The sequence below is a fragment of the Hemicordylus capensis genome, chromosome 6 (genome assembly GCF_027244095.1).
Source record: "Hemicordylus capensis ecotype Gifberg chromosome 6, rHemCap1.1.pri, whole genome shotgun sequence".
NCBI lineage: Eukaryota > Metazoa > Chordata > Lepidosauria > Squamata > Cordylidae > Hemicordylus > Hemicordylus capensis.
In genome coordinates this window covers 9,871,058-10,015,236 of record NC_069662.1, presented here as the reverse complement: position 1 = coordinate 10,015,236, position 144,179 = coordinate 9,871,058, and the positions used below count along the sequence as shown (strand labels likewise).

General features: G+C 43.2%; 6 protein-coding genes across 6 annotated transcripts in view; all 6 read left to right on the top strand.

Annotated features, from left to right (window-relative positions):
* LOC128330493 (vomeronasal type-2 receptor 26-like) overlaps window positions 1–1,000 on the top strand; it is a 14,935-nt gene extending 13,935 nt beyond the window's left edge. The window contains exon 3 of the mRNA XM_053263481.1: window positions 1–1,000. This exon is cut by the window's left edge and continues 1,183 nt beyond it. The gene's annotated coding sequence lies outside the window, so the exon portion shown is untranslated.
* A 9,987-nt stretch (window positions 1,001–10,987) lies between these two features.
* LOC128329737 (vomeronasal type-2 receptor 26-like) lies at window positions 10,988–25,492 on the top strand. The gene is made up of 4 exons (XM_053261349.1): window positions 10,988–11,002; window positions 13,024–13,254; window positions 17,935–18,061; window positions 23,672–25,492. The coding sequence occupies exons 1-4, from the start codon at window positions 10,988–10,990 to the stop codon at window positions 24,565–24,567; spliced, it is 1,269 nt and encodes a 422-aa protein (XP_053117324.1). The 3' UTR covers window positions 24,568–25,492.
* A 23,102-nt stretch (window positions 25,493–48,594) lies between these two features.
* Window positions 48,595–64,648, top strand: LOC128328862 (vomeronasal type-2 receptor 26-like). The gene is made up of 5 exons (XM_053259014.1): window positions 48,595–48,615; window positions 56,260–56,551; window positions 59,771–60,652; window positions 62,892–63,018; window positions 63,643–64,648. The coding sequence occupies exons 2-5, from the start codon at window positions 56,390–56,392 to the stop codon at window positions 64,539–64,541; spliced, it is 2,070 nt and encodes a 689-aa protein (XP_053114989.1). The 5' UTR covers window positions 48,595–48,615; window positions 56,260–56,389; the 3' UTR covers window positions 64,542–64,648.
* Window positions 64,649–73,943: 9,295 nt separating this feature from the next.
* Window positions 73,944–84,197, top strand: LOC128329732 (vomeronasal type-2 receptor 26-like). Its single transcript, XM_053261345.1, has 6 exons — window positions 73,944–74,119; window positions 76,762–77,053; window positions 77,663–78,550; window positions 78,985–79,212; window positions 80,340–80,466; window positions 83,293–84,197. Exons 1-6 carry the CDS (start codon window positions 73,944–73,946, stop codon window positions 84,195–84,197), a joined length of 2,616 nt encoding a protein of 871 aa, XP_053117320.1.
* A 658-nt stretch (window positions 84,198–84,855) lies between these two features.
* LOC128329731 (vomeronasal type-2 receptor 26-like) lies at window positions 84,856–109,656 on the top strand. Its single transcript, XM_053261344.1, has 6 exons — window positions 84,856–84,896; window positions 98,934–99,225; window positions 102,342–103,226; window positions 104,633–104,860; window positions 108,372–108,498; window positions 108,755–109,656. The coding sequence occupies exons 1-6, from the start codon at window positions 84,856–84,858 to the stop codon at window positions 109,654–109,656; spliced, it is 2,475 nt and encodes an 824-aa protein (XP_053117319.1).
* Window positions 109,657–110,449: 793 nt separating this feature from the next.
* On the top strand, window positions 110,450–132,554 carry LOC128329730 (vomeronasal type-2 receptor 26-like). Its single transcript, XM_053261343.1, has 5 exons — window positions 110,450–110,469; window positions 126,637–126,928; window positions 127,903–128,787; window positions 131,272–131,398; window positions 131,656–132,554. The coding sequence occupies exons 1-5, from the start codon at window positions 110,450–110,452 to the stop codon at window positions 132,552–132,554; spliced, it is 2,223 nt and encodes a 740-aa protein (XP_053117318.1).
* The last annotated feature ends 11,625 nt before the right edge of the window (window positions 132,555–144,179 follow it).

Sequence of the window (144,179 nt, the reverse complement as noted above, 5' to 3'; positions counted from 1 at the left end):
TGCTGGTGAAGGAGAATTGGGGCTTGCATTTCCCCCCGCATATATCTTATTACATAAGTAATGTATTTTATTACACAAGGGGTTTCTATGCGTATGGAATCAAGAATCCATATCTGAACTTTGGTCCAGATCTGTTTCTAAGCTGACAATTGGCAAATTTGCTTTGCTGGCTCTTTGCAGAGAACTGGGACACTAGCTTGGCTTTAGGTCAGTTAGATGAATTTCGATGGGTATATGTCATTTATGCAAATCAAGTACCAGTTAATCGCTTATTTTCTACTCAAAAAAAATTGCAAGAACATGGAAGGGCTTTTTCTGCTGAGCACTGGTCATTAGATAATGGTCAACTGACTGGGGAAGTAAATTAATCCAAATATACAACTATGAAAGTCAGTAATTCATAGTTCTTGCACATAGGCAATATTGATCAATATCTAATCATTCTAAGATGATGTCTTTCTAATCCAAAAGGGTGGTATCTTGTAGTTAGATGTGGCTTATCAACACTTAGCAAGTACTCCAAGTCATCCTTTTGGGAGAGAAGGACATTCCACATGAGATGATCAAATTTAGGATCACAAATTAGAATTAGAATTTTTCCTCCACTCTAACCTTCCCCCTCCTTCTTTTACTTGTTCATAGCTTTGGGCTTCACGCTCTGGCTATACCTCTGTTGATTTTTCATGCCTTTATTTTCTGTAGCTACATCCCCAGCTATAGTTTTTGGTTATTCTTTTAATTCTTTTCATTGAATCTCCAATTTTAAGTTTGATCTTTTGTATTGCTGAGACTGTTTTGCTGAGACTGGTAGACTGATTCAGCAGGAGTGGTGAGATGCCTAATGAACTCTTTAATGTGTTTAAAGCTCTTAAGATTTGCTCCTTTAAACTATTTCTAATGTAATTCAGTCAGTCAGTCAAGTTTATTTATGGTCACAGGCCAGAATTCACAATATATGTACAAATAATAATCAACAATGGTTACAGTAGTTGGTGTAATTTCCCAGCATAACAAATAAACCCCAAGTTACATGAGCTGGTCTATTACCTGATGCCTAACTTTCCTAGCCACCACACAGAATTTTGCAACATTAGTCGTTCTCATCCTTCTGATCAGAAAGCAAGTAATTGACATAAATATGTCTGCATGCCCTGGATAATCAACCAATAGCAGAGCAATAAAACATTGAAGAAAGTCCCTGTAAAGGGAACAGTGAAGTAAAATGTGAAAGATTGATTCCGAATCTCCAGAATCACACAGGTACAGTCTCTGATCTTTAGGAATCCTTCTAAACCTGCCCTCTGAATCATCCAAAGGTTATACGTTAAATCAAGCCAACGTGAACATCCTACGGTATTTAGGAATTGTAAGTTTATCTAAATAACTCGCAGGTGTGTTGTTATAGGGCTGTAGCCCAAAAAAACTTCTTTGGGGATTAAAGACCGATCAATTTGTGCCTTCATGTAGTAGATCCGTTGTTTTAGTGCCAATCTCGCATGAACGAATCCCATCTTCAGCAGGACATCTAAGCTAAAGCCATAAAGGTTTAGTTTACATAAAATTGATGATTTCCAACAGGAGTTAAAACCATCCATAAGGGTAAGATGAAAAAGGCCTGTAGGAAAGAAATGTAACTCCAGCCAGTAGCTTAACATGGAAAGCCACAGCAGGGCCTCCACTCTAGGAATACCAGCTTCCAGCCCCAGGATCATGTTTGGTGGATGGAAAGACAAATTAGCTATATGAGCTACGTTAGGATTGATATAATAATTGAAGAGAGCTGGAGCCAGAATTCAGCCTTGCCTTACTCCCCGATAAGTGGGGATTTCTTTAATAAGATTTCCAGCAGAACTACAGCAGACCTTCAGACATGAATTCCTATGTAGCTTATAAATCAAAAGAATCAAACGATGGTCAGTTGTAGAATTTATTAACCTCTCCCACAACTTATCTCGTGATATTGAGTTGAAAGCCGATTTAAAAATCAATAAAGGCAGCATAAAGAGTAGACTGAGATCGAAGATGCTGTAAAACTAATGCTCGTTCCATAGTAGAATAACTGGCCCTGAAACCTGCTGCTCATCAGCTAATATCTTTTCTTCATCCATCCAGTCTTGAAGTTTGGTAAGCAGATGAAATGCGTACATCTTACCAATAACATTGAGAAGACTGATGGGACGATAATTTGATGGCAAATGCCTTTTGCCTCTCTTCTATATGGGGATAACAATCGCCATTCTCCAATCATTTGGGGGTGAAGGCATCTGGTCAATTAAAAAGGGAAGCTAGTACAGATAGCCACCAATCCAAGTTATTCTTGATGGCTTCTACGGGTAGATTATTAGGGCCAGACGCCTTTCCGGTTCTAAACTGATCAACTAGCATAGGAATTTCTGTACACATAACTGGAGCCCATTTGGGTAGTGTATTCGGAACCAGCTCCTCTTCTATTTGTGTAGATACTGAAACCGATCCCTCCCTAGCATATATAGTGAGGAAATAGTCAATCCATTCCCCAGCAGAAATAAGAAAAGATGGCGGAGAAGGTCTGAAAGTGGAATGGGATGTTATTAAAGACCAAAACAAAGATGCGTTCTTGGCCTGTGCTGCAAAAATAAGCCACTGCCAATTTAGCCTATTAGCTTCCCTTTTTTTCTTTGCAAGCCAAGTTTTATAGGAATTTTTTCCTCAGTTAGTTCCTGAGAGGTAAGCTGCTCAGAGTTACACCTGTATAAGTTATAAGAATTAACAAGATCAATCTTTGCCCCATGACATTTCCGACCAAACCACACTTGGGAAGATCTGGCGTGTGGCTTAGTATTTCTCGAATTAGTTGACGTTAAAATCAGTGAGGGTCTGCTGCCTTCCCAATGGGAATATTCTGCTGGATAATTATCCTCTGAAGCACCATTAAGAATAAAAAGACCCCATATATCAAAAGTCAACTTGAGAGTAAATCCCTGAAAATTGCAACCCATATCCTTAGATGGTCATTGTAGGAGGGGAGCAATCACTTCAGTGTCAGTTGGGCACTGATGATATTTATCAAAAAGCTTCAGATCATTACGCCCTATCCTGGCATTAAAATCGGCAGTGACAATTACATAAGCCATAGGGAAAGCATTTTGACATTCTCTTATATACATCTTCACCTTAGACCAGATACTCTTAATTTTTTCTCGCTGATATAAGGGAGGAATGTATACATTGATTATTAATAAGCTAGCTTTCCGGAACTGAAGCACAACTGCCATAGCAAGTTGATCAAGAGATGGAAGACAATGGATTCCAGCCCGAATAGTTTTTTTTATAAAAACAGCTAGGCCCCCTATCAGCCTACCTCTTTTGGCGCTCCCCTTAGTTGCTATCAAGGGGAACGAAACATAATTCTCCAGGGACAATTCCTGGGCCACCCAAGTTTCTTGAAGCAATAGTATATGAAAACTATTAACATACGTAACAAAGTTTCCCACTGCAAGTTTTGATTTAAGGGCAGCAACATTTCAAGATCAAAACCTCAGGCCTTCATTGGCCAGTTCAAGTCAGCTGGCCTCAGCTGAAAATGAAGAGGTCCTGAGCTGAACCCCAGCCAATGTATTAGTTGTAATTAGACCATCATTGGTGAATGTCGATACAGGTTCCAATTCATGTTGCAGATAGGAGGTTACAGTAGATAGCTACTTCAGTGAGAGTATTTAGTAGGTTTTTACATTCCTCCAAATAGGGATGTGCATAAAACCGGTTCTCCCGGTTCGGTTCGGATCTGAACCGGGTCCAAACCAGACAGGGCTGGTTCGGTTTTGGTTTTGCCCGAACCACCCCCCGGTCCGGTTCGGATCTGAACCGAACTGGTTCAGAGCTCAAAAAGTGGCTGGTTTTAAAAGGGACCTTGTGTTCTACCTGCCACCCAAATTTCAAGTCGATTGGACCTTCCACTGATTTTTTACAATTTTTTTTAAATTTTTTATTTTTGCCCATAACTCCCTATGTGGAGCACTTAGGGGCAAAATGCTGGGGTGGGTGGTAGCCACCCATGGGTGTCCTCCACCCCAACAATCCCAAGGCAATTGGTTGCTCCTACTATTATTGGTGAATTTTTGAAGAAAAATAATTTCCCATTGGCTAGAATGGGGGTTTGGGGCTGCCCCAGACCCGCCTCTGTGGGGTGGCAGCACCCCCAAAGTGGGTCAGGGGCCATGGCAAAAATGGCCTCAGTCCCTCCCAGCAATCCCCGGAGAGATAGGAGTGATGGTTTTTTTTATTAAGATTTTTTAAGGCATTAAATAATATCTAATTGGAAAGAAGAATGTGTGTCACTGGGTGAAAGGTAATAAAAGCCACATAGAGAGACAGTTATTTATTTAATGCCTTAGGAAATCCTAATAAAAAAACCCATCACTCCTATCTCTCCGGGGATTGGCGGGAGGGACTGAGGCCATTTTTGCCATGGCCCCAGACCTACTTTGGGGGTGCTGCCACCCCACAGAGGCGGGTCCGGCTGCCCCCCAAAAAACCCCAATCTAGCCAATGGGATTTTTTCTCTTCTTTTCAAGAAATCCACCAACAATGCTAGGGGCGACCCAACAATTGCCACCCCAGCTTCTTTGCCCCTCTCTCTGGGCGCCCTAACACGTGACACCCAGTCAGTCCACCTTAATGCCTACCTTCTACCACCTGTCCAAGCAACTAAGATGACACTAAGATGACACTATCCAAGCAACTAAGATGAGACAACACCAACTCTCTGATCTAACAAAAAGGCCACTGCTGCTGCTGCTGGAGCAGCACACTAAGCACAACAGCACACACAGAGAGAAGAACCAGGAGGTGGAGCAGCAGAGCAGCAGACCTGCTGCTCTGCATGATGGGTGATGTGATGCCCAAAGAAACCACCTCCACCGCCTCATCAGTGCCTGCCACTGACTAGGCCCGACAGACAGAAGCCAGCCAACCTGCTCTGCTCTGCTCTGCTCTGCTCTGCTGCTCCCCATGGATGATGCACACACACCCTGCATCTGCATCCAAACCAGACCAAGTGCGCAGAGTCAGCACAGGCCAGCAGCCACCAGCCCAGCAACAACAACAACTACTACTGCTACCACCACAACCAGTGTTGCTGCTACACTAACATTCCCAGTCCTGTCACGTGCGCCACAGCCTGAGCCTAGCACACAGCCAACAGCTGCTGCCAGCCAGTGCCTAGCAAGCCAAGCCAACATGAGGAGGAGAGAGCTAAGTAGACGGCGCACGCACATCAACCCGTCACGACGCAACTGCAAGGGGGGAGGGCACAATTACAGGCAGGAGGAGGAGGCGAGGCAATCCAAGCACAGATTTGAAAGTTGAAATCCACCAGGACATCTTCTTCTTTCTACCACTAGCTGTAGTGTCTAGTTAGTGAGTGCTGTGCAGCTGAGCTGAGCTGAGCTGAATTGCGTGTGAGGATGATGGTTAGTTTAGTTTCAGCAGACTGAGCATTGAGCATGGACAATGGCATTGGGAAGCAACACAACACAACAATCACCTGCTGCTGGTGGTTCTAGAAGTTGTCTCTTCTCATCTTCACCTCTTCTTCGTGTGTGTGCAGTGTGAGTGCATGCCTTTTGCCTTGCTGGAAAGAAATGCTTCTCTGGTCCACCACCACATTTTGCTCAAGGACACGGAGAGGCCCAAGGCAGGTGGTGGCACCAGTGTGAGTGCATGTGTGCTGGTGGTGTTTGCCACCACAGGTGTTTTGTGTGTGCATGTGTGCGCTGCTAGCTAGGAGGGGGGAGGGAGGGAAGGGGGGAGGAAAGGGGAGGGGGAGAGGGATGTAGCAGAGGGGATTGAAGGGGGAGGAGGGTCCGGCTCAGAGTTGGTCAGCCACATATTATGCACACACGTGATCACGTGTGTGCTTCGGTGGGAGAGACCAGATTCTCATCATCTGCCAGACCGGGGTTTGGGGGCAGGTGAGCTGGTGGTGGGCTGGAAGGGAGGATGGAGGGTGGTGAAGAGGAAGGGGGGAGGATGAGGGGAGGGATGGAGGGAGGCATGGGGGGAGGGAGTTGGAGGGGGGGAAGAAAAAAACATGTAGACAGACACACAGCACAGACACAGAAGACAGCACACTACACAGAAAGCATCCATCCACACAGACAGACAGACACACAACAGGAAGAGACAGACTGAGCCAGCACCACACACACACACACACACACACACACACACACACACACACAGACCCAATTCCCCCCCTGCATAGTTATCAATCAATATGTTGTGTTGGCAGCCAGTTCATTGCTATTCTGATGGTTTTTGGGTTTTTGCCATCAGCCAACATCAACAGTGACCACAATCAAGATGAACATAAGATGATAATAATTCATTCGTTTCATTATAAAAAATCATCAAATTATTTTCTCCATGTAAACCAAGCCCCCCACACATGATTTCTGGTAACATTTTCAATAAAATCAATTCATTTAGCATTCATCGTTTTGTTCTCCCTTTGTTACCTTTTTTCCCCTTTTGCATAATTTTGGGGGTTGATTTTAACATGGGGTTTTAAAGAAAATATTATTTACATGTTTATTTACATACAACTATTTACATATTTACACTGCATTTTAGAACGTATGCCCGTCGCTGCCGCTGAGTCTAGTACTATTTGGGCTGTGCTACTTTGGGTGTGTGTGCCGTGCCCACGCCAGGTCCCCAAATGCTGACAGGTGGAGAGATAAGGGCCTGTGCTGCTGGTGGTCAGCATTGGGTTTCTTTTTAGGTGGGCGTGGGCATTGTAAACATCTGGCCAGTCGCAGCACTACAACTACTAATACCAATGCATCTCTGTGTGGGCACACTACACGCTGTGACTGGCTGGCACGGCTCAGCATCTGGCACGTCAGCTCAGCTAGAGGTGGAAGGGGGGAGGGGTGGGATAAGCACAGAGGTCGAGCCAGGCAGGTGACCAACCATAGGGCAACCCATGGTAATCACTCGCCTGGCTCAAAATCCAGCTTGGGGTAGCCCAACAGGGGGAGGTTCACCTTCAGGAAGACCAGCTGCTCCACCAGACCTGGGTCCAAGAGGGAGCGAAAGGGTGTCACCACGTCCCCGGCACGTGAAAACACCCGCTCGCTCTGGACACTGGTTGGGGGGCAGGAGAGGAGGCGCACAGCCACCACCGCCAGGTCCGGCCAGACTTGGCGGCGGCTCGCCCAGAACTGTGCGCAGTCCACGCCGTCTTCCTCCACAGGCTCCTCCAAGTACTGCGCAACGCATTGCTCAGCACTGGAGGGGGGCCTGGCAGGTCGAGCCTCCCGCATACCAGGCATGGCGCCATAGCAGAACCGCTGAAACCACTGGGCGGATTTCGAGTCGGTAGCAACTGGCTGCTGCGATGGCGCCACCTGGGATGCCGCGCTGCTGGACTGGGAAGAGGGAGGGGAAGGGGAAGCTGATGCCGGCTGGCCGCCCATGCTGCTGCTGGGTGCGGGTTGGGTGGCTGCCCCCGCACCACTACCAACACCCTGGTCTCTGCGGGCCCTAGCGGCCTCCTCCTCCCTAACCTTCTCTACCAGGATGCCCCTCCACCTGGGCAATTTGTCGGCACTCACGGCATTGCCCTTGAGGGCTGGGTGACAGAGACAAGCGAGGACATACTCCTCCCTGTCTCCCAGCACATCAATGAGCTGCCTGTCAACCCCAGACTTCAGCCTCCCAGCCAGAGCACGACCCTCTGGCATGGTCAGAGAAATCTGGAGTTCCCCCATCAGCTTCTCGAGACCCATAGCTGTGGGCAGTGCCTGGCTCAAGGGAGTGGTGTCGGCACACAAGCCCTTCGTGGCAAGCTGGAAGGGCTCGAGTGCCGACACCGCCTCAGACATCTGCTTCCACTCTGTGTTCGAGAGGTCGCAGACATCCAAGGACTCGTCCCTCGCCAGGGCGACAAGGACTCTCTCCTGCTCCAACAGGCACTGGAACAGGAGGAAGGTGGAGTTCCACCGCGTCTCAACATCCGAAGGGATGAGATGGCGAGGAAGCCCAAGGTCATCCTGCTTCTGGTGAAGCAGTCTCCTGGACTTCTCGCTGCGGTGGAAGTGGGCGGCCAGCTTGCGAGACTTATCCACAAGCGTGGCCGTGGCAGCAACAGCAACTGGGATGGGGCGGGCCTTCTCCTGGAATGCCTTCAGCTCCTTAAGGCCAAGGGTGTCCCTGACGGTCAGATGGAGCGTGTGTGCCATACACGTATGTTCACACAGTCCATGACTGTCTCGACAGCGGCGGTAACGTTGGCTCCATTGTCGGTGACAATGAAGCCGCGGGAGAGGTGTGGACACCCGCCAATCCACTCCTCTATCTGGCGGTCGAGTACGGCCGCCACCTCCTCCGCGGTGTGCCTCGTGTCCATCGTCTCCACGTGCAGGATGGCCCACCTGTGCTGTTGTGCAGTGGGAGCCGCGCCGGACCCGGAAGCATCGCCCGAGGAGGTCCCCTCACTCTCCGGTCCCCACCAGTGGGCAGTGAGGGCCAGGAAAGCAGCGTGCATCCCACTGACACTGGTCCAGAGGTCAGTCATGAAATGCACGCTGGTGCCCGCTGGAGCCGCACGCAGCCCGGCCGACACGAGCTCCCTGCACTGGCGGTACAGGGAGGGGACCACGTTCTGGCTGAACGTGGTCCTTGAGGGGATGACGTAGTCGGGCACCAGGTATTGGAGAATCCGGAGGAAGCCGTTGTTCTCGACCACCTGAAAAGGTTGGTCATCGGTGGAAATCATCTCCCCTATGAGGCGGGTGAGGTGATGATGGTCCACGCGAACAATACGCTGGCTGCCCGTCAACTGCATCCACCGCTGGATGGGCAGTGTAGCCTGCCTGCTGGCTGGCACACTGCTGCTGCCCGCCCTAGTGGCAGATGCACAAGGCACACTAGCGCTGCCAGCCTGTCCCCTGAGACCTGGGTGGTGATGCTCTGTGTGTCTCCACATAGGCGTCGTACCCAGGTGCGCAGGGTCCCTTCCACGGCTGACAAGCATCCTGCAGTGGACAAAGCGGGCGTGGAATGGGGCATCTTGAGGGACCTCAAAATGCACCCATACACCACTGCCCTTGGCCTCCTGCCCCCTGGGCGCCATCCTAGGCCGTTTTTCTCTGGGTGGCTGCAGTCCTGGGGGGGGGGGGGCGGCCGCCGCTGCCTGCCCACTGCTGCCACCCAATCCGCCCCTTCCGCCCTCCACACCAGAGGAAGGGCCCGGCTCCACTGGCAGAGGAGAGGCAGGCCTCTCCTCCACCACCTCACCAGACCGCTCCCCACCAGAGTGTCGGGCTTCACGAGGGGGGGGGGCCCACTGAGTGGCGAAAGGGCTGGGGGAAGGGGCCCCAGAGGGAGGGAGAACCTGGCTACATCCTCACCGCCCTCTACCTGCTCTTCCACACCCTCAGTCTCCTCCACCACAACAACTGGCGGTACCTCAGTAGCACCTGGTGCCGCCGAGGAGGGACCCACCATAGCCCTAATGCCTCTGTCTCTGCCGCGATTGGCGGCAGCAGGCGGGTGGAAATTAATCCTGCGCACCAAACTCGGAGCCGGGGCGAAGAATTCTCCAATGGGGAGAACCAGGCTGTCCTCAGGCTCCCCGCATCCTCTCCCTCTCCATGGCGCAGGAGCACCCTGCACCTGGCCTCTCCCACGTCCTCTGCCTGGCAACGTAGCGCGAGGCCTGGCCGCCACACGGCGCTCGCGTTGCTCAGACATTCTAGTTGTTATCTAGGATGGAGGGAGACTTTAAGAGTAAGGCCAGAAAGGGGCCAAAAAATAATTTGGAGGGGGTTGGAAGGGGCAAAAAAAACCCAATTGATTGGGAGCCAACGGGGGGGAAGTCTGTTTAGAAAAAGTAAGCCAATTAGGGGGGAAAGGAAGACTTTTTGATATTGGGGGGGAAAGCCAATTGAAGTGAGGGGGAGGGTGACCTTTTAAAATTTGGGTGTCAAGCCAATTGGGGAGATGGGACTGGGAGTTTTTTTAAAAAATTGGGGATTAAAAGGGTGGACCCCTGGTGTGTGTGGCACGGGCAGTTGGGTGGAGTAGTTGTGGTGTGGGTGGCAGGTATTTCTATTATTTTGGGGAGAATGGATGGGGGGAGGGCACAGCACCTACTGGGGAGGGAGGGACACAGTCAAAGCTTGGGAACCAACCTGCAGATCAAAGGAGGAAACCCTTATTTAGTGAACTGAAACACAGTGTGGTATGGTTCTGGGGGGAGGTTTTCAAGTGTGGCTGTGGCGATCAACCTTTCAATGCAGCCTATTTAGTGACTTCAGATTTCACACAACCCAAACCAGAACCCAGTCGCACTTTCACAGAACGGAACCCACACTGTGACTCTGCCCGCCCAATGCCATGGCAAGCAAGCAGCAGCAAACACTGATGGCAGCATCATGGATGGAACATCATCATCATATATGTGCATTGGCACAGCATGAGATCAGCATCAGAACCCACCCACCCATCTCTGCCCCAGAGGCAAGGAAACACTCTGGAAGGCACCTGTTAAAAAACCAACTGCAAGACGCATGCAATGCAATGCAACACGCAGTAGCAATTTTTTTATTCATTGAGCAAGACACAGGTTAAAACAGTACATCTCCAAGGGTCCTTCCCTCCTCCCCACACCCAAATGCATTTCAAAATAGGGGTGTCCCTATTTAAAACTGCCAACTAGGGAGAGAAAGGGGGCAACAAAACATGCACAATTGCACACGCACTAACCCCTCTTCTTCCGGTCCTTCTCCTGCCGCTCACTGCTGGTCATGGATGCGCCGCCGCCAGCCCGCCACCCTGGGCTGGGACACAGGCAGGGCGGCCGCACGAGGCACAGGCAACCGGGGTAGGTCAACGATGGAGGGGCGGAAGTGAGGAGACAACACTATTTGTGTCGCTCAACTCACCCCCAAGCAGAGACAAATTGAATCAAAGAAAAACTTTCAAAAGAAAAAAAACAACGATGGCAGCCAGCCAGGTGAGGGTCGGAGGTAGGTAGGCTACTGTGTGGCTGCAGCTGTGGGAGGAAGTTGAAGAAGTGAAGGGGAGGAGAAAGGAGAGAAAGAGAGAGGGGGGTGAGAGACAAAGAGAAAGAGAGAAGAGAGAGAAAAGAGAGAGGGGGGAGAGAAGGAAGAGAGGAGGAGTGCAGCAGGGAGGGGGGATTCAGGTGTGGGGTGAGGACAGCAGCAGCAGCGGTCCCCAGAGGAGGGACCGGAGGGTGTGTGTTTCTGGGGGGTTAGTGTGTGGCAAGTCTGGGGTATGTATGTAGAGGGAGTCAGGGGCAAGAAGAGAGGGACTGGAGGGTGTGTGTTTCAGGGGGGTTAGTGTGTGTGGCAAGTCTGGGGTATGTATGTAGAGGGAGTCAGGGGCAAGAAGAGAGGGACTGGAGGGTGTGTGTTTCGGGGGGGTTAGTGTGTCAAGGGGGCAGAATCAGGGTCGGGGCGGGCAGGGCAGGAGAAGGAGAGTGAGGGGGGGATGGGTTCCTGGATGGGAGGGGCAAGTTAGGAACAGGGGGACCGCACAGAGGGGACTATCTCAAATCAAATCAACAGCAACCCAAACCAATGCAAAAAATTGAACAAAGAGGACCAATTAAAAGAATCAAAAAATGGGGAAGAAAGAAGTCTCGGGTGCGGGGGGGGAAGCAGCACACAGAGGAACACATGCACACACACACACACAGCAAGACAAGAACCAAAAAGAAGCTAATTCCACAACAAAATCCAAAGGAATGCAAGACTCAACAGGCAGCAGCAGCACCAGGGAGGATATTGGGGAACAGTCTGGGTGGGAGGGGCAGGGCAGGAGTGGAGGTGGCAGTGGGGGGAGTGGGTTTCTGGAGGGGAGGGAGGAGGGAAACTAGGAGCAGGGCCACACACAGAGGGGAACAATCAATGAACAATCAAAACAATCAATATGCAAATGCAAAGTAAAAACAAAAAACAAAACCTTGGACCAAAGGCAGCCAGAAAGTCTCGGGGTGGGGGGGGACAACAACCAGGGAGGGGACAACAACCATTCTGGCCAATCAAAGGATCAGTAGCGCAGCCAATACAATGCCTGAAAATAGCCTCACAAAATGGATGCCAGGAGCAAAAGTTTCAGCAAGGAGCCACAAAATGGAGCACACACTCTAAACTCAAAATAGACACTCAGGACAGTCAATGGAAGCCTATAGGAGGTCCGAATCGGTCCGGATTTCCCGAACCGGTTCGGATCCAAACCGGCTCAGATTCGGTCCGGATCGGTCCCAAAAGGGCCCGATTCAGTCCGGGATCGAACCTCTGAATCCGAACCGAACCGCACATCCCTACCTCCAAAAGAAACTCTCGTAAGAGGAATTTCTGTTGACCAACTTGTAGCAAGCTTGCTAATCTGTTCTTGTTGTTGAATTACTATTTCCACAATTGAAGGGAACCATTGATCAATTGAAGGGAACCATTGATCTTGAAGGTCAGACATAGGGCATCCAGGTATAAAAGGAGTGGAAGCTTGACTTTTAGCATTATTGGCATTACTCCCTAATAGAGAAGAAAAAAACCAATCAGGCTGAAGTCCAGGCAATGCAGGGACAGACAGTGTGGAAGATTTTTCTGGGTCAGCACAGGCAATCTCTTGAGCCAGATTTAAATGAATGCCCTGGGTCTCCTGAATATCCGGAAGGAACAAACAATGAGGGCCGAGTGATCTATTAATAACTGGAATATTCTCAGTCACTTCTGTATCCCCCAAGACAAAGCCAGGAGATTTTTTGGGGTGGGGGGGGAGGATCAGTAATACAAGCTTGTTTATTTTATTTCTCTGTTTTCTTGGGAGCTCTATACTGTCAACAGCTGGCAGCATGCCCAGAGTTTGATTTGTTGCTCTAGTCAGAACCATTCTCAGTAAATAGTGCTTCACAATTTATCTCCTACAGACAGCTGACCAGCACCTGTCTGAAAACATCGTTACATATAGATGTGTCTTTTGCATAACCTACTGTGTTTACTTTCATTCTAGCTTCACCATTTCCTAAGGAGCATCTCGTTTAACAACAGTGCTGGAGACAAGGTGTCTTTTGATGAGAAGCATGAATTGGCAGCTGGATTTGATATTATTAACTGGGTTACATTTCCTAACAAATCCTTCCAAAGAGTGAAAGTAGGAAGAATGGATCCCCAGTCAGCAGCACCAGACAGAGATTTCTCCATCAGTGAAAACATCATTACCTGGCACAGCAGTTTTAACCAGGTAGGGCCTGACTGGTGTTTCTAGGGTAAAAAGCTAAATGGGTCACTTTCATCATCCCTGCGCAGTGAATCCTGATCAGCAGAACGGATTTTTCTGTTCAGGGCTGTGTCTTATGGAAGGGCAAATGGAAGGCTTCCATTCATGCTCCCAAGACCTCCATTAGTGACCAGAGTTCTGGTTTCTGTGATTTGGTTCCTCTGTGTTTCATGGAATCCCATATTTATCTCATTCTATTATTTTTAGTCCTCATTCTTTCATTCATTATAAATCCCCCTTTATGTTAACACTCCAAGGTAGTTTGAACAAACTTTGCTATGGAGCCATTCTCATGATCAAATGTGAGGGTGGCTGGAGAGAAAGTCTTGCAAAGGAAAAATCAGGATGGAACATACTCCATTTGAAAAAGACAAATTTAACAAAACTTTGTATTCAGCATTCTGTAAATCCATCTTTCGGTTCTGGATCAACCTTAATGTTTGATCTGTGGTGATTCACACCCACACCCACACACACATAATATCATCTGAAAATGCCCATTTTACTAATAAGTATATTGGGATATCAACAACTCCTATTGCATGGCACGGGGAAATGAAAGTACTATCCACCTTATAGCATTTACAAAATGCTTTTATAAAACCATAATCACACTTTATTTCCTCAGGTGCCTAGACCAGAACCTGCTCTTTGCATGTCTTATGGGGGTGGGAGGGTGGTCATTACGGGTGTGCACAGAACTGGCTGGTCCAGTTCAGTCCGGCACCCCGTCAACCCCACCCCCAGTTTGGTTCGGTACGGGGATTCACGGACATTTTTTAAAAAAAATGTCTGTGAACATTTTTTTTTACATTTTTTAAAAAAAAATCTTTTTTTTTTTTTACTTACCTACTCATGGGCAGTTGTTGGAGGTGGCGGGGGGCAGGTCTGCAGAGGGGGGGCACACCTGCACAATTTTGGAGGCCTCTGCAGATGGCCTCTGTGGACAGCCGGTATGGGCATGAAAGGAGATCAGCGAGGGGAGGGGGAACCTCCGCGGACCCCCCACCCCCCGGCTGCTGCCTCCAACAACTCCCCCAAAGAGGGGAAGTTCAGAAAAGTTTTTTTAAAATTTTTTTTAAAAAGTTTGCGGACACCCCCCCCCCTGCAAAAGTCGGGGGGTGTTTGATCGGCAGTCCGACCAAACAGGGGATGGTTTGGTTCGATCCTGAATGGTCAAACTGCACCTGTTCAGTGTCGAACCTAGTGGTCATTGAGGCTGAACACACAACATATTTCCTAGATTCCAAATATAATTAGTGCTCACTCATTTCAAGCATGTTTGGAATTGGTTAGGGGGTGAGTAGTATTACAAGGACACCACAAATGCATTTTATCAATCCAGTCTTACAGTAACAAGTACCTGGAGTGAAGAAATATATTATTATTTCACTTCAAAACTGGGGTATAATTAGCCCCCATTTCAACTGAGGTTTAAGGGAAGAAATAGGATATTTACAAATTACCTAATGGGCCAAAAGGTATAGACATTTTAATTCAATACACTCTCTTAACTTCCATGCTTGGTACAGTCTCAGATACAGCTTACAACTTATCACCATTTACAACTTACTTTATTAGTTGCTTACAACACATTGGGGAAATGCTTGTCTAACAAGCAGAAGGTTGCCGGTTCGAATCCCCACTGGTACTATATCAGGCAGCAGCGATATAGGAAGATGCTGAAAGGCATCATCTCAGACTTCATGGGAGGAGGCAATGGTGAATCCCTCTTTTATTCTACCAAAAGAAAACCACAGGGCCCTGTGGGCACCAGGAGTCGAAATCAACATGACGGCACACTTTACCCTTACAACTTAGTCACCACACACTCTTCTTGGTCATTCAATCCAAGTCTTCAGGATGCAAGGGGCAGTTGTCACTTAGGTGCTGTCAGACCCACTATTTGTCCTATATGCTTTCATTTGGGTGAGAAAAATGACAGTAGTGGATAGGGGCAGGTTGTATTTGAAAGCAGGCTAGGTTGACATAGATATAGAAGGACCCCAAATGGCAGAGCATAGGGATATGCATGGAACTGGCCAGCACAGTTTGGTTAGAATCCGAACTGGATTCAAACTGCCCCATGGTGGCTCCGTTTGGGCTCAAATGAGACCTGGCCTGGTCCAGCCATCAAGCCTGTTTGATAGCTAAATGGCCATACCTGTAAAGGAGAATCTTGCATGGATTTCCCTTTACAAGTAAAGGGCTATCGTGGAGGGAAGGGGAAATTTTGCCCTTTAATCTCTTTCAAAAGCCGCTGCAGAGAGGGATTCGGCAGTGACTGCTGCTGAGGGAAGGGCAGTGAAGGCTGTGGTGGGAGGGTGAGGGGAAAGCTCCCCTTTTATCTCTTAAAGCCGCTGCATGGTGGGATGGGAGATGGGAGTAGCGGCATGCACAGCGGCTGAGGGGTGGGGGCGGTGAAAACCCCTTCCAGCTGCCCTTCTTCCAGTTGCACATGTGCATGCATGCAGAAAGACACAAAACAGGCTGCTGACCAATCTGTACTGCACTCGGAAGGCAGGAGGGCAGCTGGAAGGAGCTCGATCGCGGGGACAGCAGAGGTAGTGATGAGAGGCAGCAATGAGAAAACTCCTCCTAGCTGCCCTCCTGCCTTCCGAGTGGAGTGTGGGCTGGTTTTAGTCCTTTCTGCATGAGAAAGGATGGTTGTATGCATGCTTGTATTCTTTTCTGCATGCTCGTGTGCATGCCCCCAAACCAGCTGCAGACTGGCCCACCCTCCACATGGGAGACAGGAGGACAGCTGAAAGGAGTTCTTGCCACCCCCATCCTGAACCAATGTGGCCAGCTCCACTCACATCCCATCACACAGTGGCTTTACAGTAAGTGTTAACAGGGGACACTTTCTCCTCACACCTCCACAGCCCTAGCTGCCCTCCCCTCAGTGGCTGCTGCTGAACCCATCATACCATAGAGCGGCATTTTATAAAAGATTTAAAGGGCCAGATGGCATCCACCCAGGAATTCTGAGGGAACTCAAATGTGAAATTGCAGATCCCCTAGAAAAATGTGTAATTTGTCCCTATAATCAGGCTCTGTAATGGAGGAAGGGAAAGTAACTTCTTAATGTAATTGCATTCTTAATGTAATTATGGTTTTAAAAAAGGGATCCAGGGGGGATTCAAGAAATTACAGGCCAGTCAGTTTAACTTCAGTGCCATACTTAAGGACAAAATTGTTAAACTTATAGAAGAAAAGGCCTTGCTAAGGAGTACCAGCATGGCTTCTGCCAGGAAAAGTACTGCCTCACCAACCTGTTGGAGTTCTTTTGAGAATGCCAGTGGGAATGTGGATAAAGGGGATCTGGTTGACATAGTATACTTGGACTTAAAAAACCTTTTGACAAAGTTCACCACCAAAGGCTCTTGAGTAAAGTTAGCATTCATGGACTAAGGGGACAGGTTCATGTGTGGATTGGTAACTAGTTGAAGGACAGGAAGCAGAGAATTGGAATAAATGGACAGTTTTCACAATGGAGGTAGGTAGGAAGTGGGGACCCCCAGGGAATTGTACTGGAACCAGTTCTCTTTAATTTGTTCATAATTGATCTAAAGATGGGGTAAGCAGCAAAGTGGCAAAATTAGCAGGTGACACCAATCTATTTAGGGTAGTGAAATCCAAAACCAATTGTGAGGAGCTCCAAAAAGATATCTCCCAACTGGGGGCAATGGTAAAGTGCGCCATCGACAAAATGGAAAATGCAGTTCAGTGTAAGCAAGTGTAAAGTGATGCATATGGGGGGAGGGGGGGAAACCCAACTTCACATATACACTGAAGGGATCTGAGCTGTCGGTGACTGACCAGGAGAGAGATTTTGGGGTTGTGGTAGACAGCACATTGAAAGTGTCGACTCAATGTGTGGCAGCTGTGAAAAAGGCCAATTCCATTCTATGGGGATTGAAAATAAAAATGCTAATATTATTATGCCCTTATACAAATCTATGGTGCAGCCACATCTGGAGTACTGAATACAGTTTTGGTCATCGTATCTGAAGAAGGATATTGTAGAAATGGAAAAGGTGCAGAAGAGGGCAACCACGAAGATAAGCACATAAGCACCTTCCTTATGAGGCAAGGCTACAGTAGATGGGGCCCTTTACTTTGGAAAAGAGGCGACTAAGGGGAGACATGATCAGGATATATAAACAATGCATGGAGTGGAGAGGGTGGACAGAGATAAATGTTTCTCCCTTTCTCACAACACTAGAACCAGGGGTCACCCCATGAAACCCAAGGTTGGGAAATTTAGGACTGACAAGAGGAATTACTTTTTCATACAGCACATAATTAATCTATGGAACTCCTTGCCATGGGATGTGGTTATGGCTACCAGTTTCTACAGCTTTAAAGACAAATTCATGGCTCTCTTTAAAGGGGTGGAATTTCCCTTTGCCGCCCCATCCCAGTCCTTTATTTGCCAAGGGAATCCTTGCTAGATTCCCATTTACATGGCTCTCAAGCCCTGCCTGAACCCCATCCCCCCATTGGCTCGATGGGTGAGCCTTCAGGCCCAACTGGCTTGAGTAAGACCTGATTTGGGGCCAGCCCACTAGCACATCCCTAGCAGGGCAGATAGGCATTGAAGCTAGTATCTTTCTCATGTAAATCTATATTTGTTGATAGGTTATGCCCCTAGCCCTGTGTAATGACCACTGCCATCCAGGTTACAGAAAACAAAAGAAAGAAGGGAAGCCATTTTGTTGCTACGACTGTGTCCCATGTTCTGAGGGGAAGATTTCAAACCAAAATGGTAAGAAGCATCTTCATAAACAACTTGTTTAAAATATGTAAATAATGGTTAACACTATGTTATCTTTTATTTATTTATTCATTAATTTTTTAATGTCTTGTTATTTTTCCAACAAGATAACAGAAATAGGAAAGGAACATAAAAAAAGAAGAAAGATAAAGGGAACTTTAGAGTTAACATCTCTTGAACATCTAATAATTACATACATCAGTCGGGAATTCAACAGCCCTTTGTTCTCAACTCTCCAAACACACACACACACACACACACACACACAACCACCCTTGCTAAGAATTGTAAAAAAGCAGAGATAACACTTTAACTGGCCATCTATTCTTTGGGGGGAAACCAAATCTTGGATGAGAGTGTTGACCTTGTGCTAAATTGTAAATTATGAATGGTTCGCAAATTGAAACAAATCTTTCATCTGAAGTATTCCGTGAGTAAGGAGTAACCTTAGCCATAGAGGCATATTCCCATAGCTTTAATAACCACTACATTTGGGATTATTTATTTTCTCCTATTTGCAGCATATAAGAACCAGGCATGACCCATACCTCTCAGAGGCCAATTGCACAGGTGCAGTGGCATCCAAAATGGCCACCATGCCAAATTTCGAAGGCCCGTCGGGGCCAAAAAACAGCCAAATGGGCCACTGGTGGTGATAACGGAGTCCAGCAGGGGGAGGGGGGGCCTCCATGGACCCCACCACCACCACCTCAAGGAACTCCTTTGAAGGGAGTAAAAGGGGGCTAATTATTTTTTAAAAAATTCAAGACACACACACCCCAAACAGTTCAAATATTTTCTCGTTAAAGAGAGAGAAATCCCTGAGACAACCAATGGTAAAAGCTAATTTATTGAGAATTTACAGAAACAATATAAGGAACAATAACCTCTACAATTACATTAAATTATGTTAAATTGCTACTGTTCCAATATCAGTAACAACCATACTAAGAAAGTATTAAAAAAAGAATATTTATACAGGAATTCTACATTAAATTCCCTAATTTAATTATTTTCCCCTAATTTAGAACACCAGGTTTCACAGAAGCTTTGATGTTGTTGGATAAGAATTCTCAGAAATTTATCTGTCCACTTTGTATACAGTATTTGCAGAAAACCTCAAATATGAAAGCGCTGTCTAGAGATAATGCCAAATATCATTCAATTATGTGCACCATAAGATACATTTATATGCAACATAAAACACAAAAAGCATGGAATGAGATAAAGTCAGAGACTAGGCACTAAGGATTTGACCTTCATTTCAAAGACCTTTTAAAATCCGTAGATTTGCCCATTTGTAATCCACTCGTCTAATCTCAAAGTTTAAAATCTGGGTATAAACACACAACAAAGTACAACAAACAAACCAAAAGTGGGGGATTACATCCACCAAGGCTTAATTTATTGCGAGTTAATTAGTAGAATGTTCTCTTTCCTAGAGTTGCAACCAAGTATGCAATTTAGCCAGGCAGTAAAATCATAAACCACGTAAAGAGCCTCTCACAGGTAACTTCTAACAGACTCTGATAGTCTTTATTTCGTTAATGTTCGAATATTTGAAGACAAAACATTTCAAAGACAGGACGTTTGTTTTCCTTTTTTAAAAGAAAGTAAAAATTAAAGTGGGGTAAAGTCCAAAGTAAAAAGAAAAAGAAAAGGCTTTAAACTTTAAGCTCTATGTTCTGATTAGGTCCCGATTGATGAGGAAAAGGAAAAACTGAAAGTTACAAGTGAAGTTAAATAACAGGTCTAAGATTGAAAATTTCTAACGTACAGCGGCAGCCTCTGTAAACGCTTTCCATGGCTTGCGATTGCTGATGGTAGCTTGGAGCATGGAAACCCCTCCGAGTTTGCTCCAAGAGCCCCCAGAATCTTCAAAAAGATCCCAAGTGTCTCAAAAAGCAGCCCCTGGCAATTAGGTGTCCCAGCGCTCCTCTTCTGTGCCACCTTTTGAGCTATATAACTTCCTCAGTTGAATACATTTGCAAATTGAAAGTAAAGCAAAATAATAATAATAATAATAATAATAATAATAATAATAATAATAATAATATAATAACAACAACACAGAAATCACCATCAGCCAATTACAAAAAGCATCTTTACTGGGAACAGCCTATATTCTGCGACGATATCTATAATAATAACAGCAACAACATTGACAATAAAATTCAGCCATCCCAGGTCCTTGGGAAGGACTTGATGTCTGGATAAAACAAACCAGTCAATAACACTTGTCTGACTGGGTAAACAAGAAATAATAATAATAATAATAATAATAATAATAATAATAATAATAATAATAATATAATAACAACAACACAGAAATCACCATCAGCCAATTACAAAAAGCATCTTTACTGGGAACAGCCTATATTCTGCGACGATATCTATAATAATAACAGCAACAACATTGACAATAAAATTCAGCCATCCCAGGTCCTTGGGAAGGACTTGATGTCTGGATAAAACAAACCAGTCAATAACACTTGTCTGACTGGGTAAACAAGAAATAATAATAATAATAATAATAATAATAATAATAATAATAATAACAACAACAACAACAACAACAACAACAACAACAACAACAACAACCATTAGACCTGGATGTAAATCTCATTTACCAAATGTGATGAACACTTTGGGTTGGTGTCTTTTGATACTCAGAGTTTCCTGCAATTAATACAAGCAAGTTAATGAAGTCCCTGCATGTTCTATACTCTACAGTTAGATAATAGGGTTGAAGATGATTACACTGTGTACATGCCTTAGGTTTGTTGGATTGCTGAGTAGGACGAGCATGCCCTATACAGTTTTCATCCCCAGATTCTGTTCCAAGCTTCACAACAAGGTAGAAGGAAAAATCTTCTTACCCAACAGCAAATGATCAAGCTCCCTGACTCCTACCGTGTTTTTAACAAACTTGTCCCCTGCTAACGGAGCAATGAGGCACCTTTTTAAAATGGTGATTCTCTTTATTGGGCAGCAGAAGAGCAACAGGCCCTATCCATTTTCAGCACAACATCCATCCAGGGCTGTTGCTGGTGTCTATCTTATGTTTCTTTTTTAGATTCTGAGCCATTATCTATCAATCTGTTGATCTATTTATGAATCTTCCAGAGCCCTCTGCTCATCATCTCAGGCCCTGCTCATGGCCCCACCACTAACAGAGATCTGGTTGGCGGGGACTAGAGACAGGGCCTTTTCGGTTGTGGTGCCTCGGCTTTGGAACACCCTCCCTGAAGAGCTTTGCAACTTTTATGGAGGTTTTTTTATTCTCCATTTCTTGTTAAATCTGGTAGGTTCTTTCACTTTTTATAATTTTTAGTTTTTAGATTTTTAAATTGACTTTAAATTTGAACCTAATAATGATTGTGATTTCTAATCTTTGTGATAAGTGGTATGATTTTTAATCTGACTTTTAACTTGTTTGTTTAATTTGGTTATTATTATTGATGTTGTTGTTGTTGTATCTTGTATCTATTTTATTGTTGTGAGCCGCCTCGAGCAGTAGTGTATTGGGGGGAATATTTTTATTATTATTATTATTAATAATAATAATAATAATAATAATATATAATAATTATTATAATAATAAATCTATCTATTTCTAGCTATCATATCTATATAAACCGCCTTGGGAACTTTTGTTGAAAAGCGGTATATAAATATTTGTCATATTTGTATTTGTAACTCATACACTCAGGAAATGTGACCCCATGCAGCTCCTAAACTTGAGTAGGAGTTTTCTCCAACCTAAGTTCATCTGATCATGAGAATGAGTCTACTACGTGCTGGTTATTTTGCCAGTCACCCCTAATGGTGACACTGTAATCTCATTCTATGACCACAGTATCCTTCTGGAACATCTGAGCGGACTGGGGGGGTGGGAGGCATCATCATCGGGAGAAGGCATAACCTCCCTAAATGCCTGCCTGGAGGCAGTAATGGGCTGGATGAGGGATAACAAACTGAGACTGAATCTAGATAGGACAGAGGTCCTTATTGTGCTGGGTCAGAAATCAGGAGATGATTTTGAACTGCCTGTTCTGGATGGGGTCACACTCCTCCAGGAGGAACATTTACGCAGTCTCAATGTGCTTCTGGATCCGAATCTCTCCCTGGTACCTCAGGTTGAGGCGGTGGCCAGAGGTGCTTTTTATCTACTTTGTCTGATACACCAGATCCATCCATTTCTTGAGATGAACAACCTCAAAACGGTAGTACATATGGTGGTAACCTCTACGCTGGATTACTGTAATGCATTCTATGTGGCGCTGCCTTTGTATGTAGTCTGGAAACTGCAGTTGGTTGAGAATATGGCAGCCAGGTTAGTCTCTGGGTGATCTAGGAGAGACCATTTTACTCCTCTGTTCAAAGAACTACACTGACTACCAATACGTTTCCAGGCAAAATACAAGGTGCTGGTTATTACCTAGAAAGCCCTAAACAGCTGAGGCCCTGGGTATTTAAGAGAACAATGCAATTCTCATGATCGCCAAAAAGTGGGCTAAGGGACCCTAGCCTGTTTTGGGGTGATTGTGTGCTGCAATGGGAGCTATGCAGCTCCCGGCAGCTAACTGCCCCAAATACCCCTCACCTAGGATGAGATTGAATCAGCGAACACTCCGTTAAACTCATCTTTTTGCTCATGTGTTGCAGTGGTGCACAGCAACACATGAGTATACCCCGACCGGGAGACTGCAAGCAGCCTCCCCGGCTTGGGGGTCCCTCCAGAATGCCCTGCGTGCTTGCATGGGGCATCCTGGAACTTCCAGGGGCCATGCGTCCCCCAATCCCTGAAGCGCCTGCTGGCTCCGTCATGGAGCCGGCAATCATGTGGGTGGCTGATCAGGCCGCCCAGGGCTGCAGGCTTGATCGTCTGCAGGGAGAGCGGGCAAAGGCTGCTCTCCCCGTAAACCCCCTTACGGCTCTTCTCACTGATCGTGAGAAGAGTCTCTCTGTCTTCTTTGCCATGAGCCCCACCCCCTGTTAAGATCATTTGGAGAGGTTAATCTACGGGTGCCGCTAACACCCCTGGTGGCTTCTTGGGAACAGGCCTTCTCCATTGCAGCCCCTGGACTTTGGAATGCACTCCCTGTTGAGGTAAGAGCCTCCTCATTTCTGGCAACTTTTAAAAAGGCGCTGAGGATGCATGTAATCACCCTGGCTTTTAATTAGATCTACGGTCCTAAAAAGGAAAAAAAATCTCTTTTTTCTTTCTTTCTTTTTTTTAAATACTGGGTTTAATTTTTTATGGAATTTTTAATATTTTAAATGACTTTAATTGTTAAGTGATGTGAAGTTTTAAATTTTGGTTGTACCCTGCCTAGAGATACAAGTGTTGGGCGGTATAGAAATGCAATAAATAAATAAAATTCTTTATGGCTGTCAAACCTTCAGTGGTTTGGGTAATACATTTTCTCCCACATACACACACTCAGTAATAAAACAAATACTATCCTGGGATGTGGCAGATTCCTCTGCATCCCTGAAAAATCTGTGAATGATATAAATGGTGCTATTTCTCCAGTGGCTCATAATTTACCTTGAAAAAGGATTGCCTTCCATCAAACTATTAATTTTGTCTTTAAGATATGGATGACTGTTTCAGATGTCCAGAAGATCAATTTCCTGAGAAGAAAAATCAATGCCTTCCCAGGCATCTAAATTACCTTTCTTATGAGGAACCTTTGGGCATCAGCTTAACTGTTATAGCTTTGTCATTGGCTCTGATCACAATTCTGGTGCTTGGAATCTTTATGAAGCACCGGAACACTCCCATTGTCAAAGCCAACAACCGTGACCTTACCTACTGTCTTCTCAGCTCCCTCCTGCTCTGCTTCCTCTGCTCCCTACTATTTATTGGCCAACCTCAAATATTGACCTGCCATCTACGACAAACTGCTTTTGGTATCATCTTCTCAGTGGCCGTTTCTTCTGTGCTGGCAAAGACCATCACTGTGATGCTGGCTTTCATGGCCACCAAGCCGGGTTCCAATTTGAGAACATGGATGGGGAAGAAATTCGCCAACTGTATTGTTCTTGGCTGTACATTCAGCCAAGTAATTATTTGCTTGGTATGGCTATGTACCAATCCTCCGTTTCCAGAACTAGACATGCATGCTTTCCCTGAGGAAATTGTAGTGGCATGTAATGAAGGATCTGCCATCATGTTTTACTGTATCCTTGGGTACATGGGTACTCTGGCTCTTGTCAGCTTTGTTGTGGCTTTCTTTGCTAGGAAGCTCCCAGACACTTTTAATGAAGCCAAGTTTATCACTTTCAGCATGCTGGTCTTTTGTAGTGTGTGGGTATCTTTTGTCCCAACTTATCAAAGCACCAAAGGGAAATACATGGTGATTGTTGAGATCTTCTCAATTTTGACCTCCAGCACTGGATTACTTAGTTGTATCTTTCCCCCAAAAATATACATACTTCTCCTGAGGCCTGAACTAAACAGTAAGGTGCACCTAAGGGGTAAAAAGTAACTATGTAACAGCCCATTTCAATCCACATTTAATAATATTTACTAAGAAATAAATCTGTTGAATTCAATTTATGTAATTTCCAGTATGGGTAAGAAGTGTTTCAACCAAAATATTGGCCTCTTTTACATTTTCTTCTCTTATACTTGCAGCACGCTATGTTCATCTTATAGCTAATACTGAGAAGGTATATTTAGAATTTATCTCTCCCTAATGCCATCATGTTTCCCCCTTCATACTTGGAATCAAGAACAAACATGTGACACTTCTGTGCTATTAACCCAAAGTGTTGGTTATTACAGATGTCTATGTCAGGATTGGGGAATTGCTTCTCACTGAGGTAGTGCACATGAAGGTCTTCAGGTGGGGATGGTGGGCTGGGAGAAGCAGAAGTAGTAGAAGGGGGGGACCTTCTTTCCAAATGATTAATTACCCTAGGGTCAGGAGGTCAGGCTTACGTCATAGGTGTAGGTTCCTAGATCACGTGTTTCATCTGTGTGGCGGGCATGACACATCAGGTTTTATTTTTAATTGTGTGATGGGGGCATGTGAGAGCTGTGGTAGTGCTTATATAGGAGAAGGGGCAGTTTTGGAGGGGTAGCGCTGTGGGGGAGAAACATGGTGATGAAATTTTAGTAACTTCCAGAAAAGTCTATGGAGCAGTGTCCTTCAGCCCCAGTGGAAGATTGGGAGATGTCAGAAATATGGGATGAGATGTCAATTGCAACAGAGAGAGTGCAGGTAACTTATCTCTTCCTGTAAGGATGGGGTGTGTGGTGGATCTGATACAAAATTAAGACTTGTTCTTTTTTTTCCTAGCAGTCTGTACAAAGTGAAAGAACTATGTGGAAGGTGGTTTTGCAGCGACAAACACCTGAACCACATGTTAACTTAAGAAAATAGTTAGGCTTATTTATTGATTATGATGATGAAGCAATTGCATTGACACCTCAGCAACAGCAAGCAGTGATGATATCTGGCTCGTGCTATGGTTTTTGGTATTCTGAATCACTGCTACAAAGAGAAGATGTTTTTGCTATGTGAGTGCTGCAGATTAGCAGCCCCAGCCCAATTGTCCCACGAATGCTTGACATGGGATGAGGGATTTTTGAGATCCAATTAAAAATAATCTTAGATGATGTATCTTATGAGGAACCTATCAATGTAATGGTTGTTTTAGCCTATGTGTTGAAATGTCTGATATTTAACAGTGAAATTATGGATATGGTTCTACTATCATTATCAAATTGTAAAAATACCCCACTATGTATATTTAGATCATATCCTAACATTCAAATGTTATTGCAAATGCAATATACCCCAAATTTGTCTGTTACCATGTATCAATAAATTCATTTTGTTTCAAGCATGAGTCTCAACAATCAGCATGGCAGACTCTGAAAAAATTCTAAAGAAAATATATTACAGTAAAGAAAATATATTACACTCCCCACTGAGTGAATCCACTATTTCAAGAGGCCAGAAGACATAGCAAAAAGATAACTAAAAAACAAGCAGTAAATTGGCTTTCAGAGCAAGATGCTTATACTATGCATAGGCCCGCCAGAGTCCTGTTCTCAGAATCATTGTTCCACAGGTGGATGCACAGTGGCAGGCCGATTTGGTGGATATGCAGCAATTTTCAAAATACTATAAGGGGTACAAGTACGTTTTGATGGTGGTGGACATTCTATCTAAATATGCCTGGGCTGTGGCTCTAAAAGACAAGACAGGAAGAGAAGTATCCGAGGCTTTTAAAGCATTTTCAGTCTAGGGAGAACACCCAACAAGCTCCAGACTGACAGGGGAAAGAAATTTTTAAATAAGACTATGAGCAGACTACTGAATCACTAGAGTTCAACATTTTGTCACCAATAATGAGGTTAAAGCTGGTATTTCTGAATGGTTTAACAGATTTTTAAAATAAAAAATGTGGAACTATTTCACAGCTAACAACACCTTCAAGTATATGGATGTGCTACCAGATCTTCTTAGAAGTTATAATCATAAGAACACTACGAAAAGCCCTGCTGGATCAGGCCCAAGGCCCATCTAGTCCAGAATCCTGTTTCACACAGTGGAGCACCAGATACCTCTGGAAGCCACCGGCAGGAGTTGAGGGCATGCCCTCTCTCCTGCTGTTACTCCCCTGCAACTGGTACTCAGAGGCATCCTGCCTTTGAGGCTGGCCTATAGCCCTCCAACTAGTAGCCGATGATAGTTTTCATAGAAACATCAAAGCCAGGCATACGGATGTCAATCATACCAATAGTTTGACCATATGGAGAACAGTTTATGGAGATACTATTCATAGAAAATCCAAACCCTCAATGTGCAATAAAGGAGATCATGTTAGGATTGCTAAAATTTTGAGAAAGGTTATGAGCAGACTTTTATGGCTGAGATTTTCATAATAGATCAAGTGATGAGAAGAGCACAGAAACCTGTATTCCTGTTGAAAGATTACATGGGAGATTCTGTTGAGGGCAGCTTCTATCCTGAAGAACTACAGAAAGTTAGTACTAAAAAGGAGAGGGTCTATAGGATTGAAACAATTCTAGCCACAAAAGGCAAAGGTAAAGCAAAACAGCATTTAGTGCGCTGGCAAGGGTGGCCCAATAAGTTCAACAGTTGGGTGTCTGCTTCTGATCTTTGTAGCCCCGTGTAGAATGGAGGAAAGGGGATTTTATATTACTCTTCCTAGTAATGCGAGTGCAAAAGCTTTCCCACAGAACGTGAGTTCAGCCTTCACTATCCATTTAGCACAACCCCTGGATCTGCAGGGACATTGGGAAGTCAGTTTGGTTGAAATACAATACCCACAAAGTTAGGACAATCTTACACAGAATGCCAGATATGAAATTATTAGGGGTATGAAGATATGGATCTTTCGCCTATGAACAGGGTATTATGCCAGCATTATGGAACTGTTGGATCATATGAATGCAGAGATGAAGTAGGGTAATGCACCGGCAGAAGCACACATGTATTATGATTCAGTTGACAAAAAAGTCATGTTCAGGAGCTCTGGTGGATTCTTCTTTTCAGCCGGAGAAGACCTGGCCCATATATTGGGCCTCCCTCTCGTTATGTCTGTAAAAAACATGCCTTACCCCGCTGATATTATGGGTGGGTTTAATACTCTGTACATTTATACAGACATCGTAGAGCAGCAGCTGGTGGGAGATCATCATGTACCACTACTGTGCTGTGTTCCAGCTCGTGGGGTGTCCAGCAAGTTTGTCACTGTTACATTTGACAAACCACACTATATTCCTGTGAATAAGTCCCATATAGACACTATAACAGTGGAGATAAATACAGACCAGAACAGAAATGTGCCATTTCGTTTTGGTAAGGTGATAGTGAAATTACACTTTTGCCCCCAGAGAGCCCTGGTGTTTTAACAAAATAATAGGGGCTCTGAAAAGTTATGGTGACCCTGCAATTTATAGAAATTATTATAGAGCACAAGCAGGGAATGCTCTTCCTGGCTACAGTGGAGTGCCGGTCATGTATGATGTGGGGATTGGTGGTATATTGCGGAGTCTTTTTCAGAAAGCTGTGCTCCTTTTGGGGAGGGAGCTAGAGATAATTAAACTGCATGTGAAATTAACAGCTCAGAATATTGCTAAAGATGTAGTCGGACAGGCTTCTATGTCCGTCTTGAAGAAATTTAATCCCCTTCAAGGGGGGAGGGTCTCATGTACATTAAGAGACACCACAGAGTTAAAATAAAGGTTTCTGATAGGTGCTTGCATGGGCCCCCATGGCCCCTTAAAAGAAAATGCCATAGAGGTTTGATATCTCAGAAGCAGCAGGATGTGAGGAAGAGAAAGAATACGCCAGTTCAGGATGAATTTTTTTTAAGCAGTCATGGCTTTTATTCATGGAGGTTCTGAAAAGTGTGCTAAATCTGAATTACATCTATTCCATATAGGCCCTACACAGACAAGTATTGAGAGAAGTATGTTTAATGAAGTTCCGCCTCTGACGGCCCCGACACAGACCCCTTGGATTTTTACATAGCGGGGGCCAACGAGACATATTTGGATCTGAACAACACACTTCTTTATGTAAGCTGTAAGATTGTAAATGAAAACAGAAACAATCTGGCACAGCTGCATCGGTGGCCTTGACAAATTACCCCATAGCATCTCTGTTTAGCCAGATGGATGTGACCATCGGGGACAAGCTAGTGAGTCAGAGCAGCAATACTTAGCCCTATAGGGCATTGATTGAATCCATGTTGAACTACAGTGAAGATGCCCTGACCACACAGTTCTCTGCAGGTTTATTCTACAAAGATTCAGCGGGAGAATTTGAAACACTTGCGATGGATGGCAATAATGAGGGCTTTGTTAAGAGAGCAAGATTTACGACTGAAAGCCAGAGAGTAGAGCTGCTGGGTCGTCTCCATGCAGATCTATTTTTTCAAGAAAAGTTCCGGTTGAATGGAGTAGATGTGGAAATTAAATTAACATGCAACAAAGACACTTTCTGTCTGATGGCTGGTGGTGCTAATCGACGGTACAAGGTGCAGATTTTATCATCTTCCCTTTTGGTGAAGAAAGTTGTTCTTGTTTCAGGAGTTAAGTTAACAATTGCTGAAACACTACTCACATCCACAGCCAAATATCCTGTGGACCGGGTGAGTATGAAGGTGTTCAGCATTCCTGCAGGAACCAGAGTCACCCATTGGGAAAATTTAGTTCTCGGCCCACTACCTAAGCAGATCGTTTTAGGATTTGTTGATAACAATGCCTTCAGTGAAGCATACGCTAGGAACCCATTTAATTTTAAGCATTATAACATTAATTTTATATGCCTGTATGCATTGGGTACCCCCATACCCTTGAAGCCCTTCCAACCTGATTTTGGAACCAGGAACTGTGTTAGAGAATATATGAATCTTGTGCAGACATCTGGCAAGCATATGAAAGACAAAGGGTTGCTCATTAATTGTGAGGAGTTTTCCCACAGCTATACACTATTTGCCTTTGATCTGACACACGATCAAGAATGTGCAGATCACTACTTGCTGATCAAGAGTGGGAATCTGAGGGCCGAAATACATTTTGGAGGGGCTTTTCCAAACACTGTCAATATGATCGTGTATGCCATTTTTGACAGTGTAATCAAGATAAATCGCCAGAGAAATGTGTTGCTTGACTATATGGACACTGATCAGTTAACATGTCTGTTAAAGACAAACCCATGCACCAGAAAGACATTCTTTGGGGTGTTTCTGACTGATTGGCTCCCTAGAAAGAAGCTGTCTCAGAAGCCTCTAGGATTGATTGTCAACAATCATCCACACGACCTTCTGGGAGAACATTGGCTGGCGATCTACTTGACAGGGGACAACTGTGGAGATTTTTTTTATTCCTATGGGCACCTGCCAACCCACCCATTGTTCCTCAAACTATCACAACTTTTTAAAGACATTTTTTGGCCAAGATTGAATTTCAGCATTAACAGTTACAGCCCCCTGATTCTGTTTCATGTGGTTACCATTTGGCTTTTTATTTAGAGCAGAGGGACAAGGGGCTGACTTTAAAACAAATTCGAGAGCTGTATTCTGATGATTTAGAAAGAAATGATTGTATGGTTAAACAATCCATAAAAAAAGAAGAAGACAAAATGCATGCACAGAAGGGTCCCAGGCATGTTTCAGGCTACTGAAATATGTGTATCATGTAATGATTTCCATAAAGCTGTTACTCAATAAAGCATCCTGCTCCCACAGGGTGGTTGAAATAATTTGTGTGTGTGTGTCTGCCTATTATTGCCATATCCCATAAATCAACAGGCAGAAGTCTGTAATACGGTTTTAAATTGCAATCAACATTTTATTTTGTTGTTTTAAATTACATGGTTAGCCAGTAAAATTGCTGTTGTGTTTTTTTAGAAGTGGATGGTCATGGTGTAACTGCAACAGGGCTGTCAGGGTTCTTCAGGGTGTCTAAAACTGTCCTTTTGGCAGGGTTGCCCACTATAGAAGATGGAACATTTACTTCAGCCAAGGCCTTCATAAAAATATCCTAACCGTTAGATGTGTGTTTAGCAGACAGCAAATTGCTCTGAGTGACCCCCTTCACTAAGTCAACCATGTTAGAGCTACTGATGGCCTCACCCCGGTATATGAAGGTGCCCTTGTCATCCCATGAAGAAACATGTTCATTGTGCTTCAACTTGTTCAATAGTGTCCTAGCCCAATTCTTATATCAACTGGACATATATCGACTGAAGGTTTATATCAACTGAAAGCTTAGCTTTCTCGTATTCTGTTAATCCTGGTCTTTGAAGAATGCTCATCATCTTGGCTTCTAGAGAACTTACAGCAGATGCTCGTATGTCTGCCTCTTTTGGAAGTGCCCCTTTTAATTGTTCCATCTGATGTTTAGGGATCAAATATATCTTTTCAGCATACTACATTATCGACTGGTCAGAAGACCCATTATCAGAGGAATGGCAATGCTTAATAGTGGGGCAAGAAAACCCCTGGATTGTTTCATCAGCAGTCTTTTTCTCCTGAGAGAGATGGTCCTACTGCTGAGGTTTCTGATCACGTTCCTCTTTTTTCTTAATATGCGGAGTTGCTTAGGGGATAAGGGTATGTTACCCTTTAAAGTATTGAGGGCAATCTCCGCTATAACAGCAATCAGATCATTCAATGCTGCACATAGAATGGCCCTCCACTGGTGCGGTGTTGTCTTAATAGGGAGTTTTAAAAGGGGTAGGTTTCTCCTTACACATCCAGACATTTTCCCTTACTGAGAAGTCCAGCATCAATATGGTGCATAAGGCTAGTGACCGTGCCTTTTGTAACTGGTTTGTGATTTTTTCAGAATTTATACCACAGGCCGATCAGGTGGGGAAAGACCTGTTCTTAGCCTATAAGATTCTGGTATTTTAGAGTTTAAATCCAACATCAGATATTAAATCCAACAACAACAATACATAACACATTCAATGTATGTATGATTGAAGTTTACCTAAATTAGTACCAAAAGGGTGCAACTTTTGCATTGTCTTTCTGAGCTTTATGATCACAGTGGGGGATAGATGGGTGTATCTCTAGTTTTGCCCTCTTGAATCATTTTGGAGGTGGTGGGATGTCGTCGTCGTCATCATCATCATCAATGTTCACTACAATTAAAAATAAATCAAAGCAGTGCTACACAGCTCACAGCATTACATAATATCAATTTGTCTATATGTATGGTAGAAAATGTACCTATCTCAGTAGCAGAAGACTAGTGATTTTTTTCTCTCAGTAGCCTTCCTAGGATGTGGTGGGGAATGTCTTTCCACTTTAATAATGACCAGATTAGGATTAAAAATATGATCATCATTTGTGATGAATGGAATGAAGTCCTCATCACTAGCCAATGGAGACTGTGTAGAACAGCCGGGTGGGGCATCCACATAGCCTGCAGGAAAGCACAGTTTATATTAGAGGTCTGCCTGCTGGCATATTAGGAACACTGAAATCTGACTCCATGGAATACAGCATAACAGAATCTCATATTACCACTTAATCACTGAATACACGGAACATGGCATTATTAGTCTGAAAACCAAGAGACTACAGGCAGCCGTGTCAAAATTAGAAAATGATATTTCTGTGGCATTAGAACAAATGAATTTACAACTTTAAATGATGCACAGAGATTTTTCATAGCGTGATGACTGAAGAATTTGCAGATAAGAAGATTAATACCGGAAGAATGTTCATCCTACTAATTTGGGGATGTCTTGTTACAAAACATATACCATTATAGAGCAAGAGAGAACTGGCTCAGTTTGTCAGCAAAGCCATCATCAAACTAATATAGGACAATATAAAAGACTTATCTTATCATTACTAATAACCAGAGTGGTTTTTTAAGCATAGCCGCTAACATATCTTTCCCCACCTTTTCTACAGGATAATGACCATGGCATTTTTTATTTTTTATTTTACTATCTTAAAAGATCAGCGTGGACAGTCTACCAGTATCTACACACTTTCAAATGGTTGATTTTCCCAAGTTAAAAATAAAATATATGAAACATAAAGTATGGTTTTCATTGAAATGCTTTTTAAAAAAACACACACAGAGAGTTCACATATATGATTCATGTTATATGAATAATATATGCTACATGTAGTTTTTAAAAGTACACTGGAGGACAGCAAAATACACAGACATACATATACATTTAGAAACCTATGTTCTACACATCTGTGAACATCAATGAAAGTAAAAACTAACTAGTTTTTTTGACTGGGAATGTACATAGCATATATGCCTGTAAACTTATTGTGATACTGCAACAGAGTTTGGGCTGTTCCAGATAGCAAGTTGGTGCAGCAGGACAACTAATATGAGGACGAAAGAGGAGAAACATGCTCCGTTAAAAACACACACACACACACACACACACACACACAGAGGCCACAATAAACACAACCTTGAGAAAGAGTTAGACTAAAGGAGCAGTGATTTTTTTTTTAACATGCCAATTTTTAGCCACTACAAAATAACAGAAACACAAGTCAAAGAAGCAGGACTTCATTCTGACAAAGGGGAAGACACGCACACACACACATAAACACACACAAACCACAAAAAACACAACCTTGAGAAAGAGTTAGACTAAAGGAGCAGTGAATTGAACTGGCCTCTTTTATTATATTTTGTTTTGTTTTTGTTTTGTTTTATTAGCCACTACACAATAGCAGAAACACCCGTCATAGAAGCAGGGCTGCATTCTGACAAAGGGCTAGAATCTATCCACATTCTATTTGAGGATCCCCAGTTCTCACACACACACACTCAGGGGCCCACATCCAGAGATAATAAGTTAAACTTTACTTGCACTAAACACACACAGAGAGAGTTCTTGTTTAATATAATCAATATGAAACAAAATATGCTTCACATAGTGTTTTTTTAAAAGGACACTAGATGGCACGAAAGCATATCTTAAAACATTTTAGAATAGGCTGCACAGGAATATATATTTTAATATCTAGATATGCATGTGGTATACATATCTTATGAAAATCTAAAATACCTTGGCATATACAGTAGCCTTCAGCTCCTCTAACTGCAAATTATTGTTGTCTAAGAAAATAATGAGATAAGATAATGGAAACATGTCATGTTTTTTAGTGCTGCAGATTTTCTCCTTTACTCCCAAACCCACACTAAAACTAAAATTAATCACAGATCTGATTCATTATTCAAATTGGGGTCCATATTTTCTAGTCTGTGGATAGAAAAAATGGGGGGGGGGGACATACATTACAAACTTTGTAATGAGAAATTCTACAGAATCCTGCTTTAAATAGAAAAAAAATGAGTATGTACTTACCACAACTTGGATAGAATGAATATTGGTGAATCATGTAGGCTTCTGTGATGTTTGTCAGCAAGCAGCGTATTTCTAGTTCTTTTGAGTTCATTGTTTTAAATGACATCCTATATGCCTGTTTGGACAGTCTTACATTTTGGACAATCTCAAATTGTTGACACCCCATTAACCATCAGAGGCCCCTAACAGCCTAAGGAAGTACATTCTCAAATTTTGACCCCCATTAACCTGCAGGGGCCTCTGACATCCTAAGGAAACTTGTACAAGGTCTTATTTCTTTCCTACCCATCATTTTTTCTTATTTAATTTGTTCCACATAATTCCAACCTCATACTTGAAGATTAGGTTGGGTGATATAAGTAATTATATCTACTTGCAAGGAGAGTGACCATTTTTAGCATATTGTACATTACAATGTGCTTCATATTAAGAAGAAAATTTATGCTGACCCATTGAGTACAGAAAGTTAGTACTGAACCCCCTACTTGACCCCAAACTATATGTGATTATGCCTTTGGTTCACAATAGCATTGTATTATGTCACAGGATATTTGGGGCTGATGTTCAACATAAGATAAATTGGGTTTCCTCTTTCCTGTTTTTCCAAACTCCTAAATGATCGATTATATGTGTTTTCCCCTGGTTCACAATAGCAATGCATCCTCTGGTGTCCCTAATTGCATGACAGCCTAAGGAATATTTTTGCACTAAATATTCTTTCCCAGCCTCTTCCAAATGATAAAGACACTGACATCATTTTCATTTTCTTTTTATTTGAAATTACTTTTTTAAAAGACATATGCAATCATTTCCTCAGAAAATAATGTAAAAATACATAGTGAGCCGGGTCTCACGATTAGTGAGACCCGGTTTGGTGAGCTGAGCGGGGAGAGTGGGCTAAGCCACTCTCCCCTACTTGGCTGCAAAAGGCTTTAAGAACGAAGCCTTTTGCACACGCGCGAACGTTTCCTTCAGTAATGGAGCAGCAGGATACCTCCCTGCTGCCCCTTCCCCCGCTTGGCTGCATAAGGCTTCTTAAAGCCTTTTGCAGCCAAGCAGGGGAAGGGGCGGCAGGGAGGTATCCTGCCGCCCCATTACTAGCGAAAGTACATGAGCCGGAGTTGGGAAAGCAGCCGGAGGGGTAAGTAAACCCTCCCCTGCCCTTAAAGAAACCCCCCACCCCAGTGCCGGACCACAGCTCCATGGCTCCGTGCACACCCCTAATAATTAGCACCTCTGCTCTCATGTGCCCCCCATCACCCAATTAAAAACCAAACCTGATGTGTCATGCCCGCCACATGGATGAAACATGTGACCCAGGGACCTACACCAATGCTGTAAGCCTGACCTCCTGAAAGTAGGGTAACTAATCATTTGGAGATAAGGTCCTCCACTTCTACTACTGGCAGGCACCTATCTCTGTATATGCTTGGGCTGTGTGAAGCTCAAGCATACACACAGCCTTGGTGCTTGCTCCCTTAACCTTGGCTAAATGCCAAGTTCAAAGGCTGGGTTAGGTGAGGTGGTAGCACTGAGACTGGCTCCTATCCTGGCACTGCACATAAACAGCTTAACCAAGTCTGGGCTACCCTAGCCTGGGTTAGGCTGCTCATGAGAATAGCCTTATTGGTGATATTGTTCTACTGAGAGTCACTTTTGACTGGTTAGAGATGGGAATAGGCAATGATATTACAGCAGCATTTTTAATTATGTATGCACATTTGTAAAGGATATGCTTGTGTTTATTGTTTGTCTCTTTGGACTCTTCTCCATCAATTTCTCTACATGGAGCCTTAGTTTATGTATCTATGTAATGAATTATTCTTCCTCTTAGTCGTGGCTGTGATTTTTTAAAACTGACTACTCAGGGACAGGCCTTCTCTGTTGCTGCCCTGAGACTTTGGAGCACACTACCTGCAGAAATAAGAGCCTTCCCAGATTCTCTGACAGCTTTTTAAAAGTCTTTAAAGACACACTTATTCACCCAAGCTTTTAACTAGAATTTTGGTTTAAACTGATTTAATACTTTAATTATTGTTTTAAATTGTTTTATGTTTTTGTGTACTGTCAAGACACAGACATTTGAGGCGATGCCCAAATATAACAAACAAACAAATATAATTGGTTGTGAAAAAATAGCATCAGATGAATAAGTCCGTAGGATGGTGACAGCCAGGAATAAAACAAAAATATGCTGTCATTGCTCTCATTGACTGTAAAGCCTAACAGCTATATATAATTCTCTAAGGCGTACCCATAGCTAATCTCGTGCGTGGCAGTTCTCACGAGAGTTCACTAGCAGAAGCACCATGGTAATTGAGCAGTGGGGATTCCTCCATATGCAGCTCGGGAGGAGGAGACTGTGATGGTTAAGGCCAGTTGGAATGCAACTGTTACTCGTCAGAAGATGTTCTTGATTGTAGAGGAGAGGAATTTATCTATATACAGTAAATGGATAGTGAGCAGGGGTCTGTGAAGAGAGAAGGAGGAGAAGGAGGCTGACATTGTGTGAATTAGTTGAGGAAACAAGATGAACAAGATCTGTTAACTCAGGAAAGGAGAGAAAAAGAGAGAAAAAGAAGGGAGGGGAAGAGAATAAGAAGGAAGGAGGAGGGACAGGTCCAAGCCTGTTAGTGGCTTGAGGGGAATGAGCAGTCATGGCAGTGGTGGCAGTGAGGAAAGCCTGGTCAACTGCTGCTGTTACTGTGGAGAGGAGCAGGAGTGGGGCTTGGGTGAGGGTGGGGAGGTCTCTGGGGATAGGGGGCTGCAGCTTGGCCAATAGGCACCACAATGCTGCAGCTGCAACCAAGAGGGGTGATGGGGATGGAGTAAAGGGTTGACCAAGAGGGTTGAGTGGGATGGAAGCAACCGGATGGAGGAGGAGCAGGGGTGCAGCTCAGGTGAGGGTAGAGAGATATCTGAGGCAAGGGAGGCTTTGGCAGGGGGTGAGGGGAGCAATCAACTACTAGCGTGCAGATGCTCTGTGCAGGTTAAGCTACTTTGTTTTATTTGTGTAAAAATGGTGCCAAAGTACCTTCTGATCTGCAGCGTGGAAAGGCTATGAACAGATATACACCCCCCAAAACAATTAATAGTGGAATATGAGGAGTTTTGCCCAACAACCCAAAGATGAGGAGTTTTGCCCAATTTCATAGCAACTTCTACAGTGAAAATTAAACTTTAAAAAAAAATCTGAGGTTCTAGAAACAATGTGACTTGAAAGTGCTAATTTGGACTGGATCACTCCCATGTTTTCTTTAATAGTCCAGCTGCACCTGATGCCACACAGAACAAAATACTTCAGGAAGATGATTATGTAATCTGTCATTATCTCATAGCACAATTACTCAGCCTCCTTACTGTCACACTCCCAAGTGAATTATTTGGGGAAATGCTGGTATAAAATGGTCTCCATATGGCTCACAACAGATTTGGGGGTAATAAGCAAGCAGGGCTGCACCAGTCAGTTCTTTGGTATATCTCTCTTTATGTTTATTGGTCATCCATCAGATCCATTAAGTACCCAACTGTAGACCTATTGAAAACAGTATATTATAACCAGGTAAATCCTGGATGGTACTGATCAAGATAGGAATAAGGAATTCTGCATCAAAGGAAGAAGATTTTCCTCTCTGGATGCCAGGGTACTTCTTGCTTCTACAACTCCTAGTATTGTTGTTGCTGCCTCAAACTGAGTGCAAGATGAATCTTGCCATGTGTACCATCAACTATTCCCTCCAAGTGCAATACCAAAAGTATCATCCAGGGGACCTCATCATTGGTGGGATCACTTCTCTACTCTTCTCCTTTTCTGAGGGTGTTACCTTCATGGAACCCCCCAAGCCAAAGACTGCTGTTGATCCTGTGTAAGAAAACCATGTATAATTTGCTTCATAATGTATAGATGTCTGTTTGTAATCACTCCAAAGAGATAGTTGAAGTTGATAGTTATATTTGCTCTGATAAAGAGGAGTTGCTCTTCCCCATGCTAACAATAAGAAAATCATCATGAATTGTTATTGATGATGATGATGATGATGATGATGATGATGATGATGAAAATTTATATCCTGCTTTTCCTCCAAGGAGCTCAGAGTGGGTTAGACTGAAAGATTCATGACTGCCCCGGAGTCACCCAGTGGGTTTCATGGTTGAATGGGGATCTGAACCCGGGTCTTCCCATTCCTAGTCCAACACTCTAACCACTACATATATCTTTGCCCACTTAGCAGGGGATATCTGGTGTCCAAAACCACATATTCTTCCCCCCCCCCAGATAAATGCCCTGCATATGCTCTCTTTTCCCCATTGTAGGGTCAGGGAAGGTGGACCTGTCCACACAAATAAAGGGACAGGATATCACATCAGCTAGTAGAGCACATGCTTTTCTTGCAAAAGGTCCATGGTTCAGTCCCTGGTGGCATCTCCAAGTAGGGCTCCAGTTAGGGCGTTATCTCCAGGTAGAGAGACTCCTGCATGAAGCCTTGAAGAACCACTGCTGCTCAGTGCTCACTGTGGACAATGCTGAGCTGCACCTTCTTATGCTCCTTGTTCCTAGCTAGTAAGTATGGACAATACCATCCTAGATGGACCATACCAATTTTGATTGACTCTTGGTCTGGCTTAGTATAAGGCTGCTTCATTTATCCAACCCCTCACTATTGTGGACCTTCAGTATGTTTTTTCCCCCTTCTGTTATGCAAAAGTCTATAGAAGAAAAGCAAACTGTCATGTTAGTTAAAGAGGGTGCAAACAATCAAAGTGCCACATCCAATTTTCACTCTAGTTTCATTCTGGATTTAAACATGTATACACAGAGAAACCATAAATATAAGTAACTGTGATGTGAGACAGCAGAATTGCTTCTGAAGCAGAGATGCCTGCAGCAGCAGCCAAGAGTGAGAAGGAGTTAGTGGTGCTTAGAACATCTGTCTTATATATCTTAATTATCCCTTGTTTTAGTGCTATGCTGAAAAAATATCAGCATGTCCTGACTTTGGCATTTGCTGTGAAAGAGATTCAAGAGAACCCCAAGATCTTACCCAACATCACTTTGGGGTTCCATATCTATGATAGCCACTTTGATGCACAGATAACTTATCAGAACACCTTGAACCTTCTCTTTAACCTGAATAAGACTGTCCTCAACTATAATTGTGACATCCACAAAAATCCAGTGGCTGTGATTGGGGGTTTTGACTCAGAAACATCTCTCCATGTAGCCACTATCCTAGGCATTTACAAGATTCCCCAGGTAAGGAGGCACACATTCCAACCTGTGGTGGTGGTGGGATTTCTATTTTATGATGCCTGTACTACTTCTGCTTTGCCTAGGGGAGAATGGTGGGGATTACTTCATAAAATGGTGTTTGTGTGTGGCATGTTCACTAGAGAGTTTATCTGGTATCAGCCTCACTCCTGATTAACTTATAAAATAGAATAGCTTGCAAATATATATATATATATATATATATATATATATATATATATATATATATATATATGGGGCGGGGTGTGGAGAGATGCATTGTACAAGCTTAGTAATACACAGAGAAAAAGCAAAAACATTGGCTTGCATCCTTACTGAATTACTTTATGAAAGTCCCATTGAAATTAAGGCACCCTTTATAGTAACTCCTAAGTAGTGCTATTGAGTTACTCAGCTTGGATGTAAGCCATTGTCATGAATGAAGCAAGATGGAGGACTAATCTCCTCAGTGACAATACTTCCTGGCCATGGTTTAACATTCTAATGTAAAGTTAGCTTTTCCTTGCAATAATTTTTAAGATTTTATTATAGATCATATTTCAGATTAGCCAGTATGGCTGGAGTTTTGGAAGTGGACTCAGAAGCCAGGTTCATGTCCCTTCTCAGACATATGGCTTACAGAGTGAAATTTGGCTTGTCACATTGGCTCAGATCCAGCGAGCAGTGAGCAGAAAGAGAAAATAACTTAGTGCTGTGCCATGAATTCTCAGACAAGCACTAATAGAACTAATTCATGCAGTGCAACACCACAATGCATGTAGAGGGTTGATTTACAACAAGAGGCAGGGGTGGGGGGAATAAGCTGGATGCAAGCTGTAACATATAAACTCTCGTGGGCCGTGAAGAGGTCTTGGAAAGAGCTTGTGCAAAGCCTTGCATAACAGATTGCCCTAATGGAAGAAGTTATCTAGATTTCAGTTTACTATTCTTATGCAGCACTCTTCTGTAAAAGTGATGACAGCCCTTCTGTGAGGAAATAGCCTCTCTGTGAGGGAATATGTCTTCCACTTTTGGAAGGGCACCTTTGGATCCAAGCCACTGTGTCACAGCCTATTGTAGGTCATGGGAAATAGGGGAGATAATCCAGAAAGCTACTGTGAGATCCTTGGACAATGATTGGATATCAAATGTGATTGGCAGAATTAACAATTTAGCAACTTTTTAAATAAACATTCTCTACACCACAGTTTTAAAAAAATGTTCTTGCTTAGGTTACGTATTGTTTATATGCTCCACCAGTGAGTGATATAACATATTCCTCTTCCTTATTCCGGATGGTCCCCAATGAAGCACATCAGTATACTGGGATTGTCCAGCTTCTTCTCTACTTCCAGTGGAAGTGGGTTGGGATCATGGCCATGGATGATGATAAAGGAGAAAAATTTGTGCACATGTTGCAACACAGGTTTTCGCAGAATGAAATCTGTACTGCCTTCACTGAAAGAATGCCAATTCAGAGCAACATTTTAGGCGTCGTCAATTTTTTAGATCAGTTTATGGACTTGATGGTTCTTCTAAGCAATGCAAGTGTCAATGTATGTGTCGTAAGTGCTGACACGCACATGATGTTAGATTTGCAAGTGGTGCTGAATCTGGTTGAAACTGATATGGATCCTGTAAGCAAAGTGTGGGTGATGACAGCCCACTGGGATTTTTCACTGGAGCCATTTCTCAGATTTCTGGACATACAAGTCTTCCATGGTGCCTTATCCTTTGCAATTCATTCCACAGAAGTGCAGGCCTTCCCACATTTCCTTCAGCTCTTGAATCCCCACTCTGAGGAAGACGGTTTTATCAAGGTCTTCTGGGAGCAGGCATTCAAGTGTTCATTTCCAGCTACTGGGAGCAAGGAGACTGAAGGAAGCTGCACAGGGGAAGAGAAGCTAGAGAGTCTTCCTGGGCCTTTCTTTGAAATGAGTATGACGAGCCAAAGCTACAGTATCTACAATGCTGTCTATACTGTGGCAAATGCTTTACATCTCATGTATTCATCCAGAACCAGACATGGAGCAATGACTAATAGTGCCCATCCGAAACTTCTTCAGCCACAGCATTTTCAGGTATTATTTCACATGGAAGGAAGATCTATCTATCTATCTATCTATCTATCTATCTATCTATCTGTCTGTCTGTCTGTCTGTCTGAAATTAATTCCACGTGGGCCCCGGAAGCTCCAGTATGCCCTGTGCGAGCGCCAATAGACAACAGACTAGTAGCCATTGATAGACCTGCCCTCCAAGAATTTGTCTAAGCCCTTTTTAAAACCATCCAGTCTGGTGGCTGTCATCACATCCTGTGGCAGAGAATTCCATAGATTAACTATGTACTGTGTGAAATAGTACTTTCTTTAGTCGGCCCTACATTTCCTGACTTTCAGTTTCTTGGGATCTCCTCTGGTTCTAGTGTTGTATGTGAGAAATTACAATTTCTCTCATCCATTCTCTCTATTCCATGCATAATTTTATACACGTCTATCATGTCTCCCCATAGTTGCCTCTTCTCGAAACTAAAGAGCCAAAGGTGCTGTAGCCTTGCCTCATAAGGAAGGTGATCAAGGCCCCTGATAATCATGGCTGCCCTCTTCTTCACCTTTTCCAGTTCTACAATATCCTTCTTACAATACAGTGACCAGTACTCCAAATGTGACTGCGCCATAGATTTGGATAAGGCCATAATAATATGAGCATTCTTATTTCCAATCCCCTTCCTAATGATCCATGGAATTTGCCTTTTTCACAGCTGCCATGCACTAACACTTTCAATGAGCTGTTCACCACAATCCCAATATCTCCCTCCTAGTCAGTCACCAACAGCTCAGATCCCATCAGTGTATATGTGAATTGTGAAATTGGGGTTCCCCCCCCCAATATGCATCACTTTATGCTTGCCAACATTGAACCACATTTGCCATTTTGTTGCCCACTCCCCCAGTTTAGAGAGATCCTTTTGGAGCTCCTCACATTTTGCTTTGGATTTCACTACCCTAAATAGTTTAGTGTCATCTGCAATAAATTTGTCCACTTCACTGGTTAACCTAACTTCTAGATCTTTTATGAACAAGTTCTCAGTACCAATCCCTGGGGAACTCCACTTCCTACTTCCCTCCATTGTGAAAACTCTCCATTTATTCCTACCCTTTTTTTTTTTCGTGTCTTCCACACATGACCTTGGCCCCTTATCCCATGACTGCTAAGTTTACTCAAGAGCCTTTGGTGGGGAATTTTGTCAAAAGCTTTTTGGAAGTCCAAGTATACTATGTCATCAAATGACTGATGTGGCAATGGGTGGGTGAGAAAGGAAATGGCATGATTGGCCACCTTCAACCTCACTGCATCCCTACATTGACCTCTACTGACAATTCATCCTTAGTGTTTTGAATCCTGGCTCTGAGAATCCAGGTTTCCATCTGAAAAGCAGAAAGAGCACACTATTTCAGGGCAGGGGTGCAGAGGAAATATATGATAACATGCTTCACCCTACCAGCCAGTTCTTCTGCCTTACTGTTGCTTTTCCCTAGCCAGAATTACTAGATGTCTCATACATGGGGGGAAAGGGAGAGATGGTAGTGCAGAAGAGGAGAACTGTGCAGGGTATGAATTAAGCACCCATTTCCCGACTACCACTTTCCCCCTTCAAATAATGTCCTCCTTCTGGCCCTTCCTTTACTGGAAATGGCTAGTTTAGCCTTTTATGAATAAGCCAACACAATGGCCTGGTTCTCACAGTAGTCTGAATCTAGGTTTAAAGTCAGTATTGTAGCCAACACTAGTATGATTTCATGAACCAACAACAAGATTACCAATGTCAGTTTGTATCCTGAGGTGAATCTGAGATTCCTACCTTAGTGTGGGTTCACACACTCACACTAATGTTGGTTACTGACTAGATCCAAACTATTGTGTGAATGAGGCCAGTCTAATTTTGACATTTTCATACTGACAGCATGACTTCAGCGCTAGTCACACATGATGCCCATTGTGTGTTCAGAAGTACATTTCTTCTCTGTTCCCTTAATTTGAAGAGGACTGCACCCAAGTTCACTTTTAGAATGAAAGCATGTACCATCATTCACACAAAGACATTGTACATGTACCTACAGACCCTTGTATGCATGTAGAACACATGTTCAACATTTGTACAAGAAGTTTATAGTGTACACAGGTACAGATCTGTACAGAGGTGAAGTCATTCATATGCTATGTTAAATACAGTTATAGAAGTATACTTCCTAACTGGATTATGAGTTTGTAGGGCCTGTATCCAGGTTCTCTTTTAAAATGAACACAGGCACACTCATTCACACAAACACATGTACACATGTTCAGACATTGTTACACCTGTACAGAATAATATCTGAATCTGGCTAATGTCTCTTCTTTTTCTGTCAAGAAGATGAAAACAAAGAGTTCAAAGAAGAACATGAATCCATCCTAATATGATGGATCAGAAATCACCTTCTGTCAGGTTTGTAACATGTGCCTAAACTTGATTATTCCAGGTTCACCATTTCCTGAGGAGCTTCTCATTTAACAACAGTGCTGGGGATGAAATTTCTTTTGATGAAAGGGGTGAAGTAGCAGCTGGATTTGATATTATCAACTGGGTTACTTTCGCAAACAAATCCTTCACAAGAGTGCAAGTAGGAAAGATGGATCCCCAAGCACCATCGGGTGGAGAGTTCTCCATTTATAAGAGGCTCATTACATGGCACCACAGTTTTAACCAGGTAGGACTGAACTAATATTTCTAGAGTGCAATATTTAATATGCTGCCGTGTTAATCCCTCACACTCTACAGGTTGCATTCTACTCAGCAGTGTGAAACTTTCAAATTAAAATAAGGGCATTAATGAGGGCAATCAGGGGTGACTGAAAGCAAAAACTATTCAGAGTGAGAGCAAAGCTTCAAAATAAGTGAACATGTTCACCCTCTTTTGCAAATCATTAAAAATCATTGACATGAAGGTTCTCCACATGAGCAGTGTGGAGAGCCTGCAGGGTGTTTGCGGGGAGAATGGGCTTGACCCATTTAGGAGAGGAGAGCTGGTCTTGTGGTAGCAAGCATGACTTGTCCCCATAGCTAAGCAGGGTCTGCCCTGGTTGCATCTGAATGGGTGACTTGATGTGTGAGCACTGCAAGATATTCCCCTCAGGGGATGAAGCCGCTCTGGGAAGAGCAGAAGGTTTCAAGTTCCCTCCCTGGCAGCATCTCCAAGATAGGGCTGAGAGAGATTCCTGCCTGCAACCTTGGAGAAGCCACTGCCAGTCTGTGAAGACAATACTGAGCTAGATAGACCAATGGTCTGACTCAATAGATGGCAGTTTCCTATGTTCCTATGACCCGCTCTCCCTGCACACAAGCAGGCAGCTCGCCCTGGATGGCCGGGGATCAAGTGTCTCCCAGCCCCCAGAATGTCCCAGCATGCCCCACAAAAGTGTGCAGGGCATGCCGGGGAGCCCCCCGATGCCAGGAGACTTGTTGTAGCCTCCCAGTCGGGGGACTGCTTGTGAGTCACCATGGCACGGAGCCGTCCCACAGCGACACACAATCTGGAAAATGGGGTTAGTGGACCGTGTGCTCTGCTAACCTTGTTTTAAGGGGGAATTTAAGGTGCCTCCCGCTGCAGCACACGACCCACTGATACTGGGCTGGGCACCCTTAGACCAGTTTTGGAGGGTCATGAGAACAGCCTCAAAGAGTGTTATATTGGTTAATGCTGTTACAAACACCCACACACTTAGACAAACCCTAATCTTAGCAATAGCCCGCTTATAAAAGTCGCATAGAGGTATAAGATGGCCTTATTTCAGTTCAGCAAACAGTTGCTAATAAGGCAGAGGGAAATGAGAAGAAAATGACAGAAATGTTTTGTCTCTTGTTTGCTGAATAGGTGATGCCCCTTGCTTTGTGTAATGACCGCTGTCATCCAGGTTACAGCAGACAAAAGAAAGAAGGAGAGCCATTTTGTTGCTACAATTGTGCTCCATGTCCAGAAGGGAAGATCTCCAACAAGGAGGGTAGGAGACAGAATCCTATAAAATATATTATGCCATGCATGTTTTTTTAAACCTTTAAAGCCCTAAACAACATAGGACCAAGTTACCTCAGAGAGCACATTGCTCCATATGTCCATTAAGATCTTCCTCAGACCTTAAGATCTTCTTCAGAGACCCTGCTCTGAGTGTCCAGTTGCAGTAACAGTTGCAGTCAGTACCAGTTTCAGGGGAGTCACAGCAGGAGAGAGGGCATGCTCTCAACTCCTGCCTGTGGCTTCCAGCGGCATCTGGTGGGCCACTGTGTGAAACAGGATGCTGGACTAGATGGGCCTTGGGCCTGATCCAGCAGGGCTGTAGTTATGTTCTTATGTTTGTATGTCCCTGACAAATGTGAGGGGTGAGGAAGGTGGCCCTCCTAGGGAGATGGCCTTTTTGGTGGTGGCACTGTCTCAATGCAATAGCCTTCCCAGTGAAGCTCACCAGGCACTTTCACTTTGTTCTATTAGTTTTGAATCCCCCTGCACGCACACACTTTTTGATCCTTACATTGTTGTTATTATGCAAAGAATAGTCGAGCTTATTATAGGGCCATTCACATGAATATGATTAGGATAGGAGCAGTCTCCTACACTAATTTGGAAGTTGAGCATACACCCTTATGCTGATTGTCAGTTAAAAGCAAAATTGGAAGCTGTGCTTATGTGGTAAACAGCTGTTGGACGGGAGGTGTTTTCATCATACCTACCTAGGACAAACCTCTCCTACCCAGGAGAGGAGAGGAGAGCTGGTCTTGTGGTAGCAAGCATGACTTGTCCCCATAGCTAAGCAGGGTCTGCCCTGGTTTCATATGAATGGGAGACTTGATGTGTGAGCACTGCAAGATATTCCCCTCAGGGGATGAAGCCCCTCTGGGAATTGCAGAAGGTTTCAAGTTCCCTCCCCGGCTTCTCCAAAATACAGCTGAGAGAGATTCCTGCCTGCAACCTTGGAGAAGCCGCTGCCAGTCTGTGAAGACAATACTGAGCTAGATAGACCAATGGTCTGACTCAGTATATGGCAGTTTCCTGTGTTCCTGTGTTCCTATGTTCCAGATGCTGCTTACCACACAATCACTTCCTCCCACTCCAACTTTGGTTTTAAGTTGCAGATGATAGGCAAATGGGAGTGTGCTCAGCTCCCAAATTAACATAGAAGACTCTGTCTATCCTAATTATAATTGTGTGAAGTGCCCTTATATCTTTCACTGAGTTAATTTATTGAGAGAGTGAAAGGGATAGAAATCTATACTGTAAATGAACACTTCCCATTATAAATCATCAGTTTTGTTAAAGAAAAGATAATCATATTAGTAGAAAACCAACATGGGGTTAAAAAAATGCCATTATGATCCTTAACTTTCACGACTTTGGACACTGTCTCTGATCCAAATGAGACACTTTGCCCTGGTCTCAACACACTCATACAGTTCTGATGCGCAGCAACTTTCTTGTATCCACATGCAAATCACAATAGTTGTTATATTTGTAGTATGCCACCACTGTCATAGCACAATAAACAACTAGCTGGATAATCTCCTGACAAAAAGAAATGTTCATAATACAGCATGTCAGAAAGATTCAAATACTATACTTCTGTTTAAAGATATGGATGACTGCTTCAAATGCCCAGAAGATCAATATCCTAACAAGGAGAGAAATCAATGCCTTCCCAAGGAGCTAAACTTCCTGTCTTATGATGAACCTTTGGGCATCAGTCTGGCTGTTTTGGCCCTGTCTCTTTCTTTGACCACAGCTTTGGTGCTCGGAATCTTCATTAAGCACCGGAACACTCCCATTGTCAAAGCCAACAATCGGAACCTCACCTACTCTCTGCTCATCTCCCTCCTGCTCTGTTTCCTCTGCTCCCTGCTATTCATTGGCCAGCCCCAGATACTGGCTTGCCATCTACGCCAAACTGCTTTTGGCATCATCTTCTCAGTGGCTGTTTCTTCTGTGCTGGCAAAAACGCTCACAGTAGTTCTGGCTTTCATGGCCACTATGCCAGGAACCAAGATGAGGAAATGGCTGGGGAAAAGATTTGCAGGTTTCGTTGTTTTCTGTTGCTCATTAATTCAAGCAAGTATTTGCATAATATGGCTATGTAATGATCCTCCATTCCCAGATATGGACATGCACTCTGTGGATGAAGAAATTGTAATTCAATGCAATGAAGGATCAGGCAACATGTACTACTATATTCTGGGGTACATGGGATTTCTAGCTCTGGTCAGCTTCATTGTGGCTTTCTTTGCTAGGAAATTGCCTGATACTTTTAATGAAGCCAGATTTATCACTTTCAGCATGCTAATGTTTTGCAGTGTCTGGTTATCTTTTGTCCCAACTTATCTAAGTACCAAAGGGAAATACATGGTGGCTGTGGAAATCTTCTCCATCTTGGCTTCCAGTGCTGGGTTACTGGGATGCATCTTTTCCCCAAAAGTGTATATAATTGTTCTGAGACCTGAACTGAACTCTAAAGAGCAGCTAAAACGGAGAAATAAGTAAGATCCTGACAGCTCTCACCATCTTACTCAGAAGTAAATATGATGGATTGCCCTAGCTTTATTTCCAAGTTAGTTTATTTGGGCTTGCAGCCCTTATGTTTTAAATCTGTCCTAATCGTATATCAACCAAGTGAAGCAAAGAAAGCATATTTCTAGATCCATCTCCCCTCTTCAGTTATTGTCTCTCTTCTATTGAATGCTTGTTTCCTCTAAATTAAAACATCTTCATGTATTCAACCCTGCTTCAATTGTACAATTTTGCATTGTTGCGCAAGGATGTGTGGTCCACAAGAACACTGGCCAACCTCCTGACTAATGAAGTATGCATGCAGGCTGCACGAGTGCAAGGATGTGGTGCTAGCTAGATTTGCCAAGTCTGCATATTGTGTTCCAGACTAGTGTTGCACTAACACAAATAGCCTTTCTTTTGTACAACTAGATGCCCAACCTGTGGTGTGCCCCCAGCAGGGCAACCTCTTCATCCATCTGTTAACATTGCAGCTAACTTTAGCACATGAGTGCAAGAGCTGAGCTTCTGAATTTTGGCCAGCTCTTTGCTTTTCTTATAAGTGCACAACTTTGTTGCACATGTGCTTGATTAGTCAGAATGCCAACCACTGTTTGGAGAGTTTCTTCTGCCACACCCTAGGCTTTATGATTCTGGGATATTGGTGTAAAATCTTTTGCATGGACTGCCATTAAAAAGTGTTCCAAACTTACCGTTGGCAGAAGATGTCTCTGGTGCATTGTTATCTGGGGTGAAGTGAGCAGATGGTATGACTCAGTATTCTTTGATCTTCACAGGTGATCTATTTATTTCCAGACACAATTAAGGTGCCACTTCTTCACTCTGTAGCTCTAAACATCTTGGGATCTGGGTATGTTAATAACCACCACCTCCTGTAAGTTCCTTCCTTGTTGCTTTGCAGAACGTCCAAAAGAATAATTTGTTATTGTGTGGCTAACAAATGATGATGATGATGATGATGATGATGATGATGATGATGATGGGTGGCAACTACCACCCCACCCACTTTGGGAGGTTCAAACAAGTTCAAAATGGTTCAAATCAAACCCCCCAGTTTGGTTCGAATTCAAACCAGCTGCTCGAACCTAATGGCAGGTTCGGTTCGCATTCCAACCATTGAACCAAACCAGTTCAAATTTGAATTGGTTCAAATTCGAACGGGTTTGCACATCCCTAGTCCAAGTAGGGACCAATAGGGCAAGGTGCTCTCTCAGGTAATGGGCCCCAAGCCGTTTAGGGCTTTAAAGGTTAAAGCCAGCACTGAATTGGGCCTGGAAACAGATTGGGAGCCAGTGTAGCTGACTGGCACAGTGACATAATATGATCAAAGCACCCATTCCCAGTTAATAATCTTGCATCCCTATTTTGTACCAACTGCAGTTTCTGGGCAGACCCACATGCAATGCATTGCAGTAAACTTAGAGAGAGGTTACCAGGGCATGAGTAACTGTGGCCAAGCTATCTCTATCCAGGTGTGGTCACGGTGTATCAGATGGATGAAGATGGATAGATATCAAAATCTATGGTTCCAGATGCTTTGAACTTGCTTGTTGGGGCTCGGGGTGGGGGGTGGGGGTTTCTACACAGTTGTGATGTGGGGGGGTGATAAATGGGGTGTCTATAAAATTGTTGGATATGTATTAAAACTAAATTGTTGGATGTGTATAAAAATTAATGAGAGTTGTCTCAACAAAATGGTTGTGTATGTTGGAAAAAATGTAAGAAAACTTGAAATACAGCTGTTGATAATAAAGAAAGGTTGTTCAAGCAAATTATAATGAAAGACACCATTTGCTACAACAGAATCAACGATTAGTCATCCAGGCACTGACCAGACTTAAACCTGCTTTGTTAGTAGGCATGTGCCTGAAACGTTTTGGAGGCCATTATGAAGGTCTCCGAAACATTTCAGCACTGGGGGTGGTTTCGGCATTTCGGCGCCGGCGGGGGTAGCGCTTTAAGGGTGGGGGAAGGTGTACTCACCCCTCCCGCCGCATTTCCCCGGCTGGTGTGTTGTTGTTTTTAAGCCCCTCGGGGCGGCAGCGTTCCTCCCTGCTGCCCCATTTGCCCCGTCAGCTGGAAGTCGTGAGTGCGTGTGCGCCTGTTGCGTGCGCGTGAGCACCCTTCTGCCATGTGTGTGCACACTCACCACTTCCGGCCACTTCCGGCCAATGGGGCAAACAGGGTGGCAGGGTGGAACGCTGCCGCCCCGAGAGGCTTAAAAAAAACAATGCGCTGGCGGGGGAAATGTGGCAGGAGGGGTGAGTACACCCTCCCCCTCAAAGAGCTACCCCCGCCGGCACCGAAGATTTCCGTGCACATCCCTATTTGTTATTATAGTTTGGCTGCTTTATGTTCCCTCAGGCCATGCCCTGGCACCCAATGGACTTGGTTACTGAGGATTAGGTGAGACATAGGATCATCAAAGTAGGTGAAAAAGGCCCTACTCCCGAGGTCAATCAGAGCATACAGATCCAATTCTGCTTAGGTCCTAATGACAACCAGCTTGCCCTGCACTGCTTCTAAAAGGGCTGCTGAGTGGGTTGCTTGGCTTAGTGGAAAGTGCTGAATGGAGGCCATCTTTCAGTAAACATGTCACTGTGCTGCCCTGAATGGAGAGATACACAAAGAATGCTTCTCTCCACTCTCATAATTCCTTCTAGGGACCTAAACAAAGCAACTGCAACATGCCAGTAGGAGGAGCAGAATTAAGCTAATAATCAGTTTAATAATAATAATAATAATAATAATAATAATAACTACTACTACTACAATGTTCAAAGACGATCCAAGAAGCCCTTGAAATTGTGAAACAGCTAATTACAGCAGTAGCAAAGAAGATCAGCTGATATGATGTTCGTGTACTGCAATACCAACAAAATTTCCTTTTCTATTCAAATCAACATTGGTTTTATCAGAGTGTTAATGGAGAAAAATTGGATAACATGGTGCAACAAGAGAGGGAACAGCTACTTGGGGTTTGGAGAAACATTTGGGACAGCCCTGTTGATTACAACAAGAATGCAGAATGCATAAAAAAGGTTGAGGGGAAATTGGATGGAACCAAAATGGATGACTTGATAATAACACCCCAACTGGTTGAAAACCAAGCAAAAAAGATTAAGAATTGGACAGGACTGGGAATGGATGAAGTAGCTTTGCCATTTGTTATTGATCATTCTAAAATACCACCCAGTCTCTGTCCCACTAAACACTAGCAGAAGATTCTGTTGACATCTGGTGAACATAATTGCTTCAGCACATCTGCTACCAATGGTGCCCCAGGGAGCCCACCAACTTTGCAGAAGTGATTGTCTCCCCATATAATTATAAAAATCATTGTCATTGAATCATCTGATCAAGTCTCCAACAGTTTTCCAGAAGAATTTAGGAAGAAAACCAGAAAACAACTATGTGTTTCTATGTACCATAAGTGGTTAGGGCAAAGGAATTAGAGACAAACAGCCTGCCAGGTGGAAAGGCAGAAAGGAAAGGCTTTTCCTCCATTTACAGATCAGTGATTATTTACTAGCAACCAGTTGCAGCACCAGGAAAAAAAAGTAGGTGGCAAAATGCACTTATGGGAGGGCAATCTGTGTCCTACATATTAGATTTTTGAAAAAGACATGGGGGTCAGGTGAGGGAACACACCACTTTTAATGGGGGGCACGTGCCCACACTCCCCCCCCCAGCTTCTCTTTCTGGCAATCAAGGCATGCTTTTGTCACCCAGTTGAGCTAAAGTCAAGAGTAATATGTGCGCCTTTAAGAAATGCACTGGCAGAGCTATTTATCATAAGGTGTGGTTGATTTAAACCAGGCTGATGCAAGAGCTACTGTGATAGAGAGACGGGAGAGTCTATATCCAGAAGAGAACCTTGCTATGAGGATTGTGGAGTCTGTAATGCTGCTGCTTCTGCTGCTCCCTTACATGGCATTTGAAGGACAGCCAATTCAGTGCATTGGGAAAGTTCCACTTCATACTCCACATGAGTGGTACCAGCCAGGGGAAATCCTCATTGGTGGAATCACTTCTCATCTCATTAACATTGCCCCAGAACTGTTGTTTGACACCCACACTGCTTCTGGTTTCCAGAGCTTACCACTGTAAGAATGATTTCTTTCAATTGAAGTTTTGATTCAGTTTATTCTTCATGTTTATATGAATACAAACAGATGTTTGAAGAGCAAAGAGAGAGAATGAAAGATCTGTATATGAGAAATATAATGCTCAAAAATTATACCCAATCTTTGGTTATGTAGCGGGGACACCAAATGTGTCAGGTTCAGTCCTTAATACCCTGGTTATGGCTGAGAATGATCCTCCCCTGTCTGAGACCATGGACAACTGACACACCAGTCAGCACAGAAAATTCTGAGCTAGATGGATGATGAGTCTCATTTACTGTAAACTATCTTCATCTGTTAGCTGAAGACATTATATCCTAGTAGATTGCACATGAATCCAAATGTATTCATTTTAGAAGAGTGTAGGTAGCCTCCCCTGCCCCTTAAGCTGCACATTTGGGGCATGTACCACCTTCATATAGTTCTATATTGACTGGACTGAACAAGATCTGAAAAGCAGTTAAGGGCATCAAGTGCTTTTGTTTCTAACATATATCAATAAATCGCATCTTTGCATCAAAGAGCCCCTGGTGGCGCAGTGGTAAAACTGCCGCCCTGTAACCAGAAAGTTACAAGTTCGAACCTGACCAGGGGCTCAAGGTTGACTCAGCCTTCCATCCTTCCGAGGTCGGTAAAATGAGTACCCAGAATGTTGGGGGGCAATATGCTAAATCATTGTAAACCACTTAGGGAGCTTTGGCTATAGAGCGGTATATAAATGTAAGTGCTATTGCTATCTTCCATTGTGACTGTTCATTTCATCTCTCGAGTTCAAATGGTGGTTAATGACTCAATTAGATTAAATAATCTTACTGTGCCTTTCTTATTATAATGCTTTCATTCATTTCATTAGCTTCGTTTCAGGTTTCTCGCATACTCTCTAATTCGGTTAACTTTTACCTCTTTACTACTTCTTGCATTCAACTGTGCTTTGTCCTCTCCTCATACACAGTGATGTCCCTATTTCAAATTCTACCATTTTCAAATACCATATTCTACCATTTTCAAATACCATATTGCGACATTTTGGCATTTCTGTGTTAGTAGTGCTTATTTGAACATGTTATTTATATACTATATGTTTCTAAGTTTTCGTTATAGAACTGTGTGAAGGTGTAAACTGTTATTGCAGTGTAAATATGTGCAGTAGTGATTTTCATTGACAGGGAGGCTGCAATGCAGCAGCAGGAAAGTCAGAGAAACTGTGCTTAGAATGCAGGAAGGGGGAAGACAGAGAGAGGGAAAAGCCATTGGAGAACCTTTGTCGATACATTTCTTAAAGACACACATATCACTCTTGACTTTAGCTCAACTGGGTGACAAAACATCTAACATCTGCAGGACGGTTTAAAGTTAAGAGGCAGGGAGAAGGTGAGCCAAAGGCTTGGAGAAAAAAGGTATACTCAACAGGAAAGACTTCTCCCAGGAAGTGGGAAGCTTAGTGGGGCTTAGGTAGAAGCAGGAGTAAATCTGATCTCTAAAGGAAAACCATTACCTGTGTACAGAAGGACCTAAGAATCCTCAGAAGGGAGGTTGGTCAGAAACAAATTATCCAAGCAAGGCACTCCAATCCCAAGGTGGAGAAAAGAAACAAGGAAGGAAATATAACTGTGTATCACCACAGGAATGTTAACGCCTTTGTCAGTTATAAATTACAGGAGTTTATGACAATATCATGAAATCACTATTCTTAATTACATCTAATACTTGAAACCATCACACATCAAGAACTTGTGCCACATCAATAAAATCTGTTGTAGGTTTCTGTGTTTCTTCATGTCTGTTGTTTTGTGCTTCTACAGCTGGGCAATGGAGAGACGCAACTTGATAATTCACAGATACAAAAACAGTGGAAATTTACCTATCCATGATTCCTGGGTGGCTGGAAATGACCTCTCAGGTCATTTCTGTCCACCATTTTGTTGAACAAAACCATTTTAATTCCTGTGATTTTTCATGATTTTTTGGTGGAATATTGGTAGAATTGGGGTAGGCATTGCTGGACACCTGGAGACCTGGAAAGCATGGCACAGTATGTTATTTCACTTATTTCTGCCTCCTCCCCATGTTTTTGCCATTTTTGACCCCAAGGACCCTAAACCCCCAATTCCCATTGACCCAAGTTCTTGTTATCCATGGTTTCTTCATCCACAGTTGTAAGCAAGTATAGAACTCATGTGGATAATGAGGGTCACCTGTATTTCAGTGTCAACAAGGAGTAAGATCAGTTAATTTCTCTCCCACATCACCAGAAGAGATATCCCATAAACCGAGGGGGATGTATGATTCTGGTCTGAGATCCTTCAGAACAGATCTGAATGATGGCAGCAGAGATACCCAGAGATGGGCAGATCCTTACATGTGGTGGTAGATTCACATATTTACCTGAATTCAAGAACAGTTTTTTTCAAAGTTCTTTGCTGTTAGAAAGTGGGAAATGCCTTTAAATGCAGAGCTCTTTCGCTTTCAGGTAAATACAGGTATAATCTGCTTATATTCATATAATAATGTGCTCTTTATATGCCATCTCTAAAAAAAGGTTTTTCCTGGTCAAGGGATGTATTGTCAAAAGGAAAGAACATGGAAAAGAATGTACAGGTGAAACTCGGAAAATTAGAATATCGTGCAAAAGTCCATTAATTTCAGTAATGCAAATTAAAAGGTGAAACTGATATATGAGACAGACGCATTACATGCAAAGCGAGAGAAGTCAAACCTTAATTTGTTATAATTGTGATGATCATGGGGTACAGCTCATGAAAACCCCAAATCCACAATCCCAGAAAATTAGAATATTACATGGAACCAAGAAGACAAGGATTGAAGAATAGAACAATATCAGACCTGTGAAAAGTATAAGCATGCATATGTATTCAGTACTTGGTTTGGGCCCCTTTTGCAGCAATTACTGCCTCAATGCGGCATGGCATGGATGCTATCAGCCTGTGGCACTGATGAGGTATTATGGAAGACCAGGATGCTTCATTAGCAGCCTTCAGCAATTCTGCATTGTTTGGTCTCATGTCTCTCATCCTTCTCTCGGCAATGCCCCATAGATTCTCTATGGGGTCAGGTCAGGCGGGTTTGCTGGCCAATCAAGCACAGTACACTGTATACTTTTCAGAGGTCCGATATTGTTCTATTCTTCAATCCTTGTCTTCTTGGTTCCATGTAATATTCTAATTTTCTGAGATTGTGGATTTGGGGGTTTCATGAGCTGTACGCCATGATCATCACAATTATAACAAATTAAGGCTTGACTTATCTCGCTTTGCATGTAATGCGTCTGTCTCATATATCAGTTTCACCTTTTAATTTGCATTACTGAAATTAATGGACTTTTGCACGATATTCTAATTTTCCGAGTTTCACCTGTATAAGCAGTAATCCCCTGGTATTTGTTGAAGGAAAATTGAAAAAAAACAGGCCCAAAACCTTACACACAACTTTTCATTTGTGTCTCTTTTCATTCAGACTTGTATTCCAGGCTATGGACAGCTCGATGTTGAAGGCACAAAGAGATACCACACATGTGCAGTTTCAGAAAGAAGCAAAAAAAAAATGGCATTGTTTATCTGTTCTGTGTGTACAGAGTATGATTTCAGCTAAAGAATGCAGATGATTTTTAAAACCAAACTGCAGAAGCTCCTTTAACATATAGAGGCCTTTCTTATGATCCGTGAGAAGAGCTTGAGGGCAGGTGCTGGGGAAGGCTGCTCAAACTTAACTTCTCTGCAAATTATCTGTCGGTCCTTGCTGTGTGTGTTCCCTGTACACCCAGACAATCTTCTGCTGGCCCAGGCACTGTGGAGTGTCAGAGGCCAGGATGTGTTGATCCAGCCTCCAGAAATCCTATATTCTACTGCACACGTGCACAGTGCATTGTGGGAATCCCAGAAGCAACAGGCAGGCACCTGTCTCTGCTACAGCACCGGCTAAAAGCAGCTGATGCTGCTGACAATTGAGAACATGTGGCTAAGGATGCTCTCACTCCCTTGACCTTGTTTAGGAGGCTGGGCCTGCAGGCGGGTTTACCGCCAAAGCACAGCTGGGAATGAGCATGATCCTGGCAGTCTAAGGACCAGCCAAAGTCGGGCTTGGCTTCCTTAGCCTGATCTTCACTGTGCATGAGAACAGCCTCGTTACTGGGTCTGCCCAGTTACTGGGTCTGCCCAGCAAAGTTATCCATGACCCATTTCCCTTGATTCCAATGAGATTAATTCATGACTGTGTTTAACAGAGTGTGCCCTAACATTACGATCATGTTCCTAAAACTCATTGAAATATAATGAATCAATACTGTGTTAAAATAATTTATGAATTGTAGTATTTCCCCATGAAGCTAAAGCCAATTATATTATTTGCAGGATCGTGACAAAGTTCTACCAGCATGCCCTGGCTTTGGTGTTTGCCGTCAATGAAATAAATGAGAACCCTGAGATCTTGCCCAATGTTACTCTTGGGTTCCACATCTATGATAGTTACTACAATGCAATTATGACTTACTATACAACTCTGAGTCTGCTATTCAAATCAAATCACTTTTTTCCTAACTACAAATGTGGCATTCAGAACAATCTGATGGGAGTCATTGGTGGACTTAATTCTGACACATCTTCACGAATGATGGAGGTCTTAGGTCTTTACAAGATTCCACAGGTAGGACCTCAGTTCATGAGTGTTTTTGTGAACTCCTCAGAGGCATTTCTCTAGCCACTGAGTTAGGTGGCATATCTGGCATGGTCAAGGAAGGACCTTTGATAGATGCTACATTCCCTCAATTATAAAAATGTTTTTTATTTTTTAACAATCAAAAAGAGAAGCTGTACAACCCTAACCCCCAAACTCAATCCTAACCCTAACCCTAAATGGTTGATAAAACCTCCCTATTACCATTACCCATTTCAGGGAAAAAAATCATTTCTTTATTAGCATCATGTAGAAACTACATGTAATTTTTAAAAAACCAATCTGAAGTTACATTTTTACTAAGCCTGAAATACTAAAGAGAGTAACATATACAGATATACAGAGAAATTCTAGTTCTAACCAGGAAACATGTATGATGAAAGAAAGAGTTAGCTACAACAGAACTTACTTTGTCCCTTCTTTGCTAACAACTGAGCACCTTTTAAAGTGTAATTCTACTATATATCAGTACACTTTATTTATTATTATTAATACTACATTTATATCCCATTCCTCCTCCAAGGAGCCCAGTACATGGTTATGTTTATGCTCACAACAACCTTGTGAGGTAAGTTAGGCTGAGAGATAAGTGACTGGCCCAGAGTCAACCAGTGAGTTTCATGGCTGAATGGGGATTTGCACGTGGGTCTTTCTGAGTATTCAGTAGAATACAGTAGAATATACTGTATTCTATCGAATACAGTATCCTGCATTGGGATCCTTCAAGAACTAAGGCAGAGTAGAAAATAAGTAAATACATACACCAACCAATAGCCACAATCCAAACACAAAGATAACAACACTTTAGCCAGCTGATTTTAATTAACCTAAATGAACATAGGGCTCATAACTGCAGTTAAGGCTAACTGGAGTTAAAAATCCTAACTCCAATTCACATCAACAAACAGTGGCAAGCAAAACTCTAGTTTCAGGACATCCTAGCAAGCTCCACAGCCTGGCTGTGGTCAAAGTGTCACCACATCAGCAAAGTGGCTGTCATTGGCCACAGTCTCAAAGTGGCCATGTCCTTCACGCTTCACTAGCTTCCTTGGGCAGATGGCAGCTTAACCCTTTTGTAGTGATCAGCCACCCCTCCCCCTAAAGAGTTAACTGGAAGTGAACCCTGTCTTGACTGACAGACTGGTGAACTCTAGGGCTCAGCCAATCAGCACACCAGGTGGGTGGGACCTAGAAAGCCATTGGCAGGAAGAAGAGACCTTCTTTGTTAGAAGGTTATTGACTGGGGAGGATAGCTAAGGAGAGCATGTGACCAGGAAGGAGGGCTGCAGGAAAATGACTCTGCATGTCCTGGAAAGCCAGGAGGCTTGAATTCCCAACCATAGTTTGGTCAAGAAAAAGAAGCCTGAGCTTTGGCTTTGGGAAGTTTAGTCTAAGGAAAAGTTTGTTTAGTCAGACTTTGCATTAGACTTTCTTTGGCATGTGTTTTGTATATCCCTGATACTGTTCTGTGATTGCTTACCTGTAACACAATTAAACTAAGAAACACTATCCTACGCCCATCCAGCCAGGGCATTGCAAAAGACTCTGTAATCATTTAAGTGTGCTTTTGCATTTTCCTACATCCCTGTTCTTTGCAACTGGGTAACCAAGATTTTTTAAGTGTGCTGCCCCAATATCATTCGGGGTGCTTTTTGAAGTATTCTTGTGACCTACTAAGTATTCTTAACTGTATATAAAAGCTGAGAAAGCCTCAGATGGAAGCAGTCTGTGGGGCTGGAAATAAAACTGTTTTTCTTTTTGTTCTTTGCATTTTAAGAGCCTCTCCGAGTTGGTTTTTAACTCAGGAAGGGCGGGGGGCTGAAAGGGGATTTTTCTCTGGTGCAAAATGCATCTCAATGAGAGCTTGGCCAAATTAACAATTTAACTCCCGGTGCCAGCAGCAGGCCAGGGAGGAAAATTTGAAATATACACTTGTTAGCAAGAAGGAAAAGGTGAATGGGAATCTTTGATCACTCCAATTCCTGTTCAGAGTAGCCTGTAGGAGAGATCTGGTGGCAGCCTTTTGAACCTACCAAAATTACAGAAAAGTTTTAGGGTCTTTTCCTAGGCTGGCAGCACAACAGGGATGATTCGACATTTCTTTCCCACATGTGAGCTTGCACTGAGACAAAGGCTTTAATCCACTGCACCTTTCCTCACTCTGCCACTAGCTATGTGCAATGGAGCAGTTCAGGACAGGAAGAGAAAACTGTTGCTCTTACTTAAGAGGAAGCCCATTGAACTAAATAATTTATTTCTGAGGAATCCCAGCAAGCCTGAAAACTGTTCCGGAAACTCAGCAAAATAACTACTGTTTCATGAAGCACATAAATGTGTTGAGCCTGAAAGGTCAAGATAAGATCTGAAACAGGCTGCAGCTGGTTGAAGGGAGCAGCTGTTTTTCTGAATTTTGAGAACAGTTTACAGGCTTTCTGGGATTACTCTGAAGTAAATGATTTAGTACAATGGGCTTCCTGTTAAGTAAGAGTGCATAGGATTGCAGCTGTAGAAGTGTGGCTTGCTTTTAGAGGGGTGTGTGTACACAAAGGATATAGAAAGAATGGTTTTACTTTACTGGGATGATTAGACCCCCCCAACCAGGAGGCTGCAAGCAGCCTCCTGGGCTCGGGGGTCTCTCCAGGATGCCCCATGCACTCATGTGGGGCATCCTGGACTTCTGGGGGCTGTGCACCCCACGATCCCCGCAGCCCCCACCGGCTCCATAACGGAGTTGGCAGTCTTGTGGGTGGCCAATTCGGCTGCCCAGGGCTAACTTTTGATCATCTGCGGGGAGTGCAGGCTAAGCCCACTCTCCCCGCAAACCCCCTTATGGCTCTTCACACTGATCATGTGAAGAGCCTTGTTATCATGCTCAGCTGGGTGACCACACCACCCAGGACAGACTAAAGAGGATTTGGGGGGGGGGGCAGGGGCTGTGGAGGCACTGGGCTTTGGGCACAAAATCCAGGGGTAAGAGCTCCTCTATGTGCCATTGAGGAAACCTCTGGTCCCAAATGAAGTTTGTCGTGGCAAACTGGAGTTAACTTTTGAGGCTTAACAGGGGTTTTGTGCATTCAGTCATTCTGCAGTTAAAAGCTCTGGCAGCTTTAACTGCAGCTAAAATGTACATGTGAACCAGCTCTTGGAGTTAAGGCACTTTAATGTGTTGCCTTTTTTGTTTGTTTTTAGTTGTCCTATGGCTCGTTTGAATCAGGAAATCATGGTAAATCTGATTTCCCTTCCTTTTACCGCATGGTCCCCAATGAAACCCACCAGTACCTGGGAATTGTGAAGTTACTTCTCCATTTCAGATGGAAATGGGTAGGACTCCTGACTATGGATGATGATGGTGGAGAACATTTCTTGCAGGTTATGGAACCCATGCTTTCTGAGAATGGAATCTGCTCAGCCTTCACCCTAAGAGCTTCCAAAAGCAGAAAATATAGCATAAAGGAAATGTATTATGATACTCAGAGTATGATGCCAGTTTTTATGTCAAGCAAAGCAAATATATTTGTAATGTATGGCGAAACTTCATCATTTATGAGGTATGCAACTCTTGTGTGGTGGATAACAACAGAAATTCCTAGAACAGATCCTGAGTATTGGGACAAGATCTCTGCAGGAAAAGTGTGGATTACAACAGCACAGATAGATTTTGCATTCCATGTCTTTCAAAAGTTTTTTGATGTACAAATGTTCCATGGTGCTATTTCCTTCAACATTCACTCCAAGGAACTTTTAGGTTTCCGAAAATTTCTTCAGATTATCAACCCTTCTAAGATAAAAGGAGATGGGTTCATCAACTATGTATGGGAACAGGCATTTGACTGTTCCATTCCAAATTCTAATACACCAGCAAACATCTATGACACCTGTACTGGGGAGGAGAAGCTGGAGGATCTTCCTGGGCCTTTTTTTGAAATGAGGATGACTGGTCACAGCTACAGTATCTACAATGCTGTCTATGCTGTGGCACATGCCTTGAATACCAAGTACTCATCTAGTTCCAACCACAGAGCAATGGATGGTGGCTGCAGACTTGTGCCTCAGAAGGTGGGACCCTGGCAGGTAATCCCACCTCACTGCTAAATATCTATTGTCTTGACCAGGGTATCATATGGCCATATGATGTGTAGCAATCTGTCTCAAAATGGTACCACATCTTTATATAGCAAAGACAGATATTTCTTGTCTCACATCCCCTTCAAAAGCTCCTCTTCCTTCCTACACTTCAAAGTAGGTAGGGTTGTTTTTACTTTGGACCAGCCCCAAAGTAAAAAAGCACTAAGTAGCTAACATCTGGGTCCTACATAACTCATCAGCTGATGCTATCACTTTGTAGTTGCTTCTAATAAACTCATTACCTTCCTTGGATTGTTGCAGCTTATGGACCATCATGGCCACCTACTATTTTGCTCTTCCTTATTAGATATCAGTGCCATAAAATTTCAATGTTTATAGTCTAATTCTGCTTTCCATAGAGCTCTACAAATTTTCTCATTATAAATATGAACTGATCAAGATGCTTTGATTCATACTTTCACTGTCTTCCTCTATCAGATACCAAAGCCTGGTCTCTTTCCATTGTTTTGAATGGTAAAATAGCTGCATTAGTAAGTCATAAAATAGTTGTGTGTGTGTTTTGTTCTCCTAGAAGAAAATAATCTAAATCTGTGCACAGTATGAAAGAGGTTCTAAAAATATCACATAGAATATGCCAATATTTTACAGTTCTTTCATTCCTCTTTTTCTTTCCACCTAGCTCCATTCATTGCTTCAACAGATCTCATTCAACAACAGTTCTGGAGATAGAGTTGCATTCAATGAATATGGGGAATTAGCAGCTGGATTTGATATTACTAATTTGGTCACTTTCCCAAATAACTCCTATGTCAGAGTCAAAATTGGGAAGCTGGACCCTGAAGCTCCTCCTGGCAAAGTATTCACCATTAATGATGACAGAATCCAGTGGCATAACAACATGACTCAGGTGGAAATATAAAAGCATTGTGTGTCCATAAAAACTTAATAGTCATCCACTAAAACAGGAAATCAACAAATTGATGCAGAAGGAATAGAAGCAGAGTTTCACAGAAAGCATAATTCACCGTAACATTTATTGACATAGCATCTTATTGCAACTACAATAAATATATTTATGTTTAGAGAAGTAAATTATTTTGCAGATTGTGGACAACTTGGTAGAGGCATACTGTGATAGCAATTCATGGAATAGGATAAAAAGTTATTACAGATGTTGGATTACTAAGTAATCGCAGCTAAAAAAAACCACTGTTCCTTGAATTTGTCTGTAACACGGAACTGTGGGTTTTTCAAAATTATAGGTGAAGCTTTCTGTTACCTCCTTTTGCTTAAGAATAAGAAGACAGTGGAGGGGAAGAAGAGCATGTGGCTTTTTTCAATCTACTAATTCCTATTATGACAAACCATGGTTTGACGCTGAGTAGTATGTGGCCTGTCTCACAAACATCCAAGCACATCCACTGGAATGGTTGGGTTTTAGCTTTACGGCTAAGCCTTTCTTCACCAAATGTATGATTAATCCATTTAACTCATAGAGACACATGCTATGAGAGCAGGTTTATTTCCATTTTGAACAAGAAAATTACTGTGTAATGAGTGACTTCCTCATTGGAAACAGGTCATGATAATAATAAATGCAAACTCTATAAATGGCATTTCTGAATACCAAGGGCTGACAGAACACAATATAGATAATATTGTTCAGCATGTCTTGCTTGTGACCTCCTTGGAGGCATTTAGCTCCTGCTAATGGAGCAAAGATGTTCTTTTTAAAGTGGTGGGTCTCATATATTTAGCAGGGGGAGAGGAATTGGCCCCATCCAACCCCAGCACAACATCCCTGCAGTGGCTATTGCTGGTATCTGTGTTATGTTTCTTTTTAGACTGTGAACCCTTTGGGGACAGGTGACGATCTTATTTGTGTATTATTTATTTTCTTTGTAAACTGCTTTGAGAAGTTTGGTTGAAGAGCAGTATATAAGTATTCATCATTGTCGTCTTTGTTGTCATTGTTGCAGTAGTAATAGCCATTGAGTTGGTGGCACATCTGCTCTGGTCAAGGAGGGACCTTTGATATTCCTGACTTTCTGTCATACATATGAATTTAAGTTTTCTAGGCAATGAATATGACACCTGTGAGTTCAAAGATGTTATTGTCCCATGACTTGTTAACCAGCAGATTGATTGTACAGCATAATTCCCAACACTGAAATATTTTCTCAATGCTAGTTCCCTTTTTATTTTATTTTTGGCCCTAGGATAGGTGCCTCCTCGATCTCTTTGTAATGACAACTGCCTTCCTGGTTCTAGCAAGAAAAAGAAGGAGGGAAAGAAATTTTGCTGCTATGATTGTGCTCCATGTCCAGAAGGGATGATCTCAAACCAGAAGGGTAGGACACATACAGTTAATAAATATCTCTCTATATTATTCATGGATCGGGACATTTTCTCCCAGGAGCTAGGGGAGTCCTTACCTGCCCCACCACTTTCCCCCCACTGGCGCGCTCCCCAAAAGCATTGGTGCAGGGCTGCATTGTACCTCCTTGCACCCCCATTCAGCATCATGATGTAAATTGCCAATGCACATGCATAGTTTTTGTGTAAACATGTAAAGCTTAGTAAGGAAAAGCAGCTTAGGATGGGCTTCAAAATATGTTGATTATTTATTATCCAGTTCTGGGCTGGGCTGTTCCTTGGTTTATTGTACTCCTAAGAACACCTACTAGTACAATGGAGAAGCATCCTGCCTAGAGAGCAGGAGGTTGTTGGTTCGAATCCCTGCTGGTATGTTTCCCAGACTATTGGAAACACCTATATCGGGTAGCAGCAATATAGGAAGGTGCTGAAAAGGCATCATCTCATAGTGCGTGGGAAGAGGCAATAGTAGCCCCCTCCCGTATTCTACCAAGAATACCACATGGCTCTGTGGTCACCAGGAGTAGAAACTGACTTGATGGCACGAACTTTCCTTTCTTTAAGAACAATTATAATACACGCATATGTTCCTCTTTCAGACATGGATTACTGTATTCTTTGTCCAGAAGATCAATATCCAGATCAGGGCCAAGATCGATGCATTCCCAAGATGCCATGTTTCCTCTCTTTTGAAGAACCTTTGGACATTATTTTAGCATTCCTAGCTCTTTTCTTTTCTCTGGTCACAGCTCTGGTGCTTGGAATATTTATAAAACACAGAGACACTCCTATAGTGAAAGCCAACAACCGGAATCTCACCTACTGTCTCCTTTTTTCCCTCTTCCTTTGCTTCCTCTGCTCCTTGCTTTTCATTGGAGAGCCAAAAAACGGGACCTGCCTTCTCCGACAAACAGCTTTTGCCATCATCTTCTCCATTTCTGTTTCTTCTGTTTTGGCCAAGACTATTACAGTGGTTGTGGCTTTCATGGCTTTCAAGCCAGGAAGTGTTTTAAGAAAATGGGTTGGGAAGAATTTGACACATTCTGTTGTCTTTTCCTGCTCCCTTGTTCAGGTAGGCATTTGTTCTGTCTGGCTGGGCACTTTCCCTTCATATCCAGAGTCTGACATGCATTCACTGTCCAGAGAAATCATTGTGGAATGTAATGAAGGTTCAGTCACTTTGTTATACAGTGTCCTGGGCTACTTGGGCTTTCTGGCAATTGTCAGCTTTGCTGTGGCCTTCATAGCTAGGAAGTTACCAGACAGTTTTAATGAAGCCAAGTTTATCACGTTCAGCATGGTGGTCTTCTTTAGTGTTTGGTTGTCCTTTATTCCCAGCTACCTGAGTACCAAAGGAAAATATATGGTGGCTGTCGAGATCTTCTCCATCTTGTCCTCCAGTGCTGGGCTACTAGGATGCATTTTTACCCCCAAATTGTACATTATAGTATTGAGACCTCATTTGAACAAAAGGGACATACTAATAAGGAGAAACTAGTAAAATATCCAATTCCTCTGATAGGTCTGTTTCCTCTGATGAGTCTATCAAATGTGTCTTTGGGTTTGTGGAATGCCTCATCTCTCTCCTTTCACAATGTAGCAATCCAGCCCCATGGTTTACTGGAAAGCTGGACAAACAACTCTGAATATAGTCTTTGTCTTTAATTCTGTTGCACCAAATGTGAAAAGGGTCTTGCCCTTTAAAATATATATTTGGTAAAGTAGAATAAACTATAAATCAAAGATTGGAGTATATAACATTGTTTGATCTCTTTGTTCTTCAAAAAGGTATTTAATCTCTTGAAACAATAGGCATTTTGTGAATCTAATACAACAGATTATGAGAACTTTGATCTTCTGATTTAAGGCACAAACTATCTTAGTGACACATCCAAACATCCCCACAGACGAGCGCTCTCCATCACAGAGCCGGCAGGGGCTGCAGGGATTGGGGGCGGAGTGGCCCCCATAAGTTCCAGTATGCCCTGTTCAAGTGCATGAGGCATCCTGGAGAGACACACACCCCCAGGCCAGGGGTGTACTCATGTGTTGCCACGCACTATGGTGACACACACGAGCTACAAAATGAGGCTAACGGAGCGCTCACTCCGTTAACCTCATTTAAGGGGAGAGTGGTTTAGGCAGGCTAGACACCTTGGGAGTATTGGGCTCGCCTGCGAGCCCGGTGGTTCCCATGATCACTGGAAAGTGAGTGAAGCTCCCTTAGCCCGGTTTCCAGAGATTGTGGGAATAGCTTCAATGTATAGTTGTTCATTCTACCTGATGTTGCATTTTACACTTTTCAAAGCCATTCCACCAATGTATGTGTGCTTTTCAGGAAATTCCTATATAGATAAAGGAAACAATTTGGGGATACATCCGAATTGTAAATCAAGGCAAGAAAAAGAGCAATGCAATTAGCTTTCAAGGCAATAGCACCATTTGGTCTTGTACTCCCAAAGCTGGGTGGTTCATTCAGAGGTCAGCATGCTTCTGAGCAAAGAATCCCTGGCAGGGAAACTTGGGACAGATGCAGGCCTTAGTTTGGTTTACTGAACTTTGGGCAAGTCACCTGGGTGATAACACAATCTGTTGTGGATTTCACCACCCTAAATAATTTGATGTCATGTGCAAATTTGGCCACCTTGCTGCTTGCCTCAACTTCTAGATCATTTATGAATAAATTAAAGAGCACTGGAACCAATACAGATCCCTTGGGGACCCCACTTCTTACTTCCCTCTATTTAGATAACTGTCCTTTTATACCTCCCTTCTTTTCCTGTCCTTCAATCAGTTACCAATCCACATATGAACCTGACCATTTATCCCATGACCACTAAGTTTTCTCAAGAGGCTTTGATGAGGAAGTTTGTCAAAAGTCTAAATACACGATGTCAACTGGATCACCTTTGTCCACACACCAGTTGACACTTTCAAATAACTCCAAAGGTTTGGTGAGCCAAAATTTACCTTAGCAGAAAAGTACCTTGGCTCTGCTTCAGCAGGGTCTATTCTTCTGTATGCTTAATCTATATACTTGACAATTTTATGCTTGAGAATGCTTTCCATCAATTTGCCCAAAACAGACATTAAGCTTGCTGCTGGTCTGTAATTTTCCGGATCCTCCCTGGATCCTTTTTTGAAAAATAGTGTTGTATTGGCTACTTTCCAATTGTCTGATACAGACCCCGATTGTAGGAAGGTTGGATATTTTTGCAAGGCTATTTTAATAATTTTCCCCACAAACACATTTTAGGTTGTGTGAATGTTAGAGAAGGATGGATTGTGGTGAGAAATGAAGTAGGGCAACTCAGTCAACACATTAAAACAAAAACAAAATTATAGATCACAATAGTGATGTCCTCAACAATAGGAAGAAATCATAACCTGAAATGACTTGTGTAGGGTGGGGAAGATTTTTTTTGGGGGGGGGGGGAAGGGAAGGTGGCATTTGTTGAGTGATCATGTCTATTGCTCTGGTAAGTATAACACAAGCACACCATTAGTCAGAGTGTTGGCCAAAGAGTTCTTAGAGATGTATGAACTTGCCACCACCCTCATCCTATGTCTAATCCTAAATAACATCTAGGGGTGTGCATGGAACCAGCTGGCAGGGTTCGGTTCGAGTCAAGTCCGGTCCGGTCCCCATCGAACCCACCCACCCCCAGTCCGGTCCGGGTCCGGACATGTTCGTGATTTTTAAAAAAATAAATAAATAAAATAAATTTAAAGTAACTTTAGCCCCTTGGGGGGAGGGGAGGTGGCATTTGTTGAGTGATCATGTCTACTGCCCTGGTAAGTTCCCCTTTCCAGGTATCAACAGAATCACCAGCAGAAGCAAGGCCAAAGCATCTGGGGGAAAGTTTGGGAAAGAGGTGACTATTGGTAGACATGATAAATAAACCTCCCTATTCCTAAATGAATTATTCAGTTATTATAATACAAGGAATACAATGCAAAATTCAACCCCCTATTGCAAAAGTAAAAATCAATAGGTCAATACGATTAAGCTCAAGGAACCGGTAAGAAACCATGTATATCACTATTAAATGCTAATTCAGGTAATGTAAAACCCAGTTTATCAATGAAAATAATATAGCCCAGGTCAGGGGGGAAAATTGTGGCTAATTATAACATCAAAAAAATATTAGCAATGTATACCCAAAGTATTATTATATATCCCAACAGATACCCAGCTTAATGAAAAAGGGGGATTATCAAAACCAATAAAATCACTTAAGGTTTCCAAAATATAAGAACAGTGAAGTAAATCTCCAGCAGACAATATGGTAAGAAATTAGTCCATTGTTAATTAATAACCTATATCTAACCCATCTATTTGTTACAATATATGTTTATGAGCATGAGACTGAATAAAAAGATAAACCAAGATAGACAGAGTAAAACAGTGTTCACCAGGTGTTGATACAAAATGAATGTGCCTGAAAACCTCTGAGAGTCTTCCCAGGGACGATTAATCTCTGGCTCCATCTTGTGGTAGTCAATGAAGAAAGCCGTGAAGGAGAAGCAGCCAGGAAGAAAGAGAACAGTTTATGAGCCCAGGATGCAGAACCAGCGAGATTTCTACATTATACGTGAACAGGACTGATAAATCCAGAGAGCCAAAGCTAAAAGATTCTCCTAATTGTCCTTAAAAAGAGTGATGAATATGACATCACAAAATGTATGGTTCAGCCAGATGAAAACTCAGGTTCTGAGTCCAAGCCTCCAATGCAAAGTAAAACCAGGAAAGGGTGAAAACCTCCAGCCAAACAATTAATCTCTCCATGCTTGATTGTAACAGAGAAAATAGTCCCATGAAATTGAAGCGATGAAAAGGGGGGATGAAGATTGAACAAATCCTTATCAACAAGCCCCCCCCCCAAAGAAAAAATGTTTAGCATAAAACCAGGTAATTATATTCCAATAAGCAGACAAGGGCGCTTCTTTTATCAGGTTAAAAACATGAGCCTCTGGAACTCCAGCGTTAAACACACAGGCAGGGAAATAAAAGCCAAGCAGCAAGGTCATAAATCCTGTGTAATCCTTGACAGAGCCTGGGAAACAAGAAGTCTAAACAAAGTCAATTATTTTTATTTTTATTATTTTTACATTCACATCCCGCTCTTCCTCCGAGGAGCCCAGAGCGGTGTACTACATACTTGAGTTTCTCTTTCACAACAACCCTGTGAAGTAGGTTAGGCTGAGAGAGAAGTGACTGGCCCAGAGCTAGTATCACGGCTGAATGGGGATTTGAACCTGGGTCTCCCCGGTCCTAGTCCAGCACTCTAACCACTACACCATGCTGGCTGGATGGAGGAGGACATGGGAACCCAATCTACAAGCTATTGTTGTCTCCATTACATAACCTACCAGACCTCTGTCTCTCACACAAACTGGTTAGTGTGGTGGTGTGGCATCTAAGCATGGGATGGGGAATCCAATATAGACAGAGACTAAACAAGATCTGAATAGGTGAAATTTTACTTGAAGAAGAAAAAGAATAGTCCAATTGTAACAACAGGTTTTAAAACCTCCCCATGCATAGGTGGTGGATGGCAATGAGATAATGTCATTTATAAAATGTACTGTCATCAGAAAATATGCCATTGAGGTGTCCCTGTGTGGCACTACAGCTGTCCCAAATTTGGTCCAAATGTCAGCCCAGGAGGGTGCACTTTAGTTTGACCTTTAAACTTTTGTTCTGTGGCTTCAGCCATTTCCTGATCTTGACCTTCCACCTTAAACAAACCTTCTGTGTTAGGTGAGCAATAATTTCCAACTGAACATCTTACCTTCTCCTTGAATTAACTTTTGGATTCGGCTATCAACAATCTGTCCCTACTGATGGATGTTGTAATTATTCTATGCCATCAACCCTCTTTATGCTGGTAGATGATATACTGTATTCCCCAAATATTTCCTAACTTCTTTCCATTGTTCAGTGATAGGTGCCTCCCTTCTCTCTGTGCACTGATCAATGCCATCCTAGTTCCAGCAAGGAGAAGAAGGAGGGGGAGAAATTTTGCTGCTACAATTGTGCTTCATGTGCCAAAGGGTTGATCTCAGAAAAGAAGGGTAATAGTTAATAAGCATATTCACATGACCTACATATGGGTGGGTGGGTAGGTGGGTAGTAAGGCACGGTTCAATTCACCTTCCCCCCAGGTGATGGCATGCCTCCTCTTCTAGTGTGCTACCCCAGTCACACAATCTGCGCTGCTTGAAGTAGCATGGATCTCCAGATGCAGCATCCATGGAGCATCCTGGCCATTGGGTATCCCACAATGCACCAAGTGATGAGCGCGGTACATTGGGGGATACTCACACAATCCCAGCAGTTGGGTTAAGGACACATTGGCACCCTTAACCTTGGCTAAAGAAGTTGGGTATGGCACCCTTAACCTTGGCTTAGAACTTGGGTATGGCTGGGCGGGAGCACCGGGATCCATGTAGATCCTTGCGCTCCACAAGAGCAGCCTCACCCAGGCTAGGCTGCTTGTGAGAACAGCCCTACTATCTTACACAGTATGAATCTACTACCACAGCTAGACAATGCTGTGGGACTGATGGCAGCGGGGCTGAACAGGTAGGTTTGGGAATTCCCTGCACCCCTTTTGCAGTTTATTATTATTTATTATTATTTATTTATTCAGTGCATTTTTATACTGCCCCAATCCAAGGTCTCAGGGCGGCTCACAACAAACAAAAACAAAACATTGAAATCAACTAAATACTAAACACAGTTTAGAACAAATCAATAAACAATCCAAAATTTAAAAAGTTGAAAAGTTAAAAAGCTAAAAGGCTTGGTTAAAAAGATGAGTCTTTAGACACTCATTCACTTTCACTAGTTGTCAAAGTTAAATGAGATTTCCACATTAAGTGAGGTGAGGTTTCCATATTCTGCATTTCTCCAGAAATAACTGCTTTAACGCTCTGGAAGACATCTCTCACTGAGTGGTGGCACGCCGAGCAGTAGCACGTGGGATGTTAGAAGCAAAATAACAGCAAAATCTTTTTGGCAAGAAGTTAAGCAGTTACAGGATTCAGGAAACATCAAAAATGTCATAAGCACAAAAGCTCTGGTACAGCTTTGTTGTGCAAAGGGATCCCCTTCTATCTGGGTGCTCAGCAGATGCTCAGGAATCAGAAAACATAGAAGAATATCAGCCAAATGTTAAACACAACACAATTCCTGGCCAGGGCGAGGCGCGGAGGTAGAAGTGGTGATTCCTCTTCTAAATAAAAATATAGGTTTGGCAAGGGTACAAAAGTCAGAAAGGGGGTACAAAGGTCAGAAAGGCCCCTCTCCCAGGCCTTCAAAATGCTTCAGCAGGGGCGTTTCTAGGGTAGGGCAGGCAGGGCACATGCCCCGGGTGCCACTTGAAGGGGGCGCCATTTTTTTAAAAAAAATTTAAAATTAAAATGGCCACTGAAAACAAAATGGCCATCGTGCATACTCAAATGGCCTCTGTGAAGCCCTAGGCCATTCCAGGCCTCGCAGAGGCATTTGAGCATGCGCAGAGGCCATTTTGTTTTCGGCAGCCATTTTTTCAAAAAAAAATTTAAAATGGCCACCGCACATGTTCAAATGGTCCCTGTGAGACCCTAGAGGCCAGAGGGGGGAGGGTAAACCTTTGCAGACCCCCCCCCCATGGCCTTTAGGAAGCCCCCCAAAGGGGCTACAGGTAAATATATATATATGTCACTGTACACATATTTAGTTTGGCACTATGTACAGAGAATCAGGGCTTGTGAAAGCTGAGCTGAAGCTTATGAGCTAAAATTGTATTCATTTGCTCTTATTTTGCTTCTTGTGATAAGTGAGTTAAATGTGATGTCTTAATAATATGACTATTAATGGTGTGTTTGTCTTTGAATCAGTGTGAAATCCTTAGTATTAAGGTCCACTGGTAGTTTCTTGCTCTCTTTCTCTCATTTTAACTGTCTTTCTGAAATACTAGACTATATTCCAAGCAGTGACACAGTTTACTATGCATATCCTTTAATTATTTTCAGAGTGTCTGGGAAAAGTCAAATTCTCCATTTATTTTTAAAACTTATGTAATAGTGATGCTACAATGCATAGTAGAGAATTAGACAGGCACTTCTGTTTAGTTTTCCAAGTATACCTCCACATGGTATTTGAGTATTTCATGAACCCCAGCATATTGAAATTTATAGTTTTCCAGTATTTTTTGGTCTGGCTATGTCCACTGCTAAATAGTTTTTGAAAGATTAAAAGATTAACGAGCTTGATTTGTATTTTTGAGCTGATATGATGGTAAAGTTATCTGAAAGATGGGTGTCAGATGTTTGGACAGGGGGCTCAATTTCAGTGCTTGCCCTAGGTGCTATTTTCCCTAGATATGCCTCTGTGCTTCAGGTATTTCCAGCTCAAATGTATTCTCTCATTTTAGTGCATGCCTAAAGGGTTAAAGTGAACTGGGTGTTTGTGAATCGCCATATGTTTAACAAAATATGTTAAACAAACAAACAAAGGTAACTGATAGACCATTCTGTTTTCATGCAAAAAAAAAAACATAAGGTTCCTTTTCTAGCATTTCTTATTAAAGAATCATAGGATGGGATGAGTTTGATTGGGGTAGTACCAATTAGAGGTAATAGATTCTTAGAAAGACTGTTACTCTTGAGAACCATGATAGTTGCTTTAAAATAGTTCTGCTGTTATTCTTGTTAATATCATTGCAGTTATTATATAGTGATTATTCACAATATGAAGCTGATCGTTGACTGTAATAGAGCTTTGATTTGATTTAAAATAGTAATGTGTTCCATTTTCAGACATGGATCACTGCATCACCTGCCCAGGTGATCAGTTTCCAAACACGGGTCAGTATCAATGAATTCCAAGGATTCTGAACTTCCTCTCTTTTGACGAACCTTTGGGCATTACTTTAGCTTTTTTCCCCTATTTTCTTTTCACTGGTCACATCTCTGGTGCTTGGCATCTTCATTAAGCAACGAGACACTCCCATCGTCAAAGCCAACAAGCGTGGCCTCACCTAGGTTCTCCTCATTTCTCTCCTCCTTTGCTTCCTCTCTTCATTGCTATTCATTGGATGGCCTAAACAGGCGACCTGCCTTCTTCGACAAACAGTGTTTGGCATCATCTTCTCTATTGCTGTTACTTCTGTTTTGGCCAAAACCATTACAGTGGTTGTGGCTTTCATGGCCTCAAAACCAAGAAACATTTTCCGAAAATGGGTAGGGAAAAGGTTGGCATATTCTATTGTCTTGACCTGCTCCCTTATTCAGTTCATCATTTGTGTTGTTTGGTTGGGTACTTCTCCCCCATTCCCAGATTTGAACATGCATTCCCTGTCTGAAGAAATGATAGTGGAATGTAATGAAGGGTCAATCACCATGTTTTATTGTGACCTGGGCTACATGGGCCTTCTGGCTATTGTCAGCTTCTCTGTGGCCTTCCTAACCAGGAAGTTACCTGACAGTTTCAATGAAGTCAAATTCATCACCTTCAACATGCTGGTCTTTTGCAGTGTTTGGCTATCTTTTGTTCCAACCTACCTGAGCACAACAGGAAAATACACGGTGGCTGTTGAGATTTTATCCATCTCAGCCTCCAGTGCTGGGTTACTGGGATGCATCTTTTCCCCAAAATGTTACATTATTGTGCTGAGACCTGACTTGAACAAAAAGGAGCAACTAATAAAGAGAAAGTATAAAAGTTCTGCATAATGCATTCATTTCCCTTACATATTGCATTTCTTATTATTGTGCTGAAAGATCCTTAAGGCAGCTAACAGCAATAATACTGCAATAATAACAAAGCTCTTAAAACAATAATTTAAATATAATCAAGAGTGGAAGAAAACCAGATGTCCAAGGAAATGCAAATTCTTCATTGAGGCTCTACACACGAGCAGTGTGTAGCGCCTGGGTGGGTAAGGCACGGAAAGCGGGCCAATCCCGCTCTCCCCGCAGACGAGGACCCACGGAGCCCTGGATGTGATGGAGCCCATAGAGGCCATGGGGATTGGGGGATGCCCAGCCCCTGGAAGTCCCAGAATGCCCCATGGGGGTGCACGGGGCATCCTGGAGACCCCCGAGACCAGGAGGCTTGTTTTAGCCTCCCGGAGGAGGTATCCTCATGAGTCACCTCATGACTGCCAAAATGGGTTTAGCGGAGTGCTCACTCCACTAACCTCATTTAAGGGGAAGGCTACTTTGGCGGGCTAGCTGCCAGAGAATCACTGGGCTCGCCTGCTAGCCCAGTGGTTCTCACAATGGGGGGGAAACCAGGCTGGGCTCCTCGGTTTCCCCCCATTGTGAGAATAGCCTCACTGACTTCTCAAAAAGTAATGTTTTGTGAGATCTGACAAACATGTTTGCTTCAGCAGTTCTGGAACTGATGATGCCGCAGGGAACCTAACATCACTGAACAAGTGAGGACATGCCTTTTATTTATCAGACTCTCCTGTGGGCAATTAATGTTCCTTGACTACATTTCAATGACATTGAAAGTTAGTGTAAAGAGGGGAAAAACAACATTCAAAATGCAAAGCAAAATGGTCATAAAAGCCCGCACTTTTCCACTGAGCAACTTTAGTTAGAAAGAAGAGGCAGGCAGGGCTCTATCATATGAAAACTTTCCCCTCTTTCATTGGATAGGTTGGATTTCTGTTGTCTGCTAGCTTTTAGAACACGAGGTTTAGGATAAGTATACATTTTTTCCCCTTTGTGAGAGTAGCTGCCATCCAAGCCAGCTTCTTTAAATCAGGCAGATGCTTGTGATGATGTAGAAAAAAGCAAGGTACTTTGTGTCTAGGAAATAAATTTATATCAGGCTACAACAGTGGATTTTCTGATGTTGTTGTTATTGCTTCTTCCGCCACTGCTTCTGTTATTCCCTGAAATGGTATGCAAGGAAGATACCATGAAGTGTATTGGAAATGCCGCTGTACATATTCCACAGGAGTGGTACCAACCAGGTGATGTCCTTATTGGTGGGATGGCTTCTCATAGCCTGTATCTTTTCCCCAAAATTGAGTTCCACCAACATCCTTCGGAGGAGATATTTGACATACCGTTGTAAGGAAATAAATGTTTACCTGTATAAAGTGAGCTATTGATATTATTCTACTGATTCTTTAGGTTTGTAAGGCTGCAACATGTTTGGATACTTTTGGAAAAAAACTCAGTGGTATTGCTTGGTTTTTTTTAATGAGTGAATAATTGTGATTGATTTAAAAATAAAAGACCCAAATGCCTTTTCACATCTGGTCTTTTTGCACTGGCATCTTTTAGCAGCATCCCTGCTAACTGAACAAAAGAGGCACCTTTTAAAAGTGGTGATTCTCTTTATTGAGCAGGGGGAGAGCAACTGGCCCTATCCATCCCCAGCACAGCATCCCTCCAATGGCTGTTAGTGGTGTCTCTTTTATGTTTCTTTTTTTAGGTTGTGAGCCCTTTGGGGACAGGAGGCCATTTTCTATTTATTTATTTATTTATATGTAAACTGCTTTGGGAACTTTTGTGAAAAGCAGTATATAAATGTTCATCATAAACCATGACCCTCTCATGAGCCAATCACTCTCTACCAGAGCTTTCCTATTTTTGATGAAATGTGGATTTTTAAAAAAAATTTCCTGTGCTATTTCTATTGTGTCATTTATGCAAGACGGGTATATGAGATAAAAAGGCGGGTGGGGGGGCACCCCTAAATATGCAACAAGTCATTCTGATAAATCATATAGTTAAGAGCGAAAAAGTAATATTCTTTATATTGCTATGTATAATATTATTAACCAACTAGAAAAGAATCAGCCAAATGTCCATCCAAATAAACACCTTAAAATAAATTTATCTGATGCATACATATATAATATGACATTGAAAGCATCAATAAGGTCTCTTAGAAATTCCAAAATCTAGCCAATATTCTGAGGTTTTCTTTACTGTCTTGTATAACATCAAAAGATTACAAGATGAGTCAGGTATGCTTCAACCCATCATTGTCATCTGTGATTTCCTTTATTGATTCCTTTAGTGATTCATATATAGAAAGAATTTCAATTGAGGTCCATTTTTCTAGAGCCACCGAATGGTGCAGTGGGGAAATGACTTGACTAGCAAGCCAGAGGTTGCTAGTTCGAATCCCTGCTAGTATGTTTTCCAGACAAACACCTATATCGGGCAGCAGCAAAATAGGAAGATGCTGAAAGGCATCATCTCATACTGTGCAGGAGATGGCAATGGTAAACCCCTCCTATACTCTACCAAAGACAACCACTGGGCTCTGTGGTCACCAGAAGTCAACACTGACTTGACGGCACACTTTACCTTTACCATTTTTCTAAAGACTAAAAATGTGTACCATACGTTGTTAAGGCACGTCCACAACACCTACATGATTGTTATAGATCAAGTGGTCATTCACACAAACAAAAACTGTGCTCTACCTGGATTTGGGAGCTGTGTGTGCTCCCAGTTTTTTTGTTGTGTGGAATTAAGGTAATAGGAAAAACCAGGTAGAAGTGATTGTGTGGAAGTATAGCAGGAGGAAAAACTTCCCAGGTTTTCCTCATACCTTGCTTCCACACAACTAAAAACTGGGAGCACACACAGCTCCCAAACCCGCGTAGAACACAGTTTTTGATTGTGTGAAGGGCCTCCATGTCTTATGAACTGAGTACACACACACACACACAAACACTTAACTTAGCCCTCTAAGGCAGCATTTTTTCTGAATTTTTAAGAAAAGAATTCTTAAACATTTTTACTGCTTATTATCTAAGGATTTCTTGTTGCCTGTAAAACAACCTAACATTAGATGTCTAATGTAGCAATTACAGGAGTTTTATTTTTAACCCAAAGTACTTGAAAAGTATAAACTTACCATGTGGGAACTGCAGCATATAGGTTCTCCCCCACCCAGAACACCCCTAAGCTTAGGTATTCTAATCCTGGTTCATTCTGTGAAGATGACAAGAACATAGGTTACTGCCTTATACCGAGTTAGACCTTGGGTCCATCTGGCACTGTACTGTCTACTCTGACTGGCAGTGTCTGTCTCCAAGACTTTAGCCAGAAACTTTCTCAGCCTTATCTAGAGATGCCAGGGGTTGACCTGGGACCTTCTGCATGCAAACTAAATGCACTGCCACCAAGTTATGGTCCCATCCCCAAAATATTGAAAATCTGTGTAGCAATAATAACAATGAAGTGGAACTGAGAAACCTATTTTATAAATTCCACAGGAATATGTTCATAATATAGAAGTTCTGATACATGTAGACATGATTACAGCTGATTATTGGCATGTTTTGTACTACCCCAAAAATCCAATAAAATTTAGTCATGATAAATGCCTCTTGTTTCCAAGGGAATTTTTTAATGAGTATCTTTCATGGATTGTGCTGTCTCCTTACAATCAGGCAGTTGACATGAATGGAGTCATAGCTTAGTAGTCAAGCATCTGCTTTGCATAGAGAAGGTCCTAATTTCAATTCCTGGGAGCATCTCCAAGTAGGTCTGGGAAAGACCTCCTGCCTGCAACCTTGGAGAACAATTGCCAGTTACTATAGACAATACCAAGCTAGATGGACCAATGGTCTGTTTCAGTTGAAGGCTGCTTCATACGTTCCTATGGCGGTCAGATTGGATCAATACAGTCATATGATTTTGTACCTTCTTTGATTCTCCCATAAAACAGCAAGTCACTTTATTTGCAGTGTGGTGACAAAGTTCTACCAGCACATCCTGACCTTGGCATTTGCAGTCAATGAGCTCAATGAGAATCCCCAAATCCTGCCCAATATTACACTTGGGTTCCACATCCACGACAGCTTCACCAATGCAAAGATGACCTACCGTACCACTTTGGATCTGCTCTTCAAATCACACACTTTTGTTCCCAACTACAAATGTGGTATCCAGAACAATCTAATAGGAGTCATTGGTGGACTAGACTTTGATACATCCTCACTAATGGCAGGCATCTTAAGTATTTACAAGATTCCACAGGTGAGACTTATTCATGTCAACTGTGGGGATTTTCCAGAACATCACACCTAATACAGTTTCTTGCTTGCTTTTCATTTCTATTTAATGATTTAGAAACACAAGGAGAGATGGCTGAAAAAGGACAAGGAGGTAAACTATGTGGAATTGCTGAGGAATAATTTGGTTTTCCTGAGCAGACCATTATTTTTTCTGCTTCAAAATGTGTGGGTTTAAAAAAAGCAACCAAATCTCTGTCCTGTGTCTCTTATAGGCAAATCACTCCAAATAAGCTTAAATATATTGGTTGACAATGACATCCAGATTGACATTGCACACATTGAACAACATTTTGTGGGCACAACAGGGGAGAAGCAATTTTTGTCAATCCCTCTGTTCCTCTCCAAAATATTTGGGGGGCTGGTCCTCCATGGACATATTTTCAGGAGGCACAGAAATGTGCAGAAGGAAGAAGCGTCTGCTAAAATAACTCATCGTCCATTGTGCACACAAAATTGTTGATGGTGTTTATACATAAGCAGCAAGTAGATTGGTAAGGATACACATCGAATATACCTCTCAGATATTCAGATACATCTATCGCCTCACAGAAAAGTCTGTACCTTTTTTTAGCTGTCCTATGGCTCATTTCAATCAACTGTGAGTGATGGAACCCATTCCCCTTCTTTTTATCACATGGTCCCCAATGATGATGTTCTGTACCTGGGAATAGTTGAGTTGCTTCAGCATTTTGGATGGAAATGGATTGGGCTTATTACTCAAGATGATGATGCAGGACAAAATTTCTTGAAGGTCTTGGAGTCGAAGCTTTCTCTGAATGGAATCTGTTCAGCTTTCACAGAAACCGTTCCAAAGATCCACCGATACACTAGCATGGCTGATATATTCAATAATTATCTCAATGACATTCCACTTCTCTTAGAAAGCAAAGCTAATGCAGTTGTTATATATGGAGAAAGTTTATCCATTAGGAGGTTGGCAAGCATTATACTGAGAAGAGCCCTGAATTCTCTCACAGACTTCTCAGACTTCTCTATGGAGAAACATGCCACAGGAAAGGTGTGGATTACCACAGCCCAAATTGATTTCACATTAACCACATTTCTAAGGATTTTTAGTATGCAAACATTTGATGGTGCAATTTCCTTCACAATCCACACAAAGGAGATTCTACGATTCCAACTGTTTCTTCAGCTTCTAAACCCTTTAAGGACAAAAGGAGATGGCTTCATCACAGATTTTTGGGAGCAAGCATTTGATTGCTTTATTCCTAATTCTGATCAGCCAACAGATGTCTCTGAATCATGCAGTGGGAAGCAGAAATTGGAGAGTCTTCCAGCACCTTTTTTTGAAATGAGCATGACTGGTCATAGCTACAGTATCTATAATGCTGTCTATGCTCTGGCACATGCTTTACATGCCATGTACTCATCTTGGTCCAAACACAGGGTAATAGAGGATGAGGGCAGACAGGCACCTTGGAATGTGGAACCCTGGCAGGTAATGTTTATTCAGTACTGTTATTTCGACCCAGGAATGATGACTATAGATGAAAGTGTCAGTATGCCATTGACCATGAAATCTCTTCTCAGAACATGGTCATCCTCTTTTTCTCTCATTCATCACTTAAGTTACTTCCCTTTCCAGATCCTGATGCCATAAAACCACAATATTTATAACCTAATTTCTCTTCCACAGGTAGTTTCCAATGTTGGTTCATCTCCATTAACCCTGAGTCGCGTGTCCCATTCCCTTCACTCAGCATTTGGAACTTAAAGTACAATATGAGTCAGTGTGATAACCATGTAACAGTTTAAAAAATGCTGTGTTCATAAACAACTTTTCTCCTAAAGGAAAGGGGGGGGGGACAGAATCATGCAGGGAATTTCTCTGATACTTCTCAGTCTGTTGCTTCTCTTTTGCTTTCTAATTAGCTCCACTCATGGCTTCAGAGAATCTCATTCAACAATAGTGCTGAGGAAGAAATTAGATTTAATGAACATGGAGAATTAGTATCTGGTTTTGATATGACAAACTTGGTCACTTTCCCAAATAACTCATATGTCAGGGTCCAAGTTGGAAGTCTGGATCTTCAGGCTCCTCCAGGCAAAAAACTCACCATTAAGGAGGACAGAATCCAGTGGCACAGACACTTGACTCAGGTGGGGAAATAATAACATAGTTTCTACATTTATTTTAACTGTTCTTTTTAGATTTCAGTCAAGCAAACTTGCCACTGCCAGTTTGTATAGGCAATACTGAGATAGATGCACCAACGGTCTGACTCGGTATAAGGCAGCTTCCTATGTTCCTGTGTTCCTAAGTCCTTCTACATGCAACATTTAATTCATCGATGCAATTCATTGGGCTGGACAATGTGATATCAAGTTGTATATATCATCTTTTCAAAGGAGTAAATTATTATGTGGAGGGTGGAGAGCTTACTAAAGAAGGGCTATGATAGCAAAAACTAAAACTGCATATGGCAGGAGTGATATCTGGGATGGGCTAAATCAAGCATGGTTCTGATGGCCCCAATTCACCCAAAGACTAATGCTCACCCACCCAACTGGGCAGCCGTGAAACAAGTTGGATAACAGACTCACAGATTCTGCCTTTGCAGAATCATCACCCTGTCTGCAAATGGAAACATGCCCCGGGGCATTTGCATCATACCAAGGGCCAAGGAGAAAGTCGCCAGTTGCTGGAAGTGGAGAGGATTCACCACCAAAGGCCTCAAAAAGCAGACACTCTTTGTTCTAGATGGTCCAGATGGACCATCTATATGGGCAAAGATGGAGAATTTAATATTCTCAACTTTGTACACTGTAAAAGATAGCAAGCATCCAAACCACAGAATGGGACATAAAATTGATTGCAGACATGATGGTTCAATGCCATCAGCCCTTGTTCATTGTAGATAATAGGAGCATAGGAAACTGTCATATACCAAGTCAGAACATAGGTCCATCTAGCTCGGTATTGTCTACACAGGCAGCAGCTTCTCCAAGGTTGCAGACAGGAATCTCTCTCAACCCTCTCTTAGAGATCCCAGGGAGGGAACTTGGAACCTTCTGCTCTTCCCAGAGCAGCTCCATCCCCTGAGGGGACTATCTTACAGTGCTCACATGTGGTCTCCCATTCATAGGCAACCAGGGCGGACCCTGCTTAGCTAAGGGAACAAGTCATATTTGCTACGACCAGACCAGCTTTCCTCTAAACAAAATAATCTCTAAGCAAAACTTCCCAAGCATTTTCTGAATGCCAACATTCTTTTGATCAATGATAGGTGCCTCCTCAGTCACTGTGTAATGACAACTGCCAACCTGGTTCCAGCAGGAAAAGGAAGGAGGGGGAGAAGTTTTGCTGCTATGACTGCACTCTGTGTCCAGAAGGGATGATCTCAGATCAGAAAGGTAAAAGATGTATATTTAAGAAATGTAAATGTAATCAAATGTGCATAAAATTCAGTGGAATTGATGGTGGGAAATACATGTGATTTGGACAATTGTTAAATGTGAGTCATTCATGGGATTTCATTTCCTTGGCAAATGTGAGAACAAGAAGGTGATTATTTGCAGAGCCAGACTAAGAGGGGAGTACAGGTGGTATGTGCCCTGGGCCCTCATTCATGCTGGGCCTCTCACCACCTCCCAATTTCCAAAACAGGGTACACATACACCTCAATTACCTGCGGCAATCACACTTCCTCTCGGGAAGGAAGCAAGGAAGGAGAGTGAGCAAAGCCATTAGCAGGTGTGCACGCTACAGGGTGGTTCAGTTAGGGGAGCATTTTTAATGAGGTGCTCTCTTTAAGGATGTGAATTGAAACAGACCATTTTCAAGAATTGAATTTTCAAGACCATGTTTCAAGAATTGAAACAGACCATTTCAATTCAAATTTGAATTGAATAGTCCACAAACAGACTAATTTGATTCAAACTTGATTAGATTTTATTTGAATTTGAAATGAGTTAAAAAAAACTTGGCTGTTTTGGTGCCTTTCTTAAACCAATCAGGGCTCTTGATTATTTAAAGGGGACACTAAAATGGCCCTCAAACTGAATTTGAATTAATTCTATGTGAAACAGGCCATTTCTGCACTGGCTGCTGATATGTTTCAGGGTGAAATACAAAGTGCTGGTTATTACCTATAAAGCCCTTATTGGCTTGAATCCAGAGTATTTAAGAGAGCACCTCCTTTGTCATGAACCCTGCCAACGCTTACTATCTTCTGGAGAGGTCCAGTTATGATTGCCACCAGCTCATTTAGTGGCAACCTAGGACCGGGCTTTCTCTGTGGCTGCCCCGGGGGCTTTGGAATATGCTCCCTGCTGAAATAACACCATCTCCTTCTCTGTGTGTTTTCAGGAAGACCTGTAAGAGATTCGAGATGCCCCAGAGCCCCCTTCTCGCAAAGGCGGAATGAAAAGCCTGGAGACTCTCGAATAGAGCAATGCTGGTTCATTGCCAAAAGCTGGCTCTTACGTTCCTTCAAGATTCATGAAAGCACATGGACAAGGAGTTAAAAGTTAACAGCATTTATTTCTCAACCAAACATAAGCGGTTTTCAGCAGGCAGGAAGACCAGACATCTCTGATAGAAAAACAGAGTTAACAGCTCAAGATTAATAATATCTTTCCTGTTTTCTTTTTTTCTGTGGTCATACCTTGTGGTTGGGTCTCTCAATTTCCTTCCCACTCCTCCTTGCCTCGGTTGACTCTTGGCCAGTTCCTAAAAACTTTCTCTCTTCTTCTCTGCCCCCTCCTCTTTTACAGACCCCAGCTTAAGTACCATTGACCGGCCACACACACATCATTTCTTCCCCACTCTTCCTAATGATGATCGGTCAAAAGAATCTTGACCATTGATGACCTATATTCCAATTTTTCACCCCCTTTGACATATAAATGTATTGGTCAAGTCCTGAATGTATGTAAATGAAACTTTCAAAACCTGCATCATGGGTGTTACGATCGAAACATTAAAAACACACATTCTATTGAGCACATTCTATTTCTGACTGTTTTCAGCATAATTGAGGAAGAGGCTCATCTGAATTGGGGCACTGTCCTGTCATGCCACTACAGAAAATATAGTTTGACATTTTCAAATTGAAAGGTACACCTAAGTGTGGGAGGATCTGGAAACTTGTCTGAACATGACTGGAAAGAGCTATCTGGAAAGCTAGAAACAGCTATCACCAGACAGGTCAAGGAACATACCTGCTTGGTGATCCTGAAACCAATGCCAGGCACATAGGCCAACTTAATCATAGAATAAAAATGTCCTCTGCTCAGTCTTACAACCCTCAAGATTTACCTGTTCTCACAGGCTTTTAATTAGAATTAGTTTTCTTAATTGTCTTATTCTACTGTTTTTATTTCCATTTTATGCTACTGTTTTGACATACTGTGCATGTCAGTAATCACTTGCTTAACTTGAGAAGAGAAATAAAATGATGTCAGCCAAGTTCCCCAAGCTTTGGCTCAAATACTAATTCATAGGGTAAGGGGTTCAAAAAAACACCTCCACAGGAGGGACAAACATCAAAAGGCCCAACAACTTGCTTTCAAGGTTGAACTCAGAAAAATCCAACTCCTTCCCTATAACCCTTTCTGGCAGCCACCTCAAACCCCAGAATGCACTCTCTTCTTACCTTTGCAATGATGGGAACAACACAAGGTGAGCAGAGAGGACTGTTCCTCCCCTTCAATTGCTCTGACATTATACAGAGCAATAGCAAAGCTTGGGGGACTGAGAAAGCTTTTTAACTTTATCCCTCCTCTGTTGTTCTCTGTCCGGATGTGCTGGTTCCTCAGTACATCAGTTCAGAGAACCATGGAACTACACATGAGTGAACAAAGAACATTTAGGCTGGGGATGGACACCAGTGGTGAACTCTCCATAGTGGGAAGAAAATGCTTTAGGAGAATGTGGGAAGCCCCATCAAGGTGCAATTCATTGACTACAAAGATGGTGTTGACACCACCAGCTTATTCTCTCACTTCACTGCTTAACTATGGTTAAATGTTTTTGGTAAACCACATGATTGTTATCGACACAGGTAGCCAGGAAAACTGTGATTAATTTGTGTTTATTTAAGATGTATCGGGAACTCTAGTAACTCTCAGAATTGCAACTCTTCTTGGAAAGTTGTTCTTTCCATTCATGGAAAACTGTTATTTATTGCTAAAAAATAATGGCGGGAGACTTAAAATTGTAATGTGTTCCTCTTTCAGACATGGATTACTGTGTCTCTTGCACAGAAGGTCACTATCCAAACATGGTCCAAGATCAATGTATTCCCAAGGTTGTGATCTTCCTCTCTTTTGAAGAACCTTTGGGAATCACTTTAGTCTTTTTGGCACTTTTCTTTTCTCTTATCACGGCTTTGGTACTCGGAATCTTTATTAAGCAGCGAGACACTCCCATTGTCAAAGCCAACAATCGGAGCCTCACCTATGTTCTCCTCATCTCTCTCCTCCTTTGCTTCCTCTGCTCCTTGCTATTCATTGGGCAGCCTAAACCCATCACCTGCTTCCTCCGCCAACCAGCTTTTGGCATCATCTTCTCCACTGCTGTTTCTTCTGTTTTGGCCAAAACCATTACAGTGGTTGTGGCTTTCATGGCCTCCAAACCAGGAAACATTTTTCGGAAATGGATGGGGAAGACCTTAGCGCATTCTATTGTCTTTTCCTGCTCTCTTGTTCAAATAGGCATTTGTGCTGTTTGGCTGAGTACTTCTCCTCCGTTCCCAGATTTGGACATGCACTCACTATCGGGAGAAATCACAGTGGAATGTAATGAAGGGTCAGCTGTCATGTTTTATTATGTTCTTGGCTACATGGGCCTTCTGGCTATTGTCAGCTTCTCTGTGGCCTTCCTAGCCAGGAAGTTACCTGACAGTTTCAATGAAGCCAAGTTCATCACCTTCAGCATGTTGGTCTTCTGCAGTGTTTGGCTGTCCTTTGTTCCAACCTACTTGAGCACGAGAGGAAAATATATGGTAGCTGTGGAGATCTTCTCCATCTTAGCCTCCAGTGCTGGGTTACTGGGCTGCATTTTTTCTCCCAAATGTTACACTATTGTGTTGAGACCTGATTTGAACAAAAGAGAGCAGCTAATAAGAAAATATAAAATCTGAATTGCTCAGTTTGTCTCCATTACAGTTATTTGCACTCTCTTTCAAATACAGTCAGTCCATTAAATGCCAGTGAATGTGTCCTGAAGTTCTTTTTTTCTGAAATGTGCACAGAGTGATAAATTAAAGTACATTAAAATTGGGGGCTTTCCCCCTGCAAATATCATGGGCCTGCATGATGCAAAACATTCTGGATCTGTAACATTGAGTCCTATTAGCACAAGAGAAAGATATATGGTAGCTGTAGAGATATTCTCCATCTTAGCCTCCAGTGCTGGGTTATTGGACTGTATTTTTTTCTCCCAGGTCTTACATTATTGTGTTGAGGCCTGATTTCAACAAAAGAGAGCAGCTTATAAGAAAGATATAAAATATGAGTTGCCCAGTTTGTTTCTACTACTGGTACTTTTGCTGAAGGACTATTCATTGGACTCTTTCTCATGATCACGAGCCAGGGCAGGAGGGTGAGTGAGGAGGAAGGTTTGTTAACCTTACCTTCCCTGCAGACAAGCAACATGAGGTGCCTGGATATACAAATCAGGCACCCACATGGCATGCAGCTGCCCCAGGCAGCATGGACGGATGGGGGCTGCAAAGTTGTTAGTGGGACATACACACATATACACACACTGATCAACATAGAACATGCACAGATTGACACATGGACAACAACATGAGGAAAGGCTTTCATGAGGAAAAGAGGTGAAAAACATCCTGTTGAAATGTCCTTATGGGGCAGTACTACTGTATTAAATCTGATCCAAATGGATCCAGGCATTGTAAAGTTGTTACATGGGGAGACACACACAGCCACCACTTTTAAACGGGTTCTGCAATTCATTTGTGAATATCAAGATTTAATTTATAATCTTAACATGTATACTAAGTTTGATACAATCTGTTTGGCGGTTTGGCAAGTTAGCCCTGTTGCACCTCAAACGTTCACCTATCAGTCATCTTGAACTGGGAGGGATGATGTCATCACAGGATGCCATTCAGTCTACAACTGTACCAAATTGGGTCCAAATCAGTTCAGGCATTGTGAATTTGTTAGGAGAGAAAGAGAGAGAGAGGAGAGAGGGAGAGAGGGGGTGGGAGGGAGGAGGAGGGGGGTGATCTCATTAGACTACCTTCCATGAGGAATGTAACCTAAAAAAGAGATACAGGGTTGGGCAATGACTTCAACATTGTTGTTTCAGTGTGTGAGAAATAAATTCTGTGTTCAATAGCTCTGATTGTCTGGTTTCTGAAGCAGCTCCTCTAAAAACATATTTTTTTTTTAGTAAGGTGATATTGGGTCAACCAGTCAAAAGGCAATAGTACATTTTCAGCCAACATCCAAACTAAATGTGTGCCAGTGTCATTGGGACATCTTCTTTCCCCCATCACAAGGTAGCTACTGCCTGGCTTGGCATATTGCACCCAGACCCAATAAAGACACGAGGCCATAGTAATGGAGTAAAAATGGGCCAGAACTTTATTGATTAACATTCTGATTAATGAAGGAGGATTAGCACTGCACCCCCTACAGTGTGGAAGCTAAAGCCTCGCTGCTGTGGCACAAGTCCAACCTTAACACATTGGGTGACGCACCTTGGCTCCAGTCAGCATCAACCCTGTGGCTGGTACTGCCCATTGTAGCCAGCCTAATGTCAAGGCACCTATCAATGCCCTATCAATTCTCCTGGGCTGCCTGGCACCGTGCCAAATCCGACACTGCAACATGTTTGACCACAGGAGAAGCACATCCAATGCCCAATAAATTCAAGGTCCCTGATCACCTGATGGGACACAGCCGTCCCTAAGCTATGTCCAAAGTCAATTCCCCCCAGATACAGTAAGAGAATTTCCAGAGGCAGGTTGTGGTCTAGAAACTCCCAGGCAGGAGATGGTTGAATACTATTCTCCTCCTACCAATCCATTAGAGCGATGCATGTGGGCTCAGTCTGAGCTGCAACCCAAAGTTGATTTCTCACACCCACTTATGAGCCCAGAATACAATAGAGTGTCCAACGATCAGCACCCTGGCTTGCCGGGGAGGCAGACAGGGGACTTGTGAAGGGAAAGCCAAACACAGTTAGCACAACTCCATCTACTGTGTGTAAATTAGAATGCCATTGCCCAATACTCATAACATCCCACTCAGGAAAGGCAAGCCATGTAACTGCAGATGCTGCCCCAATCCAAAAACAGTGCGAAACGAAGGCCCCACAGAATGAAGACACACCAGGTATTGCATCAAGTGTTCCACTGGGGCAGGCCAAACCTCAGCTAACCCTACCTGTACTCTATAGAACTGGAAAGCCCTAACCTTCCTATGATAGGCTGCCCTGGTGCTCAGAGCCAGCAATGCCCATACTGCTCTTTGGATGTCTATGCTCCGGCTCCAGAGCCATATTGGAATCCTCTCCAGTTCTTGCCTTCCCCCAGGGCCAGCTGATGAAAATGCTCCATCTGTGAATGAGACAGCACAACTGCAATACCATTCTGAAGTCCCGGAACATGCCAAGCCACAAACAATATGTTGTGCAGCAAACAATGCAGAACAAACACCCTGGCCAGAACCATAACTCTATTTGAGTTATATGTTTGGGGGTTGATAACTTGAACAGTGGCTAGATTGTCACACCACAAGGGGGGGGGCGGACTCCAAAAAAGGTGAGGTCCTAGTAAGACCCTGAGGTCATTCACACAATCAAAAACTGTGTTCTACCTGGGTTTGGGAGCTGTGTGTACTCCCAATTTTTGATTGTGTGGAAGCAAGGTTAGAGGAAAACCTGGGTAGAAGTGATTGTGTGGAAGCAAGGTAGGAGAAAAAGCTACCCAGGTTTTCCTCTAAGCAGCGAGGCGGCCAGATTTGCAGATGATACCTTTTGGGTAGTTAAATCCAAAAAAGGTTGTGAGGAGCAACAAAAGGATCTCTCCAAACTGGGGGAGTGGGCAACAAAGTAGCAAATGCGGTTCAGTGTTGGCAAGTGTAAGGTGATGCACGATGGAATGAAAAACCCCAACTTCAAGTATACGCTGATGGGATCTGAGCTGTTGGTGACTGACCAGGAGAAGGATCTGAGGGTCCATTTTAAAAATCGAAACTCTTGGGACAGCTGGTACTGTGGTGCTTGCCACTGCAAAGCCTGCAATCATGTGCAATTTGCATGGTGATCACATGCAGCGCCCTCCGTTGTTGTAGTCCCAGCAAACCATCTGATGTTGAACCGACTGACGGCCAGGACCAGTAGCAGAAGTCACCACTGGAGTCTTTGAGCTACTATGACCACTGTCTGCATGCTCCCCTTGCATGGATACGAAGAGGTCATAATCGGAAGCCACAACTCCAGATATTGCTTATCCCATGGGCAGCTCTTATATAGAAACACTGTCCATACCTCTGCCATGAGTTTTCTGCAAAATCTGTGTAAGCCCGATGAATTATATGAGAATACCAGGGCCAGACCCCAAGCTAGATGCACTTGAAGAATCACCCCCATATAAATGGTGAAGGCAGAAAGTAGATTATCCCAATTGTGTTCTATGGGTTTCCATTTATTCTTTGCCTGTGCTTTGGCTTGCTCACCCTCCTTAGGCACTGTCTCTGGTTCCCTAAACAGGAGCTGAAATATATCTACATATTCCCCTCATCATATTTGATCCTTGGTGGCAGGGAAAAGATGATCCCCCAGTGGTAGGGAGACTTCCCAGATGAATAGTACTCTGCTGCTGGGGTAGAGAGCAGTAAAGCCGTGCAGCGGGGTGCCATGCCATGCCAGGTGGCTAGTGTCTGAGGGGTGCTGTCCTGAGTGAGATCCACAGGCACTGGCACAGGCACTGGAGCGCCCTCATTTTCCAACCTGGCCAGATGATCAAAGACTATGAGCCGGGTCTCACAATCAGTGAGACCCGGTTTGTGCAGCTAAGCAGCTAAGCCCGCTAGGCTAAGCTCACTCTCCCCGCAGACGATTAGGGCAGGAGCCCTGGGTGGCTGGATCAGCTACCCACACAATTGCCGGCTCTGTGACAGAGCCGGCTGGGGCTGGGGGGAGCAGGGGTTGATTGGCCCCCGGAAGCTCCAGCATGCCCTGCGTGAGCGCGCAGAGCATGCTGGCGAGACCCCCGGAGCCGGGAAGCAGCTTTTTGCCTCCCCTCCGAGGGTCTCCTCATGAGTAGCCACAGCGTGGAGCTGTGCCACAGCTACTCACAATAAAAAAACCGGGTTGCAGAGCGCTCGCTCTGCAAACCCAGTTTTAGGAGAGGGGTACTTAGGTGGGTTAACCACCAGGAGGCAACCGGGCTTGCCTATGAGCCCAGTGGCTCCCACGATCAGCCAAAATCGGGCTAGGCTCCCCTAGCCTGATTTTGGCTGATCTTGGGGAAAGCCTCTGTAACAATTTGGCCTGTTTTGCAGCTTTAGCCTCTCTCCTTGGCCTAAAAGGAATGTCTGAGGGGCCACCTGGATCTGGGCCCACAGGGGGCTTTCTCTTGGCCTTCTCCAGGGCTTCCAAATATACCATAAGAGCACACACAATGCCAAAAATAATCATCCACATCCGAGGAGGACAGATGGAGACGGTAAGGCCCATTGGGCCTCCAGGGCCAAACTGGCCTGCCGCTTTTCTTACCTGTGGCTTTCTTTGGTGGCATGACCATAACAAAACCAACAGCTCATTGGGTAAACTGAGAAGCAGGCACACACCATGAAAACACTCTCCCCAACCCATCAATGCCAAGCAAATGAGCAGGAGAAAGGGACCCAAATTATCCCAATACTGACCTATGACCCACCACTGTGCCAAAGGCCCTAAAGTGGGGAGGGGGGATCGAACCCAGGAAATGCAAACCAGGCCAAGAAAAAGATGGGTGTGTGGCCAAAACCTGTGAGGACTACCTTGCTGCCACCAGTGCCTGAGAATGCTGAGCATCTGCCCACAGAGGGAGTGGGATGTCATTGTGTCCCATCACAGGCAGCAAAATATTGGACCAGACCTACAGGGGAAGGGTTACTGCTTGGCCAAACAGTGGATGTCTGTCATGGCTCCTATCAGAGCCAGAGGAGGAGGGAGGAGTTCACTGGGGTTGAATCCTTGACTGTAAGTGATTCACGACAGGCTGCCACCGCCCACTTTATTTTGATGTGGGGAAAACCCACTCTCCACATAAGGTTCTTGGGGGAGGTTAAAGTGGCAAAACCCTCCCTGCAAAAAGACTATGCAACCCTAGGCCTTCAAAGGTGTCATGAGAGCTCAGAGAAAGGCAGCCATTACAGGCTAAGACTTCTTTATTGGGTAACAGGAAGAGACAAGTTAAAAAAACGGTACAGGCAGGAAGAAGGAAGGGATTCTGCCTCCAATTAAGATCACTAGCATATGCTAGTGCCTCCTACTGGCCGGACATAACACCCCTCACGCGTTTAACTGACTTGGTCCTAACTTATTACTCGGACCTGACCTCAGTCACTCATGCGTTGGTAACATCCAGATTGGACTACTGCAAAGCACTTTATGTGGGGCTGCACTTGAAGACTGTTCGGAAGCTTCAGCTGGTACAGAATGCTGCTGCAAGGATGCTAGTGGGTGTGGGTCATTTCATGAGCATTTCATGCCATTAACAGAGATCTGGTTGGTGAGGACTAGAGACAGGGCCTTTTCGGTTGTGGCCCCTCAGCTTTGGAATGCCCTCCCTGAAGAGCTTCACCATTCTCCCTCCCTCAATTTTTTTTTTTAAACACTTTAAAAACACATTTTTAAGGAGGCTTTTTAATGTTCCATCTTTGGTTATATCTGGTAGGTTCTTTAGCTTTTTATAACTTCCTGGTTTTAGAGTTTAAAAATATTTTTTAATTGGAACCTAATAATGATTGTGGTTTTTAACCTTTTAACTTGTTTGTTCAACGGTTCATTTTATTACTTCTATTGTGTCTTGTATCTATTTTATTGTTGTAAGCAGCCCCGAGCAGTAGTGCGCTGGAGGGGTGGGGTATAAATATTTTAAATAATAAATACATAAATACATAAATTACAGGCCTTCCCATCTTCCCAGCAGCTCTCAGCCTGCTGCTGCTTCCTCAGGGCACTCCTGGGTCAGACCAACTAACAGACCAATGCTTTCTCCTCTCCATTAGGTGGCTAAGTGTAGTTCCCACTCAGTCCTCTGAATTGGTCCTTCTGCTTTGAATTTCCCGGGCTTTTTTCCTTATTAAGAAAGGCCCACCCTCCCAGAAGTTGCTCTACGTGAGGCCTAGTCCGCCCTCAAAGCCTACCCATCACTACAGTGTCCAATAAATTACTCATTATAAAGTTTTTTTCAACTTCAGAATCGTATCGTAACTGCAGGGGTCCTCGGCATTGTCAGTGGCCAATAACCACAGTGCCATTTCTAGTTCAAGCATATCCATTGCAAGTTAGATCCCATCATAAGGGGGCATTTTCAACTCTCTGCTCCATTTACAGTCCCATAATCAAGTCACTGAAATTTATTTTGAGACCTGGCAAACATATTTACTTCAACAGTCCTGGATCTGATGATATCATAAGGAACAAAACATGTTTGCTGAATGATTATCCCCTCCCCGCAGTTATCAAAATTACTATACTTACCCTCCCAACCAATAGGGAAGATGTGATTGTGTGGGGAGGATTCAACAACGTGATATGAAGGAGTTAAAAAAAAAACCCTACAGAGTGTGAGGGACAATTATGGTCCTTGCCTAGAGAAACAACTAGGAAAAGGCAGATTCAGACTGATGGCAGACGTTTCATCCATGTCTCTGATCAGTGGCTTTTAGCCGGCATCCAGGGCTTGTTTTCAACATTCTTTGGAGGTTTAAGACAATTCAGCTTTCTGTACTGCTAAGAAGGGGATTGACCAAGTCGGCTGCCATTCAAAAGAGGTTGTTCAAAGGTTGGCGATGCTAAAAATATTGGTGCAGGGAGACCTCCAGATCCACAGGGCAGCTTTGACACCAGGATGGAAGAGTCTGTGATGTTGGTGCTGCTAGTGCTGCTCTCTCCTCTTTCATGCAAAATAATTCCAATTAAATGCCCTGGAAATGATCCCCTTCATATTCCACACAAGTGGCACCAACCAGGTGAAATCCTCATTGGTGGGATGGCATCACATGTCCGGTATACCTTCCACACTTTTATGTTCAACCAACAACCATCACAGGAGACAGACCTTGCATTGTAAGGAATTATTTATTTATTTATTTATTATTTATTTATTTATTTACACAGATAGGCAGGTGTTATTGATTGGTTTGTTTTATCCAGACATTGAGTCCTTCCCAGGGACCTGGGATGGATGAATTTTATTATCAATATTGTTGTTGTTATTATAGATATCATCACAAAATATAGGCTGTTCCCAGTAAAGTTGCTTTTTGTAATTGACTGGTGGTGATTTTTGTGGCCCCTATGGTGTTGAGGCGCTCTTCATGGTGTTTTGGAATTGCACCTAGGGCGCCAATTACTACTGGGATTATTTTGGTCTTCTTCTACCACAGCCTTTCAATTTCAGTTTGTAGATCTCTGTATATTGTTAATTTTTCTATTTCTTTTTCTTCTATTCTGCTATCTCCTGGTATTGCTATGGAATTGCTATATTTATTTATTTACTTACTTACTTACTTATTTACTTATTTGTTATTTCTTGTTTACACAGTCAGACAGGTGTTATTGACTGGTTTGTTTTATCCAGACATCGAATCCTTCCCAAGGACCTGGGATGGCTGAATTTTATTATCAATGTTGTTGCTATTATTATAGATATTGTCGCAGAAAAAAGGCTGTTCCCAGTAAAGTTACTTTTTGTAATTGGCTGATGGTGATTTCTGTGGCCCCGATGGTGTTGAGGTGCTCTTCAAGTTGTTTTGGAATTGCACCTAGGGTGCCAATTACCACTGGGATTACTTTGGTCTTATTCTGCCACAGCCTTTCAATTTCAATGTGTAGATCTTTGTATTTGGTGATTTTTTTCTATTTCTTTTTCTTCTGTTCTGCTATCCCCTGGTATTGCTATGTTGATTATTTTAACTTGTTTTTCTTTCTTCTCGACTACAGTTATATCTGGTGTATTGTGTGGCAGATGTTTGTCTGTTTGTAGTCGAAAGTCCCATAATATTTTCACATCTTCATTTTCTACCACTTTTTCAATTTGATGGTCCCACCAATTTTTGACTACAGGTAGCTTGTATTTTTTGCAGATGTTCCAGTGTATCATCCCTGCTTCCTTGTCATGCCTTTGTTTGTAGTCAGTCTGTGCAATATTTTTAAAACAGCTGATTAGGTGGTCCACTGTTTCATCTGCTTCTTTACAAAGACGGCACTTGCTGTTCGTGGTTGATTTTTTGACTTTTGCTCTTATTGCATTTGATCTTAGTGCTTGTTCTTCTGCAGCCAGTATTAAACCCTCTGTTTCTTTCTTCAAGTTGCCATTCTTAAGCTATTATTATCATCATTATTATTTATTTATTTATGTACACAGCCAGACAGGTGTTATTGACTGGTTTGTTTTATCCAGACATCGAGACCTTCCCAAGGACCTGGGATGGCTGAATTTTATTGTCAGTGTTGTTGTTGTTGTTGTTATAGATATTGTCGCAGAAAATATGCTGTTCCCAATAAAGCTGCTTTTTGTAATTGGCTGATGGTGATTTCTGTGGCCCCTATGGTGTTGAGGTGCTCTTCAAGGTCTTTTGGAACTGCACCCAGGGCGCCAATTACCACTGGGATTACTCTGGTCTTTTTCTGCCACAGCCTTTCAATTTTAATTTGTAGATCTTTGTATTTTGTTATATTTTCTATTTCTTTTTCTTCTATTCTGCTATCCCCTGGTATTGCTATGTTGATTATTTTAACTTGTTTTTCTTTCTTCTCGACTACAGTTATATCTGGTGTATTGTGTGGCAGATGTTTTTCTGTTTGTAGTCAAAAGTCCCATAATATTTTTACATCTTCATTTTCTACCACTTTTTCAATTTGATGGTCCCACCAATTTTTGGCTACAGGTAGCTTGTATTTTTTGCAGATGTTCCAGTGTATCATCCCTGCTACCTTGTCATGACTTTGTTTGTAGTCAGTCTGTGCAATCTTTTTACAACAGCTGATTAGGTGGTCTACTGTTTCATCTGCTACTTTTCAAAGGCGGCACTTGCTGTTTGTTGTGGATTTTTCGACTTTTGCTCTTATTGCATTTGTTCTTAGTGCCTGTTCTTGTGCAGCCAGTATTAAACCCTCTGTTTCTTTCTTCCAGTTGCCATTCTTAAGCCATTGCCAAGTCTTGGTGATGTCTGATTTTCCAGTTATATTGTGCAAATATTGACCATGCAGTGGCTTATTTCTCCATTTTTCTGCTTGGTTCTTGACTTTTTCTTTCTTGTAGGCCTGCTTTGTTTCATTGGTGTTGAATAGTTTCTCGTTATTGACCATTTGAAGTGCATCTTCTTCACTGTCCTTGATATATTCTTCAAGGCCTCTTTTCTCCTCCTCTATTGTTTGATGGACATGCAGCATTCCTCTTCCAACTGAGCTGCGAGGGACGTAGAGCCTATCTACATCACTGCGGGGGTGCAGAGCATGATTGATGGTCATGATTTTCCTGGTCTTACGATCTACCATCTCTAGCTCTGCCTGGGTCCAGTCTATTATTCCTGCAGTGTATCTGATAACGGGTATAACCCAGGTGTTTATGGCCTGTATGGTGTTCCCGCCATTGTGTTTGGACTTTGGGATTTTTCTAACTCTCCTGATGTATTCACTTCCAATTTTTCTTTTAACTTCAGTGTGTGCAATGTTATCAGCCTGGAGAATGACCAAGTATTTGTAATGTTCTTTCTCTTACAGGTTCTTCATGTTGCTTCCATTGGGCAGTTCTATTCTGTCTGTTTTTGTTATTTTTCCTCTGTTCATTATTAATGCAGCACACTTGTCTAGTCCAAACTCCATTGCTATATCGCTACTGGATATACGGACAGTGTTTAGCAGTGATTCAATTTCTGACTGGGACTTTCCATACAACTTCAGATCGTTCATGTACAGCAGGTGGTTTATTTTACTGGATGTTTTAGATGTTTGGTATCCGAGGCCTGTTTTGTTTAGTATTTGTGAAAGTGGGGTCATGGCAATTACAAACAACAGAGGGGATAGTGAGTCCCCTTGGAAAATGCCTCTACTAATGCTAACCTGTCCAAGTGTCTCTCCATTGATTGTTAACTGTGTACTCCACATGCTCATTGCTTTTTTTTAATAAATATCTGAATGTTTTTGCTGACACCAGTTGTTTGTAAAAATTTTAGTATCCATGTGTGAGGCAATGAATCAAAGGCTTTCTTGTAGTCAATCCATGCAACACTTAGATTGGTTTTTCTTCTCTTGCAATTTTCTAAAATCATTTTGTCAATCAGCAGCTGGTCTTTTGTGCCTCTGGTGTTCAGGCAATTTCCTTTCTGTTCAACTGGAAGCTGTTTGTTAGTTAATAAGTGTTGCATCACTTCATCTGCTATTATTCCAGTTAATAATTTGAACATGGTTGGCAAGCAGGTTATTGGTCTATAATTACTTGTAACTGCACCTTTTGCTGGGTCTTCCATGATGAGATGAGTTTTCCCAGTTGTTAGCCATTGTTCAATATCACCTCCTTGCAAAATGTGATTGAACTGTTTTGACAGTAGTTTATGAAGGCATGTTAAGTGTTTAAGCCAAAAGCCATGCAGTTCATTGTCGCCTGGTGCAATCCAATTTTTAATTTTCTTTGCTCTTTCACTTATTAATTCTGGTGTTATTATTAGATCTTGCATTTGTTGGTTACATTTTTTGACCTCTTTCATCCAGCCTGCTTTTTTATTATAATATATTGGATTGTCCCATAATTTCCCCCAGAATTGCACTGTTTCTTCTTTATTTGGTGTTTCTAGGTTTCTTGCAGTTTCTCCTTCTATGCTTTGGTAGAAACATCTCTGATTCAACTGGAATTGGAGATGCTGCCTGTGTTGTGTGATTCTGGCTTCGTATCTGTTAATCTTCTTTGACACTGCTGTTATTTGCTGTTTTATTATTTCCAGGACTTCTCTAATTTTCCTTGAATCTAGGTGGTATTTTTGGATCAAATACTGTTTGGTGTTTTCATTCTTCAGCTTCTTGTCTTTCATATCTTTCAATTTACTAGCATCTGATCTAAGCCTGGAGCTTTTAATTTCTAATCTAATCTTCCATTTAGGTGATGTACTGCTTTCTTTTTTTACAGGTTCACTGATCTTATATCTGAGCTCTTGTGTTGTTATTGTTGCTGCACTGTACATTAGTTGGTTTGTTTCTTGCAAATTCTTGGTTGTTATTTCTGCAAGTGCAGCATTGACATCTTTTAATGCCTGAGCAAGTTGTTTTTTGGCAACTGTTTTTAGTGCTGGAAGTCGAACTCTGGTGGGTGTTTGGTTCATGTGCTCAGTTATTTTTTGCTTTAGTTCTTGTTGCTTTTCTATTAAATGGCATTTGGGTTTTTGAAGTGAAGGCAAAGCGGAGATTGCCTGGTTTTGATTTTGAAACAGTTCAGCAACAGTGGCATCCTGTATGTCCAACACCTCCTCCACCTGCGCCTGAGCAACTTCTTCAGTTGGTGGTAATTCTTCTTCCATATCTTGAGCTTGTGTTGCTCTTTGCAGTTCTTCTAGCTCAACTCCTGTGAATACTTTATTTCTTATTATGAATCTTCTCTGGTCTGCTAGCCTTTGTTCTGTTATTTCTGTATCTGGATGCTTCTCTTTCCAAATTTGGTACATTCTTTTTAAATAGCCTCTTTTATTTGGACTAGACTTGTAATAGCAGATCATTATTTCCTTGTTGGCATTTTTCGTATATTTTTTTCGGTTAAGCGTCGTTTCTTCTAGGGATGTGCGTTTCGTTTTGGATACAAAAAGTTTTGTGTACAAAACAGGCAATTGTGGCTGTTTTGTAGCAAAAACAGAACACCCAATGCTCAAAACAGAAAATTTTGTAGCCAAAACAAAACTTCCCTGTTTCGGATACAAAACATTTTGTTGTTTTGGCTGTTTTGGAACTCCATTTTGCAATCGCAAAAAGTATTTCTCCTTCAGTCTCCATTTTGAGTTTTGACATCTGTTTGAATTTCCAGCCCTTCCAGCCCGCAGATTGGCCAGAAAAAGCATTAGCTGATCTGCTGGCAATTGCCTCCTTATTCCTTTTAAGCAAATTTAAGGGTAAATTTTACCCTCATTGGCCAGTGGGGCAGTGTGCATTTCATTGTTGTTGGTTCACAATGTTGTGTGTAGATCAATTGCATTTTGAGCAGGGGGGGGATGTGGATGTGCATGACCTTTGGAAATCTGCCTGATTTTCTTCCAAAGCTCTGCTGTTGATGATGTGTGATTTTGATGTTATTTGGGGTGGATTCGGGTCAGAAAGGAGGCTTTGGGGGCAGAAGAGTGGTTCAGGTTGTAGTGCCCCAATGGGTGCCTGCTGCCACCCAGATTCCAAAGGAATAGGGGAAAGGGCTTATTTTTAAAGAATTTCTGAAGTTGACATGTCTTTGGGGCAGATTCGGGGCAGAAAGGGGGCCTGAGGGGCAAAACAGTGGGTTGGGTGGCAGTGCCCCAAGGGGTGCCTGCCACAACCCAGATTCCAAAGGAATAGGGCAAAGGGCTGATTTCTTAGGAATTGTTGAAGTTTACGTTTCCTTAAGGTTGCCCCCCCCCAGGGAATAATAGAGCGTTCCCACAACTCCACCTAGGGGGCACTGGGGTGGCTGGGAGCAAGTGGTGGTGTAGTGCACATAGGGTGCCAACCAACCCCATGGGTTGCTAACCCATGGGGTGCTGGATTCTGTTGTTTCTGAGGTGTTCTGAGTGTAGATTCTCTGGTAGCTTATGAGATTTTCAACGACAAACCATGAATCCACTCTCATATGCTACCAGAGAATCTACACTCAAAACATCTCAGAAACAACAGAACCCAGTACCCCATGGGTTAGCAACCCATATGGGTGTTTGGCACCCTATGTGCTCTACACCACCACACCCTGGTGCCCCCCCAAGTGCAGTTATGGGGCAGGAATTATGGAGGTCCATCATTCCCTATGGGGAAGACCTTTACAGATGCACAAACTCCATTACATCTTTAAAAATCAGCGTTCTGCCCAATTCCTTTGAAATACTTCTGGCAGCTTCCTTGCCCCCACTAGAAACTACCACCCACCCTACTCTGCTCTGGGCCAGCCCTTTCCCCCCAACATGAAGCTATACTTTTGCTGAAACCTCCATTCTTCCCTATGGGAAAAATCCTATACTTCAAAAATTCACCAAAAATCAGCCCTTTGCCCAATTCCTCTGAAACTTGGGTGGTAGTTTCCACCCATCGGGCACTACCACCCCCAATCACTAGTTTTCCCCCGAGGCCATTTTTTAAAATCCAAAACGTTTCGGATTCGGAATTTGCAATTTCGAACAAAGAACAAAATGGGGTTGTTTCAGATTGGCTGATTTTGAACAAAGAACAAAATGGGGGTGTTTTGGATTCGGGCCAAAAACAAAACTGAAAAAAATACATAACACATAACCCTAGTTTCTTCCAGTAGCATTGTAGTCTCCAGCCCTGGTTGCTCAACTGAAGATCCTGAGTCCTGTTGCCCACTTGCCACCAGATGTCCAGGGACTCCAGCACCTGGTGCGGTCCTTGTTGACCCGGGCGACGACTGATCCGATATAGATTTATTAAAGTTACGTCTCACCATATTGTTGATGGGAGAGGCACTCTTCATCTGGCTTCTCTGGTGAGACCTGTCCAGTATGGTTGGACTTCTGGCATAGCTCTCACCTTCCTCAGAGCAGGCAAGCCCCACAACCATGCCAAGGTAGTGCCTCACTGGGGGATGATGATGATGATGATGATGATGATGATGATGATGATGATGATGATGATGATGATAGCCTGTCTCAATGCAATGAATAGGAATTTCTCTCCCCTCTGAACCATGAGCTCCATCAGTTTGGGGTTGCTAGGGGGAGTTGTGGCACAAGGTGCCTTGCCCGTAAACCCACTTTGGTGCCTAAGAACTCCCCAGCAGGGCTGTTGGGGCATCCTCAAATCTCTATTACTCCCTATGGAGAAAATGCAAAAACTTGAGAAATCTTTTTTTAAGAAATCATTAAAAATTGCAGGAGTGTCCGATTTTTGTGTGTGTGTTTAACTGGATTTGTGCTCCTAGGTGCTCTGCACAGGGTATAATGGGCTGGTTCGAGTCCCCATTATACTCTAGGGGGGATATGCAAAAAAATTGAAAAATAATCCCAAAATATCATTAAATATCACAGGAATATCGGATTGCTTTGGGGTTTGGTGGGTCATAGGGACCCCTGGGTGGCTACTGCTCACCCCAGTTGTGTGCCAATAGGTGCTTTGCATAGGGAATAATGGGCCAGTTTGAGTCCCCATCATACCCTATGTAGAATCTCTTAGAACCGGTTCAAGTTGGGTTCAAATTTGAATTGGACAGGGGGGGTTCAAGCAAATCCAAAACCAAACCTACCCACCCTGGTTTGAATTGGGTTTGAATTTGAACCAAACAAGCCAAGCTGGCTTTGTGCACACCCCTACCAAGCATAGGTAGATAGATAAGCATTAGTCAACATGTCAGCCAGTCATCTTCACTTTGATCCATTTAGTGCCTGGCCATCTGATAAAATGATTTTATGAATTCTGTCATTCTTCCTTGTTTAATACATCACTTTATTTTTAGAGTGTATACAAAGTTCTACCAGCACATCCTGGCCTTGGCATTTGCTGTCCATGAGATCAATGGAAATCCCCAGATCTTGCCCAATGCCACTTTTGGGTTCCACATCTATGAGAGCTACTCTGATGCAAGGATGATCTACCGCAGCACCCTAGATCTGCTCTTCAGAACATACAGATTTGTCCCCAACTACAAATGTGGTATCCAGAAAAATCTAATTGGAGTAATTGGTGGCCTTGATGCTGATACCTCCTCACAAATGGCAGAAATCTTAAGTCTTTACAAGGTTCCACAAGTAAGATCTCTACATGTGGGCGATGGGGTTTTGCCAAACCATCACACATAACTCAGTCACCTCTTCTTTCTTTCTTTCTTTCTTTCTTTCTTTCTTTCTTTCTTTCTTTCTTTCTTTCTGTCTTTCTTCCCCCCCCCTTTCTTTTTTGGCACCTTTTGGCATCATTTAACCATTTAGAAATTAGTGGGAGCTAACATCTTGCTAACATTGCTGTTATCAGTATGCTGATGACACCCAAATCTATTTCTCCTTTTCATCTTCAGGAAATGGCACTCATTCTCTAAATGCCTACCTACAGGCAGTAATGGGCTGGGTGAGGGAGAACAAACTGAAGCTGAATCCAAGCAAGACGGAGGTGCTTATTGTAGGGGCTCAGAATCTGAGGGATGAGTTAGATCTCCCTGTGCTGGGTGGGGCTACACTCCCCCAAAAGGAGCAGGTGTGCAGCTTGGGGTACTCCTGGACCCAGGCCTCACCCTGGTATCTCAGGTGGAGGCTATGGCCAGGAGTGCTTTCTATCAGCTTCGGCTGACTTGACAGCTGCGCCCATTCCTTGGAGAGGCTGGCCTCAAAACAGTGGTTCATCAGTTGGTAACCTCCCGGCTCAACTACTGCAATGCCCTCTATGTGGGGCTGCCTTTGTACGTAGTCCGGAAACTTCAGTTAGTTCAGAATGAGGCAGCCAGATTGGTCTCTGGGGCAACCCGGAGAGACCATATTATGCCTGTTTTGAAACAGCTACACTGGCTGCCGATATGTTTCTAGGCAAAATACAAAGTGCTGGTTATTACCTTTAAAGCCCTGAACGGCTTAGGTCCAAGTTATCTAAGAGAGCTCCTTCTTTTACATGATTCCCACCGTACGTTAAGATCATCTGAGGAGGTCCGTCTCCAGTTGCCACCGGTTCGTCTGGTGGCAACTCAGAGGTGGGCCTTCTCTGTAGCTGCTCCTGGGCTATTGAATGCACTCCCGGCAGAAATTCATAATTTGATATCATTGCTGTCCTTCAGGAGAGCCCTTAAAACCTACCTATTTGGCCTGGCCTCCCAGGGTTTTAAGTCGTTAACTGTTTTAAATTGTTTTAAATTGTTGCCCTGATTTTCAGGGCTTTTAGCTGTTTTATTGGTTTTATTGTGTTTTAATAGTTTGATTTTAATTGTTAATTTGTTTTAATTGTTTTTATCATGCTGTGAACCGCCCTGAGCCATTTTGGAAGGGCAGTATACAAATCTAATAAATAAATAAATAACACATGCTTCAAGCAACCAGAGGCACCTATACACATGGACATCACCAGATGGAGTACACATAAATCAAATGGATTACAATTTTGGTGCAAGGAGGAGGAAGAGCTCAGTTATAATAGCAAATACATGGTCGGGGCCAATTGTGGAACAGATCATGGACTACTCATGTGCAAGTTCCAAGTCAAGCAAAAGTGGAAAAACAAAGCTACCCAGCTTCCACGATGTGACCTTGAGAATGTACAAACCCTTTTCAAGAAGAACATCGGGAAACACTTTGAAGTTATGAACCTCATTGAAAGGGAACCAGAGGAAATGTGGAATTAAATCTATTTAGTTATTAAGGACGAATGTGAAAAGCAGCTGCCAAAGACCAAGAAAGAGAAGAAAGCAAAATGGATGTCAGAAGAACTGATGACTTGCCAAGAAGAGGAGAGAAGCTAAAGTCAAGATAGATAAAGACCTCAGGAAAGAACTTAATAGTGGATTTTAGAAAGCTGTTAGAAAAGACAAGAAGCAGTACTACAGTGACATCTGTAAAGGCCCTGAGGATGGAAATAGACATGGAAAAACAAGGCAAGTTTTCCAAAAGACCTCTGAATGCAGATGGAGGCTCCAACCTTGAACTGGTATGTTAAGGGATGCCAAAGGACAGATAATAACTGATTCAGAGAAGATCAAACAGAGATGGAAGGAGTATACTGAAAATCTGTACAGCATGGACATCAACATCCAAGATACTCTAGAAGTTATTCCCTACCTGCAAGAACCTCTAGTATGGGAAGATGAAGTTAGATCAGCACTCTGGTCATTACCAAGTCTGAAGGCTACAAGAATTGATGCAATAGCTACAGAAATATGTCAGGCAATAGAAGAAGTATCAGTCAAGGCTCTAACCAAACTATGCCAGCAAATCTGGAGACACAGTGGTCAACAGATTGGAAGAGGTCACTCTACATACCCATACTAAAGAAAGGAGACTTAACAGATTGTGCTAACCACCACACAATATCTTTAATTTCACATCAGCCCTTTGCCCAATTCCTCTGAAATTTGGGTGGTAGCTTCCACCCATTGGGCACTACCACCTCCACCCACTAGTTTTACCCTGGGGCCATTTTTTAAAATCCAAAATGTTTCGGATTTGGATTTTGCAATTTTGAACAAAATCGGGGTGTTTTGGATTGGCTCATTTCGAACAAAGAACAAAATGGGGGTGTTTAAGATTCAGGCCAAAAACAAAACAGAAAAAAAATGTACAACCCTACTCACGACAGCAATGAATGCACCACTGAGAGACCTTAAAGGCCAAGTGGAAGACAGATCATACTGGAGAGAATCTATGTATGTGAACGTTAAAAGTCGACATCGACTTGATGGCACTTAATCAATCAATCAATCAATCACTATTAACAAACAATGAGGATAAATATGTGGAGTCATAGTGGTGTCAACTGTAGTAGATTTGTGTATCTTTGTGCTCAGACAGATTTTTTTTTGCTCTACTTGATCTCTTCTATACTCACCTCCAAGATATATTTTTGTGATGTCGGCAGTAACATTTTCTCAAAGAACAGGAAAAGTGTAGATGATTTCAATTCTATATTCATTTATATCACAATTGTTTTGAAAGATTAGTTATATTTCAAAATTCTGCATAACATGCCTTGAGATCACTCTTGTTGAAAAGACGGGTAGACATAAAGCAATTAATTGAATAACATTAGTAAATGAATCAGTGAACACTATAATTTATGTATTCATTCATGTGTGAGTTGCGTTGAAATTATGGACTTAGTTATAAATAACATTTCTCATTGATTTCTAAACCAATTCCCTTTGAATAATGTGTTGCCATTTTTATTTTTAAAGATTGCCTATGGCTCATTTGAATCAACAGTAAAAGATGCAACCAATTGCCATTCTTTTTATCGCATGGCCCCCAGCGAGGCTGTCCAATACACAGGAATCATTCAGTTACTTCTTCATTTTGGGTGGAAATGGGTAGGGCTCATCACTACGGAGGATGATTCCGGAGAGCATTTCTTGAAGGTTTTAGAGTTCAAGCTTCTTCAGAACAGAATATGCTCAGCCTACACAGAAACTGCAGCGAAGATTTTCCGTTTCAGTGACATAGATGAGACTATCATGTTCTTTGTGAATTATATGCCAGTTTTCATGAAGAATAACGCCAACGCTGTTGTTATATATGGAGAAACTACAGTGATTACGTGGCTGGCCACTATGATATGGGGGAAAACATTGATGTATCTAGCAGATTTGGAATACCAGGAGAAGAACTATACAGGAAAAGTGTGGATTACAACAGCCCAAATTGATTTCACATTAAGTCAGTTTCCTGGGAATTTTGATATACAATCATTCCATGGTGCCATTTCCTTAACCCTTCACTCAAAGAAGCTTTTACAGTTCCCACACTTTCTTCAAGATATAAACCCTTTACAAGCTAAGGGAAATGGTTTTATTGAGAATTTCTGGGAGCAAACATTTGACTGTTTCATGCAAACTTCTGATGTGTCAAGAGATGCCTTTGATAACCTGTGTACTGGGGAGGAAAGGCTGGATCGTCTTTCTGCACCTTTTTTCGAAATGAGCATGACTGGCCACAGCTATAGCATCTATAATGCGGTCTATGCTCTGGCACATGCCTTACATATCAAGCACTCATCTAAGTCCAAGCACAGAGTGATGGAGGAGAAGGGCAGCAGGACATCTTGGAATGTAGAACCTTGGCAGGTAATGTCTCTCCTCACTGATAAAGGTCATGACTGGGGTGCAGGGGGCATACAATAAAGGAACATGTAGTCATCAGCATGTGATTGACTAAAAAATCTCTTTATCCAAAGTGGGCAACCTACATTCCCTCATCATTGACTCATGTTCCTTCTCTTCCTTTCCATACAATGATGCCACAAAAATGCCGTGTTTGCATTTCTCTTTCATGGCCAATTTGTGGAGTTGCTTCATCACCATCAATACTGATTCATTCATTCATTCATTCAACTTCTATACAGCCCTTCCAAAAAATGACTCAGGGTAGTTTACACAGAGAAATAATAAATACATAAGATGGCTCCCTGTCCCCCAAAGGGCTTACAATCTAAAAAGAAACGTAAGATAGACACCAGCAACATTAACTGGAGGTACTATGCTGGGGGTGGAGAAGGCCAGTTACTCTCCCCCTGCTAAATAAAGAGACTCACCACATTAAAAGGTGCCTCTTTGCCAAATTAGCAGGCGAGTTTACATGCTGCCATTCTCTTTTCCAAGCATTTGTTACCGAAATATTGACCAACGTGATAACTCTTTCAATACATAACTCATTACATACATAAAGAGGTCATTCACACCATAAAAAACTGTGTGGAAGCATGATAAGGGGAAAACCTGGGTAGAAGGGACTGTGTGGAAGCAAGATAGGAGGAAAACCTGGGTAGTTTTCTCCTATCTTGCTTCCACACAATCACTTCTACCCAGGTTCTCCTCCTAATTTGCTTCCACTGAAAAATTGGGAGCACACACAGCTCCCAAACCTGGTGTTAGAAGGGAGGAATTCTCCCTGTTGTTCATTTCTTGATTAGATAATTTTCACCTGAACACCAGTATCATAGTTTCAAACAAAGCTTTATTTCATGCTAGCAAAAGCTTCTGGGTGTGGCCGACCCCCACTTCTGTTAATTCATTGTCTTATATACTGAGCCCAAAACAACTTTTGCACCTGCGTGTTGTATACAAGCCAAAGCGTTACTTTTAACTCCAAAGGTTCTGATTTCTTCCAAGTGCCACACTTCCGATTTACACTCTAAAGAGATCTGGTTTTCCCCCTCCCCTCTGAGACATTCCTTTAGCCATTGCTGTCATAAGATATCTTCAAGGAGAGGGGGGAGGGATCTACAAGCCACCGCAAGTGCTGCTGATAAGGCATCTGTGCAAACCAACCATGCTGTTTTGGCTGTTTGGAGCTATTTGCAAATAATATTCCAACTCTGGGTAGAACACAGTTTTTGTCTGTTTCAAATACCTCAAAAGGTTAAAGAAAAATAATTCATCCAGGAAAATTCTCTGATATATCTCAGCAAGAATATTCCAAAACCAGTAAACACAAAAATAATCATGTTGCTTCCCTTCCTTTTCCCACATAGCTCCACTCATTGCTTCGGAGAATCTCATTCAACAATAGTGCTGAGGAAGAAATTCGATTCAATGAACAGGGAGAATTAGCAGCTGGCTTTGATATTACCAACTTGGTCACTTTCCCAAATAACTCCTATGTCAGAGTCAAAGTGGGAAGTGTGGATCCACAGGCTCCTCTAAACAAAAGGTTTACTATCTATGGCGACAGAATCCAGTGGCATAAAGACTTCACTCAGGTGCGCCAATAACTTCCTGGAATATTTAAAAGGATTTAAATCTTTTGTTTAAAAAAAGTTGTATCTGCTTTTAGAGTTAAACATAAAACTAAGTTCATCATGCAATGTGTAATTAATGCTTTAAAATCATGTAATTTTCAAGTAAACAATGGCTGACACATCTAGACTAACTTTTTCCAGTGTTTTCCATCATGCAATGGAAGAGGGGAGGTGTTTTTTGATGATCTTCCCTTTCCTCTGCAGACATCTATTGCTCCCAAAACTATGGGTGACTTCACACATAGGTCACATGTACATGTAACATGGAAATGCAGGCCCAATGGACCCATGGTTCCACTCCTCCCCTCACCCCACTCTCCTGTCCAAATTCGTATGCAATGGAGACAGGGGCACTCTTTGGACTGGACCTCGGGGCCGATGTCCAGTTCTCAGCGGGGTGCGGATGCTTCCAAATGTCCCCAGCAGGGAGCCTAAATGTCCCTCTGTGCCTGCACTGTGCTGCCGAAACCAGTGGGCAGCCATGTGCAGCTTGCGCAGCAGGACCCAGAAGCTAGCTGGCCTCCGTACGTCCCTGTGTGCAGGCACCATTGCCCTGCACAGCTGGTGGGCAGCCATTTGTGCGGGTGGCCATGTGCTCCCCGACCAGCTGGTCACCAGCTGGTCCATCCGGCATTGGAATCTAGCTGGCAGCGTGCAAAGCAGGGAATAGAGCAAGGATCGGCAGGAAAACAGGTTTCAAGGCAAGAATCCAGTCTGGGTCGCAGAGGCCAAGACACATGTCTGGAAACTCCTCAGCTGGTAGACGCTTAACAGATGACATGTGTTGTGTTCCAGCCCTGACTAGAGGCTGCAGATGTGATTTCTAGTCTGAGCTGATAACTCTCAGCTGTCAGGGATTCAGGGCTTATCAGCTTTCTGAAAGAGCCGTCTACTTCTCCTGCCGGTTTCCAGCTGTTGGTGCCATCTTGTGACTCTCCTCTGTTGCAGAGTCATCGGGAGTTACCTGTTTAACTCATCACCTGATTCCGCAGTCCCTGATTCTGCTGCCTCAAACTGCTGTGTGTGTTTGCAGCCGGACCTGCTTCGGCTATTTCTTGGGAACTGACAGCCGGGCTCTGACCCCCAGGTACCCCTGCGTTGGCTGGAGGGCTGTCAGTATCCCCTTCCTCCTCACTATCTGAGACTGGGGGGCGTGACACTGACCAGAAAGTCCTGGCCCGCTGCGGGGCCCCACGCCACCAGCCCCGCCACCACCCCACCAATTTCTCTACCATGCCACGGAGGGGCGCATGTGACCTGGCTGCTGCCTGCCTGACTTCCGGTATCGGCCTGTGCACAGACTCACTCTCACAAGAGGCGAGAGCTGCATGTGACTTGATCTCCGGTGCAGCACGGGCAGGCAGCAGCAGCGGCGAGAGGGAGCGGCGGAGGCTGCCTGCATTGTCAAAGGCTCAGTCGCTCAGCATGAGGCAAGGGCTGCGAGGCAAGGCTGGCTGTACAGCAGCGCCTGCTGCCAGCCCAGCCGTGAGGCTAGATTCAGTCAGGTAACATGAACATGGTTAGTTCCCTTCTCCTGTCTGCTGGCTAGTGTTGCCAACGGTCTTGCTGCTGAACTTCGACCTTCTCTCCCTTTCTCTGTCCCTTCCCTTATTGGCAGCAGTGCCGGTGGCTTCTCGAGCACAAAAGGGCAGAAAAAAGAAAGCAGCAGGAGTGGTGAGATGGAGGAGAAGGTTCAGTGGGGAGTTCCAGTCCCATCAATTTGCCCAGGGAGCTTTATCCTCCAGATTCAATTTTCCCTTTCCCATCCTGGGCACAAGGAGAGACATCCCCCACCTTGAGTCTCCCCAGTCTCCCTTCCCCATCCTCTCTTTTCCACCTGGAGGAGGAGAGTGTCTCTTTATCTCCCTGGCGCGCTCTCTCTCCCCCATGGCATTTACTGCTGCTGCTGCTGCTGCTGCTCAAGTTCTTCCTCCAGTTTTGGGTAGGGGTGGGAGGATTTGACTGTAAAAAGAAAGCTGGGCGGTATGGGCCAATCCCTGCTTCAGGCTGCAACCTCCAGGCACCAGATCCTTGCAAACATAATGCCCCATTAAGATTTGCCTGCTGGGGGGGGGGGAGGCAGCAAACAGAAGGAGGAGGAGGGCGAGAAAACTTCCCAGTCAGAGCAGAGAGTTTTTCTCCCCATGGTTCGAAGTGGGTAAGGAGAAGGTGATGATGCTTAACTTGTGGGAGTGGGGGCTCCAGCCGGTGGGAGGGCCTCCAAAGGCCTTTAGGTACAGGTTCCAAAATTACCTAGGTGCACCACTGAATGGAGAGCTCACTTTCTGCAGTCAGGAAGACTGCAGAGAGGAGGGGGGATGGCTGCCTGGGCTTCCTTTTTGACTGAAGGACAGCTTCAGCAGCCAGTAGCAGCAAAAGTGATGAAAGAGTTTCAGATGTAACACTGGCACCTCTAGACCAGAGATATAGGCGGCAAAAATAACTAAAGACTGAAGGTACAAATTGGAGTCCAGAGAGAGAAACCGTGGGTCCATATTTAATCAAAACTGTGGTTTCGCGCATTCAGATATACATAAATTTTAACTGGAGGACTTTTCATTTTGGGTTTCATGTTTCACCAGAATGCAGACACTATATGAGAAGTAAGTAAGGTAACCACAAAACTTTGGTTTCTGAGACGTTGTGTGAGCTGAACTATGCCAATATTGGGCATGTCCTCTGAACCTGCCAATGTTGGCATGTCCAACTCTACTTGCAATTCCAAATCCTAGATTTGAAGTCAGTCACAAGCATTGGGTTTAGAACCCCAAATAGGGTAGGTTATATGGATATTTGGTGTATTTGGATGACATGCCCAGTGTCAGGACAGCTGTCCCTACACTGGAAGATGGGCTCACGCATATATTCCGGGAACTGGTGGCTTGCAGCAAATATAATTTCCACATTATCTCTGAATTCGCCCTATGTTCCTGAAGGTCCCACAGTCCTCAGGGACATAGATTTGGAAGGCATAAGTGATTGCAGAGGGAAGAGATGGTAGAAAATCCCCCTTTCTCCATCTACGATGGAAAACACTGGTGCATGCATGCAGCTTTAATCTGGAAGTTGGCCAATATGACTATTAAAAGGATCATAACTGAATTTGTAAATAAATATACAAAGAGTGAGTGTCCTATTACAGAAAGACCTTAATGTAAAAACTGCCAGCTACATCTAGGACATGTCTGACTATTATGGCTTCGTGGTTTTCAGATCATCGGTATTTTATCCCTCATGTCTTGTTTCTAACATTCTCAGAAGTATCACTCAGGCCATTGACTTAGCTATTGATCTAGCCAAATATGGAGAAATACATATTTTTGTATCATGTTAGGATACTTCACATTCCTTCGACAGACTGTGCCATCTTAGTGCTCACAGACATGACTATTTTATTTTCTTCACTGATCATATCTAAAGTAAGAGTTCTGAAAGATTTTCTCAGTGCTAACATTCTTTTGTTGAAGGATAGGTGCCTCCACTCTCTCTGTGTAATGATGAATGCCGTCCTGGCTCCTGCAGGAAAAAGAAGGAAGGGGTTAAATTTTGCTGCTATGATTGTGATCCGTGTCCAGAAGGGAAAATGTCAAACCATACTGGTAGGAAACACTCTGTTCCAATCTATTAATCTAGTGAAATGTACAGATGGTTTTGTGAGAATTATTGTAAGATGAGTTAAAGGGTGAAAGATACAAGCTTTGCCACTTGAAATTCATAATAAAGTTCTCAAGTTGTGGTACATTTGGAAATCTGCTATCTGTCAGAGGAACAATGGAAGCATTTGGTGACTTCTTGGGCTTTTTGGGGGGGAAATAATTATGCCAGCTTTAAAATAAGATTATGTTCCTCTTTCAGACATGGACTACTGTATCAGTTGCTCAGAAGATCAGTATCCAAATAAGGACCGAGATGAATGCTATCCCAGAAAACCAAGCTTCCTTTCCTTTGAAGAAAGTTTAGGAATTACTTTAACTTTTTTGGCTATCCTCCTTTCTCTAATCACAACTCTGGTGCTAGCAATCTTCCTTAAGCAACGGCACAGTCCCATAGTCAAAGCCAACAACGAGAGCCTCTCCTACGTTCTCTTAATCTCTCTTCTCCTTTGCTTCCTCTGCTCCTTGTTATTTATTGGAGAGCCTAAACCCATGACCTGCCTCCTCCGACAAACAGCTTTTGGCATCATCTTCTCCACTGCTGTTTCTGCTGTTTTGGCCAAAACCGTTACAGTAGTTGTGGCTTTCATGGCCTCCAAGCCAGGAAACATTTTTAGAAAAGGGCTGGGGAAAAGATTGGCTCATTCTGTCCTTCTGTCCTGTTGCCTTGTTCAGGTAGGCATATGTGCTTTTTGGTTGGGTTCATCTCCCCCATTTCCAGATATGGATATACACTCCCTGACTGAAGAAATCATCCTGGAATGCAATGAAGGGTCTGTCACCATGTTTTACTGTGTCCTGGGCTACATGGGCCTTCTGGCTATTGTCAGCTTCACTGTGGCCTTCCTAGCCAGGAAGTTGCCAGACACTTTCAATGAAGCCAAGTTCATCACCTTCAGCATGTTGGTCTTTTGCATTGTTTGGCTTTCTTTTGTTCCAAGCTATCTGAGCACAAGAGGAAAGTACATGGTGGCTGTTGAGATCTTCTCCATCTTGGCTTCCAGTGCTGGGCTACTGGGATGCATCTTTTTCCCCAAATGCTACATTATTGTGTTGAGGCCTGGTTTAAACCAAAGGGACCAGCTTTTGTGGAAGAAGCAATAATATAGGAACTAACTTCCTTTTGCTCTCTGACTATTCTCACGGAAATTGATCAGGTGCTTTGGGCCATCATGAGAACATAAGAACAGCCCTGCTGGATCAGGCACAAGGCCCACCTAGTCCAGCATCCTGTTTCACACAGTGGCCCACCAGATGTCTCTGGGCAGCCTACAGGCAAGAGGTATGTGCATGCCCTCTCTCCTGCTGTTCCTCCCCTGCAACTGGTATTGAGAGCTATCATGCCTCTGAGGTTGGAAATGGCCCACAGCCACCAGACTAGTAGCCATTGATAGACCTGCCCACCATGAATCTGTCTAAGCCCCTGTTAAAGCCATCCAAGGTGGTGGCCATCACCACATCCCATGGCAAAGAATTCCATAATTATAATTATGCACTGTGTGAAAAAGTACTTCCTCTTGTCGGTCCTAAATTTCCCGACCTTCAGTTTCATGGGGTGACCCCTGGTTCTAGTGTTGTGAGAGAGGGAGAAAAATTTCTCTCTGTCCCACCAATGGGGATATCAACATCAATATGGATAAAGAACACTGGCTGAAATGATCCACCATCAACCATTACCATTAGGTTCCATCCTGGGACTCGCAAGCAGCCCCAAAACTGCAGATAAGGTGTGAAGGCACCAAAAGCACTACCACCGTATTCCCCATTCATCACATCTGGTATTACGAACATCACATTCAGCCTGCTTATTTCTGACCCCTTGCATATCAATTCAATCGAGCACTTGGGGAAGACAAGTAAACTGTTAAAAGAACTGCAAGTAGGATGGTCAGGATACATGCGGAATGTTATAGCTGGGTAAAAAAGTCAGCATAATGGGCGCAGAATTGCCAGGATCGGGAGTGACCCCGGTGCTTCACGCATGAAGCCCAACCCAGTCTGGCCTACCTTACGCTGGGATGGGCTGCTCGTGTGAACAGCCTCACTGTATCTGATTTGTTCCTGTCAAGGCAAGTGCTAGATTTCTTACAATAAATTTATGACCCTCTGGAATTATTAATCAAGTGTGAGCTTTTTTATACACAATATTGCCTTGTGGATACAAGCTGCGAGATTACAAAAGTAGTAGCAAAATTTTTTTATATTGCTATAAGATTAAGGTCTCAATTAATGTCCGAAATTTAAGAGCTTTTAAAGTAATCTATTCTGGATGCTTGTACATTGTTTTATTGCATGTTGTTATTAGTAATTATTTGTGTTTATTAGTTATATTTGTTACTTTGATTTTTATCTTTTGGCTGTCTAACGGCTGTAATAAAACTGACTGACAAGTGTTATTCAGGTCTAACTGTTGGTGTTAACGCCACAAAGCATGCATAGTAGAGCAAATGTGGCTTAGTAAATAAGCACAATACAGTTGCTTACAACAATATGTTACCTTCCCATATTGTAGTAGCCACTTTTAATCTATATGCTCCAGGCCCATTATTCAGAAGTAGGTCTCACTACTATGCAAGTGTAAGTTAATACAATCTAAAAGTGGAACATAGGAAGTGGCCGTTTATAGCGGGTCTGACCATTGGTCCATCTAACTCAGCATTGTCTACACAAACTGGTATCAGCTTCTCCAAGGCTACAGGCAGAAGTCTCTCTCAGCCCTCTCTTGGATATGCATGGAGGGAACTTGGAACTTTTAGCAAAAAAGCACACATATGCTCTTCACAAAGCTACCCCATCTCCTAGGAAGATAGGAAGCTGCCATATACTGAGTCAGACTATTGGTCTATCTAACTCAATATTGCCTTCACAGACTGGCAGCGGCTTCTCCAAGGCTGCAGGCAGGAATCTCTCTCAGCCCTATCTTGGAAAAGCCAGGGAGGGAACTTGAAACCTTCTGCTCTTCCCAGAGCGACTCCATCCCCTGAGGGGAATATCTCACAGTGCTCACACTTCTAGTCTCCCATTCATATGCAACCAGGGCACACCCTGCTTAGCTAAGGGGACAAGACCACAAGACCAGCTCTCCTCCCATATCACAGCCACAGAACCTGAACTGGCAGCTGATGCTTTTGGGGAAGGGGGTCAGGAAAGGTGTGACAGCCTTATCTTGAACATCTGGTTTCTTTGACAAAGGTTCTAATTATAGAGTCTGGCATAACCTGTACCCCTCTCTCTGTGTCCTCAAATCATCTGTTCCCCACTATATATGTATTCAAGAATGAAGCTCTGATTGATTAAGTAATTGTAAAATAAAACAATATATTCCATGAAATAAAGATGTTGCAATATCTTATTCGTTAGAGAGCTCAGGAGGGGAGATTTCTTTACCTGCCCCATCTACAGTGCAAGTGCACAGGTAAGGTAGCACTCCTAATTCATATCGTCTGGAGAAATGGAGTTAAAGTTCCATATAAAATAGTTTATTTGGGAAATCCATCAGGGAGATAGATAAGACCTATCATGCCTCATTGCTAGCTATCAGTCTAACCAAGGGGGAGGAGAGTAGAAACAGCAAGGTCAGAAAGGGAATGTCCTTACTGGCTGACTCTAGCCTAATGCCCCTAGTGGTCAATAGGGTTGCCGGTACAAAGAGTCAATGCCATGCGGGAGTTGCAGCTCCAACTTTATCTTGTATTCAAAGGAAAATGTTTTGAAGATGTATCAGAGCTTAAACAATTTAACTGAACAAAGGGGGCATCTTATTCATAAATCATAAGATGAAAGGAGGATATAGATAAAAGGCGTCTCAGGTTAGCCCCTCACACACAATTATATAAATGGGTAGTAAATCAGAACCGTATTGAGCAGGTTTACAAATATAAATATTTAGGCATTTCCCCCCCAATATAATCTTAACTGGAATACCCATAGGCTGTTCTCCATCCATATAGCCCGTAAAACTCTTAGTGCCTTTTTGTGCTTCTACTATTCTAAAGGAGGCCAGTATATACCTATGGCACTCCAGGTATTTCGGGCTAAGATTGTGGCTCAATTACCTTTTTGGAGCCTCACTATGGATACAGGGGTTAACAATTGAATTGGAGAGAGTACAGTTTATATTCCTAAGAGCAATCTTTGCAGTGCCTAGGTGTGTGTCATATTCTGTTCTTTCCCTGGAATCTGGGTCTTTCTCTATAGCCTGTAAAGCTTGGGAATTTACTTTTGCTAGATGGATTAAACTCTGTTTAGAGATCCGGGAATTTTCTTTTTTCCGTTATTAATGGTTGGGCTCTTATCCAAACCCTTGGCTATCTTATGTAAACAACAAAATAATGCAATTGGGACTTTCTCCTTCTGAACTACTTACTCTGGAGAATAATAAGGTGAAGGAAATACTATTCCTACGGTTGCATGACATTGAATGCCAGGAACCTATGTCTTCGGCTAACAGGACCTGCTCTCCCCTACATTTTGGGATTCCCCCCCCCATGGGAGATAGAGGTACAAATTATCTAACAACGCTTCACTTCTCCAAGTTTCGGGTTGTGTTTGCTCGGGCTCGCTTAAATGTGCTGCCCTCCTCTCTTTTGGAAAGGAGGTTCGCTAAGGATTCTTCAGCTACGGTTTTCTGCCTCTGTAGCTCTGGCCTCCTGGAAACTGTTACCCATGTTTTGTTATATTGGTCTTTGTATCAAGGTGTTAGAGAAGAACTTATTTCCCCCTTCTTTGTTAGATTACCGGGAAGGTGTGAGCTTCTTTATACACAATATTGCCTTGCGGATACAAGCTGTGAGATCACAAAAGTGGTGGCCAAATTTTTTTATATTGCTATGAGATTAAGGTCTCAATTTTAGGAGCTGTTTTACTCTTTTTAAAGTAATCTATCCTGGATGCTTGCATAGTGTTTTATTATGTGTTATTATCAGTTACTGTTTGTGTATATTAGTTATATTTGTTATTCTGATTTGTATCTCTTGGCTGGACAACGGCTGTAATAAAAATTGATTGACAACAGATTAGCGGATACTGTAGGTTTCATCTAAAAGTTGAATTCACATTAGATCTGTGGAGTAGGCCTTCAGTTATCAGCGAGTTAGGTATGGCATCAGGGAAGTTCCCACTAGGGATGTGCACAGAATGACATTTGTGTTCTGTTAAGATCTCAAAATGGAACGAAAACGCCCGGAACATTCCTTTGGAACGACCAGTTGAGATGGTTCTTCCAACCGAACAAGCTCAGAACACTTGGGACGCTCTTCTGGCCTCTGCACACATGCAGCAGCCATTAGTGTGGTGGTGCTGACAACACGAATGGCTGCAGTGCATGCAAAGATGCCAATAGAGTGCCATTTTGGAGTCCAAAATAGTGATTGGAATGCTCAGAGAATTCTGATTCAGAATCAGTCGCATTCCAAACATGGAACAGGCACTTCCTTTGAAGTGTGTACTGTTCTGAGCTCGGAACAACACTCAGAACAGCCTGTTTTGAGTCGGAACATTCTAGCTGGGAATGTTCTACACATCCCTAGTTCCCATGCTGTTGGAAGGGGCAATAAGAGGTATGGTCTCAATCCAGGATTCTAGGGAGTCGCAATATGGCATCTTACATCATATATAATTGGTGCTCTGTTTCCTTTGCAAACTTGGTGGACGAAACTTTGATCTGCAAGGTTACCGTACAACCTTCAGCACCAGCCTGCCTGAGTATTCATCAGCTGACTCTATTGACCAATTCCTGCTTACTCAGCCTATAAAGCACTAGCCTTAGAGCTCACTCTTTAATTAAGCCACTCATCACTAATATTTAATACTTAGAAGTAAAGATTTCTAGGGGTGTGCACGGATCTGGTTCTGTGCCCTCCCGGGAGGCTGGGGTGGGGTGACTTTAAGGTGCAGGGAGGATGCTCTTAATTCTTCTGCCATGTTTTCCCCTCCAGCACTGCTGTAATAAATGCTGGAGTGGGGCAGTTCTAGTCCAGCACTCTAGCCACTACACCACACTGGCTCACTATGTGACATGTGCCCCCTGATACAGGGCACACATCGGCTTCTCATTTAGTATCCAGCTCCAGAGGTGCTAGAAAGTTCTCCTCTTTCCTGCAAGGAGACAGGCAAACCTCCTAGTGCTGCATGAGCTGGATACTAAATGAGAGCCCTTTTTGCACCCTGATTAAACATCAGAGCACATGCACACCTCTCATTTAGTATCCAGCTCACGCAACACCAGGAGGTTTGGTTGACTCTCTCTTCGCTCAGAGGAGGGAGGTGATGGACCTCTTTAGCACTATGTGTTTTGGATACTGAGCAGGGTGGTTGGGTGGGTGAGGAGCCATGACTGATGAGGATTGTGGTGGTGGTTGGATCCATCCACGGGGCCAAGGGGAGCACGCGGCTGGGGTGCGATCACCCTGCCAGTCCCACTCAAAGTTTAAATGAAGGCACCTTACCTCACCTGCAGCATGTTGGTCTTTTGCAATATATGGTTGTCCTTTTCCCCACCTACCTGAGCACCAAAGGGAAATTCATCATGGCTGTGGAGATCTTCTCTCTTAGCCTCCAGTGCTGGGTTACTGGGTTGCATCTTCTTCCTTAAATGCTACATTATTGTTGTGAGGCCTCATTTGAACAAAAGGCAGCAGCTCATAAGGAAAAGACAATAGCGTATTTAATAACTAGCCTCTTTCCTCTCATGTTATTGATCTGAAGAACTTATAGAATGAGCTAGTGGAATGTCCAAAGCTTTCAACTTCTGATAATCTGTGAAAAGATCCTCTCTACTCTCTCGTCCCATTCAGATAAGAGATATAATACCATTATTATGTGTATGTAGAATGGGGCCTTCTCAACCTGAAGGATGATAGGGGTCAATTTCCATGAAGGAAGGAAAATGCAGACATGATTCTGTTATTGTTGTGTCTTGCTGTCGGCTGCTGATCCTGCCTCTCGTGAGACTCTGCGAGAGGCGGAAAGGCTGTGGATCAACTTTATCTTGTTCAGATGGAATTTGGGTGTGGTATTGAGTGCGCCCCTACACCTTGCCTGCTTCTCAGCCTCTTCCCAGCCATTGCTGGACACCCATTATGGGGACCATCAGGGAATTTGACCTTCCGCACTTCTTGGCCATTGGATGGTTCGATTTTCTCCCTCATTCAGCATGGAGGCTTAACATTTAATTCTGATTTGTTTGTAATTCATTTATGCCATCACAACTTGAAGGGTGCCATCGTAACTTGAAGGTCATCTGGATGAAAGAAAGTTGCTAGGCTGGTAAGGTGGCTTGGAAGGGGTCAGGAACTCTCCTTTGCATTTGAGAATAGGCTCTGCCACAGACTGTGCGAGATTTCTGATGAAACATTTGCATAAGGAAGGACTGGGGCAAACTAGTCTTTGCTTTGGCCTTTCATTTCATCCTTGTGGTGTTCGCCTGGCCTGTAGCTGAACTTCCAGCCAGTTATTTTAGGGTTGTGGGTGTGCAGTTTTGGATGATAGGCCCATTATCATCCTTTCAGTCTGCCGGCAGCCATACTAACCATAGAGCTGGGTGGAAGGAGAGTCCTGGAAGCTAGGAGGTATTCCCCATGGAGGGGGATATTACCTGAGTTTGTTTCTGCCATCTAGCTACCCACGTGAAACCTGTTGTAATGCCTGGACAGTTCTTTCTTGTTCGATAAAGTTGTGGGCAGACATCCCATCTGTGCCATTTAGACATAGGATTGTGCCCTGCCTCTTTCTTGATCTCAGTGCAATGCAAGTTCTGTCTTTATGAATAATGAAAGCAGGCTTGCGTAATATATTGTTGCTGTTTTCCTGTCTTCATGCCCAATCATTTGTGACACTTTATGAATAAGCCAGCCATCCCCGCTGCCTCCTTCCTTGCCTGTTTCAATAAAGATTATTTGTTGCATTTCAATCTTCCTGATGGTCTAAACATGTTACAGGAGGCCTAGGGGTCACATTTAGCTCCAGCAGATTCTCATCTCCTCCCCAGTATCATAAATTATTACAATATGTATCTATCTATCTATCTATCTATCTATCTATCTATCTATCTATCTATCAAACCTTTATCACAATAACCATACACGGCAGGTCAATATTACTCCAACCTTATGGTGGAGGAAGGTTGTAACAATCTGCTCTCTTTTAGAAAGTAATATCGACTCATTTAAAAAGGTAGTAAGGTCATTCATACTACCATAAGGTCTGGGGCTGGGGAAAAGGCTGGATCCTACTTACCTTCACACACACTCCACGATCTGGGGCCCAAAAAAGGCTCTGCCACCTGCGCACCCACACAAGCAGTGGGACAGCAAGTGAATCTTATATAATGGTTCTCCTTAAGCCCTGTAAAAACGTTGAATTATGCACTAGTTATAACCTATCTCTTTGTGAATGTATAGACAGCTACGTTGCATGGGCGTAGCATCCCTTGGTCAAGGGAGTGCAAATGCCCTGGGCCCGGAGGGTCAAGGGGCAAAGAAGGGCCCCGCCCCCCGCCCCCGCCATTACCCATCTCATTCCCCAGCCAGCACACCAGCTTCTCTCGCACCTGCACAGTTTGCCTTGGAAGTTTCATTGCAGGCAGATCCTCTTGCAATTTGATTTTTTTTTTCACACTAAACAAGATGTTTAGCGGGAAGCAGCAGAATCTCCCACCCGTGCTGCAGCCTTTTGCTGGGAGGGGACACACTGCCTGCCTGATCAAAGCTCTCCTGAAATCCTGGGTGGCTCCCTCATTGTTTCCTATGGGCAGCTCCCCACTGCACACTGCAGGAGGAGTGGCTAGGGTGGGACATGGCAAGGCTGAGGGAATAAATGGCCATGCATGCAATGGGTCAGAAAGGCTCTGGTCCTACCTTTCCGATTCATTGAGAAGCTTTGTTGGTGCAGAGTGTCTGCAGGCAAATGACTGAAATGTGCCAGGCCCCTTTGCATGCAGTTTTGATGGGGGGCAGGGGTTGTTAGACTGGTGTCATGGTCCCTCATGGAAATCCCAGCCAGTCACTGACAGGGCAGGGTTTAATCAACAGCAGCCATAGCAACAAGTTCTACTGCAGCATTTATTTAATATCCCTGAGACTCAAACTACAGTGTGTGTGTGTGTGTGTGCGCGCGCGCGCACACAAGGACTACATTTGGGAGGAGTTACTAATATTAACCCTTTCACTGTGCATAAGGGTGGGAAAGTGCTGCAGAACCTGAGGCTTTCAGTGTGTGAATCCTGCGCTCTGCCACTGAATCATGACCCCTCCCCAGGCAGCAGAATCCATTCACGATGTCTCCTCAAGCGAAAAGGCTGAGCCTGCTGGGCTTCTTGTACAACAGAGCCTCTTCTTCATCTGCACTCCATTGCCATCTGTGGCAGCGTCTCATTTGCCAGCCTGCCCATCGAGAAGCCAGTGTGCAAAGAACCTTCCCGGCCAGCCACCACCATGGGCAAATAGAGGGGGAAGCATGGAGTGGTGGGGCTTGGAAGTAGAGGGTGTGGCTTCAGTTCTGGGGCACACCAAAAAACCTTGTCCACAGGGCCTGGGAGCCTCCCGATGCCACTGCTATGCTGGCAGGCAGGGTGCAGTCTATGCTTCCTACCACTATTCCCTTTAAGGTGCATGTGTGTGCATGCACACCAACTTCCCAGCCCCATACAGAAATTTCTGCTGGGTGTGCAGTCCCTGCTGGGCCCCGCCACCACAGCACTCCATTTCCCCCTCCCCAGCCGGGAAGATTGCCAAGCTTCTGCCCCCTCTCCCCAGCCGCTGCCTCCTTCTCCCTCCCCCTCCCCAGTTCTGGCATGGAGCTGCCAGAGGAGGATGGGAGGGAGGAGGATGGGAGGCAGTAGTAGCGGGTCCACCCCCCACCGCAGCTCCCTGCCACAGCCTAGACGGCGACCAGAGCTGGGGGAGGGGGGGAGGAAGGGAGGCAGTGGCAGCTCCCCCAGCAAGGGAAAAAAGATAAAGTCACAGTATTGCAGTGCAATAATAACAAATTACTCTGTGTGTGTGTGTGTGTGTGTGTGTGTGTGTGTGTCTGTGTGTGATGTGCGCACACTGCCTCAATGCTGCCACCCAGGACAAAACTCTTTCCACTCGATTTAAAAAATTAGAGGGTACACTGCTTCCTACCATTATTTATCCTGTTCAGATCAGATTTATATCAAACACCATCAGGTTGTTGATTGATGAATTAGCTCTATCCTCAGAGAAGCAAGACCCGGGCGCTATAATTTCTTTAGATGACAAGAAGCCATTTAATATGGTCCATTTGGGTTCTTGAAACATGTTTTGATCAAATTTGGATTTCATCAAAGTTTTTTTTTTACTTGGGCTACTATACTATACATGTCTCACTGTTCACAAAGTATCACCAATGGTATATTATCCCCCTTAATTAGGCTAGGATAGGGCACACATCAGGGATGTCATTAATCTCTTTTTTCAATATGTTGTTAGAACCCCTGCCTTGTGCTGTTAGAGACTCAGATAATATAAAGGAAATTACACTTGGTGGGACTGAGCACACGTTGATTTTATATGCAGATGATATTCTATGTTATATAGATAAACCTCTCAATTCCCAATCTTATTTCCATGGTGCAACAGTTTGGTAATGTATCCGATTTTTCCACATATCAGGGTAAATCGTTTTTTATGACTGTAGCAGATTTACCCAGCCTTTGTCTCAAAGCAAGCCCACATGAGGGAAAGAAAAATGCTGAATCATCCTCTCTTTTGCTTTCACCCACAAAGGCTGTTCCTTTAAAACTATTCTGTTTTCCCAGTAGCTCAGTCACTGCCACCACGCCTACTTTTTAACAAAATTTAATCCCCCCACCCCCAGTGTGGGAGAAATTCCAGCGAACTCTCCTTCTCCTTACTATTGGAAAAGTACAAAAAAAAACCACCTTCCACGTGCAAGCCTTCACGTGATGAGAAAATCTGGTAGAGTTGCTGAGCAATCAAACTTGAGATGTGTGTTGCTAGAGTTGCTGAGCAATCAAACTTGAGACATGAGTAAAATCCCCTTTCCTGAGTTAAAAATCCACTCAGAGGCAAGTAAAATGCAAAGAACAAAAAAAAGACGAAAAAACCCTTTATTCAAAATACTACAGACTGCTTCTGTCTGAGGCTTTCTCGGTTTTTAGTTACAGGTAAAAGAAACACTCAGTAGCTGCAAGAATATTTCAAAAAGCACACTCAGATGATATTGGGGGGGCACACTTTAAAAATTGTGGTTACCCAGTTGCAAAGAACATAGATGTAAGAAAATACAAGAGTACCTTTAAAACCTCATAGAGTCTTTTACAACACCCTAACTGGATAGTTGGGTGCAGGCTATTGTTTCTTAGCTTAGTTACATTACAGATAAAACACCATAGAACAGTTGTAAGGATATGAAAGGCACACAAAAGCAAAAATAAGTTTCTGACGCAAACTGACTAACAACCTGTTCCCTAGTCTGATCCTTTCCCCAAAGCCCTGGCTTCCTACATGAACTCACCAAAGCCATGGTAGAGAATTCAAGTTTCCTGCTTTCCCCCCGGATCTGCAGAGAGATTTCCCTGCAGCCAAACCTCGTGGCTGCATCCTTCTTGCTCTCCCAGCCTAACTTCTTATGAACAAATAAAGTCTCCTCTTCCTGCCTCATGGCCCTCTAGGTCCCACCCACCATGTGCTGAGTGGACAGGGTACACTTCTGGTTCCATCTTTAGAGGAAAGGAAAGGCTGTTACTGGCTGATCTTTACAAAAGGCTTCTCCAAAAACTTTCCTGTCTTTCTAGTAGTTTATTTGCTGCCACCACACCCAAATATTAACAGAGTTTAAACCCTACCTGGGCTTGGGTGGAATCCTAGGGTAAACTCTTTCCTCTGCTTTTAGAAAAGTACAAAAGCCTTCCATGGCAAGCTTACACGTGGTGAGAAAACGTGCTAGCTGATGAACGATTAAATTGAGGTTTGTTACTCTGGTGCAAGAGTAAGCTAGTCCTGGTGGCGGTCGCTGTGCACCTCCTCTCCTGCTCACCAACCCGAGCAAGCGGGTGTTTCTCATGTGCAGGGCAGGCAATGTGGTGACACCCCATCGCTCCAGGCTGGATCCTAGCTTGGTGGAGCAGTTGGTTTTCCTCAAGGTGAACCTCCCCCTGTTGGGCTACCCCAAGCTGGAAGTTGAGCTGGGTGAGTGATTGGTCCATGGTTTACCAGGAGCCGTGGTGTTGGTCTCCTGCCTGGCAACAACTTCCATTCAACCCTAACCTTCCCTCCCTCTTTCCTAACCATGCCATGTCACAGCATGCTGCACAAACACTAGGAGAGGGGGGATCCACGCAGAGCATGGCTGTATATTTGTAAATGTTTCAATTTGTAAGTATGTAAATTTGTAAATGTGTAGATTTGTAAATATGTAAATGTTTGAAAGTGTACATAGGTGACTTTTGGGGGAGGCAGGCAGTGGGGGGGCTGTAAAAGTGTAAATTTTTAGAAATGTAAATATGAGAGAATGTAAATAAGAGAAAAAGTAAAACTGCAAATGTGTAGAATACAAGTGTAGAAATGTAAATATGTATATGTGTAAATCTGTGAATATGTAGAACTAGATGCTGTAAATGTGTAGAAGTGTTGTGCAGATGTGTGTCCAGGTGTGTGTGTGTGTGTGTGTAGGTTTTTGTTGTGTGTATGTGTGGTGGACAGGTTTCTTTCTTTTGTGTAGATAGTGTTTTGGAAGCTTTGGGTTGTATAGATAGTTAGTGTGTAAATAGCTGTACAAATTAAGATGTGTCTGTATATTTCTATAATGTGCATATAGGCGCCCTTTTCTTTTCCCCTAGCATGCACACACACGCTCCAAACACTTATTCACTGCCAGTGATGAGTCAGTGGTCTGGTGCCACCATGTGTCTGTGGCTTGTGGCCTCCAGCAAAGATGTGATGGACCTGCCGGTCTGAGGCAGATTTTCCTTTATTGTGGCCACATGCAAAAAGAGAAGAGAAGAAGAAATCTCAAGGTGTGTTATTTTAATTTTTTATTCAAAAGTGGTGTGTTTTTGACATTAATTTGCCTTGCCCTTTTTCTTTGCTGTTTGTGTGCTAGCTTGGTTTTGCTGCCTTGAGCTGTCTAGTGTGTCTTGCTAGGTGTTTGTGGCTGCAGTCTTTAGTGTTGCTTGGTTTTCTTGGTTTTGCAGTTGTTCAGTACTCTCTAGTGCAGGCAGGTCTGTCTTTGTGCTTGTTTTTTTAGTTTGCAGCTTGGTGTCTTTTTAGTTGTGTCACTCTCTGTTGGGTTGTGGCCTCCTAGGGGCATGAAACTGGGTTGATGTGGTAGGCACCCATGGGTGCCAACTACCACCCAAACATCAAAGCAATCAGACACTTGTTTGATTTTTAAGAGTTTTTTTTAAAAAGATTTGTCATTATTTTTGCCATAGGAAATAGTGGGGATATGAGGTGGCCCAGCTGGCCCTTTCCCACCCTTGGGAGTTGCACAGGCACCCCAAAGCAAGTCTGAGGGTAAGGCACATAAGGAAAAATTGGATTCTTGGTTGCTTTGTACATTGTTTTTCTCATAGGGATTCATTGAGAGAACTGTCAAACAGGCCCAAAATTTAAAAAAAAATCCAAAAAAGAAAAGAAAAGAAATACACCCCACCACCCTGGGGATTGAGGGGGGAGTTATTGTCCTATGTGCCTCACCCCCAAACCCGCTTTGGGGTTCTTGTGCAATCCCCAATTGGGGCAGCCTCAAATCCCCATTATTCCCTAAGGCAGAAATGAAAACTGAAAAATGGAATTATTTTTTTTAAAGACCATGAACCCCACACCCCCAAACTGAACTGGGAATGTGAGTGTTTGGGTGACAAAATCAAACATGCCCAGTCTGGTTTGGGTCCAGTCCCAACTTGAACAAAACTGGGCAACCCAGTTTTGTGCACACCCCTACCCCCCCGGTGGTTACATCCTATTATGTTAAGCTGTGTTAAGGGGTTTCTTTTCTTTTTCTCTTTTCTTATTTGTTAGATTTAAATGTATCATTATCATCCTTGATTATGTCTATATACTGTAACTTTATTGCAATAAAGGAGGAGGAACACCTGGCAACACAGATTCTAAGCAATCCATAAAGAAAAATAAATTCCCTCACATGTCTAACTGAGTTGGTCCTAACTTCCATGCCTTCCCATTTCCCCAGCAGTTCCCAGCCTGCTGCTTCCTCCGGGGTCTCCTGGGACAGACCAACTAACAAACCAATGCTTTCTCCTCTCCAGTAGGTGGCTAAGTGTGTAGTTCCCACTAAATCCTCTGAATTGGTCCTTCTGCTTTGAATTTCCCGGGCTTTTTTCCTTATTAGGAAAGGCCCACCCTCCCAGCAGTTGCTCTAAGTGAGGCCTAGTCCGCCCTGAAAGCCTTCCCATCTCTACAATGTCCTATGAATTACACATTATAACGTTTATTTTAGGTTCAGAATCATATCATATCTGCAGGGTTCCTCTGCATTTTCAGTGGCCAATCATTAAGCAATTTTATTTGTTTGTTTGTCTGTTTATATCTATATAAACTGCTTTGGGAACTTTTTTTCAAAAGTGGTATATTATAAATTTTGGTCACATTTGTATTTGTATTATCACAGTACCATTTCTAGTTGAAGCATATCCATTGCAAGTTAGATCCCATCATAGGGGTTCATTCTCAATTCTCTGCCCCATTTACAGTTCCATGATCAAGTAGCTGCAATGTAGTGTGAGATCTGACAAACATATTTACTTCACCAGTCCTGGATCTGATGATGTAACAGGGGACAAAACATGTTTGCTGGATGATTATCCTCTCCCTGTAATTATCAAAATTACTAAACTTCCCAACCAATTCCGTAGTAGTCTTAGGAAATATTTATGGGGTGGGTGGGTGGGCGTGTTTCAACAATGTGATATGAAATTTGTCTTAAAAACCTACACAGAGTGAAGGACAAATATGGTAAGGAACTAGAGAGAAGCAGAGCTCCATCCATATCACTGATCAATGGCTTTTAGCTGGCACCCAGCGCTTGTTTTTGATATTCTTTGGAGGTTTAGGACAAATCAGCCTTCTGTACCACTAAGAATGGGATTGATCAAGTCAGCTGCCATTCAAAAGAGGTTCTTCAAAGGTTGGCGATGCTAAAACTATTGGTGCAGGGAGACGTCCAGATCCACAGAGCAGCTTTGACACCAGAATGGTAGAGTCTGTGATGTTGGTGCTGCTACTGCTGCTCCCTCCTCTTTCATGCAAAATAATTCCAATTAAATGCACTGGAAATGATCCCCTTCATATTCCACACAAGTGGCACCAACCAGGTGAAATCCTCATTGGTGGGATGGCATCACATGTCCAGTATATCTTCTGCAATTTTTTGTTCAACCAACACCCTTCACAGGAGATAGATGACATTCCATTGTAAGGAGTTGTTGTTGTTGTTGTTGTTGTTGTTGTTGTTGTTGTTGTTGTTGTTGTTGTTGTTTAGTAAATGAGCTATAATTTTGTTCATCTTGGTCTTTATGTTTGAGTCTTCTTCGAGCCTGTTCAAGATACAAAATGGTAGTTGATTTGGAAAATGAAAGGCACAAGCACCATTTCATATTCACTGATCCCACATGGGCAGAACACTTTCTAAATCATTACTTCTTATGAGCCGGTTGGACTTTAACCACATAGTTACATATTGTACAGTGCCCCACTGATCCAAGAGGTACATGTGCTGGTGCCATGTCTTTCAAAACCCCATCTTTTCTAGCCTACACTGGAAGTAAATTCAGAGATGCTCTGAGGCTCCTATAAACTGCATCAGCACAAAAGTGACACAGAAGCATTCCCGTTATGAATGATGTGGAAATCATCGCTTCAGCACTGGCATGATGAAATGAGCTTAGGATCTCTCCAAGCTCATTTCCACTGTGGATGGGGTTTGGAATCACAAAGAGCCAGTTCATGCAACCCACTCTTGAATCAGCAGGCTGCAGTGCAGTACATATGCCACTGAGCATTTCCTATTTTAAAAGTGGAGTTGGAGGTGGGTTTTTTCCTAATTGTATCAAATTTGGACACACCCAGTCACATGCCTCTTCTATGCAGAAGTATATTTCAGGAGTGTGCCATTCCTGAAAAGGGGGAGAAGAACAGGAAAGAAAAATCTGATAAGTCATCTAGTAATCAAAAGGCAGCTGTTCTGGACTGCACAGGAGGTTAAAAACTGCTTGACTCTCATAAACAGATTAATTTTATATATCAGAGCAAATGAGTCAGCCCTAGGTATACCCATTCTTTTCTGAGTTTAAAATGGAGGTCCATGAGGCATACATATTATAGAATGGAATTCTGCCTGTGCTTAGCCTTAGTACTTATTTTATCACCCTTACCTGGAGCATTTCCAGACAAGGCGTTTAGCTCACTTCTCCTCCAAAATGGAGTTAACCCCAAGGTCCCTGAGAGCTTTCGGGGAGCACCACACACACGATCTGTGTTTTTCATTGCATGCTAGAGTGTAGCCCAATTTATATCCAGAGTTTTAAAAATCCACGTTTTCTGCCCCCCCCCTTTTTTTTTTTTTTTTGCAATTTTGAACTCAAAATAAAGACTCACAGTAAACCCACAATAAAATCTGCTGCGTTCCTATGCACCTGGTTGCATTTCACACATTTTCTGCTTGTTTTGCCTTCTGACATCTTACTGGTGTTTATATTTCTTTGCTAAGCAAGGTCTGCCCTGGTGTCATATGAATGGGAGACTACATGTTTGAGCACTGAAAGATATTCCCCTCAGGAGATGGGGCTGCTCTGGGAAGAATATCTGCATGCTTGCATGCAGAAGCCTCCAAGTTCCTCCCCTGGCATCTCCGATATAGGGTTGAAACAGACTCCTGCCTATAACCCTGAAGAAGACGCTGCCAGTCTTTGTACACAATACTGAGCTAGATGGACCAATTGTCTGACTCAGTATATGATAGCTTCCTATGTTCCTATGTACTACTTTACATTTGTTCCTTATAATCAATAACCTCCAGCTACAATTTAACATAACAATGTCGCAGTGAAAGTAATGAGATGAGATGCATGTTAATCATGTCTTAACTTCTAACAATTTCCTTCTCTTTAGTGAGACTTAGTCATAACTGCCTGTGGGGTAATCCCTGAGGTGGAGTGGGTCTCCATGGGTAAATGAGGCTAGCTTCATGTCGGGGCTTCCCCCGCCCAGGTGTTGCTGGGATGACCCTATTGAGCGGGGGAAGAAGTAGACACCAACACACTCATCTAGAGGTGTTCATGCTGGACCCGGCAGGGAGATGTGGCCTTGCCATCAAGAGATGGCTTAGCTTCGCAGGATTAGGAGTGGTTCTTGTGAGACCTCAGGGCAAGATCTCATGAGATTTGCCCCAGCCATCAGGAAGTATAGAATGGAGGACTGGTGGCCAGTGATGAATGGATAGTCCAGGAGGATGGCTCGGTGTGGAAGGAGCCTTGGGACTCTGACTGAGCTTTGGGTGTAGCAACACTAGGGTGGGGCTGGTGAATGGTACATGCCCTGCCTGTAACCTCAAAATCTCCCCCGGCATAAAACTAAGGCCGCCTCAACCTCCTTTGGCAGCAGAAGGTGAGTGACTATACTGAGAGCCTGACACTGCCTTTGGAGGATTGTGCCCTATCCTTGCACTGGCTATTATCCTGACGAATGCTGAATGTTTGCAGCAAACAGATGACCTGATTTAGTAGTGCAGATGTACAGGGAGGGATGATTTGTATTGATTTCCCCTCCCTTGAACTGCTCCATGCAACCCAGAATTATGTCACTGTGGGCTGTGCAACCTTCAGGAATATATTTCCAGGTTCCAAAGAGTGCTCCTGATGGAGGTAGGATCAGCAAAAACCTCCACTGCACACCTGAATCCACACTTGCAAAGTGTTGCCAGTGCCACTGTGGCTGTGTACCGAGCATAGGTACATAGATAAGCATTAGTCAGCATGTCAGCCAGTCATCTTACCCTTAATCCAATTAGAGCCTGATCATCTGATAAAATGATTTCATGAATTCTGTCATTCTTCCTTGACTAATACAACCCTTTATTTTGTAGAGTGTTTACAAAGTTTTACCAGCACATGCTGGCCTTGGCATTTGCTGTCCATGAAATCAATGGAAATCCCCAGATCTTGCCCAATGTCACTTTGGGGTTCCACATCTATGAGAGCTACTCTGATGCAAGGATGGTCTACCGCAGCACCCTAGAGCTTCTCTTCAGAACACACAGATTTGCCCCCAACTACAAATGCGGCACCCAGAAAAACCTAATTGGAGTAATTGGTGGCCTTGATGCTGATACCTCCTCACAAATGGCAGACATCTTAAGCCTTTACAAGGTTCCACAAGTAAGATGTGGGTGTAGCCTACATGTAGGCTATGGTGTTTTCCCAAAGCACTACACATAACTCACTCACCTCTTCGTTTTTGGCATCTGTTTCACCAGACTATGGGAAACACCTATATTGGGTAGCAGTGATATAGGAAGATGCTGAAAGGCATCATCTCATACTGAACAGGAGATGGCAATGGTAAACCCCTCCTGTATTCTGCCAAAGACAGCCACATGGCTCTGAGGTTGCCAGGAGTCGACACCAACTTTACGGCACAACTTTACCTTACTATTGAAAAATAAGAAGGAGGGGAAATATGTGGAGTTGTACTGGTGTCACTTGTGATAGATTTGTGGGTATTTATGCTCAGGCTGCTTTTCCTATTGATAATCAACTTGATCTCTTTTATACTCACCTCCAAGATATATTTTTGTGATGCCGGGAGTAACATTTTCTAAAAGAGCAAAAAAAATGTAGATGGTTTCAATTCCATAAGCATGTATATCGCAAAGATATACTTGTGAAAGAGTAGTAATATTTTGTGATTCTGCATAACATGCATTGAGATCCCTCTTGGTGAAAAAAGGGTAGACATTAAGCAATTAATTGAATAACACTAATAATTGTATCAGTGTAATATTCCTGGCCATACTGATGACTTTTATCTTGATCTCTTGCTGTCCAATTTTAATGCTATAATTTCTAATTCGGTGATCAAGTTCTGCTATATTGTTTGCAAATCTCGAAACGTATATATGTGATGGTATCTTGTCTGGTCAATGACCGAAATAAAGTGATTCTGATTCTTTGTATTAGTGAATAAATAATATAGTTTATGAATTTATTTATTTGTGTGTAAGTTGCACTGAAATTATGAACATAGATTTCAAAGATGCTTGAGCATGACTAACGTCTCTGGATTCAGGTCAATGTATGAAAGAACCCTCCAATTTCCTCTGAATAACGTGTTGCCATTTTTATTTTTAAAGATTGCCTATGGCTCATTTGAATCAACAGTAAGGGATGCAACCAATCGCCATTTATTTTATCGAATGACCCCCAGTGAGGCTGTCCAATACACAGGAATCATTCAGTTACTTCTTCATTTTGGGTGGAAATGGGTAGGGCTCATCACTACGGAGGATGATTCGGGAAAACATTTCTTGAAGGGCTTAGAGTCAAAGCTGTCTCAGAATGGAATCTGTTCAGCCTACACAGAAATTGTACCAAAAAATCTCCGTTTCAATAACGTAGGTGAGATTGTCATGGACTTTGTCAATAATATGCCAGTTTTCATGAAGAATAAAGCCAACACTGTTGTTATAAATGGAGATACTTCAATGATTACATGGCTGGCCACTATGATATGGGGTAAAACATTGATGTATCTAACAGATTCTGAATACCAGGAGAAGAACTCCACAGGAAAGGTGTGGATTACAACAGCCCAAATTGATTTCACATTAAGTCAGTTTCTAAAGAGTTTTGATATACAAACATTCCATGGTGCCATTTCCTTCACCCTTCACCCAAAGAGGCTTTTACAGTTCCCACACTTTCTTCAAGATATAAACCCTTTACAAGCTAAGGGAAATGGTTTTATTAAGAATTTCTGGGAGCACGCATTTGACTGTATCATGCAAACTTCTGCTGTGTCAAGAGATGCCTTTGATAACCTGTGTACAGGGGAGGAAAGGCTGGATCATCTTTCTGCACGCTTTTTTGAAATGAGCATGACTGGCCACAGCTACAGTATCTATAATGCTGTCTATGCTCTGGCACATGCCTTACATATCAAGTACTCATCTAGGTCCAAGCACAGAGTGATGGAGGAGAAGGGCAGCAGGACATCTTGGAATGTAGAACCTTGGCAGGTAATGTCTCTCCTCACTGTCAAGGTCATGAGTGGAGGGCCATACATTAAAGGAACATGTAGTCATCAGCATGTCATTGACTAGAAAATCTCTTTATACAAAATAGGCAACCTCCATTCCCTTGTCATCAACTCATATCCCTTCCCTTCCTTGCCATATAATGATTCCACAAAAATGCAAGATTTATAACTGCATTTCTCTTTCATGGGCAATTTGTGGAGTTGCTTCATCAACACTAATTTACATGCTGCCAATCTCTTTTCCATGCATTTGGTACCTACAGTGAAATATGGACCAATGTGATAACTTTTTTACTGTTAATTCACTACATACCTAGAAGTCATTCACACAATCCAACAGCTTTGTGGAAGCAAGGTAAGGCAAAAACCTGGGTAGAAGGGAATGTGTGGAAGCAAGATAGGAGGAAAACCTGAATAGCTTTTTTTCCTACCTTGCTTGCACACACAGCTCCCAAACCTGGATAGAACACAGTTTGCGTTACTGTGAATGACCTCAAAAGGTTCAGAGAAAGGAAACATAATTCATCCCAGAAAGTTGTCTGATATATCTCAGCAAGAATATTCCAAAACTAATAATCAAATAATAACGAAAAAAAATAATCATGTTGCTTCTTTTCCTTTTCCCACATAGCTCCACTCATTGCTGTGGAGAACCTCATTCAACAACAGTGCTGAGGAAGAAATTCGATTCAATTAACAGGGAGAATTAGCAGCTGGCTTTGATATTACCAACTTGGTCACTTTCCCAAATAACTCCTATGTCAGAGTCAAAGTGGGAAGTGTGGATCCACAGGCTCCTCTAAACAAAAGGTTTACTATTCATGGCAACAGAATCCAGTGGCATAAAGACTTCACTCAGGTGCGGCAATAACCTCCTTCAAAATGAATTGACCAAATTAATGGCCATTCACTGAACTAGAGGGATTTAAACCTTTGTTAGAAAAAGTTTTATCTGCTTTTAAATTTAAACTGCTAAAACTAAGTTCATCATGTAATGTGTAATTAATGCTTAAAAATCATGTGATTTTTCAAGTAAACAATGGCTGGCACTTCTAGGCTGACTTTTCCCAGTATATTCCATCATGAAATGGAAGAGGGGAGGTTTTTTTACCATCTTCCCTTCCCGCTGCAGACATCTTTTCCTCCCAAAATGATGAGTGGCCTCACAAATTGACCATATTTGCATGTAACCCAGTTCCGCAGGATCAACCCCCCTCCCCCTGCTCTCCCATACAAATATGGATGTACTGGAGAGCTCCCTCTCTGCAGTCAGTGAGACTTCAGAGAGGAGAGCAAACAGGCTGGCTGGGCTTCCTTCTTGACTGAAGGACAGCCATGGCAGCCAATAGCAGCTGGAGCTAGGGAGGAATTTTCTCCCTCAAACTATGGTTACCAAACAGCAAGACAGCTCTTTCACATTCAGATGCAACTCTGGCTCTGCTAAGCCGGAGGTACAGATGGTGAAAATCACGACAGACCACAGGTACAAATTGGAGTCCGGGGAGGGAAATTGCAGGTCCATTTTTGGTTGAAACCGAGGTACACATATTTTAACCACAGGCCCCTTCACTTCCATTTGCATGTTATGTCCAAATGTGGCCACTATGTGGCAAGTAAGGTTGCCACAAAACTTTGGTTCCTGGAGTATTGCGTAAGCTCAATATGTGCCAATATTGGGCATGTCCTCTGAACCTGCCAATGTTGACATGTCCAATTCTACTTGCAATTCCAAATCCTAGATTTGAAGTCAGTCACAGATATTGGGTTTAGAACCCCAAATAGGGTAGGTTATACTGACATTTGGTGTGCTTGGATGACATGCCCAGTGTCAGGACAGCTGTCCCTACACTGGAAGATTGGCTCATGCATATACTCTGAGAACTGATGGTTTGCAGCAAATGTAATTTCCACATTATGTCTGAAGCTGCCCTGTGTTCCAGAAGGTCCCACAGTCCTCAGGGTTAAAGATTTGGAAGGCATAAGTGACTGCAGAGGGAAGAGATGGTAGAAAATTCCACCTTCTCCATCTGTGACAGAAAACACTGGTGCATTCATGTAGCTTTAATCCAGAAGTTGGCCAATATAAAAAGGATCATAACTAAATTTTTAAATAATCATGCAAAGGGTGAGTGTCCTATTACAGAAAGGCCTTCATGTAAAAACTGCCAACTACATCTAGGACATGTCTGACTATTATGGACTGGTGGTTTTCAGATCATCGGTATTTTATCCCTCATGTCTTGTTTCTAACATTCTCAGAAGTATCACTCAAGCCATTGATATTTCTCCAAATATGGAGAAATACATGTTTTTGTATCATGTTAGGATACCTCACATTCCTTCGACAGACTGTGCCATCTTAGTGCTCACAGACATGACTATTTTATCTTTCTTCACTGATCATATCTAAAGTAAGAGTTCTGAAGGATTTTCTCAGTGCTAACATTCTTTTGTTGAAGGATAGGTGCCTCCACTCTCTCTGTGTAATGATGAATGCCGTCCTGGCTCCTGCAGGAAAAAGAAGGAAGAGGTTAAATTTTGCTGCTATGATTGTGATCCGTGTCCAGCAGGGAAAATGTCAAACCATACTGGTAGGAAACACTCTGTTCCATTCTATTTATCTAGTGAAATGTACAGATGGTTTTGTGAGAATTATTGTAAGATGAGTTAAAGGGTGAAAGATCCAGGTTTTGCCACTTGAAATTCATAATAAAGTTCTCAAGTTGTGGTACATTTGGAAATCTGCTATCTGTCAGAGGAACAACGGCAGCGTTTGGTGACTTCTTGGGCTTATTATTTTTGGGAATCATTATGTAAAGTTTAAAATAAGATTATGTTCCTCTTTTAGACATGGACTACTGTACCAGTTGCTCAGAAGATCAGTATCCAAATAAGGACCGAGATGAATGCTATCCCAGAAAACCAAGCTTCCTTTCCTTTGAAGAAAGTTTAGGAATTACTTTAACTTTTTTGGCTATCCTCCTTTCTCTAATCACAACTCTGGTGCTAGCAATCTTCCTTAAGCAACGGCACAGTCCCATAGTCAAAGCCAACAACGAGAGCCTCTCCTACGTTCTCTTAATCTCTCTTCTCCTTTGCTTCCTCTGCTCCTTGTTATTTATTGGAGAGCCTAAACCCATGACCTGCCTCCTCCGACAAACAGCTTTTGGCATCATCTTCTCCACTGCTGTTTCTGCTGTTTTGGCCAAAACCGTTACAGTAGTTGTGGCTTTCATGGCCTCCAAGCCAGGAAACATTTTTAGAAAAGGGCTGGGGAAAAGATTGGCTCATTCTGTCCTTTTGTCCTGTTGCCTTGTTCAGGTAGGCATATGTGCATTTTGGTTGGGTTCATCTCCCCCATTTCCAGATATGGATATACACTCCCTGGCTGAAGAAATCATCCTGGAATGCAATGAAGGGTCTGTCACCATGTTTTACTGTGTCCTGGGCTACATGGGCCTTCTGGCTATTGTCAGCTTCACTGTGGCCTTCCTAGCCCGGAAGTTGCCAGACACTTTCAATGAAGCCAAGTTCATCACCTTCAGCATGTTGGTCTTTTGCAGTGTTTGGCTTTCTTTTGTTCCAAGCTATCTGAGCACAAGAGGAAAGTACATGGTGGCTGTTGAGATCTTCTCCATCTTGGCTTCCAGTGCTGGGCTACTGGGATGCATCTTTTTCCCCAAATGCTACATTATTGTGTTGAGGCCTGGTTTAAACCAAAGGGACCAGCTTTTGTGGAAGAAGTAATAATATAGCAAGTAACTTCCTTTTGCTCTCTTACTATTCTCACTGAAAGAATACTGAATGAATGGGCCTGTGCCAATACTCCACTTGGGTCACATCTGCACCTCTCACATATCCCAAAAATATAATGGTTATTATATATATGGAAAGCTTGGAATGTATGAAAAATGCAGGCTCTTCCTGGGAAGGGGAATTAGTCAGGTGCTTTGGGTCATCATGAGAACATAAGAACAGCCCTGCTGGATCAGGCACAAGGCCCACCTAGTCCAGCATCCTGTTTCACACAGTGGCCCACCAGATGCCTCTGGGGAACCCACAGGCAAGAGGTGAGGGCATGCTCTCTCTCCTGCTGTTACTCCTCTGCAACTGGTATTGAGAGGCATCATGCCTCTGAGGCTGGAGATGGCCCACAGCCACTAGACTAGTAGCCATTGATAGACCTGTCCACTATGAATCTATCTAAGCCCCTGTTAAAGCCATCTAAGCTGGTGGCCATCACCACATCCCATGGCAAAGAATTCCATAATTATACATGTCCTGTGTGAAAAAGTACTTCCTCTTGTCTGTCCTAAATTTCCCGACCTTCAGTTTCATGGGGTGACCCCTGGTTCTAGTGTTGTGAGAGAGGGAGAAAAATTTCTCTCTGTCCCACCAATGGGGATATCAACATCAATATGGATAAAGAACACTGGCTGAAATGATCCACCATCAACCATTACCATTAGGTTCCATCCTGGGACTCGCAAGCAGCCCCAAAACTGCAGATAAGGTGTGAAGGCACCAAAAGCACTACCACCATATTCCCCATTCATCACATCTGGTATTAAGAACATCACATTCAGCCTGCTTATTTCTGACCCCCTGCATATCAATTCAATCGAGCACTTGTGGAAGACAAGTAAACTGTTAAAAGAACCGCAAGCAGGATGGTCAGGAAACATTCAGAATGTCATAGCTGGAGAGCACCCTGGAATAGCACCTATGATTGATCTTAATTCAGCATTTCCTGGTTCAGTGGAAACAACATTGAAGTGTGTTTGTATAGAAGCATAAAGTTAAAATGTGGAAGTCCTGCTTGTGTCTTTTGATCAGTAACTGTAGATGAAGACCATGGCATGTGTTTGTGTCAAGACTGAAGGATCCCCCAATCTTTTTATCCATCTTGTAGGATTTCATACTTTAGTGTCTTTCTTAGGAACCATTGGAGATATAATGAGGGAGTCAGTCACTGGTCAGTGTTAATGTAGGAGAACCTATGGATGTTGGTGTTGCTCACCAAGACTTAGGAACCTTGTAGTCCATTAGATCTAGATTTGAGGCTGGAAAAATCCCCATAGAAGTAGTTATTGCTTTACAATTGCGAATGTACATTTTATTCCAACATATTAAAGATATTGAATGGAAAGTAAAGTTGTGCTGTCGATTCCTGGCAACCACAGAACCATGTGGTTTTCTTTGGTAGGATACAAGAGGGGTTTACCATTGCTATCTCCCATGCAGTATGAGATGATGGCTTTCAGCATCTTCCTAAATAGCTCCTGTCCAATATAGGTGTTTCCCATAGTCTGGGGAACATAACAGTGGGGTTTTGAACCAGGAACTTCTTGCTCCCTAGCCACGTTACTTCCCCGTTGCACCATTAGGTGGCTCATATAAATGTACAATGTACAAAATATTTTGTACAGAGCCAGCATGGTGTAGTGGTTAGAGTGCTGGACTAGGTCCGGAGAGACCCGACTTCAAATCCCCATTCAGCCATGAATCTAGCTGGGTGACTCTGGGCCAGTCACTTCTCTCTCAGCCTAACCTACTTCACAGGGTTGTTGTGAAAGAGAAACTCAAGTATGTAGTACACCGCTCTGGGCTCCTTGGAGGAAAAGCGGGATAAAAATGTAAAAATAAAAATAAAATAAATAAAAATAATAATAATAATTTTAGATTTTTGTTGTATGTCTTCTGCTTTCTGCCCATGATCCCAGACTTTGGAATGCTCTCCCGGTGGCCATTCACTCCTCGGACTCCATCACAGTTTTTAGAAAGCTTCTTAAATCTTGGCTTTTTATCCAGGCTTTTACATGACTGTTTCTATTGCTGCTGCTATGTGTTTTTATCCATTTATAGTTTTTATGCATGTATTTTATAGTCTTTAAATTAGATTTGTTATATATTTTTAAGCTTAATGTTTTAACTGTCATTTTATTGTATGTTTTTAACTTTTGTAAACCACCTTGGGGTTGTTTTTATGAAAGGCAATATATAAATTCAACAATAAATAAATAAAATTAAAATAAATAAAATCCCCCATGAGATTACTAATGTTCTTTTTGCATTTTGTCTCGGGTCATAGCCTCATTCTCTTGATATAGGAAGATGTCACCATGAACAAAGAAGTGTTATGTTTTGTTCTGGGAACTATGGTGAATTGTGTCCAAATAACATCCAAAGGCAAACTGTTGGTGTAATGTCACAAAGCATGCATAATACAGCAAACATAGCTTAGTAAATGAGCATGATACAGTTGCTTTCATCAATATGTTACCTTCCTATATTGTAGTAGCCACTTCTAATCTATATGCTCCAGGCCCATTATTCAGAAATAGGTCTCACTACAATAATGTGAGTCACCTAATGGCACAGAAGGGAAATGCTTGACTAACAAGCAGAGGAAGATGCTGAAAGGCATCATTTCACACTGCACTGGAGGAGGCAATGGTCAACCCCTCCTGTATTCTGCCAAAAGAAAACCACAGGGCTCTGTGGGCACCAGGAGTCGAAATCGACTTGACTGCACACTTTACCTTTGCAATGCAAGTGTAAGTGAGTACACTCACAAAGGTGGAACATAGGAACATTGGTAGCTGCCTTTATAGCAACTCTGACTATTGGTCCATCTAACTCAGCATTGTCTACACAAACTGGCAGCTGCTTCTCCAAGGCTACAAGCCGGAGTCTTTCAGCCCTCTCTTGGAGATGCATAGAGGGAACTGGGAACTTTCAGCATGAAAGCACACAGATGCTCTTCCCACTGTGACCCCATCCCCTAAGGGTACTCACAAAAGTCATCTCCCATTCAAATGCAAACCAGGGTGGACCCTGCTTAACGAAGGGGACGATTCATGCTTTCTACCGCAAGACTAGCTCTCCTCCCATATTACAGCCACAGAACCTGAACTGGGCAGCTGATGTTTTGGGGGGGGTCAGGGAAAGCGTGAGAGCCTTCTCTTGAACCTCTGGTTTCTATGAGTAATGTTGTAAGTATAGACTGTGGCATAAACAGTACGCCATCGCTCTGTATCCTCACATTATCTGTTTCCCTCTATATGCTATGTTTTCAGGAATGAGGCTCTGGTTGAATAAGGAACTGTTTAATTTATTACAAAAATAAAATCAAATATTCCATGAAATTAAACAGTTGCAGTATCTTTGTTAGAGAGCTCAGGAGGGGAGATTTCTTTATCTGCCCCACCTACAGGCAAGGGGGCACTGCTAATTAATATTGTCTGGAGACATGGAGTTAAATTTCCAAGCTTGGAACAGGCCCTTCATTTGAAGGGTGTTCTGCTACGAGCTCAGCCTGTTTTGAGTCAGAACTCTCTTAGCTCAGAATGTTCAGCACATCCTAGTTCCGACTGCTGTTGGAAACGGCAATATAAGGCATGGTCTCAATCCAGTAGTCACAATCTGGCATCTTACATCATATACCATTGGTGCTCTGTTTCCTTTGCAAACCTGGTGGACTAAACTTTGATCTGGAGGGTTACTGTACAGCCTTCTGTACCTGCCTGCCTGAGTACTCATCAGCTGACTCTGTTGGCCAATTCCTGCTTACTCAGCCTATAAAGGACTAGCCTTAGAGCTCACTCTTTAATTAAGCCACTCATCACTAAGATTTACAGGAAAGACTTCTGGTTCCCCAACCAGATGATTATTTTTTCTGAAATGTTGTCCTTCACCGTGGGCTACTCACACACTGATATTCCTTCTTCTCCACAATCAAACCTGCCTATTTTGAGTAATGCATCTGTTTCTGCCCCACTAGAATGAGAACCCAGGAAGTAGGTATGGAGCACAATCAGTTGTAAATCTGAGTAAAAAGGGATTAAGTGCCCTATAAATTATATGGACTTGGGCCCAGGGTATTTAAGAGAGAGCCTTCTTCCTCATGAATCCTTCCATCTATTAAGATCACTGGCACACACGAGGCTCTGGGAAGTTCACCTCTCTCTTCCAGCATGTAGAGAGGCAACTAGCTCTGCATGAGCAGGATACTAAGTCCTACTCATGCTGGATTAATTCTTGTTTATTGTTGGTCATTTTGGCTCTCTCAGTGGCCTTCAATACTATCAACCATAATATCCTTCTGGAACGTCTGAGGGGATTGGAGGTGGGCAGCACTGTTTTGTGGTGGTTCTGTTCCTACCTCTTGGGCAGATTCCAGATGGTGTTTCCTGGAGACTGTTGTCCTTCAAAATCTGAACTTTCATATGGTGTCCCTCAGGGCTGCACACTGTCTCAGATGTTGTTTAACATCTACATGAAGCCACTGGGAAAAATCAAAAGGAGATTTGATGCAGTATTCTGATAACACTGAAATCTACTTCTCCATGTCAGCCTCATCGAGAGAAGATGTAGCCTCCCTAAATGCCTGGGCTGGGATTACAAACGAAGGCTGTATCAAGATAAGACGGAGGTACTCATTGTGTGGGGTCGGAACTCGGAAGACTATTTTGATCTGCTGGTTTTGGATGGGGTCACTCTCCCCCAAAAGGAATAAGTATGCAGTCTGGGAGTGCTTCTGAATCTGAACCTCTCCCTGGTGTCCCAGGCTGAGGCGGTGGCCAGAGGTGCTTTCTATCAACTTCAGTTGATTTGCCAGCTGCATCTGTTTCTTGAGATGAATGACCTCAGAACAGGGGTACCTATGCTGGTAACCTCCAAACTGGACTACTTCACTGTGCTTTATGTGGGGCTGCTTTGTACATAGTCTGGAAACTGTTGGTACAGAAGGCGGCGGCCAGGTTGGTCTCTGGGTCAAGTCGGAGAGACCATATAACTCTTTCTTGAAAGAGCTACACTGGCTCTATAAACAAACAAACTAACTAACTAACTAACTAACTAACTAACAAGAGGCCTGTGTGAACCCTAGCTCCTGCGGTGCTAGGAAGTTCACCTCTTTCCTGTGAGGAGACAGGTGCACTTCGCAGTGCTGCACAAGCTGGATGGTAAATAAGAGGCCTGTGTGCACCCTGATTAAGCATCAGAGCACATGCACACCTTGCATTTAGTATCCCGCTTGAGCAGTATCCTGCTCATGTGACACACACAGGCAGTAGGCTCTCTTTTTGCTTGGAGGAGAGAGGCGATGGACCTCTTTAGCCCTAGGGGTGTTGGATATTGAGTGGGGAGGGTAGGTGAGGAGCAGCGAGTGATGGGGATCGTAGTTGTGGTCAGACCCAGCCATGGGGCCAAGGGGAGCACCCCGCTTGCCCCACCCAATGGACAGGCCTGTTGCCAGACACTTTTAATGATGGCAAGTTTATCAACTTCAGCATTTTTTTTCTTTTTCTGCGCCTCGTGGCGCAGTGGTAAAATTGCTGCCCTGTAACCAGAAGGTTACAAGTTCGATCCTGACCAGGGGCTCAAGGTTGACTCAGCCTTCCATCCTTCCGAGGTCGGTAAAATGAGTACCCAGAATGTTGGGGGCAATATGCTAAATCATTGTAAACCGCTTAGAGAGCTCCGGCTATAGAGCGGTATATAAATGTAAGTGCTATTGCTATTGCTATTTTTGTAGGATATGGTTTTCCTTTCCCCCCACCTATCTGAGCACCAAAGGGAAATTCATGGTGGCTGTGGAGATCTTCTCTGTCTTAGCCTCCAATGCTGGGTTACTGAGTTGTATCTTCTTCCTTAGATGCTACATTTTTGAGACCTCGTTTGAACAAAAGGCAGCAGCTCATAAGGAAAAGGTAAGAGCATATCTAATAACTGCAACCAGTCTATTATTCTCCCACAGCACAGTGCTGTAATTGCACAGTGCTATTACTCTCCTACTGGACAGTGGAGCCTGTATCCTCTGGTGAGAAGTCAGATCAAGAGATGTTTGAACCAGCAAGAGGAGACAGGGAGTGTAGCAACTCCCTCCCCTACAATCTGAGAGCGGGGGGGGGGCATGGGACGGGCACTGTGAACCCTGAGAGAGGAATGCAAATCCTGCCTGAAGTCCTGGAGGGCCACTGCCAGTAAGAGTAGACAATATTGCTCTAGATGGGCCTATGGTCTGACTCAGTTGGCAGCAGCTTCATATGTTCTGATGGAAGCAGCTTGAACTAACAGAACCTAAAGTGTATCTTGGCCTGCTAGTCCTGGCTGATGCTGTCCCTTTTGGCTATACTGTGATCCCCTGCCAACCACAGTTTTCCCAATTGCGGTTTTGAGTATCCACAGCAACTGGGAAATTGTGACCAGTCTTGCCAACTGTGACCCAAGTATCCACGGTTTGGTGAGATTTTTTAGTGATGGGGAGGGCGGTCCTCAATTAGGGCGGGGGGGTGCATCAGAGGTCCAAACCACTCATTCCTCTTGCTAACCCTGCCAACTCTTCAAGATTTCAAGTGACTTTGAGTGGTTTGTGGGGGTTCAAAAGTGCCTTCGAGCTATTTTGAGGGGTTCAAAATTTTCCAGAGGTTCAATTTGCTCACTCCTCTTGCTTATTTTATTTTATTTTTATTTTTATTTTTCATTTTTTTGTGATTTTAAGGGCTTCCAGATGATTTTTGGCACACAGGGCATGCTGGAGAGACCCCCGAGCCAGGAGGCTGCTTTTTAGCCTCCTTGTCGGGTCTGCTTGTGAGTTGCCACAGCATGGAGCTGTGCCGTTGCAACACACGATCCGAAAGCCCAGGTTAGAGGAGCACTCACTCCACTAAACTGTGCTTAGGGGAGGGTAACTTTAGCGGGTTACCCACTTTGGTGAGACCAGGCTCGGATGACAGCCCGGTGGTTCTCACACGCGGGCGAACCCGGGCTAGGTTCCCTTAGCTTGATTTCGCCCGATCGTGAGAATCGCCTCATGGAGTTAAAGCCAAGTGTTGTGTGGTGCACCAATACAGTTGAAACAATGGTTGGTTAACTTTTGATTACGTGATTAAAAGTGTCAGTTTAATGATTGTGCTTTTTGTGAGAGGGTTGGTGCATTATAAAATGGGTGATTTATATGAAAGGGTGTCTGGGATGTTCCTTTTTTTATATAGGCGAAACAGGGAGACTGTTAAGAGGTAGATACAGTGAGCATTTGTCAGAGATGAGGTACAATGGGAGCCATACTAAGCCATGGTCTATACATTTGAAGGAGGGGCATGCTGGATGAGTGATGGGAACTAAGATTATGTGTTGACATTGGAAATAAATTTGCAGAAGCGTAAATTAAAGAGGGAATGTATATCGATAAATTAAAACCAGATATTAATCTTAAGGAGGAGATGGTTTCCGCTATGAAATTTATTAGTCTTTGGTTAATTGTCCTTTCTTCCAGCTTCTATGTGATCCTCCCTCTTGTCTTCCCCACCATGATTGGTAATTGCTGATTTGTTGCAACTGCTATATTCTTCCCTTTCTTCCCTGTCTACTGCTTATCATTGGGGAATGGAAATTAAGCACTGCTGTGATACTTGGCTTGTAAACAATTGACGATGGTGTTTTTAGATTGAAACCGGTTTTGTTTAAACTTGTAACATCTGGTATTTTATCTTCGCATAATTAAGAGGTCTAGGTGGAAGAATTGCTTAGAGTCAATATGTGCATAGTATCCCCAACTTATCAACTTACTTTGTATGATCAATTATCATCACTGTCTCTATATGATTTAATGATTTATGATATAGTTAAGGTTAATATATTTCATTTCTCATGTATTCTTCACATTTATTTAATTATTGGATCTGTTGGGTTGTAGTTGAAACTCTGCCATGATTCACCTTGCCAAAATGTGACTTCACCTTACAACTGTGAAAGAGAATCTTAACAGAGCCAGAATCAGCCCTTATGCCACATTATGGTAATATTGCACTTCCCTTTCCCCCCTACATTCCTGATATTTATTCATTGCTTGATTTATATACCTTTTTTCATTAAAATAATCTCAAAGCGGTTTCCAAATAATTAAACAATGCACAATTAAAATACCAAAGTACAGATGATTTTGAAGCAAGGTACAATATAATTTAAAATACATAATTAAAATATAAAAGTACAGATAATATAAATATATAAATAATATCTCTATTTAACGATTTAATAACCCATTAAAAGATAATGCTAACTCTCCCCATGGTAACTGGGCAAAGAGGCACCTTTTACCATGGTGATTCTCTTTATTTAGCAGGGGGAGAGTAATTGGCCCTATCCACCCCCACCCCCAGCACAGTACTTCCAGTGACTGTTGCTGGTGTCTGTCTTATGTTTCTTTTTAGAATGTGAGCCCTTTGGGGACAGGGAGCCATCTTATTTGTTTGTTATTTCTCTTTGTAAACCGCCCTGAGCCATTTTTGGAAGGGCGGTATAGAAATCGAAATAATAATAATAATAATAATAATAATAATAATAATAATAATAATTAATAATTTTAAAAAAACAAAGAACACAAAGCAGCAGCAGTAAAAAAAACAATACTTCCATTCAAAAGCCTGGGTGAAGAGCCACATCTTTACACTTTTCCTAAAATCCATCAAGGAGACTGAAAAGCAGATGCCAGTCAGGAGAGCATTCCAAAGCCTGGAGGCAATGACTGAGAAGGTCCTGCCCTGCGTGCTTGACAGCCGAGCCTCTCTCATCGTCGGCACGTGGAGCAGAACCCCTTCGGGTGTTATTGTCAAGCAGGCAGAAACCCTTGGGAGCAGGCGGTCCTTCAGATATCCAGGGCTATAACCATTAAGGGCTTTAAAGGTCAAAACCAGCACCTTGAATTGGACCCAGAAACAAATTGGTAGCTGGAGCAGCTCTTTCAGAATGGGTATAATATGATCCCAGCTGGTTGCTCCAGATACAGTCCTAGCTGTTGCATTTTGCACTAGCTGGAGTTTTTGAATATTCTTCAAGGGCAGCCCCATGTAGAGCATATTACAGTAATCCCGCTGCGATGTGATTAGGGCGTGAGTAACTGTGGCTAGATCTGCCTTCTTGAGAAAGGGACACAGCGGACACACTAGCCGAAGCTGGGCAAAAGCACCTCTGGCCATCACCTCTGCCTGAGCTTCCAAAAGCAGAGCTGGGTCCAGCAGTACTCCCAAGCTGCGCACTTGCTCTTTCAAGGGGAGTGCAACCCCATCCAGAACTAGTTGGATCCTTTCATCCCGATTGGCTCTCTTACTGACCTACAGCACCTCCATCTTGTCTGGGTCCGGAAAAAAAACATTTCTTCACCACCCCAACCACCATGGAATAATAGTCCCAAAAATGCTTTCTAACCCATGTTCAATCGGATTCACAAGAGTCTTCCTCCAGCACCTTTCCAGCCACCATCCAAGTTCTTTCATTGCCCTACGCTCCTCAGAAAACCAAGGAGTAGAACAGGCTCCATCAAGCTGGAGAGGGCATTTAGGAGCAACTGTGTCAATAGCCCAGGCTGTCTACATGTTCCTGAGATTAACCAGGGCCTTGTCAGAGTCACCAGCTCTGGACACTGGAAACTCCCCAAGGGCGATCTGGAAACCAAGTGGATACATAAGCCTCCAGGTGTGGACCATTCTAATTTGTGCACCACCCCTGCAGAAGGTAGACAAAGCAGTCGAACTATACCCAACCAGATAATGATCTATCCATGATGAGGGACTTATCTCAAACTCCCCTACTTCCAGATCATTTATTCCCTGGTCAGAAAAAAACAGATTCAAAGTATGTCCTGCCCAGAGGCGTAACTATAGGGGGGGGCAGGGGGGGCACGTGCCCCGGGCGCCATCTTTTTTGGTCACATGGGGGGCGCCGCCATGACAATTTTTTTTTTAATTTTTTGTTAATATTTTGTTAATACAAATGTTTCCTGCTCAGTGCAGCAGCGCTGCAGCAGTCAAGGGAGCGTGTCGGCGCCCCCTCCCCCACGAGCAGTCCCTTCTGCGCCGCCCGCGCCCCCCCCCCCCCATTGCTTTGCTGGCGCCTGGCGGCCAGTCAGTGGCCTGGCTTGGCAGCAGCGGTGGGCACTTGTGAGGAAAAACCTAAGTATAATGTAGTATGTTGGGGGCACGGGGGGCGCCATTTCAATGCTTGCCCTGGGTGCCGTTTTCCCTAGTTACGCCTCTGGTCCTGCCATGTGGGTAGGGCTGGATACCAATTGAGATAGGCCCATCGTGACCATGGTGGCCATGAAATCCTGAGCTGCCCCTAGGGGAGTCTCAGCATGGACATTAATGTCCCAAAAGGCAAAATGTCTGGTGGAACCCAATTCCTCCTTTGAGACCACTCCCTCCAGATCAGGTAGGGAGAAAGCAGTGTAGCAGAGTGTTCGGTACACCAGCAGAATCCCCAGCCTGTATTGTTCATGGATACACATTACATTGAGATAATAGAATATTATCAGTTCATCTAAACCTCAGTCTAGGTATGTCTTAAAAATTTAAAATACACAATATGGATAAAGAAATAGGTTTCTTTTTAAGTTAAGGATCCAAAACATATTTCATTACACACACACACATACACTCAGATGTCCTAAATTTATTCAGTTGAAATGAGCTAATTAAGCCTCTGAATTTAATGGGAACTATGGGATACATGTTGTGCAGAGAAGAAAAAGTTGTTAATACAATATTGCGATTCCTTTCCCTCCCTACATTTCTGATATTCATGGATACAAGTTAGGGATATGCAACTAGGTTCTAATTTGAACCAATTCAAATTCAAACCAGTTTGGTTCAAAGGTTTGAACTCAAACCAAACAGGGCATTGAACTGGCAATACAGCCCAAGTTCAGACCAAACAGAGCCTGGTTCAATTTGAACCAATTTGAACCAGTTCAACGGTTTGAGCCTCCAAAACTGGGCTGGGGTGGTACACATTCATAGGTGCCAACTACCACCCAAACCCCAAAGCAATTGGACACTCCTGCAATTTTTAATGAATTTTGAAGATTTGTTTTAATTTTTTTGCATTTTCCCCATAGGCTATAGTGGGTACTCAAACCTGCCCATTATTCCCTATGCATAGCCCCTAGGGGCACAAAACTGGGGTGGCTGGTAGGTAACCAGGGGTGCCTACCACCCACCAAACCCCAAAGAGATTGGACACTCCTGTGATATTTAATGATCTTTTGAAGATCTTTTACATTTTTTTTTAATTTTCCCATAAAGTATAATGGGGAATTGAAACAGCCCATTATTTCCTATGCAGAGCACCTAGGAGCACAAAACCAGGGTGGGTGGTAGGCACCCAGGGTGGGTGGTAGGCACCCAGGGGAACTGAACCCCAAAGCAATTGGACACTCCTGCAATTTCTAATGATTTTTTGAAGATTTTTCAATTGTTGCATTTTCCTTATAGGAAATAATGGGGATTTGAGGATGCCCCAACTGTCCCCCGGTGGGGGTGGTTCCTGGGCACCAAAGTGAGTTTGGGGGCAAGGCACCTTGTGCCACAACTC

Coding starts and splice junctions, on each gene's coding strand:
- LOC128329737 (XM_053261349.1), top strand. Junction 13,255..17,934: donor GGCACAGCAGTTTTAACCAG/GTAGGGCCTGAC, acceptor ATTTGTTGATAG/GTTATGCCCCTAGCCCTGTG. Junction 18,062..23,671: donor GAAGATTTCAAACCAAAATG/GTAAGAAGCATC, acceptor TTTGTCTTTAAG/ATATGGATGACTGTTTCAGA.
- LOC128328862 (XM_053259014.1), top strand. CDS start 56,390: ATGACTTACTATACAACTCTGAGTCTGCTATTCAAATCAAATCACTTT. Junction 60,653..62,891: donor AGAAGGTGGGACCCTGGCAG/GTAATCCCACCT, acceptor GCCCTAGGATAG/GTGCCTCCTCGATCTCTTTG. Junction 63,019..63,642: donor GATGATCTCAAACCAGAAGG/GTAGGACACATA, acceptor TTCCTCTTTCAG/ACATGGATTACTGTATTCTT.
- LOC128329732 (XM_053261345.1), top strand. CDS start 73,944: ATGGTATGCAAGGAAGATACCATGAAGTGTATTGGAAATGCCGCTGTA. Junction 74,120..76,761: donor GAGATATTTGACATACCGTT/GTAAGGAAATAA, acceptor CTTTATTTGCAG/TGTGGTGACAAAGTTCTACC. Junction 78,551..78,984: donor GGAATGTGGAACCCTGGCAG/GTAATGTTTATT, acceptor CTTTCTAATTAG/CTCCACTCATGGCTTCAGAG.
- LOC128329731 (XM_053261344.1), top strand. CDS start 84,856: ATGGACAACAACATGAGGAAAGGCTTTCATGAGGAAAAGAG. Junction 103,227..104,632: donor GGAATGTAGAACCTTGGCAG/GTAATGTCTCTC, acceptor TTTCCCACATAG/CTCCACTCATTGCTTCGGAG. Junction 108,499..108,754: donor GAAAATGTCAAACCATACTG/GTAGGAAACACT, acceptor TTCCTCTTTCAG/ACATGGACTACTGTATCAGT.
- LOC128329730 (XM_053261343.1), top strand. CDS start 110,450: ATGCGGAATGTTATAGCTGG. Junction 110,470..126,636: donor ATGCGGAATGTTATAGCTGG/GTAAAAAAGTCA, acceptor TTTATTTTGTAG/AGTGTTTACAAAGTTTTACC. Junction 126,929..127,902: donor GCCTTTACAAGGTTCCACAA/GTAAGATGTGGG, acceptor TTATTTTTAAAG/ATTGCCTATGGCTCATTTGA.